Source organism: Hemiscyllium ocellatum, chromosome 3 (assembly GCF_020745735.1).
Source record: "Hemiscyllium ocellatum isolate sHemOce1 chromosome 3, sHemOce1.pat.X.cur, whole genome shotgun sequence".
Classification (NCBI taxonomy): Eukaryota; Metazoa; Chordata; class Chondrichthyes; order Orectolobiformes; family Hemiscylliidae; genus Hemiscyllium; species Hemiscyllium ocellatum.
Genome location: NC_083403.1, coordinates 66,316,886 through 66,461,064, shown reverse-complemented (window position 1 = coordinate 66,461,064; position 144,179 = coordinate 66,316,886). Strand labels below are relative to the sequence as shown.

General features: G+C 40.9%; 1 protein-coding gene across 2 annotated transcripts; it reads right to left on the bottom strand.

The window, feature by feature from the left end:
- Positions 1-49,501: 49,501 nt before the first annotated feature.
- Positions 49,502-137,829, bottom strand: LOC132832632 (histone deacetylase 2-like). 2 transcript variants are annotated; one of them, XM_060850717.1, is made up of 14 exons: positions 137,752-137,829; positions 110,359-110,471; positions 110,141-110,258; positions 103,570-103,644; positions 103,326-103,464; positions 91,794-91,935; positions 90,635-90,727; positions 90,337-90,445; positions 90,079-90,219; positions 85,549-85,657; positions 76,144-76,274; positions 69,348-69,500; positions 54,615-54,669; positions 49,502-53,818 (listed from the first exon to the last, which is right to left on the bottom strand). In XM_060850717.1, the coding sequence occupies exons 1-14, from the start codon at positions 137,801-137,803 to the stop codon at positions 53,788-53,790; spliced, it is 1,461 nt and encodes a 486-aa protein (XP_060706700.1). In that variant the 5' UTR covers positions 137,804-137,829; the 3' UTR covers positions 49,502-53,787. The 2 variants fall into 2 exon arrangements, with proteins under 2 accessions (XP_060706700.1, XP_060706707.1); XM_060850724.1 differs by lacking the exon at positions 137,752-137,829 and adding an exon at positions 137,261-137,543.
- Positions 137,830-144,179: the final 6,350 nt, after the last annotated feature.

Below are 144,179 nucleotides of genomic sequence, written 5' to 3'. Positions count from 1 at the left end.
TGGGGTACATAAATTGGTCCAACTCATCCATACCGACCAGCTGTCAAATTTTAATCCAATTCCGTTTGCCAGCATTTGGCCCATGTCTCTATAAACCTTTCCTATTCATATACCCATCCAGGTGCCTTTTAAATGTTGTAATTTAAGTGTCCACCACCTCCTCTGGCAGTTCATTCGATTCACGCACCACCCTCTGGGTTGGCCCTTAGATCCTTTTTATATCTTTCTGCTGTCACCTTAAACCTATGGCCTCTAGTTTTGGACTCCTCTAACTTGAGGACTATTCACCCTATCCATGCCCCTTATTATTTTATAAAATTCTATAAGATCACTCCTCAACCTCCGACACTCCAGAAAAAGTAGCCCCAACCTATTCAACCTTTCCCTATAGCTAAAACTGTCCAACCCTGGCAATACTCAATGCATTGAACAATAAAGGCAAGAATGCCAAACGCCTTCTTCTCTATCTGTCTACCTGCGACTCCACTTTCAAGGATATATTAAGCTGCACTCCAAGGTCTCTCTGTTTGGCAACAATCCCCAGGACCTTACCATTAGTTGTATCAGTCCTGCCCTGATTGCCTTATCACAATGCAGCATGTCACTTTTATTTAAATTAAACTTCATCTGCCACTCCTTGGTCCTTCAGCCCATCTGATCAAGATCATTTTATACTCGAAGGTAACCTTCTTCGCTGTGCACTACACCACCAATTGAAAAAGACAATTAAAATGACAAATTAGTTTCAAAATGGAAGGAAATTGTCAAAGGGTGTAGACAAGGAATAGAAGGAGCAGATTAAATGGAAATACGAGTATAGTGCCTTAAATTCAGCTATCCATAAACTGAATTTTCCTTAAGCTGCTAGGCAGAAATCTTTATTATTGTTAGATAAGCAAAAGATTTTCTGGCTCATTGGCTATATGTTGTTAAAGTGTAGTGGCATGCCAAATCATATTGGCTTAGCACACTGGCGTTTTACTGTGCTACAATTGATCCAAGCAATTCATGACCCAACTCAAACCATCCAAACCAAACTGCCCAAACTTCCCAACATTAAGACTGACAAAATCTAAAATCCAGCATAGACTTGGTACTGAGACTGCAGACTTTGAGCCATTACTACTATAGAGACAAAAAAATACGCATTTCTCTTTAAACATCCTATGCCAGAGTTTCCCAAAGTGGAGGTTGGGTCTCCAAGTGGGGGTGTGAGCTGAAATTGTTGGGTCCTGAGCTCCAAGGCAGAACTGGCTTATCCCCTACTCCACCAACATCTGCTCTACATGATCTTCTCTTTCGCCCCCATCGCTCACCAGAATGTTGAAACACTTTGTAAGTCTCAAACTGCGGTCACTGTGAAAATAAAATTGGGAAGCACTGTCTTATGTTAACAGCTTTTCACACAAATGTAGCACAGTACAGTACAACGCTTCTGATTTACTACAAAGTGCAGCTGGAATATACAATTGTAGAGATATTTGATGCCATGACTGATTCTGGTTAAGAACTAATTAGATATGATAGTGAGGAAATGTTTGAGTTAGTACTCTAAATCAAATTTATTAAGAGGTCTACTTAATCTGGACCTATCAAGTAATCATCTGACAAACTGCAGATGATACATTGGGGTATATAAATTCTGGCATAATAAAATGCAACATGGATTCATTAAAGATGTCTAAATTCCTCATTATTGTGTTTATAGAAAAGACTTTATTGGTTGAAATTGTAATTGGTTTCAGTTACACTCAGTTACATGTTTAGACTGTTGGCATGCACACAGAGCTTCATTCAAAGGGCAGGAAACTCGTCATGAGTTTATTGCATGGATCATTTTATTGTATGGAATGCCCACATTTTCACAGCACAAAAGAACTCCCTGCTGTAAAATAGTGAATACATAGATGCGCATTATATTATTTCCAAAGCTTTTTAAAATGATCACAGTCAAAATAAGTTAGGAAGTCTATTTGATAAGCTGTTTGTTCCTTACATTTGTTGTTCATGAGATCATACTGAGCTCAAATTGGTTACATTGTTAGCCACATTGCAAAAGTGCCCACTCTTCAAATGTATTTACAGAGGCATAGAGTCAGAGAGAAGTACAGCACGGAAACAGACCCTTTGGTCCAACTCATCCATGCCAACAAGATATCCTAACCTAATTTAGAGCCTTTTGCCAGCCCTTGGCCCATATCCCTCTAAACCCTTCCTATTCGTATACCCATCCAGATGCCTTTTAAATGTTGCAATTGTACCAGCCTCCATCACTTGCTCTGCCAGCTCATTCATACATGCACTACCCTCTGTGTGAAAAAGTTGCCCCTTAGGTCCCTTTTATATCTTTCCCCTCTCACCCTAAACCTATGACCTCTAGTTCTTTTGAGCATGTGAAATGTGGCATACAAGTTTTAAGTTTTTCTTGTATTTATATAGGCCCCTTTAATAAAAAACCTATCCCACTGAAACTGAAATTTCCCAGTGACAAGGTTCAAAGAGCATATACTTTCTTAACTAGCATGAAAGGAATTTGCGAAGTGGCATTTTTCCTGTTGAAATTTCACTTCTGTCTTCCTGAGAAATAAGGGCTAATAGACTTCTCTATGTGGTTGTCCATGTTTGATCGCATAACATATACCAAAAAGAGTCTTGTTCTTGCTGAAACAGATGTCTTGAAGTTTATTAACAACATTATCTAATAACATAGCTACAATATCACAGATGTACCCCTGGTCTGATTTCTGTGATCAATGACGTAACAGTATATGGTAATACGTAGCTGACTGAGCACATAACACTGATTCCATAGCACAGAAAGAGTGACTGATGGTGTGATGTCATGTCTCAGAGGTACAGTGCCTGTCTAATCTGGAATCTACACCATAATACAACAGGGCATAATTTTGACTTTGTGCAGTTGTATATAATGGATGACAATGAATTAGAAATATGACTAATTATTATTTCCATTTAAGTCACGGGGCTAATTTCTTAAGCAGAATAATGGTGAGACAAACAGTGCTCATTATTGTAAATGGGTGAATTGCACACCAACTTCTGATGTCAACACATGAATAGTTAAATATTCAGAGGTTCACTCCTCCTCCACAGGGTGTACTATTTCAGAATGTTTCAATACACTTGCCATTGAAAATAATACACAAGTATGAACAAGGGGTGCTTGTCCATTGGTTCCATCATCCATTAGATAAGTTATGACTGTGTATAAAGTAGCTTGATTTTAACAGCAGGTAAAATGACCATTCAAAGTAAGGAATCGTGTTCGATTCCACCCTCGGGCGAGTGAGATCTGGGTGGGGTTTGTCCTATGTATGCGTGGGTTTCCGACGGGTCCTCCAACTTCATCCTACAGTCCAAAGATGTGCAGGTTAGGTGGATTGCCCATGTTAAAATTGCCCTGTAGTGTCTAGGGATTTGCAGGTTGGGCAGTTAAGCCATGGTATAAACCACATGCAGGGTTACAAGGATGGGGTGAGCCTGGATGGGATGCTCTTTGGAGGGTCAGTGCAGACGTGACGGACTGAATGGCCTCATTCTGCACTGTAGGGATTCCATGATTTGAATATCCCTGAGCATGAATTTTTTAATTTATAAGTGTGATTCTCATTTTGTCTGAAGAAAATTAATGTTGGGATTTTAAAATAAATTTTGTTGAACTCTTTTATGTAGCTTCATGAATCTCAGTGTGTACTTTCCTTTCTGCTTTATACTTCTTGCTTTATATTTGCTAGTTTTTGATTCTGCATGCAAATATTAATTGAATGGGGATGTAAAGGACATCTATTTCGGGATAGTTTGCTCGTTAATCTTAGCCAAAAGGAAAGTTCACAGCCAGTCAACTGGTGTGAAGAAAGCTGTCCACTGCAGCTAGGATAAATTAATGCAGAGAGTGAGAACTCGCACCCTCCAGACTTGCTGAGGTATCTGATCAGTCAGGAGCTCCAGCAGATGGAGTGTCGAAGCTCAGTAGTGGCTCCTGCTGTGACTGTACCTTGCCCCTGGATGAAAGCCTCAATGGACTCTGGACCTAGGGATAATGAATAGAGAGGCAGTGGATTGTTGAGTCAGCAGGGGGTGGTGAGCGGTGGGGGGAAGGTGGAGGAAGTGAAGTGGTTGAGGGGTGGAGGAAAGGTATGTTTTAAACTCTGCAATGGAAGGAAGCCAGTGTGGCACTATCTTATGGGGAATTCACCTCATGGTCAAAGGGCACCCTTTAGAGATTGTGCTCCCACTTTCTTCCTGCACTTCAAAAGAAACGTTCAAAAGAAATACTGACTCCAGCCTGTCAATCTACATTATGAAATAGGCAGGGTAATATCAGGGTGAATTGAGCTTTGAATACCCTGCCCACCTCCGTACTATGGGAAGGTGGTGGGATGGGTACTCAACCACTAAAATCCTACTAAGCAGAGACATATAATACCAGCACACTTGTCTTAATGAGCATCCTTCAAGCTAATTAAGTGGAGAGCTATTCAGCTTCTTGGCATGCTCACAGTTGCCACAGCTCCTTCATAAAGGGTGCTGTGGTGCATCAGGCACCAGTTTTGAGCATGTTTCCACTCAGAGACCTGTGAAAACTGTGAAAAGCTGTCAGCATAGTAAGTGGAGAGCGCTGTTTCTTCATCACCGACCTCAGAATCCACATTGATGAAAAGAAGAGATGCAAAACAAACTAGCTAGTCACCATCACCGGTTGGCCACTGTCATACAAAGTCAAAACAACCACACAGATTTTTTTTCAGGTGAGCTGTGTGAATTATGTTGTGATTCACTTTCTGAAATGTGATTGTTACTTATTGTTTGAATTTTAAGCCTGATATCAACTTTAAGTCATTTAAACACATTGACTCATTCAGACAAATGCACTGGGAACATTTGTTGAAAGGTATTTTTTTCTAAATGTAACAGACACAATGGATAAAATTGAGTCTCAAGTCAAAGGTGTAAGAAAATAATTTGCAGTAGCAATTAGATAAGAATTGCATTACTCCAAATTTATTTTATACATGTTTAAATAATCATATTACCCAAGTAAACTGGGGGAATACACAGCAATTACAATCCTAACTGCAACAGAACTCCATTCAGCCAGTCATGTCTGCACCAATTATCTGACAGTGCTTATTATGGTGTACTCAGATTTGTTATTTGTTGTTATTTGTGTATTATTTAGTTTTGCCCATAATTTTTCTGAAGATCTTCAATGACAGCATCTTCTTATTAACAGGGAACCATGTAAAGTGGAGAAAGTAATAAAAAGTCACAATATTTTACTAAGTATTGAAGGCTCTAACATGTTTATTAACCCCATAAAATGATTTCAGTGATTTGTGAAACTTTAAACCTCAGATTTCACTTTTAAAAACATGAGAACACCATTTTAGAATTAGAAAAGAGCAATTATCCAAATTGCAGTCAAGCCTGTATTTTGTGAATTCCTTCCCTTGTCTAATCAATTTGTGTTTTTCTAATATCCCTGTAGATTGTTGTTGAATAATATCTATTATTTTTATGACACATTTTCACATAGTTTTTCCATGTGAATTTTGCACATTGAATTCATATTATCCAGGTGTCAGGCCCCTCTGATATAAAACCGCGGAATTCACATATGGTCAGTATTTTCTTCTGCCCTTATTTGATGTCTACATTTTCCAGTGGGACATCTGAGCAGCAGTCAGGAATGGAAACCCTGGCTGATACTTCCACTTCCTAATCCAGGGTGGACTGAAGCCAGTTGGCGACTCCTCTCACTATTTTGGCTAAACTCAGCTAACTTAGTACAGATTGAAGATTAACTATTTTTCATCCATTTCATTCTGAACGTTTAAATCATTAGTGAAACTTTCAATGTCTGTTTAATTTCCAATTTCTGTTTCTCTTGTTGCCATGGATCACACAGCATCAGATAGAAAAAAATAGTATGATCTAAAGTTTATTTGGAAAAATAAAACTATAGCCATGTTAATTGAGTATACTTTCCTAACATATTGGGAAAAAAAACATTTATTCCATCTGCTTGTAAAGTCAATGTCTGTTCCCAGCCCCTCTCCCCCAATTAATGCCCCAGTACATTTATTTAAGAGATTGCATGTTTTGTTCGTATTTGCCAAGAATGCAACAAATGAATGACTCGTGTCAAACAAATTCAGGAAAGTCTAAAGTCATAAAAATAATTTATGGACTGAATTATTTAAAGTTGTTTAATAGCTTAAAAATGTTTTCACGCCAAGTACATAATTTCTTAACACTGAATGAATACCCTTAAGCACCAAGGTTGAGAAACACAACACTTTATTTTCTTGCATTTAAGGTCAACATTAGTATTTACAAGTCAAACACAATGTCGGTCAGTCCTAGATTAAAAATGTATATGTTCTGGAAAATAGTCTGTTTTAACAGCACTTTCCAAACCCACAACCACTTCCATAACCACACGGGCAACAGACACTGGGAATACCACCACTCCCAAGATCCCCTTCAAGCCACTGACCATCCTGACTTGGAAAGATATCACCATAGCTTTAGTGTCACTGGGTCAAAATCTTCAAATCCCCTCACTAAAAGCATTGTGGGTTAACCTACAGCACATGGACTGCAGCCATTCAAGAAGGCAACTCACCACACCTTGTTATGGGCAACCAATAATAAGCAATAAAAACTGGCCGAGTCAGCGATGCCCACAGACTATGACTGAGAAGAAAACTATTATTTCAATGCTATCCATAATATTACAAATATGATGGCATTGTTTCACACATCAGGCTTTCTTACCAAATATTATTTATACTGAAAGTACTGAAGATCTGTGGTGTAGATTAATGTTCACTTCAAACTGAATTGAACTCGTTGCACAGAGAACACATCAGTAGCAGATCTAGACTTTCATTCCATATATCTAGGCTACACTTAAACTTAATTCTCCATGAGACCTCTTCGAAACCTCAGTGCTTTTTAATTCCTAACAAATATAAAATCTACTTACCATTAAAAGCACTTTTAAGTCTACAAACTTTGTTGTTTGCAAATAAAATGTAAATACCAGCAAGTTTAAAGATTAAAAATCATAATTGTTGATTAAGACATTAAGCCATGGAGTCATAAACAATTATTGCACGGGGATAGGCCATTTGGCTAAAACGTTTATGTTGTCACACTCTGGAGCAATTGAGTCATTTCTCCACTCCATGCATGTAGTGTTTCAGGTTTACTTCCCTCAATTGTAGGCTCAAATTCTTTCTGATGTCATTGATCATCTCCTCTTCCACCACCCTTGTAAACAGTGAGTTCCAGGCTATTACTATTCTCGGATTACATATGCCGCATTAACGTATTTTTTTCTCACACTCCCCATATTTTTTGCATAAAAAACTTCCAATCTGTGTCTCCTAGTTCTTGTGCCTTCAGCTAATAGGAACAGCTTTTCTTTGTCTATCTTATCTAAACCTGTTATAATCTTGCACACCTCTTCCACGTCAACAACACTAACACCTCCAGACTAACACTTAAGCTAAAATACTTGGTTTCACAGGTAAAGGGACCTCACATTCCTAAAGTGCTGGACATTGTGAAAAATCAAAGAGGACCCAAAGAAGTAACATCAGCTGAGCTCATACTGTAAAACCTTTATTCTGAGTCAGATTTCGATTCAATCCAAGACTAAAACATGTGTACGTGTCATTTGGACTGACATTCCAATATGCTTCAGAGAAATTGCTACATTGTTAAAAGTTCTATCCTTTATATTGGCTTTGAATGAACAGCCTGAGCTGGGTATTAAAGATCTTGTGGTACTCTTTATAAAAGGACAGAGAATCTTCCTGTATTAGCATTCTGTAGTAAATGTTCCAGAAAACGGTTATGCATCTCATGTTTGTGGGGTCTAGTTATGCACAAATAGTTACTGCTCTTGACCTTATAACAACATTCACTGCATTTCACTTAGTTCATTGCATATGATGTGCTTCCAAGATGCTTTGTAAATGCAAGGTTACTTGCTGTCTTCTCTTGAGTCTAGATTAGCAGCTTTGTTTGTGGAATATTGCAATCAAACCTGATTTTAGCAATCTTCTGATGTTCATTTTAAAGAAGAGATTAGAAGATGCTAATCAGAATTTAAATGATTATCCAGATCACTGCATCAAGGTAATGAATGAGATCAATTTTAGCACCTCAGTCATTGCCGGGTCTGAATTGTGTACAGTTACAGTATTGAACCTGAGATTTTTCTAGCTTCTTCTATGCAAGACATTCATAGAGTCATATAGCATGGAAACAGGTCCTTCAGCCCAATTTGTCCATGCAACTTGTTGTCCCTCTATTCACGACAGTCTGTATTCCTTGGTTAAAACTTGATGGGCTAAGTTTTCGCAGATTAGGCATTCTCCCAATTTCCTGCTGTCCCTTTGGCAGAAGCTCAAAATAAACCCCAGAGGAGTGATGTAAACAATACAGAAATCAGGATAACCCCTGAAGAAAGTTAGAGCTGAATTCTTTAGTTTTGTTTTCGGATGAATTCCAAAGTTGATGCAAATATTTTCAACTTCTCCAATGTTCTCTTTAACTTTTGGAAAAAATTACAATGACTTTGTTTTGTGATGGACTTTAGATGTATGTAAACTGCTGATTTTCAAAATGATAGCTTTATAATAACGTTAACGTAGATTTGAGCTCAATATGTATTAAGTTTCATGGTAATAGAAGCAAGACCAGAACAGCTAACTCAATACAAATGTGTTTTGGTACATGTGTTACATCCCAGATGGCATACTGTTTCAAACAGAATCAGTATACATAATGTGAAAGTAGTTACAAATTACACTGAATAGACCACTGACAGCCATGGGTTCAATTTGACTCAAAGCTATGGGGTCATTTTAATCTGCAAAAATGGGTGGGCTTGTGAAATGTAAAATTTGCAAATAGCTCAAACAAGACAATAAGCCAGCTCTGACATTTCCATTTCCTGGTTTAATGAAGGCATCCCAGGAAGGGGCTGGCAATTCAAATATTATTTAATGAGACTGGAACTCTCATATTCTTTTCTGTATGGGATGCTGACAAAGTCAGTGTTCAAAACCCATACCTAACTACCCTTGAACTGACCAGCTCAGACCAGGAAATGTCCTTCCCAAATGGATATTAATGAACTTGATAGGTTTTTATAACAATGGATGGTAGTTCCATTTTCACCATTACAAAGACAACTTTCAACTCCAGATTTTAACAATACAATTGAATTCAAATTCCATGAGTTTGCATGGCAGGGTTTGAAACTTATCCCCCTGTGCATTAGCCTGGCCTGCTAGAGTACTACTTCATTGACATTACTATCTCCTGCTAATAAGAGTTATTAGTAGGTAAAGATTCCATTGGCTGCTGTGGTGGGATCTCAACCAATGTCCACAGACTCTAACCTCTGTCTCTGGATTACTAGCCCAGTGGCATTGTCACTACACCACTATCTCCCTTTATTTTATAGATTAATCTCTGGCCAGCCCAGGATTTGCAATGCAATAGTAGTAGATTTCAAATTCATTATGTGACAGAGGACAAGTCACAGAAGATATTTAAGAAAGACATGGATAGATTTTTAAACACTAAAGGCATCAAAGATGTAGGGGAGAAGGCAGGAGTATAGTGTTGAGATTGAGGATCAGCCGAGGTCATATTGTTTGAGAGGCAGGCTAGATGGGCTGAATGGTATTATTGGTCATATTCCAGTTTGGTTTCTGGTCAGGGAATAAGTGTTGAGGTAAGCATTTAGAAAAACAAGTTGCCCTACATTGCAAAAAGATTTGGGAAGGTCTCCTCCCAGCCCACAAGCATTACATATATTCCTGCCATCAGAATCCATCACTCTTCTTGACGAAGAATTAGACCAGTCCCAGTAAAATCAGCAGTCAGAATGACAATCATAAGATGCATAGCAATCTCATTTACTGCTGACTGCGAAGTAAGTCTCAGTGAAGGATTCGGTGATATCTCGGTGCAGTGAATAACACATTTGGTTACACAGTCCTTTATCGGGCGTCCCCAGTGAGTAGCAAAATGATGTCATCAAACTGTACAGGTAGCCCATCAAATCAATGCTTTATTTCAGAGACACAAACAGGAGACTAAATGTACTAAAATAAAACCACTTCAATTTTGTTTTAAACAGAGCAAATTGGGATACACTCATGAGATGAAAGTGGCAGTTAATCTTATTTTGGCAAAAGCTTTGACCATCAAAAAGAAAATGAAATAAACTTAGCTTAACAAGTGTTCCAATTAATCATTGAACAGTATTCATGATTGTAAAATTATGTTTTCAGAGTCAGCCCAATTTGTCAAATATAATTAATCTGATGGCTCTTAAAAATTCAATTATGACTGATTTAACAAGATATAACTTTTAAAGTGGCTTCAATCAGCAATGCTGGGATAAGAAACATCTTTAGCCAGAGTGAATCTATGGAATTCACTGCCACAGAAGGCTGTAGAGGCTAGGGCATTGAATATATTTAAGACTGAGATAGATAGGTTCTTGAGTATCAGGGGGATCAAGGGTTACAAGGAGAAAGTGGGAGAATGGGACTGAATGGCCCAACTTCTGCTCCTATGTCTTATGGAAAGTTGAAATTCCCAATGATTTTAGTGATTGCTGATTGTAGGATGTCAGGGCTACAGCATATCCTAAGGGATAGACCACAAGTTCAGGATTTCGTTGCTAATTGGTGTATACTGAAATCCTGAAGCGAGAGCATCAGAGAAGAGGTGATTGTTAGAATGTGAAGTGATTCCAATGTGGTAACAATCACTGGGAGCTTGTGGTTGGGGTACTGTGTTGCCATCAATCCTCTTTCCTATGCAGTTTGAGTGATTGTTCAGTAGTCTGTCATGGAGGATGGATCACAAATCAGTCTTCGTAGAAGAACTTCTTGCCTTTCTTAATATGGTGTAGCGAGCAGTTTTCCTCACCTCCTTGTGTGGCAAGATTAATGATGAGCAAGATGATTTATTCGGATGAGAGTAAAATGGTTTGACTCTCAACATCAAAACAAAATTACCCAATCCCGTCCTCCAGCCTGAAATGACAAGTTTAGAATTTACTCTTGGGTCTCCCTAAAATAACTTCCATGCGTGTTAATTTTATTAGTACCCCAAACTGTCACATTAACATCACACTTCCAGTTCTCTTCTCCTCCATCGAAACACTAGATGGCACAAAACCCAACAGGTAAAACAGAGTGGGCACTTGTCTCACCTGCAAACGTTTTTCAACTCATGGAATGGCTGTGTTGGCCATTTGACTTCTGTTTACATGAACCACTTCTCCAGTACATGGTCAATGGCCAATAACCTCCTCAGCCTTCAGCATTGACAAGGTACCAACATCACATCATCACTCCTGCTGTAGGACCAGCTTGGTCAACACTTCAGGGCTTCAACCACCTGAGTTGGAGCTGAGGAACAGCAAGGAGCTGCTTCTGCCATACCATTTTGTGCTGAGGGCAGACAGCGGGAGGTTTTGTGTTAATGTGGAGCCAGGCATCTTACAGATCTTAACTTGGTTTTAAACATCTAAGGTCCTTAGCACTGAGAGACCAGCAGCCTTTGTGTTTTAGCTGGAGTTTTAGTACAGGTAACTTGTGACAATAGGGAGCATAAAGAGTAAACCTTTCAGTCAGCGAGAATGTGGACATGTTACTGATGAAAGGCTTATGCCCGAAATGTCGACTCTCCTGCTCCTCAGATGCTGCCCGACCTGTTGTGCTTTTCCATGGCCACCCTTTTCGACTGTGTTACTGTATGGCTTGGTGATATGTCAAGACTCTAGCATGTTTCAGTAGATGACAGAGTTAAAAAAAACTACACATGATCACAGTAAATGGGGACATTTGAAAGTCAAAGAGGATTTTGTGCCACCTCGTCAAAGGTGATTTATTTCATGAAGTGAGGGTGGTCTACAGTCACTAACTGGACACTGCCACAGTCAGTCAAAGGGCTGGTCGGATTCCAATTCAGCAGATTAACCATTGTCAGTCAACATGTGGTCCTACGTGTATCCCGAGGTCTGTCCCATCAAGTTCAGGGATTGGGCTACAATCAGTACTTCAGGTCAAATACAATCTGTTTGGGAATTACACATAGATCAGTCAGAATGATATTGACCAATCAGTCAAGAGAACTGAGCCATTTCAGTCATGGCTGTTAGAGAGTCATAGAGATGTGCAGCATGGGAACAGACCTTTCAGTCCAACCTATCCATGCCGACCAGATATCCCAACCCAATCTAGTCCCACCTGCCACCACCCAGCCCATATCCCTCCAAACGCTTCAAACCCTCCTATTCATATACACATCCAAATGTCTCTTAAATGTTGCAATTGTACCAGCCTGCACCACATCCTCTGGCAGCTCATTCCATACACGTACCACCCTCTGCTTGAAAAAGTTGCCGTAGGTCTCTTTTATATCTTTCCCCTCTCACCCTAAACCTATGCCCTCTAGCTCTGGACTCCCTGACCCCAGGGAAAAGGCTTTATCTATTTATCCTATCCATGCACCTCATAATTTTGTAAACCTCTATAAGGTCACCCCTCAGCCTTCGACGCTCCAGGGAAAACAGCCCCAGCCTGTTCAGCCTCTCCTTGTAGCTCAGATCGTCCAACCCTGGCAACATCCTTGTAAATCTTTTCTGAAACCTTTCAAGTTTCACAACATCTTTCCGATAGGAAGGAGACCAGAATTGCACGCAATATTCCAACAGTGGCCTAATCATCCTCCTGTACAGCTGCAACATGACCTCCCAACTCCTGTACTCAATACTCTGACCAATAAAGGAAAGCACACCAAATGCCTTCTTCACTATCCTATCTACCTGCAACTCCACTTTCAAGGAGCTATGAACCTGCACTCCAAGGTCTCTTTGTTCAGCAACACTCTGTAGGACCTTACCATTAAGTGTATAAGGTAAAAGCAATGACTGCAGATGCTGGAAACCAGATTCTGGAAAACACAGCGGTTCAGGCAGCATCCGAGGAGCAGTAAAATTGACATTTTGGGCAAAAGCCCTTCATCAGGAATACAGGCAGAGTGTCTGAAGGGTGTAGAAATAAATGAGAAGAGGGTGGGGCTGGGAAGAAAGTAGCACAGCATACAATAGGTGAGTGGGGGAGGGGGATGAAGGTGACAGGTAGGGAGGGGGGGAGGGTGGAGGATAGGTGGAAAAGAAGATAGGCAGGTAGAACAAATAATGGGGACAGTGCTGAGCTGGAAGTTTGGAACTGGAGTGAGGTGGGGGAAGGGGAAATGAGGAAACTGTTGAAGTCCACATTGATGCCCTGGGGTTGAAGTGTTCCGAAGTGGAAGATGATGTGTTCTTCCTCCAGGTGTCGGGTGGTGAGGGACCGGTGGTGAAGGAGGCCCAGGACCAGAGTGGGAGGGGGAGTTGAAATGTTGGGCCACAGGGCGGTGTGGTTGATTGGTGCGGGTGTCCCAGAGATGTTTCCTAAAGTGCTCTGCGAGGAGGCATCCAGTCTCCACAATGTAGAGGAGACCGCATCGGGAGCAACACGTTCAATAAATGGTATTGGTGGATGTGCAGGTAAAACTTTGGTGGATGTGGAAGGTTCCTTTAGGGCCTTGGATGGAGGTGAGGGAGGAGGTGTGGGCACAGCTTTTACAATTCCTGCGGTGGCAGGGGAAGGTGCCAGGATGGGAGGGTGGGTAGTAGGGGGGGTGTGGAGCTGACCAGGTAGTCACGGAGGAAATGGTCTGTAAGGAAGGCGGAAAGGGTGGGGAGGGAAATGTATCCCTGGTGGTGGGGTCCGTTTGGAGGTGGCGGAACTGTCAGCGGATGATTTGGTTTATGCGAAGGTTGGTAGGGTGGAAGGTGAGCACCAGAGGCGTTCTGTCCTTGTTACGGTTGGAGGGGTGGAGTCTGAGGGCGGAGGTACGGGATGTGGATGAGATGCGTTGGAGGGCATCTTTAACCACGTGGGAAGGGAAATTGCTGTCTCTAAAGAAAGAGGCCATCTGGTGTGTTCTATGGTGGAACTGGTCCTCCTGGAAGCAGATACTGTGGAGGCGGAGGAATTGGGAATACGGGATGGCATTTTTTCAGGATGTAGGGTGGGAAGAGGTGTAATCCAGGTAGCTGTGGGAGTCGGTGGGTTTGTAAAAAATGTCAGTGTCAAGTCGGTCGTCATTAATGGGAGGGAGATGTCAGAGATGGTACAGGTAAATTTAAGGTCAGGGTGGAATGTGTTGGTGAAGTTGATGAATTGCTCAACTTCCTCGTGGGAGCATGAGGTGGCGCCAATGTAGTCATCAATGTAGCAGAGGAAGAGGTGGGGAGTGGTGCTGGTGTAATTATGGAAGATGGACTGTTCTACGTAGCCAACAAAGAGACAGACATAGCTGGGGCCTATACGGTTGCCCACAGCTACCCCTTTGGTTTGGAGGGAGTGGGAGGATTCGAAGGAGAAATTGTTAAGGATGAGGACTACTTCAGCCAAATGAATGAGAGTGTAGGTGGAAAGGTAATGTTGGGGACATCGGGAGAGGAAGAAACAGAGGGCTTCAAGGCCCTGGTCATGGCGGATAGTGGTGTAGAGGAACTGGATATCCATGGTGAAGATGAGGCAATGGGGGCCGGGGAAACGGAAGTCTTGGAGGAGGCGGAGGACGTGGGTGGTGTCTCGAACGTATGTGGGGAGATAGGACAGTGTCGAGGTGGGTAGAAATGGATTCAGTGGGGCAGGAGTAGGCTGAGGCAATGGGTCGGCCAGGGTGGTCAGGCTTGTGGATCTTGGGAAGGAGATGGAGCCATGAGGTTGGAAACTGTGGGTGGGATCTCCTGAGGTGATGAAGTTCTGTATGGTCTGGGAGATGATGGTTTTCCCACAATGCAGCACTTCGCATTTATCTGAATTAAACTCCATCTGCCACTTCTCAGACCATTGGCCCATCTGGTCCAGATCCTGTTGTAATCTGAGGTAACCCTCTTCGCTGTCCACTACACCTCCAATTTTGGTGTCATCTGCAAACTTACTAACTGTTCCTCTTATGCTCGCATCCAAATCATTTATGTAAATGACAAAAAGTAGAGGGCCCAGCACCGATCCATGTGGCACTCCACTGGTCACAGGCCTCCAGTCTGAAAAACAACCCTCCAAAACTACCCTATGTCTTCTACCTTTCAGCCAGTTCTGTATCCAAAAGACTAGTTCTCCCTGTATTCCATGAGACCTAACCTTGTTAATCAGTCTCCCATGGGAACTTTGTTGAATGCCTTACTGAAGTCCAAATAGGTCACATCTACTGCTCTGCCCTCATCAATCTTCTTTGTTACTTCTTCAAAAAACTCAATCAAGTTTGTGAGACATGATTTCCCACGCACAAAGCCATATTGACTTTCCCGAATCAATCCTTGCCTTTCCAAATACATGTACATCCTATCCCTCAGGATTCCCTCCAGCAACTTGCCCACCACCGAGGTCAGGCTCACCGGTCTATAGAACCCTGACTTGTCTTTACCGCCCTTCTTAAACAGTGGCACCACGTTTGCCAACCTCCAGTCTTCCGGCACCTCACCTGTGACTATCGATGATACAAATATCTCAGCAAGAGGCCCAGCAATCACTTCTCTAGCTTCCCACAGAGTTCTCGGGAACACCTGATCAGGTCTTGGGGACTTATCCACTTTCAACCTTTTCAAGACATCCAGCACTTGCTCCTCTGTAATCTGGACATTTTGCAAGATGTCACCATCTATTTCCCTACAGTCTATATATTCCATATCCTTTTCCACAGTAAATACTGATGCAAAATATTAATTTAGTTTCTCCCCCATTTTCTGTGGCTCCACACAAAGGCCACCTTGCTGATCTTTGAGGGGCCCTATTCTCTCCCTAGTTACCCTTTTGTCCTTAATATATTTCTAAAACCCCTTTGGATTCTCCTTAATTCTATTTGCCAAAGCTATCTCATGTCTCCTTTTTGCCCTCCTGATTTCCCTCTTCAGTATACGCCTACTTTCTTTATACTCTTCTAAGGATTCACTCGATCTATCCTGTCTGTACCTGACATATGCTTCCTTGTTTTTCTTAACCAAACTCTCAATTTCTTTAGTCATCCAGCATTCCCTATACCTACCAGCCTTCCCTTTCACCCTGACAGGAGTATACTTTCTCTGGATTCTTATCTCATTTCTGAAGGCTTCCCATTTTCCAGCTGTCCCTTTACTTGTGAACATCTGCCTCCAATCAGCTTTCGAAAGCTCTTGCCTAATACCGTCAAAATTGGCCTTTCTCCAATTTAGAACTTCAACCTTTAGATCTGGTCTATCCTTTTCCATCACTATTTTAAAACAAATAGAATTATGGTCACTGGCCCCAAAGTGCTCCCCCACTGACACCTCAGTCACCTGCCCTGCCTGATTTCCCAAGAGTAGGTCAAGTTTTGCACCTTCTCTAGTAGGTACATCCACATACTGAATCAAAAAATTGTCTTCTACACACTTGAGAAATTCCTCTCCATCTAAAACTTTAACATTATGGCAGTCCCAGTGGATGTTTGGAAAGTTAAAATTCTCTACCATAACTACCCTATTATTCTTACAGATAGCTGAGATCTCCTTACAAGTTTATTTCTCAATTTCCCTCTGACTACTGGGGGGTCTATAATATAATCCCAATAAGGTGATCATCCCTTTCTTATTTCTCAGTTCCACCCAAATAACTTCCCTCGATGTATTTCCGGGAATATCCTCCCTCAGCACAGTTGTAATGCTATCCCTTACCAAAAAGGCCACCCCCCCCTCCTCTCTTGCCTCCCTTTCTATTCTTTCTGTAGCATTTGTATCCTGGAATATTAAGCTGCCAGTCCTGCCCATCCCTGAGCCATGTTTCTGTAATTGCTGTGATATCCCAGTCCCATGTTCCTAACCATGTCCTGAGTTCATCTGCCTTCCCAGTTAGGCCCCTTGCATTGAAATAAATGCAGTTTAATTTATTAGTCCTACCTCGTCCCTGCCTGCCCTGACTGTTTGACTCACTTCTGTTCTCAGCTGTACCTGTCTCAGATCGATCTCTTTCCTTGCTATCTTCCTTTCCTTACTATCTACCCCCTACATTTTCCAAAACAGCATACCTGTTTGAAATGGGTATATCCACAAAAGACTCCTGCACTAGCTGCCTTCTTCTCTTACCCTTCCTGGACTTAACCCATCTATGTGACTGTATCTGAGTCTTTCCCCCCTTCCATCACATACTGTTGCTGTTGCAAATTCCTCATCGCTTCCATCTGTTCTCCACTGATCCACTCGATCTGATAAGATTTGCATCCAACAGCATTTAGGGAGGATATAATCCGCAGTAACCCTTAAACTCGCTTTAAACTCCCACATCTGACAAGAAGTATATATCACTGCAAAGGCCATTTTTGCTCCTTCACAATTTACAGACCCAGAAGATAACATCATCCTATTCCTCTACAAACACTGTCCCAGGTTAAATTAATAGCTATGGCTTATATTTTAATCAAGAGACTTCTCTCCAAAACATGTCATCAAGAAAGAATCCACTGTACTCACTACTGCAGCCTTTCTCTTGGACAGACTTAAAACAACAATTAATTTATCTGATTCTGTGCTGTGAACTTCACCCAACACTTCCTCCAAGATTAGTTGTAAATTTCACTGTTTGTTAATTTTCCCAGATGCACTCCAATGTCCAGCGATGCACGAATTCAAACAGCAAAGGCAGTAACTGTGCAGGTTCGCTCTTTCTCTCTCTCTCTCTCTCCTGTGCTGTCCTCACCATATGCTTCCTTTGTCTGCCCTTCTCCCTTTTAAACTGCTGTTGTTCTGTCAAGTGGGTGGACTACAGTTAGCCATGTGTTACAAATAGTCAGGGGGAGAGGGATGTCTATGCATCATGAGGTAAGTGAGCAGATCAAGTTTGGGCGGGGACTTCACTTCACTGGTCACAAAGTGGATGGTTGCACGGGATAGTGTGCAAATGGATCAAGTAGAGTGAGACCTCACAGTGAATAGGAGACGTCAGGGAGCTGTTGGATATAGGGGTAGGGCAGGGATGGGCATATGTTGGAGTAGATCATAGTTACTCTGCCGTCTACATGGGGAGGCTGTTGGGCCAACATGGGCATGAGAATCTTCAAGAGTTGTGAGCTCTGGTGGTAAAGTGGGTAAAATAATAGATACATAAAGGGGCTAAACCAAAGTGGGGGACTGGGGTGCCAGTAGGGGATGGGGAAGTGCAGGCTGAATGTTCATCAGGGCCACAGGGACAGCGACACAAAGAGGAACATGAAGAATCAGGGGAAACTGGTGTTTCACAGGAAGAGCCAACAAATCACTCATATTGAAAATAAAATCAGAACTGTACCCTTTAAGATCATGTGACAACTGTGCGCACAAAATGGTGTCCCCGGGGCAGAGTTAAAAATTTAGATTTTGACTCCTTGCTCTGGAAAATTGTGGTTATCATACCTCCACTGATCTGAGTATTGCCAGCTGTCCAGTTCTCACCCCAGCTGGAGGGGAGTCATTGTCAATGAATGCAATGAACAATTATGGTGACAGGCCATTATGAGCATTGCATGGTCCGCAGTGCTTGCCTCCTTGTGTAACTTCAACAAGTTCTGTTAGAACATGGAAATTAACATAGGAGAAGCTGATGTTCCCATTTCGCAACAACATCGCATAGCAAGTACTGGATGTACATGTGCAAGGACATGGGTTGTGATGTGGAAGATAGGTTTTGTTGGATGGATAACACTTGATAGTGCTTTATTCGCAGAACTCGATTCCCAGAAGGAGAACCATTTTGGTTGACCACTGTACAATTAGCTAAGGTCACCTACCTCACAGTTCCATGTACTGTGGTGGCCTCTCCAGGAAGTATCCATGTCATACTGAGTGAGAGTATGACATTCAACTTGATTATGAAGGATACCATACTCGTCTGAAAATGTCTGATCGTAGAAGCTACCAGACTCAGGCCTGATTAGTACTTGGACAGGAGACTGCCTGGGAATACCAGGCACAGTAGGCTTTTGGGCGCCCTCTTGCGGCACAATGGTAGTGCTCTACCCCTGCATTGGGAGGTCTGAGTTCAAGTCCCGCCTGCTTTAGAGGTGTGTAATAACAAGTCTGAACAGGCTGATCAGAAAAAATAGGCTTAATATTATTTTTGTAAGGGCTCAGGCACCCCTTCCAGAACAATGCATAATCTCTCTGATTTTTCTCACAGATTATTTTCTAATGGAGCTGAAATGTCCAAGGTTTTGCCTGGTTTCCTGGTGGCCTTGCTCCTACACAAAGGAAACCAGAGAAAGAGACATATGCTTCAGCAAACCTCAAGAAAGAGAAGCAGAAGAACATGACCTATCAAGGATAGGCTAACAGTAGGACCACGAGTGTTTTGGCTTTGCTGGAGTTAACTTCAAATATCTGAGCAACAATTAAAGATGTCCTGCTCTCTTGTAGCAGCCAACTGCTGGACATGGACTTGTGCTGACAAGGACTAGGTGACAATCCCATTCCAGTGTCTCTCATTTTTATGCTAGTAGTACCTCTCAGGGAGTGACTAGACACTGTCTCTCAATCATCTGGATGTCACTGATGCTATTCTTTCCTTTTCTTTGCCCCTGTGCTGATGGGAGTCAATTAGACTAAGCTGTGAGATTGTCCACCATTGCTGGCTTCCCCCAGATGCAGGATGCTCTATAATAAAGTTGCTCAAAGTTTGTGAACAGGAAAGGATTCCATTCTCTTAATGCCCAAGTAATTTAGTGACAATCGATGCCAAATTCTGGAGGTCTGTGCAAAATGTATTGGGACGTGCTTTGTCTTGTACTAACTGGAGCATTCACGAGTGTCAACTGCTTTCCAAGACCCTTGAGTCCAAACTGGTTACTGAGGGACAAGGAACACCCTTTCCCAATTTTCTGTTTCGACTCTGTACAGAGGCACATGGATGAACAGTGAGCTATCACCATTTGCAGTATTGACTTCCAATTCCAGAATTCTCTGCCACGCACGCACCTCAGGGTTCGTGCAGGTTGCAAACAAAATAAGCAGTAATTGGGCCCTCCAAACCTGGCTAGTGATTCCTTTGAGAAACGTTGTAAAGTCCAGAAGAGGCAGACAGTGAAAATGATGTGAAGAAAATCAGAAATGAAGGGTACAGAATGAAGGGTCACAATAGAATAGCCATAAGCCTCCTCAAGATCAGGCATTGAAGCTTGGACTGCCATAAGACTTTGCAACATAGCCAGATAGAGCGGCGTGCATCATTGTGGTCAGCTGCATCCTTCATAACTTGAACCAACAGAAGTTAAGCTGCAGCTCTTCAAAAGCACTTGTTAGACCCTGGTTGGAGCACTTTGAGCAGATCTGGGCGCCACCTCTTAAAAAGGATATACAGCTGTAATGGCCTTGGAGGATGTATCAAGTAGATTTACAAGAATGATACCTGGACTTCAAATGTAAAGTTTTGAGGTGAGATTATACATAGGCCTGTTTTCTTTAGAACTTAGAAGGTTAAGGGGTGACCTGCAAGTTATTAACAGGAAAAGACAGGGTAGATGATGATAAACTATTTCCACTGCTTGGAGATTCGAGAACTAGGGGGCACAGTTTGGGAATTAGACCATTCAGGAGAGATGTTAGGAAGCACTTCTACACACAAAGGCCCTTGTGTTTTTACCACAAAGGGTGCTCCTTGTCCCTCAGTAGCCAGTTTGGATTCAAGGGCCTTGGAAAGATGTTTTCAAACCTCTTCCACAAACTGTAGTCGATCCAAGATCAGTTGTTAGTTTTAAGACACAGGAAGATTTTTAAGTTAAGCAATAAAGAGGTATGGATATATGAAGATATATGGAGCTAAATCAGTCATGACTCATTGTATAGCAGGTTTCTCACAGGACTGAATAACCTACTCCTGTTTCTATGTTCCTATCTTCTTCAGTTCTTGCAATGTGTGAATTTGTTTCTGATATTCCAAACTTGATCATAAATTATAGATATGGCTCAACTTTAAATTTTGCAGCTGACTCCTATGATGTCAGTTTGTGTTTGCAGCAGGGCTTGTTTTGCCAGTAAACACTCCTTTTCCAACATCCCTGGAGCCTTGGATTTGTGCATTCAGGCACATTTCTGGCACTTTTCCCTTTGGGGTTTAATTTACTGATGGAGGATTCACTCCACAGCCAAATCCTGACTCAAGGCTCCTCTTTTTATTTCTGTTTATTTGAAATATCACCCTATCATATGATTTTAATCAGGAGATCAGGGCAATCTGCAATTTGCCTGAAACTAGGATTATTTTTATTCCCAAACTTCCTTTAAGTAAATTGGGCTGGGTTATTTGAAGGCCTCACTTGAAACAGAATGAAACCTGCACTAGCCACATTGCAAGGCAGCTATAATTGTATCAGCCACCTGTTGTACACTTCATAGAATTTCTCTTTCTATTGCAATCAGTGTGTAACTATCTCCAACCCACACTGGCTTCTCTGCACTTGTTTTGCCCCTGATCTGGCTGTTTTTACCTCAAATACAACTACTGTTGCAGCTTTCATGACTCCACTGATTGTTATCTGTTTAAACACCTTCAGCAGCTGACTGACTAGCTATACCTTTCTTAAAGTGGCAATGCTCTTAAAGTAATAACACTCTTGACCGTACAAAACCTTTTCTTGGGGTCCACTTTCTAATTTTCTTCAAATTGTTTTCACTGTCTGAGTGTTCTGGACTTTACGTAAGAGTGCCTATAGCTGCCAGCGTATTATAATGTGATGTGATGCCTAGGTACCAATCACTGTTGGCTTGTGGTTGGATTACTGTAATCAGTCTTTCTTCCGAGAGTAATCAAAGAGGCTGTCAATAGTCTGTGGTGGAAGATGAACCACGAATATATATCAGCAGAAGAAGCACTTGTTTGAGATAAAAAAGCTGCAGTTTATTACACAACAGTAACTAAATAAAAGTTACATTAACTCTTCGGCCTATTAACTATTGCAGACAATATGTAGAGAGGACACATGCTTCCAATAAGAGACCTTGCCAGAATCCAATTACTTCTCCTCCCAAAAGCTGTGTGGTACCATCAGACTGGACAGAGCTCAAACATTAACTGGCCAGAACTATTACCTTATACAATATTGACAGCGATATTTTGTTGTCAGATCCCCCACCTATAGCACTCTGCAAAATCTGGCCTAATATGTTCTCAAAAAATACATTAAAAATGACCTGCTACTTCAGCAATCCTTCAAAAAGATCCTTTATCCCTTTTCTCATTAGATAACTTGGCACAGTTGAGATGATTTTGATAGTTGATTATTTTATAGTTGGTCTTTCACATCTTTTTTAAAAAAAGGCACATTCACTATTTTCTGATTCCCCATGGTAACGTACCTCCTGAGCCCTGCACCGTATCGATAAGGAGGTTCATAAGAACCGAATCAACATCATATGGTCCTAGTAAAAATCAACACTCAAGCAACACGCATCAAGAAGTTGTGAGCTCAAAAAAAATTTAAGCTATGGCATTTAACTTCAACCAAAGTGCAAAATTGACAATTCTGGTTTAATAACAATTGATTGCAGCAGAAAGACAAATTGTATTTTGTGTACAACAGAGGGCTGATACAATTATGGCTGCTCTTCAGTGTGGCTAGTACAGGTTTTGTTCTGCTTCAAGCAAGGCCTTCAAGTAATCCAGGCCTAATAATCAGGCCCAGTCTAGTTGAAGGAAGTTTGGGAAAAAAATCCTTATCTCAGGCAAATTGAGGATCGCCCTTATCTGAATTGAATTAAATTGAATTTATTGTCACATGTCCCGAGGCACTGTGAAAAGCTTTGCCTTGTGAGCATTACAGGCAAATCACATAGTTAAGTGGCACAGTTAGTATATAATCAGTAAACAGCGGCAAAAACAAAACAAGGTATAGGCGAATGTTAAGAGTTTGTGAGTCCATTCAGTATTATAACAACAGGAGGGTAGAAATTGTTGTGAAACTGGCTGGTGCATGTGTTCAGGCTTCTGTACCATCCCAATGGTACAAGTTGTAGAAAAACATTGCTGGGTTGGGATGGATCTTTGAGAATGCTGGCGGCCTTTTCTTGACAGCGGGCCTGGTAGATGGATTCTATAAATGGGAGGATGGCCTTTGTGATTGTCCCGGCCAAGTTCACTACTCTCTGTAACCGTCTCCAACCTTGAATACACAGTTGCGATACCAGGTGGTGATACATCCAGACAGAATGCTCTCGATGGCATACCTATAAATGTTGGCAAGGGTATTTGCTGTCATGCCAAATTTCCTCAGCTGCCTGAGGAAGAAGAGACCTTGTTGGGCCTTTGTAACCAGTGCATCCACATTAACAGTTCAAGAAAGCTTGTTGTGGATGACCACTCCCAGGATCTTGACACTCTCCCCTTGTTCCACCTCTGTGCTGTTAATGAGTAGTAGGGGGGCATGAGTAACATCCCGCCGAAAGTCAATAATGAGTTCTTTGGTTTTGCTGGCATTGAGAGCTCTCAATTAAAATCAGAAGATGGGGTGGTATTTCAAATAAACAGAGAACAACATGTTGTCCCTTTTATTTAATTGTGTTCACTTTCAATTGTAGCACATGTGAGGACAATGCGACAAAAGGGAAAATTATTCAGTCCACAGGTCTCTGTCTCACCCAAAAGATTGATTGCACTTTATTGCAACACTTTACACATTATGGTGACTGCACTGGATAGTACCAGTTCTATGTATTTTATGTTATTTTCATTGTACTCAAGTGTACTATTCCACAACGTACTTGTACTACATTGACCTTGTCACAAAGGCAAGTTATCAGCTTGTGCCACCTGCTGTGTATTTAATAGCAGTACGTCTTGGCGCTTAAATCACATTGTGCTGCTGTCAAGGTGTTAGTTACTGAGGAGGCATTTTAAGTTGAGTAGGAGAGCATGATAGGTTTATTTTCATCTTCCACATTCAAGCCAAGTTTATGAGCGGTTTTGATGCAATGCATGTGGGTGGGGGGGATCTGTCTCGGTTGGTAACCAGGCAACTCAGATTTAAGGCCATGGGTGAAAGAACCAGAGGGAAACAGAACTTGTTTTTACCTGACAACGTATTCTGATCTGAACTCACAAAATCTGCCTGACAGAATGCTGGAAGCAGATTCAATAGTAGCTTTCAAAACAGGAACTGGATAAAAAGTTAAAAAGGCGAAAGAACATTGGAATGGAACTGATTGATCTGCTGATTGAAAATATCTGCTTAAGCACTGTGGTCCAACTGATGGCCTTCTGGACAATCACCATCTAAATGTTAAAATAGTTCCTGATTTATTTCATTAAAATCCTATGATGATGATAAGATTTGAATATTTTTTTAATTTGAGCTGATACAGAAGTTTCATTAATATTATTTTTGGAAATTTAATGTGGCATTACCCTGTGGAGCACCCTCACAAACTCAGTAATGACCAGCCAATCGTTAGGTAGCACAAGAGGAAGTAGAAACAGAGATGGTAGATTAGAGAACAAAATAAACATTTCAGATTGGAGAAGTGCACATTTATTTTTGAACACAGCTATTCATTTAATTCCTTCCGTGTGCACATCCACCATGGTTAAATGAGTGATGGGTAACATTTCCTGCTTCTGAAGCTAAGACAGATGGTGCTACTACACTATACAGAACACATTCACAAATTGTTATTAATAGTTCAGCAACACTATCTGCTGGCACCAAATAGTACTGCATGAAGAAAATATCTCGATTTCACCAATATTCTTTCCCTCATGACTTCTATCCTTTTCCTTCCATCTCAATTGTGGTTTCCATAGCCTCCGACCTCTAACATTTTGCCCAAGTGATCATTATTGAGATGCAGTTATGATCTTCTTCACCAATGATCCTGCCTGCATCTTTATCCAGTGCTCACACTTCCTGGGACAGGTATCATGCTGCAATTTGTCACTTGGAGCTGATAAAGGCAATTAAATGTTCTGAAAAATACATGGCTGAGATCAGTTAACTTAGCACAGACCAGGCATTTCGTAATCTACATCCTCTACCCATTCGCTGGATAAACATAACAGTCTATCAGGTGAACCCAACGTGTTGTGATGTGCTCATTCTTAAACAGTTTTTCTTTGTTAATATTACACAAACAATGAGACAGCTACAAGCTCTGGAGCCTGCAGCTACACATGGTACAAACCCACTACAGGATACAACTACCTCACTGCTGACTTCAAAAGCTGCACTGCACATCCATCAAACCCTGTCACTACCTTCCTTCAGATACTTTCTCAGGCCTTATGATTAAATATCATTGTTTTCCTCACATTATTAACTGTAAACATTTAACTGAATGTATCCCCATTTACTTAAAATGTTTTTTAATTTCAAAAATATACTTTATTCATAAAATAATTTGATGTCTGTACAGTTGGTCATGCAATACATATGTAAACATTTACATACAGAGATCAGAATTTATCATTTTTATATACAGGTTTGTACGTTTATCAATCAAATGTCCATATATTTAGTGGAGGTGTCAGCAGATTCCAAATAACTGCGTGGGCCCCCTGTTCTTCTTAGGCAGGCAGGCGTTACACGGTGGTCTTTCCCCACCGCGCCTTGGCGGCAGCTGCCCCAAGCTTCAGCACATCCCTCAACACATAGTCCTGAACTTTGGAATGTGCCAGTCTGCAACACTCAGTTGGAGTCAACTCCTTCAGCTGGAAGATCAACAGGTTTCGGACCGCCCGGAGAGCGTCCTTCACCGAGTTGATGATCCTCCAGGCACAGTTGATGTTCATCTCGGTGTGCGTCCCAAGGAACAGTAAAGCACGGAGTCCCATGTCACAGCTCCAGATCTGATTGGGAAGCTATCTGATTCCCACCCATTGATTGAGACTGCACTGGCAATGTTGGTGTAAAGCAGTCTGATCCAATTGGAGATTCCCTCCCTATTTTGGAAAGAACATCTCTCATATTTATAGATATTTCCAAACCCCAGCATCTTCCCCTCCAAAATCCGTTCACAGATTCAACCGGTGAGGTGCTCTCACAGTTCTCCCTGGCCTGATCAATCATCATAGTAACGGTGGCTGCTGGCCACAGGCTGCAGATGGACCTGGGATTGCACAGGCAGCAGTTGAAATGAATAGAACCAGACTGACTGCTCTTCGGTGTGTTTTTGTCACGTTCACAGCACCTCCTTTGGAAGAAATCCAATGAATACTGAAACTCCACTGGACGAAAATGCTGCATCAACAATCCACTGCTGAGAAAGTTTCACCATTCTCATCTGCAGACAGTGAAATAATGTCCTCAGCTTCATACACCACATGCTTGTTTTTTTTCAAAATGGATGAGTGAAAAATTGTGCGACAATTCGGGTGGGCGGAATACACTGGAAATCAAGCCCCACCACTGCATGTGCCATAATAAAGTCTCCACGTCTTAGTCAATCATCAAAAGTGGTCAATGTGTTTCAATCTATTACTGTTAACTGGAACAAAACATGTTTTTCAAGGGTTTTTAATAAACACAAAAAGTAACACATTAGAGGAAAACTTATAATTCAAACAAATGGCAAAGTAATTATCAACTGATTTATGATGTGAATTAGACTATTTCTTATTTAAACCCAAACACACATATATTCATACGCAGATTTCACCCCCCCCCCCACATACACATATACTCCTCGCCCCCAACACACACTCTATGCCCCCCACAACGCTCTCCCCCAAATATACACACACAGACACACACACACCCACACACAAATGCACTCTCCCATTCACACGGACACACACATTCACTCACATACACAAACATTCACACACATATGCACACTCTCCCACACACACTTTCCAACATACACACAGTCTCTCTCTCTCTCTCTCTCTCTCTCTCTCTCTCACACACACACACACAGCGCCCCCTCCCCCCCCCCACACACACAGACACACTCTCCCAGGCACACGCACACATACAGACATGCAATCGCCCACACACACTCTCTCACTCACACAAACACACTCTCTCTCACACATACACTCTCATTCACACACACACACTCTCTCCACCCTCCCTAACACACACAGTCTCTCTTACTTGCACACACACTTTCTCTCACACGCACACACACACAGACATTCTCTCTCCAACCCCACAACACACACACTCTGACACATACACACACACACACACACACAGTCTCTCCATCGCCACCCACACACTCTGTCTCCACACCCTCACCACCACCATGACAACCACCACCACCACACCCTCCCCAACCACACACACACACAGACACACACACACACACTCACACACACACAGACACATACCCACACACACAGACACATACACACTTAGCACACACACACAGACACACACACTCACAAACACAGACACATACCCACACACACAGACACACACACCCACACACAAATGCACTCTCCCATATACACGCACACACACACACTCATTCACATACACAGACATTCACACACATATACACACTCTCCCACACACACTCTCCAACATACACACAGTCTCTCTCTCTCTCTCACACACACACACACACTCACACAGACACATGCACGCATACACAGACACACGCACGCACACACAGACACACATACCCACACAGACACATACACACACAGACACAGACACACACTCTCACACAGACACACACACAAACACACACACACGCTCTCACACACACACACAGACACACACACATTGACACACACACACACACTCACACAGACACACACACACACTCACACAGACACACTCACACAACACACAGACACACACACACACTCTCACAGACAGACACAGACACACACACTCACACAGACACATGCACGCACAGACAGACACACATACCCACACAGACACATACACACACAGACACAGACACACACACACTCACACACACAGACACACATACCCACAGACACACACACAGACACACACACACTCTCACAGACACACACACACACTCACACAGATACACACACACACACTCACAGACACACACACACCCACACACACACTGACATACACAGACACACATACATTGACACACACACAGACACACACACTCACACATAGACACACACAGACAGACACACACACAGACAGACAGACACACACACTGACACACAGACACACACACACACACACTCACACACAAACACATACACACAAACACACACTCACACACACTCACACACACACAGACACACACAGACACATACACACACTCACACAGACACACACTCACACACACAGATACAGACACACATACCTACACACACAGACACATACACACAGACACACACACACAGACCCACACACACAGACACATACGCACACACACTGACACACAGACACACACACACTCATACACAGACACTCACACACACACTGACACACAGACACACACACACATACACTCATAGACACACACAGATGCACCCACACAGTGACACACAGATACACAGACACACACACAGACACACACACTCACACAGACACACGCACGCACACAGACACACATACCCACACAGACACATACACACACAGACACATACACACACAGACACAGACACACATACTCTCACACAGACACACACACACAAACACACACACAGACACATACCTACACACACACAGACACATACGCACACACACAAACACACGCACTCGCACACACACTCACAGACACACACACAGACACACACAGGCATACACACACACTCACACAGATACACACACACAGGCACACACCCACACAGACATACACTCTCACACACACACAGATACACACACACACCCACACTCACAGACACACACACATTGACACACACACACACTCACACAGACACACACACACACTCACACAGACACACTCACACAAACACACTCACACAACACACAGACACACACACACACACTCACAGACAGACACAGACACACACTCACACAGCACACAGACACACACACTGACACACACACACTCACACACACAGACACACACAGACAAACACTGACACACACAGGCACACACACACTGACACACAGACACACTCACACACACACACAGATGCATACACACACTGACACACAGATACACAGACACACACACTCACACAGACACACGCACGCACACACAGACACACATACCCACACAGACACACAGACACATACACACAGACACAGACACACACAGACACACATGCACAGACACACACACACTCACAGACATGCACACACACACTCACAGACATGCACACAGACATACACACACTCTCACAGACACACACACACACTCACACAGATACACACACACAGACACACACCCACACAGGCATACACACACACACCCACACACATTCACAGACACACACCCACACACACACTGATACACACAGACACACATACATTGACACACACAGACACACACACTCACACACAGACACACACAGACAGACACACACACACACACACAACACACAGACACACACACCCATACACAACACAGACACACACACACTCACACACAGACACATACACACAAACGCACACTCACACACACAGACACACACACTCATACTCACACAGACACACACACTCACACACAGACACACTCACACACACACACTCTCACACAACACACAGACACACACACACTCACACAGACACAGACATAGACACACACACACTCACATAACACACAGACACACACAGACATACACACACACACTCACACACACTCACACATACACACACACTCTCACACAGATACATACACTCACACATACACACAGACACACACACACAGGCATACACACTCACACACACACACTGACACATACACACAGACACAGACACAGACACACACACACACACACCCAAACAGGCATACACACACACACACACACACACACACACTCACACACACACACACACACACACACACTCACACTCACACACACACACACACACACACACACACACTCACACTCACACTCACACACACACAGACACAGACACACACAGACACAGGATGAGGTGAGTTTCTCCTTTGCCCTTCAGTTTCTTGTCACTGAGCTCACGTTGCTGTCATCTGCAGAAGGATGGGAAACGTTCAGACCCAGATTTCAGATTTGGCTGAGAAATTGTTAGGAGTCATGATATTTGAGATGTTATCTGTTTTTTTTTCCCAAACTACTTCAGTGAGAGATATACAGTTTCCTGGTGCATACTGAGCAAACACCCACTACCTCAGGCCAATGGTTGTTGCTAGGTGATGGCAGCACAGATTAATTTTTCAGGTCTGTTTGCTCAACAATTAAAAAAAATAACATTACATGCTTATCTGTTTTTAACTTTGTAAACTGCACATAGACAATAGTCTTCTTAAAGCTTTACAGTTTCAAAATGTCCAAATATTTAGTTTTCCTAATCCATCAATGTATCCAACCATGACAATTGGGGTGCCAGCAGTGTAGTGGTACGCTTGGTTCACTTTTGTAAAAGAAGAATGTAAGAATTAGGAGCATTGCCCCATTGAGCCTGCTCCGCCATTCAACGAGATCATGGCTATCTTTTCATGGAATCAGCTCCACTTACCTGCCCGCTCACCGTAACCCTTACTGTTCAAAAATCTTTGTCTTAAAAGCATTCAATGAGGTAGCCTCACCTGCTTTAATGGGCAGGGAATTTCACAGATTCATAACCCTTGGGATGAAGTTCCTTCTCAACTCTGTCATAAATCTGCTCGTGCTGAAAATGTGTTGCTGGAAAAGCGCAGCAGGTCAGGCAGCATCCAAGGAACAGGAAATTCGACGTTTCGGGCATAAGCCCTTCTTCATAAATCTGCTCCCCCTAATTTTGAGGCTATATCTTCCAGTTCTAGTTTCATCTACCAGTGAAAACAACTTCCCTACTTTTATCTTGTCTATTCCCTTCATAATTTTACATGTTTCTATAAGATCCCCCCTCATTCTTCTAAATTCCAATGAGTATAATCCCAGTCTACTCAGTCTCTCCTCATAAGCTAACCCTGTCAACTCCAGCATCAATCTAGTAAGCCTCTTCTGCATCCCCTCCAGTGTCTGTACATCCTTTCTCAAGTAAGGAGACGAAAACTTACACAGTACTCGAGATGTAACCTCACTGACACCCTATACAGCTGCAGCATAACTTCCCTGTGTTTAAACTCCATCCCTCTAGCAATGAAGGGCAAGAATCCATTTGTCTTCTTAACTACTTGCTGCATCTGCAAACCAACTTTTTTGTGATTCATGCACAGGGATACCCAGGGCCCTCTGCACAACAGCATGCTGAAAATTTTCACTATTTAAAAAGAGCTCATTTTGCTGTAATTGCTACCAAAATGGATGATACAAATACCAACTTTGTATTCAATCTGCGAGACCCTTGCCCATTCACTTAACCTATCTATATCCCTCTGCAGACTTTCAATGCCCTCTGCACATTTTCCTCTACCACTCATTTTAGTGTAATCTGTGAACTTTGAGGCACTACACTTGGTCCACAACTTTAAACCATCTATGTAAATTGTAAACAATTGCAGTTCCAATTGACCAAAACTCCTAGTCCCAATTAGCAGTGATCCATATAAGGGCTAACAACATCAATATGGCTAGAGGATGTATGGAACCTCCATGTCCTCTTCTTGTTCAAGCTGTTAAACTTTTCTTTGGTGAACAGTTGTTCTATACCATTTACTTTTAGCAGAGGATCTTGTATTGCAGTCAGAAGTGACTGGACAAAGCTGAAAGCATTATACACTCACTACTGGGTAATCTTGTCATTTAGATTCCCTTCTGGCACCATCATTGTGCAATAGCTTTTCCTGCCTTCTTGCCTAACCAATGGGCTATTATGAAGCCTCAGAATTGTCCTAAATCACAATCTTCCTTCGCCCTAACATGATCTACTGTCATCTGTAGTTGGGGGGAGAAATTAAAAGGTTTGTCATTGAGGAATCCTACAACTACTCTATCTCAAATACACTCATACTTCAACGTGCCACAATCACACAAACTGACCTGCAGATATAAAACACTAAGGAAACAGTCAGCCAATCCTCAGTTTCTGGGACTGCTGATTAATTCTGGGCCACATTCAATACCAAAGCTATTCTTGAGAATAAAATAAATGTGAAACACTGCTAGGAATGACTGGAATTCTGTTGAGGCTTCATCAACCCCTTGACTAACGTGGACATCATTGGCAATGGCACCGATGTTGCAAAGTACTGAACTGGATCTGTTGCTTCTTTGAATAGTGATGTGAGGCTGTGATGTACCAACGGCATTTGCTTTCCCTTAGGCCCTTGGGAATATATCAGCCATTGACTATATCAAAGAGCTGTGGAAAGGATAGGGTCTATTCCACTGGCACCAACTGTGGGGGTGAATTGGACTAAAAAGACTGAATTCTACTTTATACTTGGCCTCTGTGGCATATACCACTTTGTCTGGCTTCTGATAAGTCCTTAAATTCCCAAGAGATTTCTGAGAACTTTTACGGGTAGAATCAGGTGAATTCATATGGACAAAGATGGCAGACCAGTTGAACAAATAGTTTGGTTCTGTCTTCACTGATGAGGACACCAAATAACTTTCCGGAAATGCTAGTGGATAAGGGTCAAGCATGAAGGGACTGAAGGAAATCCTTATTAGTCATGAAATGGTGTTGGGGAAATTGATGGGATTAAAGCCCGATAAGTCCTCAGGACCTGATGCTCTGCAACCCAGAGTCTTTAAGGAAGTGGCTCTAGAAATAGTGGATCTATTGGTGATCATTTTCCAGCATTCTATAGACTCTGGTAGAGTTCCAATATTAGATTTCTTACAGTGTGGAAACAGGCCCTTTGGCCCAACAAGTCCACACCGACCCGTTGAAGCGCAACCCACCCAGACCCATTCCCCTATATTTACCCCTACACCTAACACTATGAGTAATTTAGCATGGCCAATTCACCTAACCTGCACATTTTTGGACTGTGGGAGGAAACCGGAACACCCGGAGGAAACCCACGCAGACACGGGGAGAATGTGCCAACTCCACATAGTCAGTCACCTGAGGCGGGAATTGAACCCAGGTCTCTGGCGCTGTGAGGCATCAGTGCTAACCACTGTGCCACCATGCTAGACTGAAAGTTGGTGAATATAACCTTTAAAAAAGGAGAGAGAAAATGGGGAATTATAGGCCAGTCAGCCTGACATTGTCTCCAGCATTTTCCCCACCAGCAATCATTAAGGATGTGACAACTGAGCGTTTGGAAAGAAGTGACAAAATCATTCCAAGTCAGCATGGATTCACTAAAGGGAAATTATGCTTGACAAATCTTCTGAACTTTTGGAGGATGAGACCAGTAGAGTGGACAAGGGAAAATCAGTGGATGTTGTGCATCTGGACTTTCAAAAGGCTTTTGACAAGGTCCCACACAAGAGATTAGTAAGAAATATTAAAGCACATGCTATTGGATGTAATGTATTTAAGTGGATAGAGAACTGGTTGGCTGGCAGGAAGCTAAGAGTTGAAATAAATGGGTCCTTTTCAGAGTGGCAGGCAGTAATGAGTGGGGTACCACAGAGTTCAGTGTTGGAACACCAAATGTTCAAAATATACGTTAATGATTTGGACGAAGGAATTGAATGCAATATTTCCAAAGTTGCAGATAACACAAAACTGAGTAGCAAGGTGTGCTGTAAGGAGGATGCTAGGAGGCTGTTGTGTGACTTGGACAGACTGCCTAAGTTGTTAAATTCTTGGGAAATGTAATACAATGTGGATAAATGTGAGGTTATCCACTTTGTGGCAAAAACAGGAAGACAGATTATGAACTGAATGGTGGCAGTTTAGGAAAAGATGAGGGGCAATGAGACCTGGGAGTCATGGTGGTTCAGTCACTGAAGGTTGGCATGCAGGTGCAGCAAGCAGTGAGGAAAGCTAATGGCATGCTGGCCTTCATAGCGAGGGGATATCAATATAGGAGTAGTGATATCTTGTTGCAGTATTACAGGGCCTCGGTGAGGCCACACCTTGAGTATTGTGAGCAGTTTTGGTCTCCTAGTCTGAGGAAGGACATTCTTGTTATAAGACCATAAGACCATAAGACATAGGAGTGGAAGTAAGGCCATTCAGCCCATCGAGTCCACTCCGCCATTCAATCATGGCTGATGGGCATTTCAACTCCACTTACCAGCACTCTCCCCATAGCCCTTAATTCCTTGAGACAACAAGAATCTATCAATCTCTGCCTTGAAGACATTTAGCGTCCCGGCCTCCACTGCACTCCGTGGCAATGAATTCACAAGGCCCACCACTCTGGCTGCAGAAAAGTCTCCGCATTTCTGTTCTGAATTGACCCTCTCTAATTCTAAGGCTGTGTCCACGGGTCCTAGTCTCCTCACCTAATGGAAACAATTTCCTAGCGTCCACCCATTATTGACGGAGTCCAGCGAAAATTCACCGACTGATTCCTGGGATAGCAGGACTGACACACGAAGAAAGACAGGATTGACTGGGCTTGTACTCCCAGGAATTTGAAGAATGATGGTGGTGGTGGGGGGGGAATCTCATAGAAACATTAAAAATCCTGATGGGACTGGACAGGTTAGATGTGGAAAGAATGTTCCCGATGTTGGGAAAGCCCAGAACTAGATGTAACAGTCTAAGAACGGGGGTAAACCATTCAGGACTGAGATGAGGAAGAACGTCTCCGTTCAGAGAGTTGTGAACCAGTGGAACTCTCAGAAAGCTGATGAGGCCAGTCCATTAGATATAATCCAAAGGGAGCTAGATGTGGCCCTTGTGGCCAAAGAGATCAATGGGTACAGAGAGAAAGTGGAAAGGGGGATACTGAGATCATCAAAAGGCCTACTCCAGGTCCGATTTTCTATGTTTCTAGGTAATCCATAGAATCCCTATGGTATGGAAGTAGGCCATTCAGCCCATCAAGTCCAGACTGATCCTCCATCTGTCTTCCCAACACACAGAGGCCAAACTGTTCAGTACCCCTTAAAAAGTGGTAATTAAAATTATATTCATGGTGAGGCATTTACAATCTCCATAGCCCAGAGCTGCTTGTGACACAACCTTCCAGCAGGGGGGCTAACATATGACTCACTGAGGTCACAGCTACATCACTACTTACCTGAGGGGGCTTATCGAGTCCCATCACTACCCACAGCCAAATGGATTCTAAAGGAATAGGTTCAATGGTAAATAGATTTAGTTAATCTTTCTCATCTAGGAGCACATTGAACAAAAAAATGTTGGCAAGGCCGAGGATTCAGTAGCATCATGATTGACAGGTGACCTTTTCAATATTACCACATTTCCCACTCTCCTCACTTACCCTCCATTCCAAAACCATGGTGGGCTCTCCTTGTCCTCACTTTTCTTGTGAGTGTCCTTATACAACAAAACATTTTCCACCATTCCTGCCACCTCCAGCATGATGCCACTCATCATATTTTTTCATCCCCCTTCTGAACTGAACAGTTGAGAGAAACTACAGTATATTAATCACTGGTATTTCATTAATCCTGACACCAAACAGCACTGATTACATTGTAATATGTAACATCACACATTAGACACTTCTGTTTTGTATAACTAATATAAAAAATGACTTTAATTAAGAGGTAATGCAAAAGCTTAATTAATGTTACACTAATCATGCTAACAGTTAATTAAGACACAATTATCACCTAAAACTTTAAATTATGTTAAAGGAATGTTTATACAGGATGCAATTGATTTAAAAAATGGTCACAAAAAAGCTGACTATTTTTCTTTGTGCTGTGATGACATTATGATAAACAAATAAATTCATTGTTTTCCCTATAATTAAACTACAAAATGAAGCAAATAAGTTATTAAATTGATGGTAAACATACAACATTACAACTTCATGGTGCTCTACCATACATTTAATGGACTTTCATGAATATTGTACAAAATAAGTAAATATTGGAAACAGTGAATTCTAGTATATTTATTTTAAGTTTTGGTTGACTGAAGCTATAACTGAATTACAATATGTTACATGTTTCCATCTTCCAATATTACAGCACAAAATGTTCATTAAAACAAACTTGCAAGGAGATTTCAGCTATCTGTAAGAATAATAGGGTAGTTATGGTAGGGGATTTTAACTTTCCAAACATAGACTGGGACTGCCATCGTGTTTAGGTTTAGATGGAGAGGAATTTCTTAAGTGTGTACAAGACAATTTTCTGATTCAGTATATGGATGTACCTACTAGAGAAGGTGCAAAACTAGACCTACTCTTGGGAAATCAGGCAGGGCAGGGGACTGAAGTGTCAGTGGGGAAGTACTTTGGGGCCAGCGACCATAATTCTATTCGTTTTAAAATAGTGATGGAAAAGGATAGACCAGATCTAAAAGTTGAAGTTCTAACTTGGAGAAAGGCCAATTCTGATGGTATTAGGCAAGAACTTTCGAAAGCTGATTGGAGGCAAATGTTCGCAGGTAAAGGGACAGCTGGAAAATGGGAAGCCTTCAGAAATGAGATAACAAGAATCCAGAGAAAGTATATTCCTGTCAGGGTGAAAGGGAAAGCTGGTAGGTATAGGGAATGTTGGATGACTAAAGAAATTGAAGGTTTGGTTAAGAAAAAGAAGGAAGCATATGTCAGGTATAGACAGGATAGATCGAGTGAATCCTTAGAAGATGTTAAAGAAAGTAGGAGTATACTTAAGAGGGAAATCAGGAGGGTAAAACGGGGACATGAGATAGCTTTGGCAAATAGAATTAAGGAGAATCCAAAGGGGTTTTACGAATATATTATGGACAAAAGGTTAACTAGGGAGAGAAGAGGGCCCCTCAAAGATCAGCAAGGTGGCCTTTGTGTGGAGTCACAGAAAATGGGGGAGATACTAAATGAATATTTTGCATCAGTATTTACTATGGAAAAGGATATGGAAGATATAGACTGTAGGGAAATAGATGGTGACATCTTGCAAAATGTCCAGATTACAGAGGAGCAAGTGCTGGATGTCTTGAAATGGTTGAAAGTGGGTAAGTCCCCAGGACCTGATCAGGTGTACCCGAGAACTCTGTGGGAAGTTAGAGAAGTGATTGCTGGACCTCTTGCTGAGATATTTGCATCATCGATAGTCACAGGTGAGGTGCCGGAAGACTGGACGTTGGCAAACATGGTGCCACTGTTTAAGAAGGACAGTAAAAACAAGCCAGGGAACTATAGACTGGTGAGCCTGACCTCGGTGGTGGGCAAGTTGCTGGAGGGAATCTTGAGGGATAGGATGTACATGTATTTGGAAAGGCAAGGATTGATTCGGGAAAGTCAACATGGCTTTGTGCGTGGAAAATCATGTCTCACAAACTTGATTGAGTTTTTTTGAAGAAGTAACAAAGAAGATTGATGAGGGCAGAGCAGTAGATGGGATCTATATGGACTTCAGTAAGGCGTTCGACAAGGTTCCCCATGGGAGACTGATTAACAAGGTTAGATCTCATGGATGACAGGGAGAACTAGCCATTTGGATACAGAACTGGCTCAAAGGTAGAAGTCAGAGGGTGGTGGTGAAGGGTTGTTTTTCAGACTGGAGGCCTGTGACCAGTGGAGTGCCACATGGATCGGTGCTGGGTCCACTACTTTTTATCATTTACATAAATGATTAGGAAGCGAGCATAAGAGGAACAGTTAGTAAGTTTGCAGATGACACCAAAATTGGAGGTGTAGTGGACAGCAAAGAGGGTTACCTCAGATTACAACAGGATCTGGACCAGATGGGCCAATGGTCTGAGAAGTGGCAGATGGAGTTTAATTCAGATAAATGCCAGGTGCTGCATTTTGGGAAAGCAAATCTTAGCCAAACTTATACACTAAATGGTAAGGTCCTAGGGAGTGTTGCTGAATAAAGAGACCTTGGAGTGCAGGTTCATACCTCCTTGAAAGTGGAATCGCAGGTAGATAGGATAGTGAAGAAGGTGTTTGGTATGCTTTCCTTTATTGGTCAGAGTATTGAATATAGGAGTTGGGAGGTCATGTTGCAGCTATACAGGACATTGGTTAGGGCACTGTTGGAATATTGTGTGCAATTCTGGTCTCCTTCCTATCGGAAAGATGTTGTGAAACTTGAAATGGTTCAGAAAAGATTTACAAAGATGTTGCCAGGGTTGGAGGATGTGAGAGCTACAGGGAGAGGCTGTGCAGGCTGGGGCTGTTTTCCCTGGAGCATCAGAGGCTGAGGGGTGACCTTATAGAGGTTTACAAAATTATGAGGGGCATGGATAGGATAAATAGACAAAGTCTTTTCCCTGGGGTCGGGGAGTCCAGAACTAGAGGGCACAGGTTTAGGGTGAGAGGGGAAAGACATAAAAGAGACCTAAGGGGCAACGTTTCCACGCAGAGGGTGGTACGTGTATGGATTGAGCTGTCAGAGGATGTGGTGGAGGCTGGTACAATTGCAACATTTAAGAGACATTTGGATGGGTATATGAATAGGAAGGGTTTGGAGGGATATGGGCCGGGTGCTGGCAGGTGGGACTAGATTGGGTTGGGATATCTGGTCTGCATGGACGGGTTGGACCGAAGGGTCTGTTTCCATGCTGTACATCTCTATGACTCTATGACTCTCAAAAGCTCACTAACTGAGCAAATGATTACTTACCTCAGCTTGGCTTTTCTTTATGTCCAGCAAGCGATGGTCTCGAATTCACCATTGTAAGGATTTTTTTAATCTGGTGGTAGATTGTCCACAGCGCCCACCAGTCAATACAAAACTAGGCACTGAATCTAGTCAGCTCAACAGCTGAATGAAACTGGGGGCCAGGTCTGCCTTCTGTTAAATCAGTGAGCTACAGCTGCCTAATGTGAAGCCCAATCAGCTTGACAGTGAACATTAAAACTAGTCCATTGTAACAGCAAAACCCAGGTAATACCTGCAGGGGAACATTGGACAGGAGTACCTGATCAAGTGCAGTAGAGTCAGTGAGCTGTGTGGATGGTCATGTGTATGGGCTGTCCCAAGAGATACACACTGAGATAAATGTCCACACTGGCTGGAGAACAATCAAATCAGCAAACAGCACACTCTTTGGGCTGCCCGAAACTTGGTGGTTTTTACAGCACAAAAGTATTGTCTGTGACTGGATATTGTTGACTGGAATATTCTGGACTTTATGACTATAGGTTGGGAGGTGTATGAAAATTATGACAGCCACCCACAGTGGTACAATGGAGTAAGGTCACTATCAAAGGCGTTTCAGCCACAGTCCACAGGTGGCCTAGAAACTGAGTAAAACCTTTGGGCTTTGTCTGAGTCCTGTAATAAATTTTAAGTGTTCACTGAAATCATAAACTTGATGAGAAACATACTGTAATGGAAAAAGGAATTGATTTTGTTTGCACCTTGTGATTCCGATTTTGAATTTTTGTAAATTTTGTGAATAAAGCATGTTTTTGAAGTAAGGATTGTGATGCCTGTAGGGTCGGGGGTTCTTAGTGCTATGAATAGATGCTTTAGACACCCATTTTTAATTTGCATGTGCGAGGGCCACAGAAATCCTGAGAAAGGAGCCTACCTGAAGTCAGTGGAAATAAAAAGCAAGAGATGCAAAGAGATGTAACCCTGTATTTTGGTACAATGTACAAAATCAAATTTAGCCCCACCACATAGCAACTCACTTTTACTATTCGAGAACGACCTCAGTTATCCAAACGAACTGATTGGGGAGTATTTTGTTCCGATAATGGATAATGTTTTTACAGGACCTTGAGGTCTTGTTTGGATAGTCGAGGTTGCTCTGTATGCGGTAGTTAACCCTGGAAAGCTTACAATAGTTTCCACCCTGGAATTGATGAACACTTTATTTTAATCCAAAAAAAAACCTTGAATTTTGAAAGTAAATGATTCAAAATGAATCTAATCTAATGAACTGGATTAATTACGAGACAAGATTAATTGTGAAAACTGGGCGGAATGGACAAGTTGAGCTGAGGGCCTGTTTCCACTCTGTAAACCTCTGTGATTCTAATCAAACTGAAACAGTTGGAATTTGTCCAGCAGATCAGCACCATTTATGAAGTAAAGATGGGCTTGGCTTTGTTAGCTGATGCAGTTCGTATGTTATACATATTTTCTAATTTTGATACTTAATAAAATCTTGACACAGGCTTTTGGACAGGATCCCGAATGTCATTATGTTAAACCGTTTTCTATATTAGACTGAGTAAAAATCATTGTAAACTACTTTCCCCAAACGTTTATGGAGCATATCCATTCCCCAAACATCACATAGGATCTTTACGTGGAACACTCTCTAAAATGTCACTACTACATTTATTAATCAAACGTAAGCAATTGTTGTCATAATGCCCTGAACTGAAACAATAAGAAACTCCCAGTAAACAAAGAAAACTCTGTATTTGATTGGTCCTTTGAAAGATCAGTTGCATGACAGAGTAGAGGAAGCTAAAGGTTGCAGTCTATGAGGATCTGCCTTCTGAAGTCAAAGGTCATGAAAACCAGATGCATTTAGAGGATGTGGAACGATCCTTGGTCCAGTCCTGCACTGGCCCCCCTCACACAACTCTTTCTTTGATAAATCAACGATTGTTTCAATGCCACTTCATGCTCCTGCTGGGACCATGAAGAATTTGTTAATTCTGCCTCCATTTTCCACCCCTCTATAACTTTCACATGGTCCAGCTCTGACATTTCCCTTCCTTTCCTTGACCTCTCCAATTTCAGGGAATTAACTGTCTACTGCCATCCACGCCAAAGCCACTGATTCCCATAGCTACCTTCACTACAACTCTTCACACCCCACATCCTGCAAGGATTCCATCCCATTGCTGATATGGCTTCCTTCCTCCATTACTGTGGTTTCCCTCCTACTGTGGTTGACAGGGCCCTCAACTGCATCCGATCTATCCCCATGCTTCCGCCTTTGCCCCTTCCCATCACTCACAACAGCATGATCAGGTTCCCCTTGTCTTCACTTTTCATCCTACCAGCCTCCACATTCAAACGATCACCCTCTGTCATTTCAGACAACACATCATTCCAGACAACACATCATTCCCTCACTCTCCCAGTCTGTATTTCACAGGGATTGTTCCTTCGGGACACCCTAGTCCATTTCTCGATGACCACACCTCCCCCCCTTCCCACAGCTCCTTCCCATGTAACTGTTAAAGGTGCAACACCTGCCCTTTCACCTCCTCCCTGCTCACCATCCAAGGGCCTAAACAATCTTTCCAGGTGAAGCAGCATTTCACCTGTACCTCCTCCAATCTTCCTGAAGAAGGGCTTATGCTCGAAACGTCGATTCTCCTGCTCCTTTGATGCTGCCTGACCTGCTGTGCTTTTCCAGCAACACATTTTTCAGCTCTGATCTCCAGCATCTGCAGTCCTCACTTTGTCCTCCTCCAATCTTGGGTATTGTATTTGCTTCACTCAATGTGGCCTACTCTACACTGGAGAAACCAAACACAGACTTGGGGTGGCACTTTGCAGACCACCTCTGGTCCGTCCACAAGCATGATCCCGAACTTCCTATAGCCGGTCACTTGAACACAGCTTCATGCTTGTATGCCCACTTGCCTGTCCTCGACATGTGGCTATGCTCCAGTGAATACTGAAGGAGCAACATCTCATCTTCAAACTTGGCACATTACATCATGTACTCTCTCTCTCCCCTTCCCTTCCCCCCACCCAGTGGGGCTGTCTGTTCTTTCCATCTAGAAGAATAACATATCATTGTTCTACCAATCTCACATCCTGATCACTTAAGTCTGGCCTATCAACATCCTTTCTCCCCCAGAACGCTGCCCTGCCATTGCATAAATGCTGCCCCCTCCATACTTCACATCAGCTCTGATAAGAGTCATCTAGACTTGAAACGCGAGCTTGCTCGCTCTCCACAGATGCTGCCTGACCTGCTGTGATTTCCAGCATTTTTTGTTTTCAGTACAGGCTTCAGTATCTGAAGTAATTTGCTCCTAATGAGAATTCCATATCTGCCAAGATTTGGAGATGCTGATATTGGACTGGGGTGGGCAAAGTTAAAAATCACACAACACCAAGTTATAGTCCAACAAGTTTATTTGGAAGCACTGAAATTATATATTGAGAAAAGACCTGGATCGTTTGTTAACTCTCTCATCTTTTAGAATGAACTTGTTGGTTTCAGTTCATTCATATGTAAATCGCAGAACTTTTTTGAAGTTACATTCTCAAATAAACTTTAACAATTGGTGTTATGTTGGCCCAGATATAGCTGCAAATGTGTTGCTGGTCAAAGCACAGCAGGCCAGGCAGCATCTCAGGAATAGAGAATTCGACGTTTCGAGCATAAGCCCTTCATCAGGAATAAGAGAGAGAGAGCCAAGCAGGCTAAGATAAAAGGTAGGGAGGAGGGACTAGGGGGAGGGGCGATGGAGGTGGGATAGGTGGAAGGAGGTCAAGGTGAGGGTGATAGGCCGGAGTGGGGTGGGGGCGGAGAGGTCAGGAGGAGGATTGCAGGTTAGGAGGGCGGTGCTCAGTTGAGGGAACCGACTGAGACAAGGTGGGGGGAGGGGAAATGAGGAAACTGGAGAAATCTGAATTCATACCTTGTGGTTGGAGGGTTCCCAGGCGGAAGATGAGGCGCTCCTCCTCCAGCCGTCGTGTAGTTGTGTTCTGCCGGTGGAGGAGTCCAAGGACCTGCATGTCCTCGGTGGAGTGGGAGGGGGAGTTAAAGTGTTGAGCCACGGGGTGATTGGGTTGGTTGGTTCGGGCGGCCCGGAGGTGTTCTCTGAAGCGTTCCGCAAGTAAGCGGCCTGTCTCACCAATATAGAGGAGGCCACATCGGGTGCAGCGGATGCAATAGATGATGTGTGTGGAGGTACAGGTGAACTTGTGGCGGATATGGAAGGATCCCTTGGGGCCTTGGAGGGAAGTGAGTGTGGAGGTGTGGGCGCAAGTTTTACATTTCCTGCGGTTGCAGGGGAAGGTGCCGGGGGTGGAGGCACAGCCAGATATAGCATTGAAGGTGTGAGGTGCCCTGTGTAAGGCTGTCTGTGCCACAACGGTCAGACTGATTCTAATCCAAAAAGTGGATTTACAGAATCTTACGTGGATTCATGCAGTTTTTCAGCAAAATAAAATGTAATTCTGCAAATACAAATTCACCCCACAAACTTGTGTGTGTGTGTGTGTGTGGATGGTGGGGGGGTATGAGTGTCTGTGAAAGAGCGTGTGTATGCAAGTGAGTGTGAGTGTAAAGGGGAAAAAGGTCTGAGAGGGTGTGCGTGAGTGTGGGTGTGTATCTGTGAGGGTATGAGAGAGCTTGTGTATGAGAGAGGGTCTGCATGAGCGCATGGGTCTGTAGGAGTGCCTGTGCATGCATGTCTGTCTGTGTGTACGCCACAACCACCTGATGAAGGAGCAGCGCTCCGAAAGCTTGTGCTTCCAAATAAACCTGTTGGACTATAACCTGGTGTGTGGGATTTCTTAACCATATCTGCCAAGCTGTGTTTAGCTGCTTGTTGATGAGCTTCATAGATTTCCAGTGTTTTGACACTCATTTCCAAATCCACTTTATAAAAAAATGAATCAATTCATTCTGAACTCAACTTTGATTTAGCCCCCTCCCCCGATGGTTTACACAGTCTTTAATGGGCATGTATTTTGAATGCAAATTATTCAGTTGGAAACATGGATGATTTACTGGTGGTTGTTAACAGATAGAAAATAAAAAAAGTGATTTGGGAAGGGAGGAAAAAGCATTCAGTCGTGTGTAAGAACACTTCTGAATAGAAAAACAGGGGGAAAAGATTAATGGAATGTAAATGTTGCTGGCTGGGCAAGTATTTAGGTTCATCCCCAGCTTGTCCATGAGATGGAGCTGGCGAGCTGATTTTTTTTTGAATGGCTGCAGTCTACACTGTAGGCAGGCCATTCATACTGTCAAGAAGGGAATTCCAGAATTTGACCCAGTAACAGCGAAGGATCAGAGATATATTTCTATATATGTAAAGTTGGTACATAATTGATCTGCAATTTTATTTAAATTTAAACAATATTTGCATCTGTGATTAACTCTGCTAATTGATTCCCTCTGGTGTTTAGACTGGCATGCAAAAGGTCAGAGCTTAAAAGTTAATTATGTTTGAACATTGTTAACTGATTCTAAATTTGTCAGTAGGTGGGAAGGAATTGCACAGGAATTTAGGCACAACAGCTGTGACCCTCGTGCCAGTGGCCACTCACTCTTCCAAGTAGAATTAATCCAGCGAAGTATTTCTTTTCCTACCTTTGCAACATTATGATTAAAATCCTTAAAAGATCTGTCTTACATCCCATGTACTTCCTCATCTGCCTTTTCCTTGGGATGGTGGATTTCAAGACTGGGGGCATATTTTTTAAGTGGAGAGAAGAAAGGTTTAAAAAATTCATGAACGGCAATTTTCTTTACACAGACAATGGTTCGTGTGTGGAATAAGCTTCCAGAGCAAGTGGTGGGTATACTTACAATGTTTAAAATACATTTAGATAAGTACAGGAATAAGCAATGGTTGGAGGGACATGGAGCATGTGCAGGCAGGTGGAACTAGTTTAGTTTGGGATTATGGTCGGCATAGTCCGGTTGGACTGAAGGGTCTGTTTCCGTACTGTAAATCTTTATGTCTGTCTACCTGCAGCCACATGGCAGCGTCACATCTTCCACATGGACACAAAACACAGCCAGGCCAACCTCTTCAGTACCTCTCTGTTGTCAGACTGATTGACAGACATCCAGAGTTGTAAGAAATTGTCATTACCTTCAGTTAAACACAAGAAAAGCCAAAGTCATTGCCTTCAACCCTTACCAAAGCTCTGGCTCCTTGCTAGTAATTTCATTCCTCCTACCAGTCTGCATTTCTCTCAGTTTGAACCAGATAATTGATAACCATAGCAGCCTATTTTAGCTTAGCTGTTCTTCCAAATCTGTGTGATCCCTCATCAACAGCAACTACAGAGCCTCTCTTACATACTGCTGTTTATTTCAATCTCTAGACGATCAATCACTTCTGTCCTTCCCTCAGCTTGCACCAACTCCTGAGGCTCATATCTTTGTTACATATAGAATTGACCATTTCATGACACTCCTGACTGGCCTCCATTCATCCATAAACTTGATACTCACTTAAATCTTTTGTACTGCATCCATTTTCACATCAGACCCATTACTTCTGTCTTTCTTTACACACATTGTTTCCCAGTCCCAAATATCTCAAATTCAAAGTCTCATCCTGGTATTGAAATTCCTTCCTCGCTTTTCTCTCTAATTCTGAAATCCATTCCCAATTACAGTTCTCGTTATTCAGTCTTCCCAACTGTTCCTCCAACTCTAACCTTATCTGCATCGCCCTCTTGGATCCATGATTGATGGCCATCCCTATTACTGTCCGAGGCATGTGCATTATCCACAGAAACACTGCTCTTCTCCCCCTCCACCTCTAAATATACTCTCTTGACTAAGATTTTCATAATCACAGCCACTTTCTTTCTTTGGAATTATGTCCATATAATGTCTGATCATACTTCTGCAAAGTGTCATACAATGATTTACAATCTTAAAGGTGCAATATAAATAAGGGCCTCATTATTCCCAATGAAGCATTAAAATTGGAAGAACTAGATGCAATGTGAATAGTTTTCCACAAGAGGGCAGTCGTTACCATTATTTGCCTGTTGGAGACAAAGGAAGTGGGAATTTTCATCAATTTGTAATAACTCTATATAGATCAAAGAATTATAAGTTTTTTTCCCCAAAAGTAATACGGTTGTCCTTCAAAGGAAAAGCATGAGTTATATTACATATAGTGGAATATCAAATACAAATTAAAATGGCAATGCATTACAACCTTACAGATCACACTGCAGGTGCTATACAAATTTCCTCCATTTAATTGTGCTCAGCATTTTAAGCCAATCTTGAACTTCCATCTTAATAAGCCATTAATTTTGTTTAGGTTAACTGCTGGGGGACATGTTCACAATATCTTCACCCAGAGTATTTGGAGGGAGTAATCATTCAGAATCTTTGTTTTTCTGTACTTCTCACTCTAGAGATTTGTGCACAAAATAATAGAAGTGTTATATCATTTGTAAAGCTGTTATATGGAGGAGACATTAACCCACTAAGGGCACTGTGTTACCAGTCAGCTGAACATCAAAGATTTGAAGATGCACAGGGCTATGGTCCCTCGTTTTGTAGGAATGCGCAGCTTAAAAGGAACATTGAAGGCGTGTTCCCAGCATTGACCATTACTTATCCCTCAAACAACATTAACTAAAATAATCATCTGGTAATTAGCTCATTGCTGTTTGTGGAATCGTGTGATGCCTTGCATCCTAAGTTTAAAACAGGTACATCAAAACCATCTTACGTAACACCTCAAAAGGACCCTCTTCTGGCACAGTGGACTGTTCCTATCCCTGAAGTGAGAGTCCCACCTGCTCCAGAGGCATGTCATCACATCTCTGAACAGGTTGATTAGAAAACGAAGTGAAATAAAAATTTACAGCACCTCAGATTGTCCAGAAATCATGCAAGTGCTATATAAATGTCTCCCTCAGGTGCTGTCCAATGTGAGCAAACAAGCAGCACTTAACGGTACTCAGTTTGTTTTTGTTCAATTATCTTCATACAAATGTGGTACTGTTGTTTTTTTTGTTGTTGTGCCATGAGTCCTTTTAGCCTTCTGATCATCTTCTTGATGTGCTTTTGCAATTTCTTGGCCAATTTACCATTCCCTTTTCCCCAGAAAAATTTGTACTGGTGTTATTTTAAATTTCACATGCAATGTATAACTCCCATATAAACACATAATATACATTCCTCCAATATGTTCAGTAAAGATCTAGAATTAACCCTAGCATACTTATCCTTACTTAGCTGCACAGTCCCCAGAAATCCTGTTGTTTTAACTATCAAAAGAGGATGTGAATTTGAAGTTATTGAATCTAGTAATTCTGGGCCCACCAGAAAAGGAGCAGAAAAGCTACCAAATCATCATAAAAACACACAGGAAAGGCAACAGGGGCACCCTTGTCCTTTGGTCCATCTGTGATTTAATCTACACAACTCCGTTGTTTCTTGGTGCTTTGACTTGCCAATATATCCAAATTGTACAAATCATGGAATCATGCCAAAAACCATTGGATGGTTATGGCACATAGAGAACATAGAATAGAGAGAACATTCAGCCTATCACGTCTACACTAGCTTTCTGCAAGAGTATTTCAGCAGGTTCCCAACTCTTTCCTTTTAGCCCTGCTAACTTTGTCACTTCAGATAATGTTTCCACCATTAGGTAGAAGTGGGTACTGTAAGTGCTGGAAATTAGAGTGGTATTGGAAAAGCACAGCAGGTCAGGCAGCATCCGAGGAGCAGGAAAATCGACGTTTCGGCAAATGCCTTTCATCAGGAATGACCCAATGAAAGGCTTTTGCCCGAAACGCCGATTTTCCTGCTCCTCAGATATTGCCTGATCTGCTGTGCTTTTCCAGCACCACTCTAATCTTGCTTCCACCATAATGCCAGGCAGTGCTTTCCAGATATAAAGTTATTTTTGCAATGCCGTTGTTTCTTCTTCATTTAAGTTAAAGTGACACCTTTTAGTTATGAGCCTTTTACCACTTGGAACAACTTCTCAAGGGTTTTGCCAAGAACCTTTTAGACTGTGGCCTCTTCTACTAACTGTCCTCAATTTTGCCTCACAGCGCCAGGGATCCAGGTTCGATTCTGGCCTCGGGCGACTGTGTGGAGTTTGCACATTCTCCCCTTGTCTACGTGGGTTTCCTCCGGGTGCTCCGGTTTCCTCCCATCATCTAAAGATGTGCAGATGCGGGGAATTGGCCAAGCTAAATTGCCCATAGTGTTAGGTGCATGAGTTACGGATAAACATAGGGTTGGGGAAGGAGTCTGGGTGGGTTATTTTTCGGAGGGTCGGTGTGGACTTGTTGGGCCGAAGGGCCTGTTTCTGCACGGTGGCAGATCTTTTCCACTCAAAGGCGAACATCCAGTACTTATCTCCAAATTATCCAGATCTCAGGCCCCACATCCTGGGAATTTTTCTCAAACACTTTCAGCATTCTCCCTATTGGCTTCACATCCAGAAATGGACACAATACACCAGTGGAGGATGAACCAGTGTTTTATAAATCAGAGCTTTCTTGCATTTGAGCTGTCTCACTACTTTATAAAGTCCAGTATTCTGTATGCATTGTCCTTGGATTTCCATCATCAATCCACACTGGTCTCAGCGACAGTTACTTTTGTCTCAGGTTATCAATTTTAACAGTTTACACTGTATCCCATTAGGGGAAGCACAGTGGCTCAGTAGTCAGCACTGCTGCCCCATAGCACCAAGGACCTGGGTTTGTTTCCAGCCTTGGGTGACTGTCTCAGTGAAGTTTTCACTTTCTTCCTGTGTCTGTGTGGGTTTCCTCTGGGTGCTCAGGTTTCTTCCCTGTGCAGATCAGGTGCAGTGGCCATGCTAAGGTGTCCATGGTATCCAGGGATATGCTGGCGAGGAGAATTAATCATAGGAAATGCAGGGTTACAGGGACAGGATAGTGGGGAGTGAGATGCTCCTTGGAGGGTCGGTGTAGACTCGATGGGCCAAATTGCCTGTTCCCATACTGTAGGGATTCTATAATCAAGGTTAAGCTGAGTGGCTTGTGGCCGTTTGGTTTACCCACCGTTCATCTTTGGAATAAGGCTGTAATATTTGTAAATCTCTAGCCCTCTGGTACCACTTTCTTGAGACAAAAAAAAGGATGATTGACACAGGCAAGGTTATATTTTAGTGTCTATCAGATTCTCAGAGTAAATACACAGAAAATAACCGATTTTAGAAAGTACAAAAATATATTCTATTTTGACTTTAATGTTGTCTTATCCCTATCTGTTTCAAGACCATTAAAATTTCCCATGATTATAATAACTGAAGAAATTCCGCAATTGTAAACTTTTCATTACCTTTATTTGGATATTTGAATCTGTACTCTGGATACATCAGATGACAACTGAACGTGTGCATTGTTTCAGTTTTATTTACTTGCTGATTCACTTCTCTCAGGGCTTTAGGAATGTCTTCAAATCTACATCTGCAGAACCTTTTTCAAATAAATTCTAGTACAGTATGTAGATAGTGAGAATGATGAGAACAAATGGTATTTGTCATCCACATTAAAATATCAACTTTATATCTTTTTATATGATACCAAGTTTTCTAGTGAACTTCAGTCAAGGTTTCTTAATCTTGCCTAAAAGTACATTCAAAAAGTGAAAGCTATATAGAGTTTTGAGCAACACGAAATTTAATTACATAACTCGGTTACAAAAGATTGGTTTAAAAGCTTTTTTTGTTGTAGATCTCAAATTACAGGTGCACTTACAATTTTGAACAGTGCAAATATTGCCAAACACAAAACCAAATCACCTTTTCACTAAAGAAAAAGTCATTTGAAAGACATGGATCAGAAATCAATCACTTTAATTGGAACGAGCAAGAGAAAAAGTAAGTTTTATTTCTTATGTCTGTGTACAGTAAGGTATTTTTAATGTATAATGTAAATGTAATGAGAATGTACTGAAGGCATTCAGTCTAGTCACTACAATATTAATGACCCAACACGGCTTGCACTCCCTGTTCTCTAGTAATCACATTCCATATCCTCAAGGGACTATAGATCTTTGCAGTTTTGGCACATGCAACACAAGTGGAATGCTGAATGAATTTCATTTTCCCCAATCATTTTTAGTAACAGGAGAGCTGATACTTAGAATTCTGAATCACTTAGGAATATTGTTAAAGTACACTTTTTATCACTAAATTCCTATTTGGAAAATTCATTCTTGAACCTTAGCTAGTGGCAGTTTCATCAGCACTTGATGTAACTTGACAGAATATTGTTAGTGGAGTACTCCATCAGGCCAGGCATCAGAGAAGTGCATTTTGCCCTGACAACATGTCCCAACCTTCACTTCATGTTGAAGTATTTCACATCATTTTGGAATATCTATTTCAGATAGTGTTCCATTAAAGAAACACATTTTTTTTATTTAAACCAGTGCCCTTTACCTCAACTATCAAGTGAAATCTCCAACAGAATTGTTGGGAAAGAAAGTTTAGAAGAAATGTAAAGTTTAAATTTTAAACAATAATAGCTCACAGGAATAAACATTTCTATTGTTAATGGCTGGATTTACAACAGGCAACATTTTCAAGGTTAAGTTACATTCTGTTTAAAAACATAGGACTTATTTTCAACATACCCAAAAAAACAATGCATTCTATATTTGCAAACGTATTCCTCAGATACAACCATTCATCAAGGACTTCTTTTAGCAGACCCTAACATTCTTTAAATATACTGTGGGAATGAAAAAAAAATGAAAGTTACAGAACTTGGAAAAATAAAACAATTATTACTGCTGCATTATAATGTATTATCACGCATACATTGTGTAAATATTTATATCTACAGTACATTTTCTCCAGTTTTCTCAATTGCGGCTAGGCATTGTAACATCATTCTATAATCTAATAAATTCCAAAATAAAAGTGACTAGGTCCCAAGCATTTGGGCTGGAGACACCACAGTATAAGATAAAAGAATGCACGTCTGCAATCATTTTCAAATAATGAGATTATTCCTATGAAGGTGCTCCACCAAGAATAAGTGCTTTTGCTCACTTAAACACAATGGGCAGATTTTGTTCTGAGCAATAAGTTAATGGTGGCACCACCTGTCAGGCTTGCACGCTCCCACAGACTTTTCATGGGCTTTTCCATGGCCTGTCATTGCCGACAGCCAACCATCCAAAGAGTACAGAATGTATGGTCTCTGTGTGAACAAGGTAAACAGTTGTGTCTCTAATAAACCCAACTGAGAAATCAATGATCCAGGAATATGAAACAGAGTGTGTCTATTAAAACAGTGAATTAAATGTCAAATCAAATTCTGGTGCAGAAAATCAAATAAAAAGAAAGATTGAAATAAGAAAGAGACGTGTTACAGAAAGAAGCAATAAGATCTTGAATTATTTTTATATTTCCTCAAGCTGAATAAATAAGACTCTGAGCTTATAAAAGTTAACCTTGGCTGTCTGAGTGCTTATTTGGCAATAATTAAGACTTACCATGCTATTAAAGTAGGAATGTTGAAGTGCATCGGCACAGGGTCTTAGTGAAATCATACATTAGTATTGCAGTGCTTCCTAAATGTTTCCCCACCATTGAAGGCTAGATGTCCCAGCAAGACATTCAAGGGCAAGAAGGTGGGAGTAAGGAGCAAGTAGGGTCTCAGGGAGGGGATATGAAGCCAGAGAAAGGTGAAGAGAGTGAATCCCTATCAGAGGAAGAGGATAGTTGCCATAAGTCTGCCAGAGTCCCATGACAGCCATTTTGCTGCCTTGGGGTTTGTGACTCCAAACATCACAGCTACATGGGGTCCCAACCCTGACTTCAGGAGACCCTGATGCAAGGCGGCCATATTTGAAAGATGACAACTGCATTCAAAGCAGTTCAGAGAAGGTTATTCAACATATTCCCAAGATTAAAGTCATTTTTTTTTACTGAAAACAGATTGAACATGTTAGGTCTATACCCACCGCATATAAAAGAATGAGAGTAGACCTGAATGAAACACAAGCTCCTGATGGAACTTGACAGGGTGAATACCAGGAGGATTGACTAAAATGAAGGGGCACAGTTAAAGAACGAGAAATCTCCTTTTTAAGACAGAGATGAGGAGTTTTTCTTTTTCTCAAAGGGTCATAAGTAAGTGGAATTCTCTTCCTGAGAGCAGTTCAGGCTGGGTCATTAAATTTAGTCAAGGCTGAGTTAGATTTTTGATTTTTACAGAAAAGGGAGTCAAGACGTATTGGGTGCAGGCAGAAAGGTGCAATTGCAACCACAAGTAGATCAGCCATGATTTCCTTGATTGGCAGAGCATACTAATGGGGCAAACTGTCTACTTCTGCTTCGAAGTCTGACATTCCTAATGAGGTGCTGCAACTGGAGTGGATATGCCCCAACACTTCCTGATAAATTTAGTTAATGACCTTATTTAAGCATACAAGATTCCTAAGGGATTTAACAGGGCAGCTGCAGAAAGGCTGTTTTCCTTGGAGGAGAATTTAGGATCAGAGGGCATCATTTCAGAACAAGGGGTTCCACGTTTACAAGATGAGGGGAAATTTCTTCTCTCAGAGGATTGTGAATCAGTGGATTTCTTCACCAGAGGGTTGCTGAGGCTGGGTCATTAAGTATATTCAAAGCTGGGGCAGACAGATTTTCAATGAGCAAGAGAATAATAAATTATGGGGAAAAGACAGGAAAGTGGGGCTGAAGATGATCAGATCAGTCATGATCTCATTGAATGGTGAAACAGATTTGATGGGATGAATGGCCTTCTTCTGCTCTATATTCTATGGTATCTATAAAGCAGGTACAGCAACTTCACATCACTCAATGATTTGAAAGATGAATTATAATGCAAGATGCTATCATGCAGCAAAATCCAGCCCAACACCTTTCTAAAAGAGTACAGTAAAACTCCACACTAACTGACACTGAAATTGCTTCACAACAAAAAAAAGGTACAATGATGATGAATATTCCATGTCAATCCAAAGTAAAACAACAAATTCCTGAAAACGGCACATAAACCACTTAGGTTTTACATCCAGGCATTTCTCAGGAAGTGATGATTCAATTGGACAAAATATTCTAATTTGTGAAGGAGAAACATCTAAATAGTGTAAAGTGTTTTTATAACCCATTTCCTTCCTTCCATTGTAGTGCAATAAAATGGGTTGACACCAAAGCACAGGAGTAACTAATTTTCTTGTGATCAGATTACTGTCCCTGTCTGATTGCATGAACCGCTGTTAAACTATCATACGAGATCCTCAGCCAAAATCCAAAATATCCTATCAAAACGAAACAAATGTTCTTTGATATTGTTGCTGAAAGTAGCTTAGTCATTAGATTTGAATTCCATGTCTTTTTATCTTATTCTCCACAACCAACTGAGGAAGAAGGAGCACTCCAAAAGCTAGTGCTTCCAAATAAACCTTTTGAATATAACCTGGTATTGTGTGATTTTTAACTGTGCCCACCCACCCCAGTCCAACACCGGCACCTTCAAGTCAAGATTTCAATAAAGTTACAAAAAATCTAGAAACCATTAATGTACTACTGTTAATGTTTATCATACAGTGCAGATGAAAGTTTATTTCAATATGACTGACACTTCTGCAGTATTGGTCATATAACACTGTTCAATTACAAATATTTGTAAAAGAGTAAACACAGTTTTCAACAGGATAACCAATGCCATATTTAAGGCAAATAGTTTCAATAAAAAAAATTACTTTAAAATGCTATTATTTGCAACATGGTAGGGTGTTTGTCAAAACATAACCTTTCTTTCTCTTGGCTTCATAATTAGGACCATTTGTAAATCTGCTGCCTAGAATATCACAAAGAAACTGCCAAACAGATGCCCAGTTCTGAAATAAATATGCAGCACATTGAAATCGTACAAGTCTGCAGTCTCTCAAAATTATTTCTTTGAGATGAGATCTTCATTTGCAACACAAAAGAACTTCAAATGTTCATGAGTTGCTGGGTTGTTCAGATTTTATCCTGATAATGAAAACAAATATATAATTGGTGATTTTATTACTAGACTGCCATACATACATTACATGATACAATGACCATTTCAATACATAGAAGAATGATCATGCAGGCCATATATAATTAAAAACGTACTTCCCTCGAAACATTTTATCCTCCTTTGCAAGGGACATTGAATGACACTAGACAATGCTCTCTGGTACTTCGTCCAAGTGATCTTTTTGAATTCCCGCATCAGATGAGGTTACCACTCTATGTCTCAATCTCTCCCCCTTGCATGAGGAATACCGACTCTCCGGTTAAATCACCATTAGCCAATCTCAAGTGAGACAGCAGCCAATTGGTACAGTAGAACCAAGATAAATTTACACTACTTTAATCAAGTATGAATCTAAACAGCAAGTGCCAGTCTGTTACACAATAGTACAGAACATTACAAGCTTGACATGGTGATACAGCATCACTCAAAGACATGCATCTTCTAGCAGAGAAAGCAGGCTAATGATTAGATAGGAGGATTATGGGTTCACCATACTAAGCCTTCATCCACAGTTGTATCACTACTTAGCTGTGATTGAAAGACAAATGACTTACGGGCTCACGTCATGTAAAATTAACTTCTAATTATTCAATGCTGTTCAGGTGGTTTCAGTTTAAACTTCCCTACAGATGACAACTGAGTCTAGGTACAAATCAATAGAACAGTTTAATTTCTGGCTTGGTGCACTTGCTTATTAGGTTGTCACTTATAGTGAACAATGTAACTAATTTAAAACATTACACAGATAACAATTTAGCTTACCCTTTTACATCAGTTTTCTCTGCAATATCTTTAACTGTGTCTTCCTCGTCAGCATCTGAAAACAGTTCAGGCATTATTAGATTGAATAAAGATAAAAAAGAACTTATAGAAGAAAATACAACTTGGATATGTTCCTCTTAATAAAAGAGAGACTTTTCTGCAGGTTTAATATTAGTTTCTAAATTTCAATCCATGGAATCGATTGTCACGATTTTCTCAGAAATAATCTTCATCATTCTTGGATGGAAGTTCGACTTATACAAATGAAATTTTGCATCAAGCTTATACAGTAAATCAACAGAGACAGTTTTCCACAGCAAACAGAAAAGCAGTGATTGGCTTTTCAATTTTTTTTAAATGAAGCAACAAACAGTGATAATCTGCTTACATGGTTTAGGAGATAAAAATTAGATTAGAATTAGAATGAAGCCTTACATGCAATGTATGACTGGAACATCATTGGGTTTCCAACCTTGTGTCTGCAGAATTTATGATGTCAAAGGAAATGCACCAAGGTGCTTTGAAAGAGCACTATACAGTATTATATCTAAATCTGCAGGGTGAAAATTGGGGCAGATGACCAAAAGTTTGGCCAAAGAGGTAGCTTTTAAAGAAGGAAAAAGAAAGAGGGAGGCAGAAAGATTGATGGAAGGAATTTCAGAGCTTAATGCAGTTGAAGATGTGGTCACCAATGGTGGAGCCACTTAAATTGCGGATGCTTGAGGCCAGAATGTGACAAACAAAATTACTGAAGAGAGCTGTAAGACTGGAGATATGAGCTAGGTGAGACTATATTAGGGATTTCAAAACACAAATAGGAATTTCAAAATCAAGAAGTGGCTCCTCCTCCAGCAGTATAAGACAGTGAGCACTTGGTGATGGGTGAACACAAGTTAGCAAATTAAAACACAGGCAACATTTATTGGATGATCCTGTGTTTATGATGTGGGTCCAAAATCCAGATAGCTTATGAATAGTAAAATCTAGGGGAGGCAATGACCTAATGGTATTATTGCTGGACTGTTAATGACGCAGGTAATGCTCTGAGGACCCAGGTTTGAATCCCACCACAGCAGATGGTGTAATTTGGATTCAATAACAATCTGGAATTAAGAGAGAGTCTGTTGTCCATGAATTCATTATCGATTGCCGGTAAAACCTATCTGGTTCACTAATATCCTTTAGGGAAGAAAACTGCCATCCTTACCTGTTCTAGCTTACATATGACTCCAGCAATGTGATTGACTCGTAAGGATGGGCAATAAATGCTAGCCTAGACAGTGATGTCCTTATCCCATAAATGAATAAAAGAAAACTGTTTCAACGGTGGAAACAGGAGATCGAGTGAATATATGTTTCAAAGCTTACCTTCATGTCAACTGTGACACCAAGGTTACATACATACTAAATTGATCTCAGATACCTGGCAAGGAAGGGGGCTAAATTAAAGAATAGACATTGACATAGTATGTAGAGAGGGTCAGAAACAGTTTAACAGCTGCAGCTTCAGAGGACTGCTGACTGGGAAAATAAATTGAAGAGTGACAAGAAAATTACTGGTTCAGGATATTAAAAATGTATTTTCTTTGCAAGAAGGGATTAACTAATAAGCATCAGGAATAAGTGAAAGTCAGAGCTGAAAATGTGTTGCTGTTAAAGCACAGCAGGTCAGGCAGTATCCAAGGAACAGGCAATTCGACGTTTCGGGCTAAAGCCCTTCATCAGGAATGGTGATGGTGACTTTCATAAGTGAAAGTCAGGCCAATATAGTAAAGTGATAAAAGTAAGAAAACCAAGGTAAGAAAGTAATGTCAGTGTATGGAAATAAGTTAATAGTATACATAAGAATAATTATTTTAAAGTGAGTAACTGAAGGGCTGAGTGGAAGTCATGGCAGCAGAGCTTGCACCTGTGATATGCTCCTCCTCTGTTATGTGACAAATCATGAAAACGTCAGTCCCTGTGACCACATGTTCAGGAAGTGTGCCCAGCTATAGCTGTTGGCTAATTGCATTTCAGAGCTGGAGCTCTGGGAGAATTCACTGTGGGGCATCCACAACACTGAGCAAGTCATCACCAGCATGTTCAATGAGGTGGTCACACTGCAGGTGAAGACTGAACAGGCAGAAAGACTATCCAACAGAATACAGGAAGGCAGATAATGCCCTTGTGGCCAATCCCCAAACAGATATACCATTCTGGATACTGTTGGGGAGATGACTGTACGGGGAAAGCAGTGGCAGCCAACTCATGGCACCAGGGGTGGGTCAGCTGTCAAGGGGAGGAAGAACAACAGGGCTATCATGGTAGGAAATTCAACTGTATGGGGAACAGAATGGTCTTTCTGCAGCTGTAAAAGGATCACCAGGATGCTATTTGAATCCCTGGTATTAGAGTGAGAGATGTTACTGAACACTCTTGGAGCTTTCTAAAGTATTTGGCACTGCTGCCTCCCAGCGCCAGGGACCCAGATTCGACTCCTGCCTCAGGCCACTGTCAATGTGGAGTTTGCACATTCTCCCCGTGTCTGCATGGGTTTCCTCCGGGTGCTCCAGTTTCCTCCCAAGATCCAAAGATGTGCTGGTCAGGTGAATCAGCCATGCTAAAGTGCCCATAGTGTTAGGTGTACTTGTCAAGAGTAAATATAGGGTAAGGGAATGGGTCTGGGTGGGTTACTCTTCGGTGGGTTAGTGTGGACTTGTTGGGTCAAAGGGCCCGTTTCCACACTGTATGGAATCTAATCTAAAAAAAAAATTGCCAGAGGTCACGGCACAAATTAATACCAATGACACAGGGAGCAAAATGAAGAGATCCTGCAGGCTGTACTTATTGAGTTAGGAAGTGGCTTAAAAAACAGGATCCAAAAGACAGTAATCTCTAGACTACAAGAAGCTTGGCATAATCCAGGACAAAGCAGACCACTTGATTGATATCACATCCACAAATACCTACTCCCTCCAACAACAATGCTCAATAGCAGCATTGTGTACTATCTTCAAGATGCACTGTAGAAATATCACTAAAGATCTTCCACCTTCCAAATCCATGACTATATACATACAGAAGGTCAAGGGCAATAGATACATGGGAAACCACCACCTGCAAATTCCTCTCAAAGCCCATTGAACTATCCTGACTTATATATTGCTATTCCTTCATTGTCACTGGATCAAAATTCTGGAACTCCCTCCCTAAGAGCATTGTGGGTCTACACACAGCAGGTGGACTACAGTGTTTCAAGAAAGCAGCTCACCATCATCACCTTCTTGAGGGCAACTAGAGACAGGCAATGTCCACGCACATCCCATGAAAGAATAAAAAAAACCTCCAGTAGCATGTGTGAATGAGTATAGAAATAGGAGGTTAGTCCAGATGAATGCGAGGCTGGTGAGATGGTGCAGGGGGAAGGGCTGTAGATTTCTGAGACACTGGGATCGTTTCGGGTGCTGGGACCAAGGCATTAGGTTGCACCTGAACTGGAATAGGACCAGAATCCTTGCAGGGAGGTTTACTAGTGCTGTTGGGGAGGGTTTAAATAAGTTGGTGGGTGAGGGGTAGGGGATCCAGAGTGCATATGCAGTGAGGGAGATGAATGGCCAAAGTTGGAACAGAGAACAATTGAGTCAAAACGGCACATAAACTATGGACATTTAACGCACACCGGAGTTTGACACAGCTGAATGGTTTTTATTTTAATACAAGTATTCTGACATGCAGATGAATTGAGGGCTCATTAAATTAAAATTTGGGGTATGATGTCTCAGCTATCACTGAGACATGGTTCAAAGGCTTGGTAGCACAATATTGCAGATCTTACAGTCTTCAGGTTAGTTAGGGAAGGAGGTAAAATTAGATTAGGTATCGCAATATTGCCCAGGGAGGTACAATGACTTCTAAGACGTCATCCCACAATAAGGAGGGATGACATCTTTAAAGGTTCCACAAATGAAGCCATATGGGTAGATCTTAAAACCAAAAAGGAACACTGCTCAGAGTGCGCTATAGATCTCTTAACATTCCAAGAGAAAGAGAACAGATATAGAGGCAAATTTAAAAGTGTAAAATAGAGTAGTGAAAGTTGGGGATATGAACTTTCCTAACATTAACTGGGGTGGTCATAGAGTGGAAGGTTTAGATGCAATGGAATTCCTAAACAGCTCTCCTGAATGCATTTTAAGCCAGTATGTAGAAGGTCTCACAAGACAGGGTGGCATCTTCATCTTTATTTTAGGTAAAGAAGCTAGGGAAGTGGTTGAAGTATCAGTGGAGTAGCATTTTACAGAGTGTGATCACAGCTCCACTCGATTCAAGATTGCTATAGAAAAGGATGGACCTGAACGGGAGGCACGGTGGATCAGTGGGTAGCACTGATGCCTCACAGCACCAGGGACCCAGGTTCAATTCCAGCGTTGGGCGACTGTCTGTGTGGAGTTTGCACATTCTCCTCGTGTCTATGTGGGCTTCCTTTGGGGGCTCCGTTTTCCTCCCACAGTCCAAAGATATGTAGGTTAGGTGAATTGGCTAAATTGCCCATAATGTTCAGGGATGTGTAGGTTAGGTCCATTAGTCAGGGGTAAATGTAGAGTAATGGGGAATGGGTTTGGGTGGGTTACCCTTCAGAGGGTCAGTGTGGACTTGTTGGACTGAAGGGCCTATTTCCACACTGTAGGGATTGTATTCTATGAAGTTAAAGTTCTAAACAGAGGGAATGCCAATTTTTAAAAGATCAGGCATGATTTGAGGTACAGATACTTTTGGTAATCTTGAGAGAGCAGTGGGACACATTCAAGAAGGAAATAGGGAGTTTACAGGGGCAATAAAGATAACATGTAAGACCAACAAATCCAGCAAAGCCTGGATATCGAGGCATGTACAGGATAGGATAAAGAGAAAAAATTAGGCTTATGACAGATACTGAGGACTCAAGTAGAAGCACAGAATGTGCAAGGGCAAACTTATAAAAGTAGGAAAGCAGAAGGTGAGTATGAAAATGTCATGGCAGGTAAAATAAATGAAAATCCCAAGTTATTTTACAAGTACGTTAAGGATAAAATGATAATGAGAGAAAGAAAAGGAATAGAATTGTGTGATAATTTGTGTGGAGCTGGAAGATGTAGGTAAAGTTCTAAATGAATACTTTGTGTTGGTACACACTAGGGAGAGGGATGATGTGGTTATAAAAATCCAGGAGAAGGACTATGCTATATTTAAAGAGATTAGCATAAACACTGAGGAGATTCTGAGTGGTCTGGCAGGCTTAAAATTAGATAAAATTCCAGGGCCAGATGACATACACCCAAAGCTGGTGATTGAAGCAAGGGAAGAAATAGAGGGGTGTTAGCAATAATTTTCAATTCCACTCTAGCCATAGGCAAAGTGCCAGAGGACTGAAGGACAATTAATGTAGTACAGTTATTCAAAAAATGAGCAAGATTTAAGCCAATCTAACCTCAGTGGTGGGGAAACTATTGTAGTCAATTCTAAGGGACAAAATTAATCTGCACTTGGAGAGACAGGGTTAGTCAAGAATAATCAGCATTGTTTTGCTAAGGGGAGGACACTTTGACTGAATCTTTCAAAGAGGTGACCGGGGGCATAGATGAGGTCAATGCATTCAACTTCCCGTCTATTGGAATTCAGAAGGCTTCTGATAAAATTCTACATGAGACAGTGATAGGGAAGATAAAAACCCATGGGAATCCAAGGAAATCTGGCTAATGAGATGCAGAATTGGCTGAGTGGCAGGAAATAGAGTGATTTTCAAGGGGTCTTTTTGTGACTTGATGCCTGTATCCATTGAAGCAGTGCTGAGGTCATTGATGTTTGTGGTAGATACCCACAATTTGGGCTTGACTGTAGGAGCTGAAAATGTGTTGCTGGAAAAGCGCAGCAGGTCAGGCAGCATCCAAGGAACAGGAGATTTGACGTTTCGGGCATAAGCCCTTCTTCAGGAATGGCTTATTCCTGATGAAGGGCTTATGCCCAAAACGTCGATTCTCCTGTTCCTTGGATGCTGCCTGACCTGCTGCGCTTTTCCAGCAACACATTTTCAGCTCTGATCTCCAGCATCTGCAGACCTCACTTTCTCCTTGACTGTAGGAGGGTTGATCAGTAAATTTACAGATGGTATGAAATTAGTGTGGTGATAAATAGTGAGGAGTATAGCCGTGGATTACAAAAGGATACAGAGGGGCTGCTCAGATGTGCTGATCAGTGGTAAATGGAATTTAATTGGATAAGTGTGATGTGATGCACTTGGGCAGATTAATTCTTCTGAACTCCAATGAATATAACCCTACCCATTCAACCCCCTCCTCAAAAGTGAGTAATACCATCCCAGGAATTAGTCTGGTAAACCTTTGATGTACTCCCCCCATAACCATAAAGTCATAAGATATAGCAGCAGAACTAAGCCATTCAGCCCATCGAATCTGCTGTGTAATTTTATCATGTCTGAGGTGTTTCTCAACCCATTCTCCTGCCTTTTCCCTATAACCCTTGATCCCTTAATAATCAAGAACATATCCATCTGTCTTAAGTACACTCAACAGGCGGCATGGTGGCTCAGTGGTTAGCACTGCTACCTCAGCACCAGGGACCCGGGTTGGATTCTGAGCAACCGTCTGTGTTTAGTTTGCAATATTCTTCCCATGTCTGCGTGGGCTTCCTCAGGGTGCTCCGGTTTCCTCCCACAATCCAAAGATGTGCAGGGTAGGAGAATTCGCCATGCTAAATTGCCCATAGTGTCTAGAGATGTGTAAGTTCGGTAGATTAGTTATGGGAAATATAGAATATTAAAGTAGGGGAATGAGTCTGGGTGGAATACTCTTTGGAGAGTTGGTGGACTTGTTGGGCCTAATGGCCTGTTTCCACACTGTAGGGATTCTATGGTCTACGACTTGGCCTTCACAGCCTTCTACAGGTTTGACAGATTCATTACTTTTTATATATAAAAAAAACAATTGTGGGACTTGGGCATCATGGGCTGGCCAGGATTGATAACCCATCCCTAATTGCCCTTGAGAAGGTGGTGGTGAGCTGCCTTCTTGAATCACTGTAGTCCACTTGCTGTGGGTTGACCCACAACGACGGTAGGGAGGGTATTGCAGGGTTTTGATTTCGATCCAACTGTAAAGGAATGGTGGTATATTTCCAACTCAGGGTTGTGAGTGGCTGGAGGGAAACTTGCAGATGGTGGTGTTTCCAAGTACCTGCTGTCCTTGTCCGTCTGGATGAAAGTGATCCTAGGTTTATAAGGTGCTGTCTAAGGAACTTTGGTGAATTTCTGCAGTGCATCTTGTAGATAGTACACACTGCTGCTATTGACCGCTGGTGGTGGAGAGATTGAATGTTTGTAGATGTGGTGCCAATCAAGCTGGTTGCTTTGTCCTGGATGATGTCAAGCTTCTTGAGTGTTGTTGGGACTGCACCTATCCAGGCAAATGGGGAGTATTCCATCACATCTACTTGTGCCTTGTAGATGGTGGATAGACATTGGGGTGTCAGGAGGCGAGTTACTCACCGCAGTATCCCTATTCTCTGACCTGCTCTTGTAGCCACTGTGTTTATATGGTGAGTCCAGTTGAGCTTCTGGTCAATGGTAACCCCAAGGAAGTTGACAGTAAGGCATTCAGTGATGGTAATACTGTTGAAAGTCAAGGGGCGGTGGTTCGTGTCTCTCTTATTGGTGATGGTCATTGTCTGGTGCGAATGTTACTTGCCACTTGTCGGCTCAAGCTTGGATGTTGTCCAGATCTTGTTGCATTTGAGCACGGACTGCTTCGGTATCTGAGGAGTCATGAATGGTGCTGAATACGATGCAATCATCAGCAAACATCCTCACTTCTGACCTTATGACAGAGGGAAGGTCATTGATGAAGCAGCTGAAGACTGTTGGGCCTAGGACACTACGCTGAGGGACTCCTGCAGAGATGTCCTGGAGCTGAGTTGACTGACCCTCCACAACCACAATCATCCTCCTTTGTGCCAGGTATGACCCTAACCAGCAGAGTGTTTTCCCCGATACCCAGTGATTCCAGTTTTGCCAGGCCTCCTTGATGGCATACTCGGTCAAATAAGCCTTGATGCGGCCTCCAGCAAGAAGATCGTTCCACAGGTGCGGCCTCCAGCAAGAAGATCGTTCCACAGGAGACCAAAACCGCATACAATATTCCTGACGTGCTCTCACCAAGGTCCTTTATAATTGCAGCAAGATATCCCTGCTCCTGTATTCAAATCCTTTTGTTATGAAAGCAAACATCTAATTTACCTTCTTGACTGCCTGCTGCATCTGCGTTTTACCTTCAGTGACTGGTATACAAGGATACCCAGGTCTTACTGCACATTTCCCCCTCTCAATTTATAGCAATTTAGATAATAATCCACCTTCATATTTTTTGCTCCCTAAGTGGATAATCTTCCACTTATCCACTTTATACTGCATATGCCATGCATTTGACCATTCACTCCACTTGTCCAAATCACACTGAAGGATCTCTGCATTCTCTTCACAGTTCACCCTCCCACTTGGCTTTGTTATCTGCAAATTTGGATATATTACATTTATTTCTCTCATCTAAATCATTCATACATACTGTGAATAGCTGGAGTCTTGGCACTGAGCCCTGTAATATCCCCCAAGTCACTGCCTGCCATTTGGAAACAGACCCATTTATTTAAGTGCAACCCACAATCTACCCTGAAGAAAATGTAAAATTAAGAGTGCTTTAGAGTCTAAAATTAAGTATACATAATTATTAATTTTGTTCTTTACTAACCAAGTCTCAGTGTGATTCCTGTGACTGCACATTATCTGCCAGTGCGTTGAACTCTGGGATATAGTTTGAGATGTAGTTAAGTAATATCCATCAAATGGCTCTCTGTCAGCTGTGATATGTGGACACAATTATCTTCAGTTGGAAAATGCTGTCTCAATGCTACGTGGAGTGGTAAGCATTCACTTTAAAAACACAGAATGATAGAAGCTCGTGCAATTCTTTGTTTACAAGTCCCCAAAATTGACTATCCCTTGATCTAACTTTCAACTCTATATTATTTTATATAGTAAATTTCTCCATCTCGAGTCAACTGTTTTCTAAATTTGGTAACATCCCCCACCCTCAATGTTTATTTGAAGGAATGGTTTTAAGATAAACATTATGATTTATGTCCAACCCCTATAATACCTGAAATTACCTATTACATCATTTTGCTAACCTTCACGGGTATGCACAGTTGTCTTCTGAGTGAAACAATTTTTCTTTTACTTTGATTTGTTTTAATATTTTTTGCATACTTGAGATGTTTTGTAGCATTTTATTTTGCAATTGAGGAACAAAGATCAAATTTAAATGCCTTCACAGCACTGATTCTGCAGATCATAATTCAGATTGTTCAGTTTTAACATTATGTCTAAAGAACCTGAAGTTGAGCAACCACACATTGTCTGACAGCTCACTGCATACTTCATTTCATGATTTAAGTGACGAGTTCAGGCATCAGATCTAAAAATTTTTGCAGGACCCTCCCTCGACTTTACTACTTCACATCAGCATGGAAGATTAGTTTACCATAAGCAGCATTAAGTTTATCTCGTAAGCAAGTAAACATGTGGTGTGAAGGGTGATTACCTGAATCAAGTTTACAATCTTAGCAACTTTCATTACGAGAAAAGTCCATAACTTTATTTGTTAATGCTTGCTGATGCATTATGTAGTGGTAAATGGAGAAAAAAAAGAGGGGAAATCAGGATCATTTCTGCAAAATGCAACAAAGCTTGCATTTGCTTAGCTTGTGCATGAGCTGTAGTGATGGATATCAGTTTCTTTCCTGGAATGTTTTTCTCAAGCACATACCTTTTGAATTTCTTGTAGGTATCCTCATTCTTTGTTCTGTTTTTAAGGGGCAAAGGGTCAGATGATCCTTGTTAGTTGTCATATCCTGACAAAGCATGCCCACAAAATCAGTCAATTGTGTTGATCTTGTCCATGGATTCATCTAATTGCAGTGAGAAGCTTTCACAATTCTTCAGGTCTTGCCATAGTTGCTAAAAAGAATGTCTCTGGACAAAGATTCCATTCACCTTGTTGTTGTGAAAGTATCAAGTGACATGCTTTGGATTGCCATCATTATTTCTTCCTTATTCTTAGTCTTTAAGTAAATAGTCAGTAGCCAGAGTTATTATTTCATTAATTACTTCGCCATCTATAAATGATTTCTTGTCTTTTGTTTGAAGATGGCAAACATGAAGTCATGCTTTTGTGCAGGCCTTATCTTTGCTTGCTGTTCAGCTTTAAAAATGGCCTCAGTTCATCAAACTTGTTTGTCCAAAGAATGCCGTTCAACAAGAAACTATCCTTAAAATTAATGTGCATCACTGTGTGGTGTCATTCCAAATTTTGCTTTTAACTTGGTGACATTTAAGGCAAACAATATTATCTTTTACAGTTCTGAACAGTAAATCATTTTCCAATTCCAGATGAAAGTTGTACACGTTTGATTTCTTTTTAAATGGTCGAGATCTGTCATTCATTATTTCTGAACAAGTGTCATAGCGAAGTCAAAACATTACTTGTTTCTTTCTCTGCACATGTTGCCAGAACTCCAGCATTTTCAGTCTTTTTTTTCCACATTTGCAGCATCCACAGTATGTTGCTTCATACTCATCAATACCACTCATCAATACTGCTTCACTTTGCAATTCCTAACATAACTGCAGACAGGTTTCCAGATCTGTGGCTCTGGAACATCCAGAATGTTGTTGGCTGTTTTCAAGAGTGGAAAGTCATTTCTGTGGTGGCCATTTGTTTCCAGTGTCCCTGGTCAGCTTGCATTGGTTGGATATTGGATGTGGGAAGTGGCAGTATTCCCTGTAATCTTTCTTCATATCATATGGACCAATTAGATAAGCAGGTGAAGGAAAATGTGTAGGTGTACAGAGAATGCTCAGACAAGCTGCTGTTGCAGAGAATTCATAGACATGATGGGCAGAACAGCCTCCTGTGTTTCTAGTACTGTAATATACTGCCTTCAGACATCAATTCCTTATACATTTCTTAATCGCCTTTTCACATTGACCAAACAGAATTTACTTTCACCTGCGATGGTAGTCCATGTGGTTCAAACTGAAACATGATGTAATAAGCTGGCAAAGCCTCTCAAGTCTCTCTCAAGTTTGTTCTAGCCACGAGCTTTTGAAAGCAGAGGTCATGCAATAGCATGACTATCAACACACTAAGGAATCTACAAAAAAACGGACAGATAACCAAAGCGGACCAGCAAAGAATGAAACCTGAAAGCAACAACACCCCCAGATTCTATGGACTACCCAAAGTACACAAACCAGACATCCCACTCAGACCCATAGTATCACTACCAGGGACACCAGCATACAAACTGGCCAAAGAACTACAACAAAAACTGAAACACCTAGTCAGCGGATCCAAACACTCCATACAATCAACACAGGAATTCTTGGACGTCATCAGGAATACACACATAGACAAAGAAGAAACCATGGTATCATTCGACGTGACGGCACTGTTCACTTCAATTGACAAAACCCTAGCCAGAGAAACAATAGCCAACCTACTGGACATACATAACAGAACACAGGAGGCCGAACCTATCAACAAGGACGGCATACTTAAACTACTGGACCTGTGCCTCACCACACACTTTACATTCAACAATCAGATATACGAACAAATCAACGGAACACCCATGGGATCACCAATCTCGGGACTCATAGCAGAGGCAGTTATGCAAAGGTTAGAACATACAGCCATACCACAAATCCAACCCAAACTCTGGATCAGATATGTTGATGACACCTTTGTAATCATCAAAAACACAGATATAGAAAAAACACACCGAATCATCAACGCCACACTCACAGGAATCCGATTCACACGAGAAGAGGAAAAGGATAGCCAACTCCCATTCCTAGACGTGTTAGTAGAGAGAACACCCAACGGAGAATTCACCATAAGGGTACACAGGAAACCAACACACACAGACCAAGTCTTAAACTATGGAAGTAACCACCCCAACACACACAAACGAAGCTGCATCAGGACACTATTCAAAAGGGCCACAACACACTGCAGTACACCAGAACTGCGAAAAGAGGAAGAGGAACATCTATACAAGGTATTCGCCAAAAACGGATACCCACGCAACTTTATCACCAGATGCCTAAGAGATACACCGAGGAACGAGGACATGCCACAACCAAAAGGACTAGCCACTCTACCATACGTCAAGAGCGTCTCAGAACTGACAGCCAGACTACTGCGACCCTTAGGACTCATAACAGCACACAAGCCAACATCCACGCTCAGACAACAACTCACTAGAACAAAGGACCCGATACCCAGCATGAGCCAAACTAACGTAGTTTACAAAATACCATGCAAGGACTGCACAAAACACTATATAGGACAAACAGGAAGACAGCTAACAATCCGCATCCATGAACATCAGCTAGCCACAAAACGACATGACCAGCTATCTCTAGTAGCCATACACTCAGACAACCAGCAACATGAATTTGACTGGGAAAACACCACTATCATAGGACAAGCCAGACAGAGAACAGCCAGAGAATTCCTAGAAGCATGGCATTCATCCCCAAACTCCATCAACAGACACATTGACCTGGACACCATATACAAACCACTACAGCTGAAACTGACACCCGGAAACGGCAAGAACATCCATCAACAGACACATCGACCTGGACCCCACATACAAATCACTGCAGCTGAAACTGACACCCGGAAGCGGCAAGAACAAACCAATACAAATACCGGAAGAAACATCAAAGCAGCGCTTCACACGAGGCTCCAACAGCACTGATGATGTTCCCTAGCCAGGGAACGAAACGTTTGCAGCAAAAACTTCCAGCTCGGCGAGCAGAACCACAATGACTATCAATACGCATGCAGTAAGGAAATGCAGACTTGCAGTGAAATCAACTGTCAACAGACTCTGCAGATCTAAATATTGAAGAACACAAAGCTAAGTGATCAGTCGTTTAACAGGAATAGGACCAAGTCAGGAGGTGGTTTGTTTTGTGGATAAAATATGAGCTTCAAGAATTCATGAGGGGAAATATGACTAAAATTAGAGAAAGGTGAGAGATCAGGGTTGAGGTAAATCGGGAGAAAATTTAGCCAGGTGAAAGCAAAGTACACAGCAAAACAAGCTGCCTCAATATTAGTGACAAGGAAAATCATGAGCTCTGTACACCAAGGTTCAATTTTCTTTAAAGTTGAACTAAGTTTCACAATTTTCCACAATGTTGATTTTTTGTTGTTGTATTGCGAAAGGAATATATTTTTTCCAGTTTCTTTCTTGATTTTGTTAAACAAAATAATAGTTACTGCTGTTCCCTGTACCTTCTCAAGCTATCACTTATAATATATGAAAGCACGCTGCAAAATTTGCATTTATAATGGCAACATAGTCTTCCCAAGGTATTAATAAATACAACTTTATTAGATTTACATGAAAATATTCTGATAATGCAAATCATTTGCGTGCCAATATTGTAAGTCATTTCAAAGTTAACTAACATAATAAAAATTGAATAAATCCATTTCCAGTATAACCATTCTCCTGATCATCGCAACGAGTTTTGTCAAATCACTTCTAGAACATAGAATAGTATAGCACAGAACAGGCCCTTCAGCCCACGATGTTGTGCCGACCATTGATCCTCATGTAAGGTAAACCCTCAAATTTCTGCATGTCCAGCAGTCTCTTAAATATCCCCAATGACCTCACTTCCACAACTGCTGCTGGCAACGCATTCCATACTCTCACAACTCTCCGCATAAAGAACACGCCTCTGGCATCCTCTCTATACTTTCTGCCAAACAGCTTAAAACTATGACCCCTCGTGTTAACAATTTCTGCCCTGGGAAAGAGTCTCTGGCTATCAACTCTATCTATGCCTCTCATTATTTTGTACACCTCAGTTAGGTCCCCTGTCTTCCTTCTTTTTTTCAATGAAAAAAGTGCAAGCTCATGAAAAAAGTCCGAGCTATGAATATTAAGTATCACTGAGCTCTTCTCAGAATTTGGAGCTTGCATACTTTGTTTCTCACACAATTACATCATTGTAAATTACTGTGCTTTTAGTTCAGCTCTCACTGGATTTTGCAGTGAGCAGTAAAGCAACAATCCATGTGACTGATTTTAGAAGAGTCGCCCACAAAGATCCAATGGTGTCTCAGATTGGATTTCTCCTTGGAAAGTCTCCAAGACAAAGGAATTCCCAAAGTTTCAGTTGCAATGAAGCAAGAGGGATAAGTAGCCAATCACTTTGTAATATTCACACAGACTGCAGACCAGCAATTTTAGAATTCATTATTATCATTCACTCCTAATTTTAACTCACAGAATGGAATAGTTAATAACTGAAACTAGGAAGAAGTTAGAATATCACTGGATCATTTAAAAACCCAGTTACACTTTATTCACTAAGCTGTAACTTCAAGGTTTTTTTAATAGCAAGATTAAATGGTGTAGAAGTGAAGCTATTTGCCAATTCACGAATCACTTGGGCTGTGCATTTTAGCAGCATCTCCTCTGAAAGAGTGCAGTGTCTCTGATAGCAACGTCCAGCTTTCCATATTGGTCTGCAAATGTGGACTCTCAGAGCACTGGTAGAAAATACTAACAGTTATGGTCATTGTCATTGCAAAATCTAGGCCATAGTGCACTTACCATGTTTTCTTTCTACCAGTTCCTTTTTTTCTTCTATTCGTGCTCGCTTGCTACTTTTCTTATGATTTACAATGTTTCGTCTACCTCCTTCGCCTTCATCTTCAGAATCTGAAAATTCTTCGTCACAGGCTATTCTTTTATCAGAAGCTCGAACTACAATAATACAAAAAAATCAGAAGTTTAAAATCCAATGTAATTATATTATTCATGGACATAAAGAAAGATAATCAGTCAGACTGACTTGAATTTAGATGAGGAGTCTAGATTAGAGTGGTGCTGGAAAAGCACAGCAGGTCAGGCAGCATCCGAGGAGCAGGAAAATCGATGTTTTGGGCAAAAGCCCTTCATCAGTCCTCACTTTTGCCTTGAATTTATATGATGCCTTTCATGATGTCAGGATATCCTAAATCACTTCGAAATAAATTTAAAGTGTAATCACCATTGCAATGCAGGAAATGCAACAGCCTACTTCACACAGCAAGATTTCAAAAATAATACACAGAAAACTGTCAAAAGTTTTGTTTGGGATAAATATTGTTCAGGCCAAAAGAAAGAACTCTACACTGTTCCTAAGAAAAACATATTACCATAATCTTGTGATTCTATTTGAACAGGTGAGCAGGGCCTTTATTCAATGTCTCACCCAAAAGACACCTTCTGAGGCAGCGTTCCCTCAGTATAACACTTCAATGTGCAGGCCTACATTTTGCAATCAAGTCCTGAGAACATTCAGACTCAGAAGGAAGAATGCTACTACTAAGCTCTGCTAATTTGGAAGTACACAACCCTAGCGTCCTGCAAGCAAAGTTGTACAACAGTTAAATCTCAGTTTTCAAATAAATTTCTGCTGCTACAGCAAGTGCTTTTATAATGTAAATAAATCATATTGCTTTCTCTCAACCTGAAAATCAGAAAACCTAAAGCTAGAGGCATTTAAAAGTTATTGTTTCAGATTGTGGTATTGACTCATTAACTGCAGCAACCATGGGAGAAAAATGGTTTCTGACTGTAGTACCTCCTGACAGAATCTTCTTATACTGTTGGTTTTGTACCCCAGGCCACCTGTTGAACACGTCTGGTGACGTGGCAAGGACACATGCCCAAATATTTTGTCACACATCAATGATTTCTGGTTCTGCCAGATATCCAGTCTGTTGATCTATAACCTACATGACCTCCTAAATCTCAAAAAATCTTGGTATTCTTCCAATTTTGATTGTTGTTCAGCTCTAATTCAATCTATCCCATTTAGCAACCTTGATTCCAAGTTCTGCAATTTCCTTCTGTTATGAAGGTGTAGGTGAGCACTATACCTTTAAGAGAGACTGGAAGCTGACATGGACTTAGAGAGGCACAGAGTATGCTGAAAGAATTTAAAATATAACATTTGATTGTGAAACCAATAGTGCAGATGAGTTGCCATGATGCAAAAACAAATTCAAATTCGGCTAATCAGTTTAAATTATGCCCCAGATACCAAAATCCAATAAAATCTGAATTTAGTATTTTGACAACATGAAAACAAACAAAATGATTCAATGTTTTGGGGTATAAAACCAGCCATTTTGAACAGTTGTGGGAGAACTGCCAAGAAAACCATGGTGGCTCAGTGGTTAGCACTGCTGCCTCACAGCACCAGGGTCCCAGGTTAGATTCCAGCCTTGGGTGACTGTCTGTGTGGAGTTTGCACATTCTCCCTGTATCTGCGTGGGTTTCCTCCGGGTGCTCCTGTTTTCTCCCACAGTCCAAAGATGTGCAAGCCAGGTGAATTGGCCATGCTAAATTGCCCATGTGTTAGGTGCATTAGTCAGAGGGAAATAGGTCTGGGTAGGTAACTCTTCGGAGGGTCGGTGTGAACTTGTTAGGCCAAAGGGCCTGTTTCCACACCGTAGGGTATCTAATCTAAATTGTAGACTGCTAGCCGAATAGCTCTCTGAGAGGTACCTGTTTATAAGAAAGACCTGTGAAGCAGAATACTGAAAGAAAAGACGACAGAGGAGGATAGAAAGAGAAGATTCGACAGATAGCTAGTTTTGAAATTGATTTTTTTATAAATCTTAAATCGGAGTTTTTAATTTCACCAGTATTGTAGAGTGGGGAGGTAAAAAAATCAGTTTCAGAGAAAGGAGTTGTAAACAGTTTTAATATTCTCTGCTGGACTTAAAAAATAAAAGTCTTTATTTTTACTTTAAATAGTGACCTCTGGGATGTTTCTTTGCCTCTTGAAATTTAACAGATTACAGCATGAGGTGAGCTTCTGTGTATATCAGGTTTAAATTAGCCTGTGTCGTAACACTTCCTAAGGTTTCCCAACCTTTTCACCTCCAAAGGTGACTCTGCCTTTTCCACCTCTCTCTCCTCCTTTCAGGCCTTTCTTGATGGTTATCTGTTGTAGAATCATAGAATCCTTACAAGTGTTGAAACAGGCCCTTCGGCCCAACAAGTCCGACTGACCTTCCGAAGAGTATCCCACCCAAACACGTTCCACATTATTCTCCATTTATCCCTGACTAATGCACCTCACCTCCATATCCTTGAACACTATGGGCAATTTAGCAGGACCAACTCACCTAATCTACACGTCTTTGGATTGTGGGAGGAAACTATAACAACCGAAGGAAACTCACGCAGACACGGGGAGAATGCGCAAACTCCACACAGACACTGGGAGAATGCGCAAACTCCACACAGACAGTCACCAGAGGCTGGAATCAAACCTGGGTCCCTGGTGCTGTGAGGCAGCAGTGAGCCACCACGTTGCCAAGAGAGTGTTTAGTCAACACTTCTAACATCTACTCCTTGTGCTCATGGCATTACTTGTCTGTTTACATTTCTATTGTTTTTTTCACATTAAAGTTCAACATTCTCAACCCAACAAACTTGGGGCTGACTCAAGTTAAAATTTTACCCTTCCAGGGAATGCTGAGAAAGCAGATGTCGAGAAACAATTATGAACCAAACTTGCTGGATTCACATGGGGCACTGCTGTACCACCACACTAGATCTCATCAAGTGCACGACTACATTTCAAGTAAATTACTGTCCACTTGTTTTGCAAAAGTAATCTTTCCGACACTCAACTGAATACAACAATTTGTACCAAAACTGGAGCTCTCTACTTAGCAAAATGCATTGTGGATGCTGGAAATTTGAAATAAGAATACAAATTGCTGATGAGACTCTGTAGGTCTGGCAGCATCTGTAGAGAGAGAAACAGAGTTAACATTTTGAGTATGATAGGACTCTGCTTCAGATCTGAAAGGGACAGTGATATGATGCTTTTATGCTGTGGACAGAGATAGGGGATAATTGAGTGGGACAGACTGAGGGTGATCAGACCAAAAGACAAAGGGAGTCGTTATCAGAGATAGAAATGTAAAATTAATGTAAATGTCAGATGTGAAAAGAAAAAAATGGACCAATCTACTAATAGCACTCTGACACAACAGCGTAAAAAGCACCATTACACAGCTCTTTCAGTTCTAAAGAAGTCATATCTGACTTGAAACATTAACTCTATTTCTCACATACAAGATGCTGCCAGACCTGTTGAGTTTCACCAGTACTTGCTGTTTTTATATTATTCCACTGACTTCCTGTCCTCACAAACATCACTCCCTCACATGTATGCTGACTGAAGTAAACCTGCAAGCTGACTGAACCAGCCCTCCCGTGCCATACATATCACTCCACGATGACCTCTTCAAACCATTTCTACCTGTCTTCCATTTTGATGTGCCACCTTGGCATTATGACAATGTTAAAAAATGAAGTAGATTTTTAACCAATCTAGCAACTCAAAATTTGACACATTGAGACGTTGTGGTCCATCAGCAACAGTGAAATTGTATTCAACCTGCATACAATCTATAACCTCACAACTTTGCATATCCCACATGCTACGAGTACTGTTGTTATGAAGGCGTAGAAGTCTACTGTACCTTTGAGAGTGAAGGACTTAGCAAGCTGGAGAATTTACAATGTAACATTTGGTCCAGCAGCTAGTAATGGCCGAGTTGCTATGAGACAAAAACAAACTCGAATTTGGCCAATCAGTTTAAACTATACCTCAAAATACCAACCTCCAATCAAGTTTGAATTTAGTATATTGACAATATTAAAAACCAATGAAACAATCTGATGCTTTGATGTATAAGATTAGGAAAAATTTAACGTTGAGGGGAGAACTGCCAAGTCATGAGCACTGCTCAAAACACAAAGGTACCTTTATCTATCAATGACCTGTGAAACAGAAATCCCTAAGAAGGAAAAAAGACAGAGGAAGATACAAAGATAACATTCAACAGCTGGCTGGTTTTGAAATTTGAATTTTTTGGTAGATCTTAAATCTGGGGTTTTATTGGATCAGTATTATAGAAGGGAAAGTAACAGATAGGTTAGCAAAAGAAGTTGTAAAAGTTGTTAGTTAATATTCCATGTTAGACTTAAAGACTAAAGTTCTTAATTTTTTGTACTTTAAATAGTGACTTTTGGGATGGTCCTTGGCCTCGCTATTTTAATGGATTGCAGCACGAGTTGAATCATTTCTGTATTGCAGGCTTCCATTATCGGGGGGGGGGGGGGGGGGGAATAAAGAACCCCAGGTCGTAAGACAGGGTTTCTTTAAACTATCTTTTACTTTCCCTTTGACTATACTGGTCTGATAAAACCGCTGATTTTAGATTTACCAAAAAATTCAAATATCAAAACCAGCCAGATGTCGAATCTTCTCTTTGTATCTTCCTCTATCTTCTTTTCTTCTTCCTACGGATTTCTATTTCACAGATCACTGATAGATAAAGATACCTTTTTAAGAGAGCTGTGTTTTGGGTAGTGCTGGTGACTTGGCAGTTCTCCCCTCAACTGTTCAAATTTTCCCGATGTTATACATCAAAGTATCGGATTGTTTCATTGGTTTTTAATATTGTCAATATACTAAATTCAAACTTTATTGGAGGTTGATATTTTGGGGTATAACTTAAACCAATTGGCCAAATTCTAATTATTTTTGTCCCATAGCAACTCAGCTGGACCAAATGTTACACTGTAAATTCTCCAGCACTCTGTATGCTTGCTAAGTCGTTCAATCTCTTAAAGGTATAGTACACTTCTACACTCTCATAATACTGTCAATTTGAAGGGCTACTTGTATATGAAACAGTGCAAGCTGCATGGAAAAAGAAATAGCTAGGTAATTCCACAAAGCATAGTTCTGTCATAACCAGATGTAAATGAAGTAGATAATTAAACCAATTAACAGGGGAGGAGACTCTACAAAGATTCCATACTTTCACGATGGGCTGCCTAGCACATCAGTGCAAAAGAAAAGGCAAAAGCATTTGCAACAATCTTCAGTCAGAATTGCTGAGTGAAAGACCAGCTCAGCCTCCTCCTGATGTGCACCATCCAGGTGCTAGTCTTCAAACAATTCAATTTACACCATGTGGTATCAAGAAACTGAAGACATGGGAAACAGCAACGGCTATGGGCTTTGACAAGTCCAGTGCTGAGGGAGCATTCAACCAAGTATAGCATCAAGAAGCATTAGAAAAATGGTTGGAGGCATACCAAACACAAAAGGAAGACGGTTGTGTTCTGGAGGTCAATTATCTCAGTTCCAGTGTTTAAATGCTGAAGATTGTCAGGATGGTGACCTTGACCAAACCAGCTTCAGCTGTTTTCATCCTAAGGTCACAAATGGAGATATACGCAGCTGATATATCTATTTTCAGAGCCACCCTGAACCCTTCAGATATCAAAGCAGCCCATACTCATATGCTGTAAGAACCGATACAATATTGAGCCTTGAGCTGGTTCGTGGCAAGTAACATTCTGTATTTGCAAATGTGCTATGCAAATGCCAGGTACCTCCAAGAGACAGAATCCAACCATCACCCTATGATGTTCAGTGGCACGAAAATCCCTGAACTCCCAATATAACATCCTGGGAGTGAACACTGACCAGCATCTTAATTAGACCAGCTATATAAATACTGTGGCTATAAAATCTGCCACAACACACCTTTTAACTCCCCAAAGTCTGTACACCATTTACTGGGCACAAGTCAGGACTGTGGTAGAATGCTGTCCATTTGCCTGGATGGGTAAAGCTTCAACAACATTCAAACAGCTTGACAACACCTAAGATGAAACAGCCCAATTGACTGGTATCCCATGTACAACTTTAAACAATCATTCTTTTCACCATCAATGCATAGAGGCAGTATTTTCTGCAATCTGCAACAAGCACTGCAGTTATTCACCAAGACTCCTCTGACACCACCTTTTAAACCTGCGGCCTCTACTATCTAGGAGGACAAAGCCAGCAGATGCATGTAAATATCAAAATCTGAAAGTCCCTTTCCAATCCATTCATCATCCTGATTTAGAAGAATATTTAGAATTCATTCACTATTGATGAGTCAAAATCTTGGAATTCCACATTAGATTCGACTTGCCTAATCCACATAAACTACAGCAGTTTAAGAAGGTGGCCCACCACCACCTCCCCAAAGTAATCAGTGATGGACAGCATATGCTGACCTAGTAAGTGACACCCACATCCCCTGAATAAAGGCAACATGAAAATGCAAAGCAACCTGCTTGTGCAAGACCTACCAGTATCACCCTCTGGATAAAAGAATAGGAAACACAGGAAGTCACTTACAAGTTTCTTAAGAGTGGCACACTTTGGACTCGCAGAGAGAGAGTTATCTGTGGGTGTGAATTTGCTCAATATAAATACTTAAAGCTACTTAAAGCTAATGTTATAAAATATTGATATACTACCACTAACTTGAAATTCGTTTGTTAGGATCATCATCATCCTCTGCTCCACTGTTTTCTTGAATAGCATCCTCTGGAATAGGCTGCATCTGGACACCAGGTGCATGAGGTAGCATACGTAGATTTTCAAATAAACGGATTCTGCAATGAGATAAGACAATTTACACAAAAAATTTCTTTTCAAGTACAATTATACAATTTTATCTTGAACAGGAAACACTTCAAAAGTGTCATTTGAGCAAATTAAATTGAAACTCAATTTTCTTTCTAAACCAAGAACTAAAAGGATTTGATGCATGTCAAAAATGCTTATCCCAATCTATAAAGATGACTTGCAAATTGCTGTAATAGGCAACATAAGGATAATATGATGGCTTCCAATGATAGAAATCTGATTTTCGTTTCCATTGATTTCAGTGGAAATGAAAATCAACGGTATCCATATTCACAGAACAGTATTGTTCTGTTATTCTTGGTTAAAGCGTCCTTCACCTTACAAGGTGCATGATAAATGACTTGAGACCAGGACTTACAAATCTTGAATGATAAACATTTACATTTATTTAAAGATATAGATGGTTACCACATTGCCATATTCATTTATGAAACCAACAACTCCTGCATATTCCCAAACTCATCTTTTCTCCTAAACATTTAGAACATAGAACAGTACAGTACAGAACAGCCCAATCATGTAAGCACAACCATGATGGAAAAAGTGAGGACTGTAGATGCTAGAGATTAGAGTCGAGAATGTGGTGCTTGAAAAGCACAGCAGATCAGGCAGTGCCTGAGAAGCAGGAGAATTGACGCTTCAGGCATAAGACCTTCATCCAGAGTGAGGCTTGTGAGCCGGGGTGAGGGGGGTTGGGGGGGGGGAGGGAAAGAGTAGCTGAGAAATAAATGGGAAGGGAGTGGTGCTGGGGGTAAGGTAGCTGAGAATGAAATAGGTAGATGAAGCTGGGGGAGAAGGCAATAGGTCGGAGAAGACGGTGGAGTGGATAGGTGGGAAAGACGGTGGACAGGTCAAGAGGGTGGTGCTGAGTTGGAGGCTTGGGACTAGGATAAGGTGGGGGATGGGAAAATAAGGAAACTGGTGAAATCCACATTAATCCTGTGTGGTTGCAGGGTCCCAAGGCAGAAGGTGAGGCGTTCTTCATCCAGGCGTTCGGTGGTTAGGGTTTGGTGATGCAGGATGCCCTGGACCTGCATGCCTTTGGCAGAGTGGGAGGTTGAGTTGAAATGTTCAGCCATGGGGCGGTGGGGTGGATTGGTGCGGGTGTCACAGAGATGTTCTCTGAAACGATCTGCAAGTTGGCGCCCTGTCTCCTCAATGTAGGGAGGATCACATCAGGTAGATGACATCAGGTAAGTTTCTGTCCATGTGGAAGGAGCCTTTGGGGACTTGGATGGAGGTGAGGGGGTAGGTGTGGGCGCAGGTTTTTCACTTACTGCGGTGGCAGACGAAGATGCTGGGAGTGGAGTGAGGGCTGGTGAAGGGCGCGGGTCTGACAAGGGAGTCGGAGAGTGAATGGTCTCTCTGGAATGCTGAGAGGGGTGGGGAGGGTTATATATCCCTCATGGTGGGGTCTGTTTGTAGGTGGCGAAGATGATGGAGGTTGGTGGGGTGGAAGGTGAGGATCGGGGGGTGTTCTGTCCTTGTTGCATTGGGTGGGGTGAGGTTAAAGGCGGTGGCGTGGGAAGTGGAGGAGATGCAGTGGAGGGCATCGTTGACCACGTGGAAGGGAAAATTGCAGTCTTTGAAGGAGGAGGCCATCTGGGATTTTCTATGGTGGAATTGATCATCCTGGGAACACATGCAGCAGAGGCAGAGGAATTGAGAATAAGGAATGGTGTTTTTACAGGAGGCAGGGTGGGATGAGGTGTAGTTCAGGTAGCTGTGGGAGTCCGTATGTTTGTAGTAGATGTCCGTGGTTAGTCGGTCGCCAGAGATGGAGAGAGAGGGGTCCAGGAAGGGAGGGAGGTGTCCAATCTGGTTCGGGTGAAAGGTGTTAGTGAAGTTGATGAACTGTCCCACGGGGAGGTTGAACAGTTCATCAACTTCACTAACACCTTTCACCCTGACCTCAAATACATCTCATTTTTTCAACAGCAGTTGGAGTAGGAGGAGTGACAGTGAGGAGCAGAGGTCCAACGGTAAAGTAACTTTAAAGTATAAAAACTTACCTTGGCGGAGCGAACACGGAAGCAGGAATGGACACGGGATTGCTAGGTAAGTGAGGTTTCTGAAGAAGCAGCAGAGGGAGATGCCATAGCAAGGCACAGAGGACTGCTGGGTATATATCTGGGCAGCGGCTGAATCCTGAGACACTACACGTGTCATGTCTCCCACCCGCCCTCCTCCTCTAACCAAAGAAAAAAGACTCTCATGGTGTTTCAATTGGTATTTCTTGTGTATCGTGTGATTGACTAAAAGTTTACTATTAGTTGGTTAGTTGAATAAGACCATAGAGAAATACAAGAAATTATTTAACTCATAAATGTGTATAAATTAATTAAATAAGTAGAGGTGGCTTGGCAGGTGATGTGCTGCAGCTGTATGATGTGGGAGCTGGCTGATCCCATTATGAATGGCAGTGACCACATTGGCAGCAAGTGTTGGCTGCTGGAAGAACTCTGGATCAGAATTGATGATCTGGAATCTGAGCTTCAAACACTGCGGCACATCTAGGAGGGGGAGAGTTACCTGGACTCTTGGTTTCAAGAGGCAGTCGCACCCAGTATATTAAGTAATTCAAATTCAGTTAGTGACCAGGGACAACAGTGTGCGACTGTAAATAAGGAAGGTAGGTGGATTCTGAATTCAGGAGTGGAGGAGCCTCAGCCCTTGACTGTGTCCAATAGGTATGAGATTTTTGCTCCCTGTACAGATGAGGGAAAGGGCTGTGGACAGGATGAGCCAGCTGACCAGGGCACCATGGTGCAGAAGGCCATTTAAAAGAGGTGAGCAAAAAGACAAGTAGTTGTTATAGGGGATTCTATAATTAGGGGGAGGGATAGTATCGTTTGCAAGCCGGATTGGGAATCTTGCACGGTGTGTTGCCTGCCCAGTGCCAGGGTGCAGGACATCTCAGACCGGCTTGAAAGGATATTGGAGCAGGAGGGAGAATATCCCGTTGTTGTGGTCCACGTTGGCACGAACAGCAAGGCTAGGAAGGAGGACCTGTTGGCAAGTATCAAGCACTAGGAAGGAAATTAAAGAACAGATCCTCAAGGGTCATAATCTCTAGATTATTGCGTGAGCTACATGCTAATTGGCATAGGGGTAAAAAAATTAGGGAAGTAAACATGTGGCTAAGAGATTGGTGTGGGAAAAAGGGACTCCATTTCATGGGACATAGCATCAGTTTTGGAACGGGGATGATCTGTACTGATGGGACATTCTTCACCTGAACCGATCTGGAACCTGTGTTCTGGCAAAAGGATAAATACGGTGGTCACTAGAACTTTAAACCTGAGAGTTGGGGGATGGGGAAGGGGAAGGGAAAGCTACAGGGAGTATAGAGTTAAGTAGAAAGATAAGCAGCAGGTTAGCATGTGTGCAAGATTTAAGCTCAAGGCAGGCTAGGAATGAAACAAAAAAGGAAAGATAACTTAGGACATATTATTAGAGATGATAGAAACCATGAGGCTAAGAAAATTAGCATTAAGGCGCGTTACCTGAACGCTCGTAGTATTCATAACAAAGTAGATGAATTAATCATCGTGAATGATTATGATGTGGTAGGCATCACAGAGATGTGATTGGAGGGGCTTCAGGACTGGCAGTTAAACAGCCAAGGATTTACAATTTATCGAAAAGCCAGGGAGGCGGGCAGAGGGGGCGGGTTTGCCCTGTTAGTTAAGATGAAATTAAATCTATGGCACTGAATGACATTGGGTCAGATGATGTGGAGTCTGCATGGGTGGAGTTGAGGAACCACAAAGGCAAAAAAAAAGTTATGTACAGATCTCCCAGCAGTGGTCAAGAACAGTGGCGCAAGAAGTACCAGGAAATAGATTGGGCATGTCAGAAAGGCAAGGTCACAATGATCATGGGAAACCTCAACATACAAATGGACTGGGTGAATAATGTTGCCAGTGGATCCAAAGAAGGGGAATTCATGGAATGCATACAGGATGGCTTTTTGGAAAAGCTTGTGATGGAGCCCACAAGGGAGCAGGCTATTCTGGATTTATTGCTATGTAATGAGCCAGACTTTATAAAAGATCTTAAAGTAAGGGAACACTTAGGAGGCAGCAATCATAATATGGTAGAGTTCAGTATGCAGTTTGAAACAAAGAAGTCAAAATCAGATGTAATGGTGTTACAGTTAAATAAAGGCAATTACAGGGGCATGAGACAGGAACTGATGAAAATTGACCGGAAGCAGAGCCTAGCGGGGAAGACAGTACAGCAACAATGGCAGGAGTTTCTGGGTGTAATTGAGGACACAGTACGGAGGTACATTCCCAAGAAAAGAAAGATTACTGGGGTGGGGAGTGGGAATTAGACAGGCATGGCTGACCAAGGAAGTCAGGAAATATATCAAAGAAAAAGAGAGAGACGATAGAATGGCCAAGAACACTGGAAAATCAGAAGATTGGGAAAACTACAAAAACAAACAGAGGATAACAAAGAGAGAAATAAGGAAGGAGAGAATAAAATATGAAGGTAAGCTAGCAGTAATATTAGAAATGACAGTAAAACTTTTTTTCAATACATAAGAAACAAACAAGAGGCAAAAGTAGAAATTGGGCCACTCCAAATTGATGCAGGAAGGCTAGTGATGGGAGACAAGGAAAGATCTGAAGAACTTAATAAGTACTTTGCGACAGTCTTCACAGTGGAAGACATGAGTAATATCCCAATAATTAAGGAGAGTTGGGGACAGTGAGAGTTTGGTAGCCATTACAAGAGAGAAAGTGCTAGAAAAGCTAAAAGGTCTAAAAAACGATAAATCTCCTGGCCCCGATGGGCTACATCCTAGAGTTCTGAGGGAGGTGGTTAAAGAAATAGTGGAGGCGTTGGTTGTGATCTTTTAAAAATCACTGGATTCAGGGAAAGTCCCAGATGATTGGAAAGTCGCTGTTGCAACTCCCTTGTCCAAGGAAGGATCAAGACAAAAGATGGAAAATTATAGGCCGATTAGCCTAACCTCGGTTGTAGGTAAAATTCTAGAATCCACCGGTAAGGATAAGATTTCTAAATTCTTGGAAGTGCAGGGTCGGATTAGAACAAATCATCATGGATTTAGTAAGGAGAAGTTGTGCCTGACAAACCTGTTAGAATTCTTTGAAGAGGTAACAAGTAGGTTAGTAGACCAGGGAAACGCAGTGGATGTTATCTACCTAGACTTCCAAAAGACCTTTGATAAGGTACCTCACGGGAGGCTGCTAAGTAAAGTGAGGACCCATGGTGTTCGAGGTAAACGACTGGCATGGGTTGAGAATTGGCTGTCTGACAGAAGGCAGAGAATTGGGATAAAAGGTTCTTTTTCAGAATGGCATCTAGTGACAAGTGGTGTCCCGCAGGGTTCAGTGTTGGGTCCGCAGCTGTTCACTTTATATATTAATGATCTGGATGAAGGACTGTTGGCTTTCTGGCGAAGTTCGCCAATGATATGAAGTTAGGGGGACATGCAGGTAGCTCGGAGGAGGTGGGGAGGCTGCAAAAAGATTTAGACAATTTTAGGAGAGTGGTCCAGGAAATGGCTGATGAAATTCAACGTGAGCAAATGCACTTGGAAAAAAAGAATACAGGCATAGACTATTTTCTAAACACAGTCAGAAAATTCATAAAGCCAAAGTACAAAGGGATCTGGGAACGCTAGTCCAGGATTCTCTCAAGGCTGACTTGCAGGTTGAGTCGGTGATTAAGAAAGCAAATGTAATGGTGTCATTTATCTCAAGAGGGTTAGAATATAAAAGCAGCAATGCGCTACTAAGACTTTATACAGCTTTAGTTTGGCCCCATTTAGAATACTGTGTCCAATTTTGGGCCCCACACCTCAGGAAGGACATACTGGCACTAGAGCATGTCCAGCGGAGATTCACACGGATAAGCCCTGCAATAGTAGGATGATCAGCTGAGGATCCTGGGATTGTATCCATTTGAGTTTAGAAGGTTGAGGGGAGATCTAATAGAAACTTACAAGATAATGCATGGCTTAGAAAGGGTGGACGCTGGGTATTTGTTTTCGTTAGGCAGGGAGACTAGGACCCGTGGGTACAGCCTTAGAATTAGAGTGGGTCAATTTAGAACAGAAATGAGGAGACATTTCTTCAGCTAGAGAGTGGTGGGCCTGTGGAATTCATTGCCATGAGCGCAGTGGAAGCTGGAACATTAAATGTCTTAAAGGCAGAGATTGATAAATTTTTGATCTCGCAAGGAATAAGGGCTACAGGGAGAGTGCAGGTAAGTAGAGTTGAAATGTCCATTAGCCATGATTGAACGGCAGAGTGGACTCGATGGGCCAAATGGCTTTACTTCCACTCTTACGTCTTGTGGTCTAATTCCACCAGAGAAAATCCCAGATGGCTTTCTTCTTCAAAGACCACAATTTCCCTTCACATGTGGCCTACAATATCCTCCAGCGTATTTCCTCCACTTCCTGTACCTCCAATCTTGAAGCCCCACCTCTCCCAATGCAACAAGGACAATCCCACCAACCTCCAATCACATCCTATCATCCTCTGCCACTTACGCCACCTACAAACAGAACCCACCACTAGGGATATATTTCCCTCCCCACCCCAGGGGAATGCAAAACGTGTGCCCACACCTCAGCCCTCAACTCTGTCCAAAACCCCAAGGAATCCTTCCATATCCGACAGAAATTTACCTGTACCTACACAAATGTCATCTACTGTATCCATTGCACCTGAAGTGGTCTCCTCTGCTCCGGGAGACAGGACGCCAACTTGCCGATTGTTTCAGTGAACATCTCTGGGACACCCGCACCAACCAACCCCACCGCTCTGTGACTGAACACTTCAACTCCCCCTCCCACTCCACCAAGGACATGCAGGGCACTGGGCCTCCTCCACTGCCAAATCCGAATCACCTGGCACCTGGAGAAAGAATGCCTCATCTACTATCTTGGGACCCTGCAACCACACGGGATTAATGTGGATTTTACCAGTTTCCTCGTTTCCCCTCTCTCCACCTTATCCCAGTCCCAAGCCTCCAATTCAGCACCACCAGAGCTCTTGACCTGTCCATCATCTTTTCCATCTATCTGCTCCACCCTCCTCTCCAACCTATCACCTTCTCCCCCACCTCTCTCATTTATTTCTGAGCACCTCTGGCCCACAAGACTCATTCCTGATAAAGGGTTTATGCCCAAAACTTCTTTTCTCCTGCTCCTCGGATGGTGCCTGATCCACTGTGCTTTTCCAGCATCACACTCCCTCCGCGCAACCATGATGTCCACCTGGCTGCACATAGGCAGGAAATAGGGGGTTATGGACTATGTGTCTATCTAAATTTGTATTTACCACCTCCCCAGCAGAGCATTTCAATCACGTGTCATCTTCTGTTTAAAAAAAAATTTGCTTCACACACTTCCTTTAAATTTAACCCCTTTCACTTTAAACCTATGTCACCTAGTATCTGACCTTTTCAGCCTGGGAAAAAAAAGAACTCCAATTATCCACTATGCCACTCATAACTTTATTTACTTCTATCAGGGGTTGCTCCTCAATCTCCTACAATCTGATGATAATGAACCTTTTCATATAGCTAATATACTGCAATTCAGGCAACATATTGGTAACCTATTTTGCACCCTCTCTGATGCCTCCATATCTTTCCTATAGTGTGACAACCAAAACTGCATACAATACTCCAAATGTGGCTTGACTGAAGTTTTGCTTAGCTGCAACGTGACATGCCAACTTTTATAATTCTTTACCATCTTATCCATTTTGCAATGCCATATGACTCAATCAGGTACGGACTGCCTTTAAACAAGGGACTCTTGACAGCATACAAGAATCCTGCACTATTTTGCTTGTTTTGCACTCGACACGGTGAGCCCACCGCCAGCCACTTAAAGGTCTCAATTGGTAAAAGGATGGGAAGACAGTCCATGGTCCTTTCTGTCACAGACTTAAATTGGGCAGAGACAGGAAGATGGCAAGGTATTCACCAACCACATTCTGATCTGACTAATTGGCCATGTGCCTTCAAATACCACAGAAAATGGTACCATAGTCCACCCAGAGTGTTTTGGAAGGTTGAGATCCCAGACACTTAGCAGGGATTGGCTGTTAAGGGTTCATCATTCACTTTGAAACCAGATATGAAAAAAGTATACGAACACTGGCGAGTGCAACTGATTTTTAAAAAAAGAGGATGCACAGTAACTTTCATCAAATTTGTACTGTCCAACTGCATTGTCAATCAAGTTAGATCACTCAACAATAACTTAGAATTCTTTTGGACTTTTAACGTAGAAATGTGTTTAATATGGGGATATGTAAAGTATATTAACATGTATCAGGAAAAGGCAACCCGTCCAAAGTGAGTCTAGCCATAACTATTATTCTCTGACATTCACTTCAAACATAATTGGAGGACATTTTGGTTAATTTCAAAATTATGCAGCTTGGGTCACATTGCAACATGTAGTGTGACCCAAATCGACTGCAGTGGTTGAAGAAGGCAGCTTACCAGCTCCTTGTCAAAGGACAACTACAGCTGAGCAATAAATACTGGACCAGTCAGCAACACCCACATCCATGAAGTAATTTTATAAAATCCATTTGTTCAAATTGGACAATATAGGGATGCAAGCTGTTCAGGCCTCTTACCTAAACTACCAAGACCATTTTATTTAAAATATAACACAGAAATATCTAAGATAAAAAGCACTTTTAGATATGTATTCTTTGTCAAAGATCAACTTTCGCCCATTTTAGTGAATACTTTAACAAAATATTTTCCTATAATTGATAGGGAATTTAACAACAGTATTTTACAGTCTTAAGTGCTGAAATATGAATTAGAACAATACTTATCAGACTTGGAGTCTCAACATAAATTGCAATGATGGAAGGACAACAGTTGACAGAATCCAAACAAAAACACTTAGCACAAACTCCCACTCAATTTGTAAAATCATTGCTATATAAAATACAAAGGAAACAGGATTAAACTGAAAGCTCATAAGAACAGTATCTTACCTAGTGCATGGTGTAACCTATATACGTCCTTGCTTACTTTGATCTACCTGGACTGGTCGCAAACAAAGCTTTTCACACTACTTAGGTACACGTGACAACAAATCAAATTAGTCAATAATCATAAGGCTTTACACCCAAATGAGAAGCTACATACAATTGCTTGAACTAGGTCAGGAATCATAATAAGTACTTACTTATAACTGATAAATAAATTTACAGTACTTACTTAATCTTTTCCATGTATTCCAGTGTGTTCTGATTCGTCATATTGGAAGGACTGATGTGCAATTTAAAGTCTGGTCCGAAATATTCAAAGTAGTCATTGTATGGTAACTCTAAGTTCATAAAATAAGCAGTGTTAACTAAAGATTAAGATAATATCAAAGCATTTGCCAAATAACAGTGCTAGTCCATCCTATTTTTACATACATAGCTTATCAAGAGAGAGAGAACACTCAAACTAAAGATTATACAGGTTGACCAGGCAACACACCAACCTCTTACTACTTGCCATTAGGCAAGAAGGTCACTTAACAATTCACAAAATAATCAAAAGATATTTCATTATAGGTTATGATGAAAAAGTGGAACTTCATGCTTATGATGAAAAAGTGGAATTGCAATTTTCTTTCACGAGAACCTAAACATGCAACAAAAATTTCAAGATCGTGCCGGCACAGTAGGTAGTATTCAGACTCGTAGAAGCCCTTCAGCTCCAGGCCGGTGCCATCATTTTCTCTATGTACCTTTCATCTTTTTCCTTCTTCATCTTTGAGGCCATTGCTGTCTAGGCACGGCAGTGGCTGCTGCACCTCAGCAGCACAGATCGGGAGTCCAGGAGGTGGTGGCATTGCTTGGAGCCTGGACTTCCAAAGGCAGCGGTGGGCCCAGAGCTGCACTCTGAACAGTGGCAGTGCCTGGGGTGAGTAACCCCGGCAGTGGTAGCCCTGGAGCCTGGAATCTCAGTGGTGGTGGTGGTGCCTGGACTCCCGATGTGGAGGGGCCGGTGTTGGACTGGGAAAGACAAAGTCAAAAATCGCACAAGACCAGGTTATAGTCTAGGTTTATTTGGAAGTACTAGCTTTCAGAGTGCTGCTCCTTCGTCAAGTAGCTGTGGAGCAGGACCTTAAGAGACAGAATTTACAGCAAAAGATGGCAGTGTCATGCAAATGAAATGATATATTGAACATGACTAGATTGCTGTTAAGTCTTTCATCTTTTAGAACAGGTTTCAGGTTTTGCTTCATTAATATGTAAATCCCAGAACTTCAAGTCACATTCTCGAGTTAACGTAAGGTCTTATAAAAGAAGGTGACATCTCAGCTCAGAGAATGCATTAAAGGTGTGAGGTTAGAGACTGTCTGTAGTCCAATCTTGAGTCAGAATGCCTATGCTTCCAAAAAATTTATAAAATGTTATATGGATTGACAGTCTGCAGATTGTGAGCTTTTTGAGCAAAATATACTGTATCTGCAAATGCAAATTCACCCCATGGGGTGGGGGAAAAGGAGGAGGAAGCGGGGGGGAAAGAGACAGAGAGAGAGCATGGAGAGAGAGAGCGCGTGGAGAGAGAGAGAGAGCGGGGGGAGAGAGAGAGCGGGGGGGAGAGAGAGACAGCGGGGGGAGAGAGAGACAGCGGGGGGAGAGAGAGACAGCGGGGGGAGAGAGAGACAGCGGGGGGGAGAGAGAGACAGCGGGGGGAGAGAGAGACAGCGGGGGGAGAGAGAGACAGCGGGGGGGAGAGAGAGACAGCGGGGGGAGAGAGACAGCGGGGGGAGAGAGACAGCGAGAGTGCGCACACGAGAGCGCATGCGTAAGACAGCACGCGCGAAAGGCAGCACACGAGTGTCTGCATGTGAGTGTGAGTGCTTGTGAGGGTGTGTGTTTGTATGTCTGCAGGCTTAGTAAAGTGCGAGTGTGGTCGAGCATAAGTCTAAGAGACAGTGTGTGGATGGTGTATGTGTGAGTGTATGAGAGAGGGTCTGCATGAGTTTGCGAGTATGCAAGAATGTGAGAGTGTATAGTGTAGTGGGGCTACCTGTATGTGACATGAACCCAAGGTCCCGATTGAGGCCATCCTCATGGGTACTGAACGTGGCTACCAGCTTCTGCTCGGCCATTCTGCATTGTTGCGTAGCCGAAAGCCCACCTTGGAGGATGGTCACCCGAAGATCCGAGGCAGAATATCTCTGACCACTGAAGTGTTCCCCGATTGGGAGGGAACACCCCTGTTGGTGAGTGTTGCGCATCTGCTTCATCTTGCCAAAGTACCATGCCCTGAGACATTCTTTCCTGCAGTGTATGAGATTAACACGTTGGCCGAGTCACAAGAGTACCTACTGGACAATGAAGGGTACCCTATCAGCAGATGAGGAGGAATGTGACAGACACCTGAAGGTGTTCAACTATGCAGTCATAAGAACAGGATCCGATGCTCAACTCATCTATTACCAGTTCCACCTTGCCACAGTGAGAAACATAACCACCTCCTCAGGAGACAGACACGGGATGCAACCGATAGGGTACCCTTCATTGTCCAGTACTTCCCAGGAGTGGAGAAATTACGCCATGTTCTTTGCAACTTGCAAAACATCATTGAGGAGGATGGGCACCTTGCCAAGACTTTTCCTACGCCTCCACTTCTTGCCTTTAAACAACCACGAAACCTTAAACAGATAATTGTTCGCAGCAGACTGCCCAGCCTTCAGGACAACATCGACCACAACGCTGTACAATCCTGTCATAGCAACCACTGCACGACCTGTCAGTGTTGACATGGATACCACCGCTACACATGGGGATACCATCCACCATGTATGCAGCAGATACTCATGTGACTCGGCCAATGTTGTCTATCTCATACGCTGCAGGCAAGGATGTCCCAAAGCATGGTACACTGTTGAGACCATGCAGATGCTACGACAACAGATGAATGGATACAGCACAACAATCACCAGGCAGGGGAGTTCCCTCCCCACTGGGGAACACTTCAGCCATCAAGGACATTCAGCTTCGGATGACCATCCTCCAAGGTGGACTTCGGGAAATGCAGCAATGCAGAGAGGCCAAGCAGGGACTAAGGCCAAGTTTAGTACCCATGAGGATGGGTTCATGTCACACTACAGGTGGCCCCAGCATACACCACACATTCTTACATACTCTCAAACTCACGCAGACCCTCTCTCATACACAAACTCCCTCTCATACATATACATCTACACATACACCATCTCACAGGCATATATTCCATCACACTCCCACTTTACTAAGCATGCATACATGCAAACACACACACACACTCTCACGCGCAGTCACACTCACATGCAGACACTCATACTCTCTCTTATGCACGCACACACCTAAGTCTAAGGAGTGAATTTGTATTTGCAGAATTATATTTACAGATACATTCTACTAAACTCAAAAAGTTCAATCTGCAGGCAGTCAATGCATGTAACATTTTGTAAATTCCACTTTGGAAATAGAACCATTCTGACTCAAGATTGGGCTACAGACATTCTCTAATGTCACACCTTTAATGTATTGTCTGAGCTGAGGTGTCACCTTCTTTCATAAAACCTTAAGTTATCTCGAGAATGTGACTTGAAAGAAGTTCTGGGATTTACATATCTGCAACCCATTCTAAAATATGAAAGATTTAACAGCACTCTAGATTTGTTCAATATATCATTCAAAAGCATGACAATGCAATCATTTGCTGCAAATTCTGTGTCTTATGGTCCTGTTCCAAAGCTACCTGATGAAGGAGCAGTGCTCTGAAAGCTAGTGTTTCCAAATAAACCTGTTGGAAATAACTTAAAAGATCACACAATACCAACTTAGCCTCCCGATGGCAGCAGTAGCCCCGGAGCCTAGAATCCTAATGGTGACGGTGCCTGGAGTGATGAATCCCAGCAGCAGTAGGTTTCGAGCCTGGAATCTTGGTGGTGGCTGTGCCCAGAGCTGGTACACATGGCCACAATAGGCCCACAGCCTGACACTTGGCGGTGTTGGCTAGGCAGCTGCAGCAGCAGAGCTGGGGTCTTTTCATTGCTGTTCCTGGAGCGGGACTCTTTGAGGTCAGGAACACCTTCCAGAGTCCTTGCAGATAAAGCTGTGCTTGAGACCCCAATTTGAAAAGAACATGAACTCTTATTTAAATAATTCATTTTTATCTGTATTGCAGTTCAAAACGGTACCAGATTGGTGACAAAACAGTTTTCACTATTCAAGATATCTGTGACAATAAATAAATCATTCATGCATATACGCTTTTCAAAAAAGCTGAACTCAGAAGCAGGATTACCAGGTTGTTGTCATTTTCTACAGTACACTGAGTTTTAATTGATTTGACAAAAGACTCCTGTGCATGTTTGAGAGATGACATCAGGGAAACGTCCAGAAAAATAACATATGCGACTGAAAAATGGGCATTTGTGTCATTTCTATAGGAAATCTATGAATTAACTGAAGTTATAGTCAGGAATTTTAAGAACTCAACTGAAATTCAAGCCCTGATTAATGGCTCAGAATCTTATCTCATCCACTTGATTTACTTTCTGTTTATTCTGTCCAAGTGCTGTATTCTGATTTAACTAGCTGTATCTATAGGATGTAAAATTCTTACAAATGGAAACCACAAGTTTTTTTTTGCGTGTCAAAATATGAAATCATTTAGCAGACATTTCTTTATGTTCTTCAATGCTGTTGATTTTAAGTGCAGAGCCACTGTAACTAATTTGTATCATATAATTACCATTTGGAATCTCTATATCTAAGGCTACAGCAGTCTCATATGTCCAGCAGCGAGCAACGTTGCGGATTGTGTACCCTCCGCCTCCTAGCATCAGTAAAGGCAGGTTGAAGGTCTTCATAAATTCCACACATTTAGCGTGACCTTTCAATAAATAAGAAAAACTGAGTATAGTCCCAGCTTTAAATTATCAAAATGAATTGCATTTTGCAATAATATATTACATTTCACAATGACACATGGTGTTAAACCTGTTTGTACCTTTTAACGTGAGATTGAAACATCCAAGCCTATCCCCTGATAAAGAATCAGCTCCACACTGTAGTACAACTGCACTGGGTTGGTACATTTCCATTACCTTTGTCAAAATCTGCATTAAAAATGAAACATAGGCTTGACCACTTTATCTGTTTTGAAATAACTATGATGAGCAATTTAATAAAATTGGCAACACATATTACTAAATATTTTAAAACTTTTTTTCAAAACATCGTACAATAATTTAACAGTCAAATTTAAATAATTACTATACAAGTAAAGGAAAATTCAAATTACTTACTGGTTTGAATATCTGTTCATAAGACTCATCATCAATTCCATCTCGCAGTGGAAAGTTAACAGCATAATATTTTCCTTTACCTGCACCTATGTCCTATAGATACAAGATAATGAAATTATGAATTCAGAGACAATTTTGAGGCACAGCAATTACTGAATTCTGTACAAGCATAATTTTTGGTGCAAGGAAAATTTACATCATATGACTGTATTTTCAGATACATTTGTGTCTTTAGAGTGTCACTTAATTTTGCCTCCAAGTTACAACCTGCATTATAGATTGTATTCCTGGACCATTGGAATCCCAATATCTTAAGAGTCTTATCCTAATGAATTTGGCCAATCTTAGTGTGCTGTTTATCTTCTCAGCCAATTAATTTCTTTAATATAGTCACAGCTATTGACAAATAATGGTATTATGTAAGCATAACAGATCAGAATAATGTCATTCAGATTTGAATACAAATTTAAAACCTTTCCAATTTGCAAGGATGCAAATACCCTCAGATAGCTGAGTATTGGTGAAAACAGTACCAGCTGCTGTACAGTTTCACCATCTGGCAGAATACATTACTACGACATAACCTGCTGGGCCACCATGACTGCAGATTGCAACAGAATCAAAGACATCTGGTCAGTGCAAATCAAGGCAAAAGTGAAGGGAAAAGGCTCTCTATTATGCAAGTCACAACTAAAAGTGCGACAGATTTTATATCATATTTACTTTGCCATTAAGTAGAACAAAATAAAAACTGCTGAACTGCTTCCTTGAGGAATTATCTATTAACTTATCACTTCTTTAGAACTTGGTCGATAACTAAAATGGATGCGCAAACATCAGAAAAACAAAGGTTCTGAGTAATTAATTCAGGTTTCACTGTTTAATATTATTGCTTAGAATAAAACACGCCTAGCATTTTCTACTGGTTTGAAAGACAGGCAACAGTCATTAATCACACATTATAAAGGCTGTAAGCAGACAATATTACCACATTGACAAATATAATCTACTAAAATGCAAGTTCTAGCCATTCACAATGTTTCATGCTTTTCAGAAGGCCACATCTCGACATTTGTTAGCTTCATGTTATTGAAATGACTTTACTTCAAAGATGAGGCTTGTATTTTCAAACATTTTCCTCAATGAAACAAATACTCACTCGAAGATCACCTGTGCCGGGGAAATATTCACCATATTTATGGAATGAAACAGTCATCACACGGTCTGTCGTATAAAAAGCTTCTTCCACACCATCTCCATGGTGAATGTCAATATCAATATACAAAACTCTCTGATGATATCTGTGGAAATGGAACATATTCACTTTTGGTCTATGCTTCCTGCAAACATTGTGCTCATGTAGAACAGTTATCATCCTTTCAATCAAAGCCAAATAGCAGGCATTTAGGAGGCAACCTTATAATATGGCTTTATTTTATCTATGCAAATGTTCTGCACTCCTGTTTAATGTTTTAAAACAGTTTGTACTGTGCAAATATGTACTTGATATAGAATGTCCCTCAGCAGTTACTGACCAGTCATTTGTTATATTGCCCAACTTAGAAAATGCAGAAGAAAGTGAGGTACATTTAAATTAGAGGTAAAATGAAGTAGTCAGATGGGAAAAAGAGAAACACAAAGCATAATGGGATTTAACGAGAATCAGAATACATATAGAAATAACACAGTAAAAAGAAACGCATATACAATAATTGAGCTGCAAGTGAAAATCAGATCAGTATTAACAGTTTTATGAATAGGGAAATGACTGAAATAAAGGAATGATGTACAAAATTGCGTAAAAGGAAAAGAAGGAGCATTAAATATGAAAACAAAAGATAAAGTGCATGGGCCACAAAGTCAGAAACAAACTAGAAGGAATTAAATTTAATGGCATAACAGAAACTTGGACTCAAATTTTCATAAAGACAGAAGGGGTCCATGTCTTAGACAAGATGACTCCAAAGGTCAGGATCTGGATTGAATTCAGCACTGAACTAAAAAAGAATTCATTTTTATTGGAATGCAGTCTGTTGCCCATTGTGTGAGACTAACAACTGATTGACTATGGAAAGTGTACAAGGTATTTGGAACTGCTGAACTATCAAGTTACTGAAATAGATCTTTTTGGGAGCGTGGGCATCACTGATTAGGACAGCATTAGTTGTTCATCTCTAATTGGCCTTGATTGGAGGGTTACTGTTCTAAATCGGAGTGTAATTAAAAGTCAACCATATTGCAGTCGTCTGGAGTCACAGGTAGGTCAGACCAGGTAAGGACAGCAGCTGTCCTTTGCTGAACAACATTCGTAACCCAGATGAATCTTGATCATAATCAATGGTAATTTCATGGTCACAATTACTGAGACTAGTTTTCAATTCCAAGTTTATAAATTGAATTTAACTTCCACAACCTGCCATGGCAGAATTTGAACCCATGACTCCAGAGTATCAGCTTGGATCTCAGGGTTACTCGTTCCACTAACATTACCATAGCACCACCATCAACCTTTGAATTAATTTATATTTAAATCTGCTATTCCCTTCCTCAAGGTGAAGCCCAGTTTGGACTTCCTGCTTTAGAACTTTAGGACTATAATATCTTTAGTTCTTCATTTTTCTAATTTATAGCTTAGATGTTGTACCTAGGTTATCTTTGTACCTAAAATGGCACTGGAAATGGTGACTTTGTGCATTCTATGCTGTTCTCACATATTCCTGTACTTGAGTACATGTGATAATAAACCTAATTCTAATGTTATCATATTCTTAAAATTTTGGAAAATAAAGCCTGCTTATACTTCCAAGTTGAAAGGAAATCCTGCTTGCAATATTAATGGCTGTTTGCTATCATAGGCCTGAAACATGGTATTATATCATAATATGGTACTGCTTCCAGAACCTATCATAATCCTAAATGGGAAGAGGCTGTAATTTCACAATTTGATATACACTTGGAGCTGTCAATAAACAGTTTAGCTGTTTTTGATCAGAAGCTATGATGTTTGATTTTAAAATAACTTAAATATTTAAAATCATTTCAATATATTAAATTGAGATCTTATTAATTAGTTATTTTTAAACTTTAATGAATTCTTCAATAAATACATGAACATAGTCTGGCATGGAGGCTGTGAGGACCCACAGAGAAAGGCAGAGGGATCAAATGTGATATGGATGGAGCATGACAAGCCATTAGTTGAGTGGGGTTAAAGGCTACAGGGGCCATACTGATTTGAACACTGAAGGTCAAAGTTTTAGAGCACTGAAGAACCCTGTTAAACAGTCCACCTTGGTATACAGCATGCCCTGTGGTCATCTCAAACTGTCTCCCAGGGTGGCAAGCCCACCTCCAGTCTGACACAACTGATGCAAACATTTGGTGGGTCAGGGCAGTACTCTCAAGTTGGGTTAGTAGAGTGGAAAATTTCTTAACTCTGCAGAAAAAGTTCGGACCTTTGTTGCAAACTCGAAAATGGAAAATAAACATGTTTTTATAATGGAAATGTTAAAACAAGTATGGTGATAAAAATGAAAGACAAAATAAATAAAGTGAACTTGCTGTCATATAGTGCATTACATGACTTCAAGATGTCCTAAAGTGCTTGTTGGTCAATAAATTATATTGAACTACAGTAACTTTTGTAACAAAAGTAAATGAGCCAGCCAATTTGCACACCACATAACTCACTAAAAGTAAACAAAAATAATTTGCTTTAGAAAAAAAAGATAAATTGCTGAAAGTATTCTGTAGGTCCAGCAGCATCTGTGAAGACAGAAACAAAGTTAACTTTTCAGGTCAAATGTTAGCTCTCTTTTTCATTAGATTTTGCCAGATATTGAATATTTCCAACATTTCCTGGTTTTATTTCAGAGTTTCACTATATACAATACTATGTTCTTGCATTATCTGTTCGACATATCAGCTCAGAGATGTGATGCCAGGCCACAGAGGATCTCTGCTGCTTGTCTTTAGGTCATAACATTCATCTTTTCCTGGCCATGTAAGAGGGCAGACTGATTTAACATTATTGTACATCTGAAAGACACCATCTTTGACTCTGAAGCATTCAATACCACAATGATGGATACTTAAAGGAGATACAAAGTCAATTTGCTTCCAAATAAATGAGGTTTTTAAACAAGTTAAGCTGCACGGTGATCCCACTCACTCCCAACTTCAAAGTGGTCACAGGTATATGTAAAGAAAACATAGATACATTAGCAAGAAAACGAACAAATTAGCCTATGATTGATTGATTACATACTTAAAACAAAGGGTTTTAACTAAGAAAATGAATTAATTTTCTAAACTAAATAGACTATTTTCAAGTATTATTTTCACCTGTCTCTGAGTAACAGGATTTGCTAGATCTATTTGTAAGTAACTAGATAGATCAGGTCAGTGGGTATGCATCTAGCGAGTTGTCATAATCTGAAATAGTTAAAATGACAAAATGCAAAGGAAAAGAGATAATACTATAACAAGGGTACCAGATTGGAATCAGGCAGATTTTCCAAGTTGAGTGAGTTAGCTGAGGTGAGACAGTAGGAGAAATTGATACAAGAGAATGTTGGTTATTCATAGGACAGTTACAAAAAGATTGAAAAGCTGCAGATTAAATACATACCATTTAAAAAAAAGGAGACGACTTCAAGTTTCAGGTTGCTGTGAATAAATAAAGAGATTAGAAACAACTAAAATTGAAGAGGGTAGATGGGAACTATAGATATAAAAATTAGTAAAGCAAAAAGATAAAAAAAAGTAAACAGAAGCATAAGAAGAATAAACTGGGAATATGAAGACAGAATCTCACAATAATGTAAAGTATACAAATAAACCAGTGATAAGAAAATCATTAGGTATGAGGTAGACCTAAGGGAAGCCGTATAGAAACTGGCAAATTTTTCCAACATGCATTTTGTTTCAATATTCATCTAAGAAAATGAACTACTTAAAAGTGAAAAATTTACTAGCATAATAAGAACTGGAGATATTATTTAAGATAAAGGATCATCATAGACTTGGATTCTGGGTATGGGTAATCAGGGTAGAAAGACAGAGACCCAGAAATTAAGTTGAGAAAATGGTAACATAATGTTACTAAAAATTGTAATCCAGAGGCCCAGACTAATGCTCCAGAGAGAAATTTAAATTCTAACAGCTGGGAGAATTTAAACTAAGTTAATAAATAAAATAAAATGTTACTCTAATGACTACTGATCAAGAAACTACCAAATTGTCATAAAAACCTCTGGCTCACTTCTGTCCTTCTGGGGAGGAAATTCGCCAAACTATAAATGACTTCAGACCCACAATAATGTGGTGGGCTTTCAAATGTCCACTGAAATATCCTAACAAGCCACTTGGTTGCATCAAAATGGCTGTTAAAATTAACGCTTTGTCCAATTTTTGTCTGCCGTGCTTGGACCTCCAAGGTCTGTACACAGTATCAACTCCCAGAACCAAGAGTAATAGGTCCACATACCAATGGGCATGCACAGACCGCTGAAAAGATGTGCGAGAATGTTGGTTAAAATTTCAATTTGCATCAATAATTTACAAAAAGAAATTGAAATTTAGAATTAGTAGCAAAAAGTATGAAAAAATTCACATTTCAAGACATTTACTGAAAAAGATTAAAAGCACTTTATTAGCATCTTATAGTTTAACCATAAAGCAGACATTCCCCTTGTTTCTCAACAAACAAAAACTCTTCACCTACATCACACTCAACTGTGCAACTTCAGAACTCAACAGCAGAGTCTCTGAGAGACAATCTTACTGTCCACCTACGCTCCCTCACCATGTGCATCCCTGACCGTTGATCTCAAGCCCTGCCTGCTTGCCTTTATCAAATCCAAGGTCATATCTGCATCATGACCAGTGGCAGAGTGACGTCACAAACTGCAAGGTGAAACAATAATGGTGAATGAAGATAATGGACCATCTGAAAAGAAACCAAAAATGTACAATTTCCAAAACAGGCAACTGAAATACTGTTCATGGCCATAAAAGATGAGTGCATTTGGCTTAAATGCCACCAAAGTTTATTGGTAAGTAAAGAGAGAAATTTAGAATGACACCACACAATGTTGCTTGATAAATTCAAGGACAGTTTTTTTCGTTAAACAGCATGCCATGGACAAAGAAAGCTGATAAACTGAAGGCCATTTTGAAAGCTCAACAGTCTTTTTTATCCCTAAACAGCAACAAAAGGTCTGCATGAAAGCATCATGTCGCATTTGCCATCTCAAGCAATATGCAAGAAATTATTCACAGATGATGAAGTAATTAACAAAGTAATGACTTGTCTGCAAACTCTTTACTTAAATACTTGAAGAACAAGAAAGAAATAATAACAATCCATACATCCAGAGCATATAATTTGGTGCATTCACAACAGTAAGGTGAGTGGAATCTTTATCTGATTTTGCCTTTTAGCAACTATGGCAGGATGTGAAGGACTGTGCACGTTTCACACAGTAACAGATATATCCATGGACATGATTAACACAGCCCGGCTGACTATGTGTGTATGCTCTATAAAGACATGACAACTAAAGAGGATCTTTTGACCCTTTCCTCCTAAAAGCGAGAACAAGGCGGAGGCCATCTATAATAAATGCAAAAAAGTACATGCTTGAGCACAACATTCCAATCAAGAAACTGGTTTTCATCACCACTCATGTTGCACAAGCTATACTGGGCATAAATGTAGGCCTTGTTGCATTCCACCAGCAAGCATTAGCAAATAAAGTTATGGACTCTTCTCATGTAAGAAAAGTAAAGATTGTAAAACTTGATTGAAGCAAGAGCCTTCTTAAACTGCTTGTTTAACTATTTGCTCAACGAACCCAAAACTACCTAAGATGAAATAATCCTCCATACTGATGTGAGCTGGTTTAGTCGAGGGAAGGTCCTGCAAAGAAGTTTAGAGCCGATGCTTGAAAGCTTCATTTTTTTTTTAAATTAAGGAATGAAGTGTGCAGTAACTGTCAGACAATGAGCTCGATTTTGGGTTTCTTATAGATGCATAATCACAATTGAATGAGATTAAGTCTGAACGTCAGGGAAAGGACAGCAAATTAGCACATCTGATCAGTGCTTGAATGCACCTGAAATGATACTGAACTTGTGGTCCGCCCAATCAAAAAATAAATACTGAAACAGATCTGAAGTCTACAGAAAACACTAGAAGAAAACCAGAGACAAAGAAGAATAGTTAACAATATTAATTTCTACTATTCTCAGTTCCCATACCTCTATTAAGTGAATTTAAATTCTTCCCATTAGCAAACTGCATTTCAACGAACTCATTCCCTACTCTGTCCAGATGCAATCCAGCTTATACACTTGCTGTCTCCCCACAGAACCAGTGACAGTGCTACAGGGATCAAAAAATCTCACTCACCCCACCCCAAACTATTTTTCAAGCCTTACATTCATATGTCTTATCTTCTTGGTTCTGAACTGACTTGCATGTGGCACTGTGAGTAATCTGGAAACTACTACTTTCTGGGTTCTGCTTACTAATTTTCTAAGGTGAGAGACAGCAAGCTAACATTTCAAGTCTAGATGACTCTTCATCAGAAACTTGAAAGGTTAGCTTGCTTTCTCTCTATGGATCTATGTGACTCACTGCAATCTCCAGCATTTGTTTTCAGTACAGACTCAATCATCTGCAGTAATTTACTTCTACTAATTTTCTACTAAGCTTCCTAAATTCCAACTGCTGGACTGTTTCCCCTTTCCTATCTTTGTTGCGAGTAGCAATGTGGACCACAATGTCAGGCTGTACACCTTCTCCCAGAACCATATTCTACAGCGATTATGTGACATCTTTGTACTTAACACCAGGGTGTCACCAAACCATCCTGGAATCACTTTGACAGCTGCAGAATCACTTGTCTGTTCCCTAATCTAAAGTAAAGTATCTCCCAACGGTACACCCGTTCCACGCTTCCACTCCTGCAGATAGCTGGGTCACCTATGGTGCCATGAGTCTGACTCTTGCTGCACTCCTCCAAAGATCCATCGCTCACACTGATATCCTGGACAGAAAATGGATTAGTAAGTTGCTCTCTGGGGACTCCTGCACTACTTGTGGATTTCCTGTGGACTGCTTCGCAGCCAGGTAAAAACAATGACTGCAGATGCTGGAAACCAGATTTTAGATGAGTGGTGCTAGAAGAGCACAGCAGTTCAGGCAGCATCCGAGGAGCAGCAAAGTCGATGCTTCTGGCAAAAGCCCTTCATCAGGAATAAAGGCAGAGAGCCTGAAGCGTGGAGAGATAAGCTAGAGGAGGGTGGGGGTGGGGAGAAAGTAGCATAGAGTACAATGGGTGAGTGGGGGAGGGGATGAAGGTGATAGATCAGGGAGGAGTGTGGAGTGGATAGGTGGAAAAGGAGATAGGCAGGTAGGACAAGTCATGGGAACAGTACTGAACTAGAAGTTTGGAACTAAGGTGAGGTAGGGGAAGGAGAAATGAGGAAACTGTTGAAGTCCACATAGATGCCCTGGGGTTGAAGTGTTCCGAGGCGGAAGATGAGGCGTTCTTCTTCCAGGCGTCTGGTGGTGAGGAAGCGGTGGTGAAGGAGGCCCAGGACCTCCATGTTCTCAGCAGAGTGGGAGGGGGGAGTTGAAATGTTGGGCCACAGGACGGTGTGATTGATTGGTGCGAGTGTCCCAGAGATGTTCCCTAAAGCGCTCTGCTAGGAGGCGTCCAGTCTCCCCAATGTAGAAGAGACCGCATCGGGAGCAACGGATGCAATAAGTGACATTAGAGGATGTGCAGGTAAAACTTTGATGGATGTGGAAGGCTCCTTTAGGGCCTTGGATGGAGGCGAGGGAGGTGGTGAGGGCACAGGTTTTGCAGTTCCTGCGGTGGCAGGTGAAGGTGCCAGGATGGGAGGGTGGGTTGTAGAGGGGCGTGGACCTGACCAGGTACCTCAGCAGCCACCCATGCCATCTTTGCCTATAGTCTCTCTGAATGTGGCATCCATGTGGATGCACCTCTGAGTCCTGAGCCACTGGCTCAAGTTATAAGCCTGCACACTTTCAACACATGGACTCGCTTGAGTTACCGGAAATGTCCATGACTCCCAAGCATACTGCTTTAAATAGTTACCTTTTTCCTTATTTTAACCTGACCTTTCTGCTATTAATTATGAATGAATGTGTATTAGAAAATAAAAAAACATTCACTCTTATTCATAAATCATTTCCCTTTCCCAGCCTTCGAATTTTTGACTCACCCTATGCTAGTTTAGGATTTTCAACATTACTGAAACATAGTTCCCAACAGCTGCTGCTTGAAAACCTGTCAACTTCCAACTGTCCTGTGATTTCACTCTTAAGACCTTTTCAAAATTCAGCCAAACAACTGACAGAAGGTGCAACCTTGCAGGTCCAACTCTTTTAGCCTCTGGAAGATAACAGCAAATCCAGTAAAACAGTGGATGCAGAGCTAGCTCTCCAAAGCCAATGAATTAAAACAAATTACTGCAGTACTGCCAAAGCTTTATAAATGATCCAGTCAAATAACTACTATAGATACGAAAGCAAATCAGAAACGTATCAGCTGACTCCCCAAAGATTTCCCACTACCTATATGGCAGAGGTCAAAAGTATGATGAAGTACTCTCCGCTGGCTTGATAAGTACAGCTCCAACAGCACTCAAGAAAATTAACACCACAGGATAAAGCAGTTTACTTGACTGGAACTGCATCCACCACATTAAACTTTACTTCCCTTGATTACCATTGCATGGCACACACTGCTGACACTATCTCTCACCACGTCTCCTTTGATAGCATCTTCCAAATCTTCCAAGTCTACAATGTCTACCACCCAGAAAGACAAGTGCTGCAGATGCATTGAGAACATTACCACCTGCGATTCCACTTTAAGACACACATGACCCTGACATGGAACTTTATGATCTTAACTGCATCATTGCTGCTATAAAATCTTGAAACTCCCTTCCTGACAGCACTGTGGATCCTCTAGCACATGGACTGAAACTGTTAAAGAAGGCAACACGCCATTACCTTCTCAAGTCCAAGTAGGGATTGGTGATAAATAGTAACTTAGGTAATGACATCTCCATTCTGTGAAAGAAGAAAATCTAGACATAAATGATGATGGGCAATTAGACAACTAATCAATGAAGGAGACTCCAATATCATCTTCATCCTCAATAATGGGAGCTCTAACACATCATTGCAAAAGATAAGGCTGAAACAATCTTCAGCATGACGTCCTGAGTAGGTAATCCACCTTGGCCTCCTCCTGAAATCTCCCGGTCATTAATACCAATATTCAGATAATTCAACTCAGTCCATGTGACTTTAAGAAACACTGAAACAATAGATAACACATATGCTAAGGTTTCTGACAACATCTCAACTGTAGTATTACAGATATAAAATCCTGAATGAGCGATACCCTTAGCCAAGCTGTACAAGTTTAGCTAAAACCCTGACATCAACCCAAATATGCAAAATTACCCAAGTATATGCTGTATGCAAAAGAATACGCCAAATCCAATCTGATTAACAACCACTTCATCACTCTACTCTTGACCATCAGTCAAATAATGAAACGTGTTGTTGATATACTATTAAGCAGTGTTTAGTTAACAACAATAATTTCACCAGCAAGGTCCCTCAACTTCAAGCATCATTATAGCCTTTAATCGGAAAGTAACTCATACCAATCAAATTTGCAGCTATTACCAAATGAATAAAGTTATGTCTTTTCTGTGATGTCACTCTTCATTTTGTGCTGGGCCCCGATCCTTAGTTTTAATTTATCCTGCTAAAAAGACCTAACAAGCTATAAACCAAGAAGCATGCAAACAGTAACCATTCCATCTGCACTGAATTCCCATGCTGTTCCAAAATCACAGAAATATACATTTACTTAGGCATGTCTCACTCCAGATGTGATCCGTACCTATTGATCATGCAAAACTTACTGAGCTTACCTTCACTGAAACCCTCATCATAAATATCTAGTGGGGTTACCATTGTGCAGAAAATGAACTGGACTTGACATATAAATACTGCGGCTGTAAAGACATGTCAGAGGTTGGGAATTCTGTAACAAGTAACTCACCCTCTTGATTTCCCAAAGCCTGCCCATCATCTAATAGGCATAAATCAGGTACGAGATGGAACACATGCAACTTAATACATGCAGCTTAATAATACCCAAGATAAAGCGGCCCACTTGATCACACAGTATCCGCCACTTTAAATGTTAATTTTCTCCACCCCAGGATTCAGTAGCAATGAAGCGTACTAGGTATAATGCGTGAGGCAGCAATTCACTAATCTTCCTTCGACAAGTACGTAACAAACCTTCAACCTATACCATCTGGAAGAACAAGAATAGCACATGCATGGGAACACCACTACGATTCCCACTCAATGTTATAAACTGCTCTAACTTGGAACATATGGTCGTTCTTTTACTGCCACTGGATTAGGATCCTGGAACTCACTCCCTGAACGCACTGTGGTTCTTTCAATACCATGAGGCCATCAGTGGCTCAAGAAGGCAGTTCATTTCCACTATCCCAAGACTAAGTACGAACGGACAATAAATGCTGGCCTTGCTTACAATGCATAGATCTTAATAAATCAAAAAAGGGCAATTAAATATGCATTTTCAGAAAGGGGCACAGCTCAGCCAGTAATTGTTGGTTAATTATTATTTGGGTTAGGTGAAATATTAGGAACTTAAAATTATGTAAATAGCAACCACTGAAGTAAGAAAATTAGAAGCAGCCAATAAAGGCAAAATTTTGTAGATGTTGGAAATCTGAAACAAACACAAAGGAGCCTGGAAAAAGGCCTGGCAGCATCTATGTAAAGAGAAATTATTAAAGTTTTGAGTCTGGTATGCCTCTTCTTCAAAAGTTCAGAGATTTTGCAGCGTCCTATGTTAGAAATAGCTAACATGGACTTCAAAAGAGATCATATTTGACAATGATAAAAGCTCTCTAACAGAGGATATGACACAAAGGAAATACGTAGTGGAGTGAATGTGGTATTCAATAAATTTCGGAAAACTTCTGACAAGGTATAACACAGGACAATACTGGGGAATCTTAGGGAGCTAGAAAGGCCCTTCTACCCTAAGTCTGAGCTGAAAATGATTAGAAGGGAGGGCACCATTTAAAGATGGCTTTCTGTGTAGTTAGAAATAGGAAATAGGGTTCCATGGATATTGTTTGAGCCAAAATATGCTCTTTGCTTTTGTTAGTTAATGATTCAAATTATAGCTGGAGTAGCATTCAAATTTACACAGCATACCAAAATAAGAGGTGCAGCAAATAATTGCGAAGACCAAAGGAAACTACAAAGAGGTAATGAGATATGGATAAGCAGAGTGGATCCATGGAATCTATGCAGGATAAATACCAGCAGACTGAGTCATCTAAGCAACCTTTTTAATCATATTTCTATATAAGTTTGTCTCTAGCTAGGAATTTTAGGACAATGTTTGGAAAATTGTTAGGAACATTTTAGCTGGTGTCAACTTAGACTTAATTGTCCCTCAAAATAAATTTACTTCAAAGGTTTCGCTGATAATTTATATAATAGAACAACATAGTTCTACAAGATTAACCAAACAATATCAGTTATTTCCCTGAAAAAGACAACAGCTGCTTTACTTACTTCAGTAATTCAAGAATGGCGAGAACAATGTCATTGACGTAACAAAAACCTGAGGCCTCAGATTTCTTGGCATGATGAAGACCTCCTGCCCAGTTGACTGCAATATCAGTCTGTTGTCTATTGAGTTTTACTGCTGCAGCTATGTAGAAAGGGAATATGAAAATTATTTTGACTCGTTCAGCAGAAATCTCACTTGCAATGATTTTTTTTTCCATAAGTGTGTGCCCAGAAAAATTTAACTTACCCACTGAGCCTCCTGTTGATAATTGACAAAATTCAAACATTCCGTCAAATACAGGACAATCTTCTCCAACATTAACTGTAGAAATAAAAACAACTTTTAAAATCTTCTGTGTAAGCCCAGTAAATACTAAAATTAAGGATGAAACCTCTAGACTAATTTGTAAAAGAGGATGTCTATCACTGGGTTTATTCAGAATATCAACATCAATACAGTAGATATTTTTAAAACATTAAGCTTTGAATATGAAAATAAAAGGAAGATCTGAATTTTTAAAAGACAGGTATACACGATGAACCTGTCTAAACATTCTGAAGGTGTGACTACAGTATTTGACAGGGGAAATTAATGCCTTGGACATTCAGAAGGCCTTTTTTTGAAAAAGTCCTAACCCTTATAACAGTCCATTAACTAAACTGAAGTTTAATGAAGTAAAAGAAAATTATTCACCTGATTAGGAAATAAGCTGAGCAGCGGGGGCTCGAGAATAAAGATAATCATCAAATGTTCTAATTGGCAGGATACGACTAGTGCTGTCTGCAAAGATTTGTGTTGAGGCTTCAGTCAATCACAGTATTTATGACTAACTTGGATGATACAATAAAGAGCCTCATCATCATGTTTGTTTAATGATACAAAGATAGGCGGCAATATAAACACGAGATGGAACACATAAAATTAAGAGAATATTAATAGATATAGCCTTCTTTTTTGCAAAATGGAGGCAGAAAGCAGGAAAATACAAGTTAGTTAACTAGATATCATTCATACAAACAATATAGGAAGCAATTATTAAAGAGAACACAGTACTTAGAGATATTCATGATAATTAGGCCGAGTCAATATGGTTTTGTGAAAAGGAAATTATGTTTAACCAATTTATTGGTATTCTTTGAGGAAGTAAAATGTAGTGTGGATTAAGAGGAAATGCCAGATATACTGTAGCAGATTTCCAGCAGGTATTTAAAAATGTGTTACATCAAAGGGTATTATGGAAAATACAAGCTCAAGATTAGATTAGATTACCTACAGTATGAAAACAGGCCCTTCGGCCCAACAAGTCCACACCGACCCTCCGAAGAGTAACCCACCCAGACACATTTCCCTCTGACTAATGCACCTAACACTATGGGCAATTTAGCATGGCCAATTCATGACGTGTGGTCAACATATTGGCCTGGACAAAAGATTGGTTAGATGACAAGAAACAAAACATAAATGGGTCATTTTCTGGTCAACCTTATTTTTATAACTTAAATAAATGATTTGGATATACAAACATATAATTATTAAATTTGCTGATGACACAGAGATAGGTAGGAAAATAGATACAGTTAGATAAGTTGTGAAGAGGACATACAGAGTTAACAAAAGCACATACGGAGGTTTATCTGGTGAATGCAATATAATGTGGGAAAAAGTGAAATTGTCCATTTAGATAGAAATAATAAATTTGAAGCATATTATTAAAATGGTGAAAAGTTGTACAGCTCTGAGGTCAGAGAAACCTTGACGTCCCCATGTGTGAATTACAAAAGGTTAGCATTCAGGTACAGCAAGTAATCAAGAAAACAAATAGAATGTTATTGTTTATTTCACGAGAAATTAAATACAAATGTAAGGAGATTATGCTTCAACTTTATAGGGCATTGGTTAGACCACCTCTGGGTATCATGTACAACATTCATCTCCTTATTTAAATGTGGAGTTAAAAGTGTTAGAAGCAGTTCACAGAAAGTACGTAATTAATGTTAGAAGTCATACAACACCAGGTTAGAGTAAAACAGGTTTATTTGAAATCACAAACTTTCGGAGTACAATTGTTTCTTCAGGTGAAGTCTGAAAGCTAATGATTTCAAATAAACCTGTTGGACTATAACCTGGTGTTGTGTTACTTCTGACTTTGTCCATTCCAGTCCAATACCAGCACCTCCACATCGTACGTTAATTGCCTTATGAGGAAATGCTGTCCTGGTTGGACTTGTATCCATTGGAGTTTAGAAGAGGAAGGGTTGATTTGATTGGAAGCTAAGAGATCCTTTACAGACAAACATAAAGCTGGAAGAACTCAGGAAGCCAGGCAACAACGGAGACTGACAGAGTAAATGGGGACAGGAGTTTTCGTCTTGTGGGAGAATCCAGAACTAGTGGTCACTGTTCAAAAATAAGGAGGCATATTTTTAATTCACGGAGAATTTTTTTCTCAGAGGGGCGTGAATCTTTGTAACTTCCTTCTGCTAATGGCACTGGGTATTGCGTCTTCAAATATTTTTAGGCAGATATGGATATTTGATAAGCAAGCAGATGAAAGGTTTTCAGGGAGGTGGGAATGTAGAGTTAATGTTGCAACCTGATCAACTGTGACTTCACCTAATGGTGGAGTAGGCTCAAGGGAAAAAGTGAGGAATGCAGATGCTGGAGATCAGAGCTGAAAATGTGTTGCTGGAAAAGCACAGCAGGTCAGACAGTATCCAAGGAGCAGGAGAGTCGACGTTTTGGGCATGAGCCCTTCTTCAGGGATGAGGAGAATGTGCCAAGCAGGCTAAGAAAAAAGGTAGGGAGGAGGGACTTGGGGGAGGGGTGTTGGAAATGCGATAGGTGGAAGGAAGTTAAGGTGAGGGTGATAGGCCGGAGTGGGGGTGGGGGGAAGGTCAGGAAGAGGTCAGGAAGATGATTGCAGGTTAGGAAGGTGGTGCTGAGTTCGAGAGTTGGGACTGAGACAAGGTGGGGGGGACAGGAAATGAGGAAACTGGAGAAATCTGAGTTCATCCCTTGTGAACTCCTCATTTCCCCTCCCCCCACCTAGGCTCAAGGGGCCAAGTAGAGTATATTTGCTCCCAATTTTTATGTAAGCAAAAGGGCAAATGGATTTCATTTGAGGAAAATGTGGCTACGTTTACAATAAACTTAAAATGAGAAGAACAAAGTACTTTCAAAACAGTGAAGGTCCAAACAAATTTGTAATAACCATGTACCTACGTAAAATGTCACGAGGTGCAAAATAAAAATCAAAAATGTGATAGAATTCTGGCTTTTGTACCTAGATATATTTCAATTTGTTTTTAAGATCTTCAGTACCTCTTGCATAATTAATATGCTTGCTGAAATGTAGAAGCCAATTAATGAGTGGATTTAAGAAAAAAGGATTGGATGTTGCTGACTAGGTTAGCATTTACTACAGATTCCTCAGCAAAGTGGAGAAGATGGTAGTGAGGTACCTTCTTGCACTGGTGCAGTATTTAGGTTGCAGAAGCAACCACAGTGCTGTTATTGACCCAGTAACACTGAAGGAACAGCAATGTAGTTCCATGTCAGGATGGTATATGGCTTAGAGGGGAACTTGCAGCTAGTGATGTATCTGTAGCCTAATATCACAGATAACAGAAAATGCAGATTTTGAAGGTGCTTTAGGAGGAGCCATGATGGTTGAAATACATCATATAAATGGTACACATTTCTCCAACTGTGCATCAGGGATGAAGGGAGTGAATATTTAAAATGCTGGATGGATGCCAATCAAGTGGGCTGCCTTGCCCTGGATAGGATCAAATGTTTTTGTGAGATTTTGAAGCTGCACTCATCTGGGCAAGTGGAGACTATGCCATCACACTCTTCATTAGTGCATTATAGATGCCAGACAGGTTTTAGGGAGAAAATGATGGTCATGTCATTCATCATCAAGGGGTAATACTAAGATTTCCTCTTGTTGGAGATGGTTAAGGTCTGGCATTTGGGATGAATAAATGTTACTTTATTTTGCTTTATGCTCTTAATCGGATGTGGGCATCATTGTCAAGGTGAGCATTTACATTTCAGAATCCATTTTTTTTGGATTTTATTACCCATTTCTAATAGCCCTGGAACTGTGTGCCTGGCTTGGTTATTTCAGAAGCCAGTTAGAAATCACTACAGTGCTGCAAGTTTGGAGTCACAGTAGAGTAACCCAGGAAAAGACAGCGGACTTCATTTCCAAAATGTCTTTAGTGAAACAGATGAGCTTTACAGCAATTGATGGCAGTTGCATGGTCACCATTACGGAGTGATTCGTATTTCAGATTGACTAAATGAATTCAAATTCTACCAGCTGCCATGGTGAGATTTGAAGCTGTGTTCCAAGAACTTCATCCTGAATCTCTGAAATAGTAGCCAAATACATTACCATTATGCCACTGTCTTCCCTTACTAGTCACTTATCTGTCCAACCTTGGATGTCATAGAGTCATAGATATGTACAACACGGAAACAGACCCTTCAGTCCAACCCATCCTTGCCGACCAGATATCCCGACCCAATCTAGTCCCATCTGCCAGAAACTGGTCCATATCCCTCCAAACCCATCCTATTCATATACCCATCCAAATGCCTCTTAAAATGTTGCAATTGTACCAGCCTCCACACTTCCTCTGGCAGCTCATTCCATATATGTACCACCTTCTGCTTGAAAAAGTTGCCCCATAGGTCTCTTTTATATTTTTCCCCTCTCACCCTAAACCTATGCCCTCTTGTTCTGAACTCCCCGACCCCAGGGAAAAGACTTTGTCTATTTACCCTATCCATGCCCCTCAATTTTGCAAACCTCTATAAGGTCACCACGCAGCCTCCGATGCTCCAGGAAAAACAGCCCCAGCCTGTTCAGCCTCTCCCTGTAGCTCAGATCCTCCAACCCTGGCAACATCCTTGTAAATCTTTTCTGAACCTTTTCAAGTTTCACAACATCCTACATCAGGAAGTTATGGAAGGAGTCATTGATTGTGCGATCAAATGATACTTGCAATGGAGTAACTTATTGTTCCACAGGGGCACTTAACTCCTGACTTCATTCCAACCTTCGCCCACACATGAGCAAAAAGCTAAACACCAGAGGTGAGGTCAGAGTAATTGCCCTCAATGTTGCAGCAGCATTTTATCAGGTACGGTATCAAGGAATCCTAGTAAAACACAGTCAGTGAGAATCGCGATTAAGCTGTCTGCCGGTTGGAATCATACCTAGCACAAAGAAGGGTGGCTTTGGGTTGTTGGAAGTTGATCTTTGACCGGGCAGCACAGCAGGAATAAAATCAGCAGTTGATGAAAAGAAACCCAGCAGTTCTGGCAGCATCTGTGCAGAGTTAACATTTCAGATCCAGTGACCCTTCTTCAGATTGGACCCAAAAATGGACTGGATGTGCAACAGTAACTCTGCCTTCTCTTCGCAAGTGCTGCTAGACCTGCTGTCCTTTTCCTGCGATTTCTGATATTGTTTCCGATTGCTAGTCTGTCTGGTTTATTGGTTTACTTTCATCACTGCAGAAATTTTAGTTTGGTGTCCTTGGCCCAATCATCTCCAGCTACTTCATCATTGACCTTCCTTCTATCATATGGTCAGAAGTGGGCATATTTGCTGATGATTGCATGATGTTCAGCATCATTCGAGGCTCCTCAGATACTGAATTAGTCTGTGCCCAGCGAGCATAAGAGGCACAATTAGTAAGTTTGCAGATGACACCAAAATTGGAGGTGCAGTGGACAGCGAAGAGGGTTACCTCAGATTACAGCAGGATCTTGAACAGATGGACCAATAGGCAGAGAAGTGGCGGATGGAATTTAATTCAGATAAATGCGAGGTGCTGCATTTTGGGAAAGAAAATCTTAGCATCCTTGGATGAGATAAAGGCAAGTCTTAATTAATCAAACACACAAGTTTATATTAGATTAGATTAGTCCACACCGACCCGCCGAAGCGCAATCCACCCATACCCCTAACCTAACACTATGGGCAATTTAGCATGACCAATTCACCTGACCCGCACATCTTTGGACTGTGGGAGGAAACCGGAGCACCCGGAGAAAACCCACGCAGATACGGAGAGAACGTGCAAACTCCACACAGTCAGTCACCTGAGGCGGGAATTGAACCCGGGTCTCTGGCCTTGTGAGGCAGCAGTGCTAACCACTGTGCCACCGTGCCGCCCACCATATGCCAAGACTCTAGAAGATCATGGTAGACAAATACAGTTAATGGGCTTTAACCTCATTGTCTAGACAAATAACTCAACACACCTTTGGGCATTTTGAATTTGGGAACCTTGATAAGACAACATTATGTTTTTTTTACTGTTTAACTAGTGTGTATATCCCACCTTAATCTCTAATTAAGTAGATACTGTAATATGCCAGTTACAATTGATTTTGATTGTCTAAATATTAAGAAGAACCAAGTGCATAAAAGTAAAATATCAATAAATCACATTCACATGAATCCTTATGGAATTTGACAATTCTTCATTGTCTTTACGTATGAACCAGGAAAAGAATAAAGTCACACAATCACTCCAGTGTACCTGTATATGTGAGAGAACGTGAGACCGAGAGAAAAGGGTGGGGTGCATTAAACAGTGTCAAATTTAATTGAAAACAGGAGTGACGAACAAAGTTCAAACTAACAGACTCCACTGCACCAAATAAAAAATGACATATCAAATTTTATAAGGGGAACCATGAGTCAGATTATTCATGTGTGTAGGGTTAATAAATCCTGAATATTTTGGGCCTATATGATTTAGCATTGGACAAGACAATTTAAATTTTTTCTTACATCTCTGCATCTGTTTGCTGAACTCTGACATGTTATCTGGTCGTATTGACCGCAGGAACTTGATGTAGTCATCACTGTGGTATTTTGTCATCTCCTCAGTTGTGGCCTTGTGTGGCCGCTAATGGAAAAATAAAAATCAGTTGGTTATACAATTGTCAGTTCTCCTTCTCCATTCCCCAACTAGTCAGGTTTAGAAAATAGAATGATTTCCAACTTACATAGATTTCCATCTTTCTGTACAAACCATAATTCAGCAACAGGTTATGGGTCATACGGATTCGATGTGGTTTCATTGGGTGTCCCTGTCCATAATAGTAGTTCCCAATGTCACCTAATAAAAGTAAAGTCAAACTGCTCATTAATCAAGATGGAAAACTACATTTAATCCAGCATTCTTAAAATAAATCCTTTGAACTTTGTGCAAACAATTATTTGGCTTATTCAACAAGTGAATCCCAACAACTAATTAATCTAAAAATCAATATCAAAGAGCACTATTCAGAAATGGTTAAAAATGATCCTAATGTAATACTGGAAAAACCTTACATGGCACTGCACAAAATTTAACAACAATTGGAAAAAGGAAGTCATGTAACATTTGACAATACCAGAACTGTAGAATTACAAATATTAGATGAAAAAGAGGTAAGGCAGTAGCCAAGTTTAACAATTACATAATGGGATTTCTAAATCATTTTTGAATTATGACTTTGAGGACTAAGTCTGAGGTAGTGACAATGAATGACAAATTGTTGAACCTTCATTTCAAATGTAATCTATTGATCATCAGTGTCATAATCAAGTTTAGGAAAGAACAACACATATCCCACATCTTAACTGAAGATTGGTTTAACAACCAAAAGGTAATTGATCTTTGTCAACAAAATGTTGCATTACACATTGCCTATATTCTGATTAAACAAAATCTGCTGAGAAGGAAAGGAAGCTCACATTGCACAGTCTTAGACTACTTCAAATATATAAGTATGTAAAGAGGAAACGGTCCTTTTTCTTGTTCAACTCATGCCTAATGAGCCAAATAGCGAATATGTTGCAGATTATTTCTAATTTAGTTGGTGGGAGTTACAGAAACATGAATATAAGATCTGAATAAAATTTTCCTGAATCGGGCGATTAATTTGATTAAAACTTGAAGGATAAATGTTCAAAGCTGCTTTAAATATGAGCGAGTTAGCATATTGCCAATGCTAAAGATCATATTTGTTGCTTCAAAGAGTAGTGTATTTGAGATTAACAGCTTCCTCACTGGCAGTTCCTCTTACAATGTAAAGGTATAATTTCTCACCAATGGGTAGGAGCCCAAATCCAAGTACTTATCACTTCAGTACTAGGTGGAACAAAATAAGACAGATAATCAAGAAAAAGGCCAACCAGCTTAGCATGCGAGCCAATTGAAAAAGAAAAAGAAAACCTCGCCACACATCTTCTAGCCCATCTTCCATTATCTTCTCCATAACTTTGCAGATTACCAAGCTTGAAGTACCTTTTAAATTAATTGAAAGTTTTCGCCTCCAACACCATACCAGTCAGCAAATTCCACACGTACATATATTTGCTCATGTCCCTCTAATTCTTCAAACACAACAATCACCTTAATTCAAAATATCTTTGGTAAGTGTCCTCCCTTTATGGAGAAACAGTTTATGTCTGCTCCATTTAAGTGACTTATAATTTTATGCACCTCAACTGAGTTAGTCCACAATCTCCTCTGGTCTAAGAAAAATAATTCTAGCTTATCCAATTTTTCCACATAGCTACAATCTCATTTACTTGATGTTGTTCTGCATCAGGATTTTCATCATCCACAGAATATATTAGCAACATGTGGAAGATGATATTTTTTGACTGGCAAATAGACAGTTTTATCAACTTTCGTCTTTACTGCACAGAAAATTTTCTATTAAGCTTTTTGCTACTAGAAAGAAATTGTGGAATGGTTCAAGAAAGGGCAGACAGCTAATAAAAGCCTTTTCCCAACACAATATAACAGAGAAATGCATCTGAGACTACCAGTTCTCTATAGGATCCTGCAAGCAGAAAATTGGAGTGCTAGGTTGTGCATCCATTATCTCAACTAGTTGAGGCAAAGGCCCAATGGTGCACAAGCTCACAGATAATTTTGAGTAGAGTCTGGTCATCATTGATTCCACCTAACTCTGAGACAAGCTTCTGTGAAGGGTTCCCCTAACCTCAAATAATATTCAAATTAAACGTCATGGCATGCACCTAATGATAGAGTAAAAAATGAGGTCTGCAGATGCTGGAGATCACAGCTGCAAATGTGTTGCTGGTCAAAGCACAGCAGGTTAGGCAGCATCTCAGGAATAGAGAATTCGACGTTTCGAGCATAAGCCCTTCATCAGGAATAAGAGAGAGAGAGCCAAGCCGGCTGAGATAAAAGGTAGGGAGGAGGGACTAGGGGAGGGGCGATGGAGGTGGGATAGGTGGAAGGAGGTAGAACGTGGCTGAAGAGCTTCTGTGCAGAGGAGATGACCTGGGGGGTGCAGTGAGGGAGGGACTCACTGAAATCCTTGTAGAGGGAGGAAGAGAGCTTCTTCAAGGAAGGCATCCTTGTAAGAGGATTCGCAGTAGGTTAAAATCTTCGAGTAAAAAATGAGGTCTGCAGATGCTGGAGATCACAGCTGCAAATGTGTTGCTGGTCAAAGCACAGCAGGTTAGGCAGCATCTCAGGAATAGAGAATTCGACGTTTCGAGCATAAGCCCTTCATCAGGAATAAGAGAGAGAGAGCCAAGCCGGCTGAGATAAAAGGTAGGGAGGAGGGACTAGGGGGAGGGGCGATGGAGGTGGGATAGGTGGAAGGAGGTAGAACGTGGCTGAAGAGCTTCTGTGCAGAGGAGATGACAGAAGCTCTTCAGCCACGTTCTACCTCCTTCCACCTATCCCACCTCCATCGCCCCTCCCCTAGTCCCTCCTCCCTACCTTTTATCTCAGCCGGCTTGGCTCTCTCTCTCTTATTCCTGATGAAGGGCTTATGCTCGAAACGTCGAATTCTCTATTCCTGAGATGCTGCCTAACCTGCTGTGCTTTGACCAGCAACACATTTGCAGCTGTGATCTCCAGCATCTGCAGACCTCATTTTTTACTCGAAGATTTTAACCTACTGCGAATCCTCTTACAAGGATGCTTCCTTGAAGAAGCTCTCTTCCTCCCTCTACAAGGATTTCAGTGAGTCCCTCCCTCACTGCACCCCCCAGGTCATCTCCTCTGCACAGAAGCTCTTCAGCCACGTTCTACCTCCTTCCACCTATCCCACCTCCATCGCCCCTCCCCTAGTCCCTCCTCCCTACCTTTTATCTCAGCCGGCTTGGCTCTCTCTCTCTTATTCCTGATGAAGGGCTTATGCTCGAAACGTCGAATTCTCTATTCCTGAGATGCTGCCTAACCTGCTGTGCTTTGACCAGCAACACATTTGCAGCTGTGATCTCCAGCATCTGCAGACCTCATTTTTTACTCGAAGATTTTAACCTACTGCGAATCCTCTTACAAGGATGCCTTCCTTGAAGAAGCTCTCTTCCTCCCTCTACAAGGATTTCAGTGAGTCCCTCCCTCACTGCACCCCCCAGGTCATCTCTCTGCACAGAAGCTCTTCAGCCACGTTCTACCTCCTTCCACCTATCCCACCTCCATCGCCCCTCCCCCTAGTCCCTCCTCCCTACCTTTTATCTCAGCCGGCTTGGCTCTCTCTCTCTTATTCCTGATGAAGGGCTTATGCTCGAAACGTCGAATTCTCTATTCCTGAGATGCTGCCTAACCTGCTGTGCTTGACCAGCAACACATTTGCAGCTGTGATCTCCAGCATCTGCAGACCTCATTTTTTACTCGAAGATTTTAACCTACTGCGAATCCTCTTACAAGGATGCCTTCCTTGAAGAAGCTCTCTTCCTCCCTCTACTAGGATTTCAGTGAGTCCCTCCCTCACTGCACCCCCCAGGTCATCTCCTCTGCACAGAAGCTCTTCAGCCACGTTCTACCTCCTTCCACCTATCCCACCTCCATCGCCCCTCCCCTAGTCCCTCCTCCCTACCTTTTATCTCAGCGGCTTGGCTCTCTCTCTCTTATTCCTGATGAAGGGCTTATGCTCGAAACGTCGAATTCTCTATTCCTGAGATGCTGCCTAACCTGCTGTGCTTTGACCAGCAACACATTTGCAGATGCACCTAATGATGCCTCATTATCCTCTGCTCATGTGCATACTTCACCCAATAGTATTAAATCATATTTTTGTGTACATGCGCTTAGAATTTCTAATTATTCATAAACTTTAACTGCGCAAATCAATACAGTAATAACTGACTTTGTTCGAAGAGTGTTCCATTCTAGATGGGGGGAAAATTATTTCACTTCCACATTACTCAGTTATGCAACTATAATCTAAAATAGCCTGTTAAAAGCTATCATAAAATGCAGATCTTAAAATAAAAATTGTTCTTGTTCCCTCTGTCATTTTTTTTCCACCAAAGGCAAGCTCAACTCCTCAGGTCTCAATTTATAAAGGAACAAATGATCCTTAGCTCTTCTTTCATCGCATGAAGGCAGATAACAGAAACATTACACAACCAGATTATATGCATTAAATACATACACCACTCGAATAACTTATCATGTCTTCTAACTGTTCAATATTTAACTAAGTTTTCAAGTTCCACATTAGTTGTTTCTGGTCAATCATTAACAATCATAGCTAAACCTTTTCAACAAATGATAATGAGTAACTTTTTACCATTAGTCTTTGATTTCAACACATTTTACTTTTAAAAACCCATTCACAGCACATTACCAAACTGTTTAAATGATCCTGTTAACATCTTTTGGGACAGTCAACCTGTTGGGACATGTCACGATACACATCTCTGGCAGATCAGACTTGAACCCAGACCATCATGCCCAGAAATGGGGACAGTCCCACTACATCATAAGAGCCTTTAAATTATCCAAATAAACCTGAATGATGCATTAATCTCCCCTACATTTATTACCTGATCATAATACTTTGATGTTTGCAGCTCGCTTACTCATGAGTTTGTTTTGACAATTTATGCCTAGCTAATAGTATACCAAGGACTTCGTACCCATCTCTGTCTTCCTTTGAAGCATTTCTATGCTCTATTAAAAAAAACATAGTGTTATTGCACATAAAGTTTCTATTGCAATTTAACATACAGAATTTTCCAAGTACAGAAATTGATGCTATATCATAACTTATTACATAAACCAGCTCAATGGAAACACAAAATGCTTGCTTCTTTAAAATTCTTCTCAGGATGATAAAGAATAACAAATATTTATTGAGTGGAATAAAAACAATTGAACAACATACTTTGTATTCTTAACGCATTCCATCATAAATTAAATATTTACGCATATTTCATGCAATTGCAATCACACACTACAACACACGCAATGCAGAGTACAAGGGAGAAGCAGTATTAACTTACAAACAGTATTCAACAATACGTCTGAAGCAACATTTCAGAAAGATGTCTGCAAGGACTATTTATTGAAATATCAACTGGTAATTCTTTGTGCCTCTGAAGCCTGTAATACTTTAAAATCCATACTCATTAGTTTATTCAAGAAAATAGCAGTGACAAGAACAACCAACCAAGCAACTGTCAATTCTACATACTGTCTAGGCTGAGAACTTACATAAATTTTTATTATTTTTTGTATTTCCAGATTAGGGGAAAATGTGGACCTTGGATTTTGAAAGGTCATTATACACAGTCATCTATGGCAATTTTTTTTGCTGAAAAATGTGTTGCTGGAAAAACGCAGCAGGTAAGGCAGCATCTGTTGTAGATGGATCCATTGGTAATGGTTCTAATGAAGCTGGGTAGTTAACGTCTGAAACAGAACAAGTTCCTTGTAACCTGTACATACAGTATTCATGGCATATACAATGATGGCTTCTAGCTCTCCACGTAGTGAATCATGGAGGATTTTCACAAGGCAGGACATAGAGGCATTCTATGTGGATCTTGTTCCAATGTTTGCAGCACAAGTCATGAAATACCAGAGGATATTTTAAGGATGATAGGAATACTAAAAGCTTGTTCCCCTCAAACCGTACATCATCTAAGAAAGGCAGTATTGCATATAACAGCATACTGACATATACTTATATTTCAAGATGACAGGAAAACAATTGTATGTATGGCATCCTGAAGTGCCTTCATAAATTGTGGCCTGCAGGTGACATTTTTAAGGTTGCTTTCGTTGTAGTACTAATGGAAAAAGGGTACTAGACTTGAATGAGGTAAATTGCTTTTGTACAGGGATGGAACTTAGGTAGCAGGTTTGAATGTGTCCCTCTAAGTTATAAAGACTGTTATGGGGCAGATTTTCCACTGGGACTGGCCAGATAGTTGGTTTGCAAGCGTAGATTGGAGCTCCACATGGCTCTGCAGAATCTCATCATGGTACACTCTAAAGGAATTGCCCATGCAATTGCATTTTTCACATTAGCCAGTTAGCACTGTACTTACCTGATTCCCAATTCTCCCAGGATCCTGACATCACGTTTATCTTACATACCAACCCTTTGACAGCTGCTGTCAAAATGGATACCTGGATCTTTAAATTTCAGATTACACCAGCTGACTACTGTAAAAATGGGCCAAGGTTTACCTTCCTCTGACAGTTCTATGCTACAAAAAAAATACTGCCAGAGTAGAATTACACCTCCATATTTTCCAATGGAGACCTGAACAGAATCTCCTCAGAAATATGGCTTCCTTCTTTCGTAAAAACCGAAGAGTTGGAGTGCAAATCTATATGGGAATGCTGGAAAATCTGCTCCTAGAATTCTATAAAGATTTTCTGTAAGATTAAATGTGAGGAAGCACGAAGATTTTGTAGGTCTTCTTCCATGGACACAATTATAGCTAAAGATTGGCAATGACAATAACACCACCACAAAACATATTTCCTTTATTAAGGTTATGCTCTAGTTAATAAAACTGCAATTAAGAAAAGTACTTTATAAACAGTTTGCTATCATATATTTTAAATGTGATGCATTATTTTTGCTAGTACATTCAGAATAAAACTCTACAAGATTAGAAATTAAGCAGGAACAGTGGAAAACAGAAGAAAGCAAAATAGAAATTAGAAACGTCAGAATTCAGCAAAACAAAATCTCACAGAGATTGACTGATGATGAAATTTAATACTCAAATTAATCAAAATTCTCTGTCAAAGCAGTGACCAGATACTTCAAAGATCCCCAGACAATTCAATAAGCAAATCACTACATATGTCACTGAAGCTGAGTAGAACATGAGAAAGTTTCCAGGTTTAAACTTTGAGTTGAGGGGAGTCGTCAGGCATCGAATGGTAATTACTAAATTTCTTTGGATTAAAAAAAATAAGTTAATCAGTTAACATTATCACAACTGATTACTGCACAATAATTAAAAAAATATTTTATATTGGTAGAGAACCTTTCTTGACCTCAGAACATCACATTGCGGCCAATGAAGTGCCTCAGACATGCAGTCACTGCTGCAAAAAACGGTGCAGCCAACTTGCACATGATAAGATCCTTCAAATATCAATGTGGAAATGACCAGATAATCGGTTTCTTTTTTGGTACTGGTTGAGGGTTAGACATTGGTAAAGAAATAAAGGAGAACACGACCCCACTTCTTCAAACTAGTACCACAGGATCTTTTACATCCACCTTGAGGTTATCAGTGCCTCTGAAAATGCAACACACCCCTCAGCACTGCAGTAAAATGTCAAGAGACAACTTAAACTACAGTGCCACAGTGCTCTGTCACAGGAGGTGAAAATGCTATGTACGAAGAAATGCACGTTGGATAGACACAAATTAAGAATGTTATTCCACTTCTAAGTACCACTTAAGCTTGAAGTAGAATTGACGTAGCATTTTAATAAAGAAAATCATTCCAAAATGATTTATTGAGGTGTAATTAGACAAGGTCAATTCTATGCCATCAGCAAATGATCTTAGAGATGACAAAAGGCATGGTCAAAATTTTGAGCTTTAGAGATGTTTTGAGCAGGAAAGTCAGAGGTTTATAAATGAACCTTTAGGATGTGCAATCCCTGACAGCTAAATATATGGATACCATATACTTTGGCAAACATTAAGATTGATAAGTCCCCAGGGCCAGACCAGATTTATCCTAGGCAGCTCCAGGAAGCGAGAAATGAGGTTGCTAAGCCGCCGGTGAGGATATTTGCCTCCTCACTCTCCACTGGAGTCGCATTGGAGGATTGGAAGGAGGTGAATGTTGTTCCACTTTTCAAGAAGAGTAATAGGGAAATCCCTGGCAATTACAGACCAGTCAGTCTTACGTCTGTGGTCAGCAAAGTTGTGGAAAGAATTCTGAGGGATAGGATTCATGACTATTTGGAAAAGCATAGTGTGATTAAAGGCAGTCAGCATGGTTTTGGGCCGTCAGCATGGCTTTGTGAGGGGCAGGTCATGCCTCACAAATCTTATTGAGTTCTTTGAGGAGGTGTTAAGACAGGTCAACACTGGTAGAGTAGTAGATGTGGTGTATACGGATTTCAGCAAGGCATTTGATAGGGTTCCCCATGGTAGGCTCATTCATAAGGCTAGGAAGTATGGGATACAGGGAAATTTGGCTATCTGGATTCAGAATTGGCTGGCTGACAGAAGCAGAGATTGGTTGTAGATGGAAAATATTCTGTCTGGAAAAAAAGTGTTGAGTGGGGTCCTGCAGGGCTCTGTTCTTGGGCCTCTGCTCTTTGTAGTTTTTATAAATGACTTGGATGAGGAGGTTAAGGGGTGGGTTAGTAAATTTGCAGATGACACAAAGGTTGGAGGTGTCGTTGATAGTATAGAGGGCTACTGCAGGCTGCAGCGTGACATAGACAGGATGCAGAACTGGGCTGAGAAATGGCAGATGGAGTTCAACCTGGATAAACGCGAAGTGATGCATTTTAGAAGGTCGAACTCGAATGCTGAATATAGGATTAAAGACAGGATTCCTGGCAGAATGGAGGAACAGAGGGATCTGGGTGTGCAAGTACATAGATCCCTCAAAGTTGCCACCCAAGTAAATAGGGTTGTTAAGAAAGTATATGGTGTTTTGGCTTTCATTAACAGGGGTATCGAGTTTAAGAGCTGCAAGGTTTTGCTGCAGCTCCACAAGTCCCTGGTGAAACCACACTTGAAATACTGTGTCCAGTTCTGGCCGCCCTACTATAGGAAAGATACAGAGACTATGGAGAGGGCGGAAAGAAGGTTTACCAGGATGCTGCCTGGACTGGAGGGCTTGCCGTATGTAGAAAGGTTGAATAAACTCAGACTTTTTTCTCTGGAGAGAAGAAGGAAGAGAGGAGACCTGATTGAGATGTACAAAATAATGAGAGGAATAGATAGAGTCAACAGCCAGAGACTTTTGCCCAGGGCAAGATTGACTGGTATGAGAAGTCATAGTTTGAAGATATTAGGAGGAAGGTATAAAGGAGATGTCAGAGGTAAGCTCTTTACGCAGAGTTGTGAATGCATGGAATGCATCGCCAGTTGAGGTGGTGGAAGCAAAGTCATTAGGGACATTTAAGCGACTGCTGGACATACACATGGATAGCAGTGAGTTGAGGGGTGCGTAGTCTCGGCACAACATCATGGGCCTAACAGCCTGTTCTGTGCTGTACTTTTCTATCATCTATCTATCAGTAGTGGGCCACAAAAGGCAGGAAAAGGATGACGCCAAAAGTCAGATCAAGCTCAACATAATGTTGGGAAATTTTAGCCAAACCCACGTGGCAGAAAATTGAACGCAAAATTTGAATTTGTCTATTTCTTCCCCCCCCTCCGCCGTATAAAATGGCTACTCACCAAATTAATTAAAACTGGTTAGAAATTAAAATTATGTCTAATATTATGCAACTTTACTTAAATCAATGGCCCCTATGGATCTTATGACTGTAGCTCTGCAGACATCCAATTGCTTAGAAACACCTTGAAATTTTGATTTCTGCTGCTGATTTTTCTGCAGGCAGAGACAAGGTCCTGGAGTGCAAAAACTAAGAAACACTACTGTCATTGAAGTGCGCTGCACTAAATTCAACTGAGTTCTCACGCTTAGCAACTTAATCACTGGAAGAGATTTTCATTCTGTTGTTGAGTTGTACTAAAAGAGTTGCCATGATCATGGATCACCAATAGACATACAGAATTTTAATTATGATTTTTTTTGAAACAATAAAGTACATACAGAAGTTCAGTGTCTGCCTGGAGACAGCAAGATTTTGAAAGGTCCTATCTGATGAAGAGCTTCAGAGGGAGAAAGCATACTTCAAACTGGTTTGTCTATGAATTGACTCAACCTGCCCCCTCAGCAAGGACCTGGTGGCTTCAAAGGTAATAATATCCCTACTGCTTTCTGAGAAACCCACCAAGATCAGACAGACCAAACTGCTGTAGGAAATAATGCCCGGCAATTTCCCTGACCGGGCAGTCTATAACTGACAAGATCAGCTAATGGAGGCTGAGGTGGCACTGCAAATAGAAGACCCTCAAATCTCATTACCTTTAATCTTTGTTGGGAGTATAGAAGACCCCAAGCATGTGATAAATAAAACTACTTCATTGGTAGCAGCCCAACAAGCTGCTAAAAAAAACTAGTTCAGACTCACTCACGATGATTTTGGGCAGAAGAAGCTCCTGAACATTACAATATTAAAATGGGAATGATGAATGAATGAAGACTCCCAACTCAGCAGATACACGAATGAGTAGGGAACACTAATCTACCAGATAGTGGTGTTGCCAAGTTACCCTAGGGAAATATTGCAGCTAGCTTATGAGATTCCGTGGTTGGACATATTGATAAATGCAAAACACAAGGCCACATCAGCCAACCTTTCTACTGGCCACAGCTGCACAAAAACATAATAACGTTTCTGAGAATCTGCTAACCTGTCAGGTTGAGGTAAAGCTCCAAACTGTAATAAGACATGGATCTATGATTCCCCAGACAATGTTTGGAAAGCTATTCAGAGAGACGTTAGCGAACCATATGGGACTTCTGCCCAAAATAAATGGGGGGAGTACCAGTATATCATTACCATTACGGGCATGCTACTCACTTCCCCATAGGCTGTTCCTCCAAGTTAAAATTAAACCGGAACAGCCACATAATATATTGTAGCAACAAATGTAGATCAGAGACTAGAAACTCAATTTCTGATCCACAATTCCTGTTCATTTTCTACAAGGCACAAGTCAGGAGTGTAATGAAATATTTTCCACATTCCTGGATGCGTGCAGTTCCAATAACACTCAAGAAGCTCAGACCATCCAGGACAAAACAGCCCATTTGATTGGCATCCCTTCTACAATCTTCAACATTTGCTATCTGCATCAGCAATGGCAGCAGTGTATGCCATATACACTGTGCATTGCAGCAACTTACAAAGCTCCTTCAACAGGATCTTCCAAAACCAAAACCTTAAATATCAATAGTGACAAGGGCAGAGATAAATGAAAACACCACTACTTAAAAGATCCCCCCAAAACTACATATCATTGTTCCTTCATTGTCCCTGGATAAAATCCTCAAAATTCCTTCCTAACAGCACAATGATTGGGCCGATACCCCAATGTGATACTGTATTTTTCTGAACTTTAGTAACTGTTCATAAATTGAAAGAATCAGCTGTAACTCTTTCTGGAATCAACTGTTTCCTGAGATAAAGGGGACAAAGAGAATAAGCCGACAGAAGGAATAAGGTAAAGAGGTTAATTGTAAGAAAGGTTGTGTCTTCACACTGAACGCTGAATGTAACAAGGAACAGGGAGGTACTTCTTATAAGAGCTGCAACGTTGAGGACTCCAGAAGTGTATTCAATATTGGGGATGAAAGAATCTAATGGATCACCACAAACTAATATTCACACTACAAACTTGAAAAAGAGAAAATCGCATAAGAATTCAATTCCAAATTCTTCAACACGGAATTTTGAAGAGTAACAATGTAAAATGATCAAACCCTGGACACATCCACAGACAGACACTGTTGAATGGAATTGTAGCTAAATCCCACCATTAATCGGATAATAACCCAAGTTGGGTTGTGAAGCTTAACTTGCTTAAATGGGTCTTATTTGGTTGCTGCATGCAATAAAGTTTAAATAATTGTCTCAGTATTTGATTGTCTGTGAGATTTAATAATAAGTAGCTGAATTAAAGTAGCCTGTGGTAATTTACCCACAACCCCAATGATTGCAACGTTTCAAGAAGGCAGCTCACTTGTACCTTCTCGACGGCAACAAGGGATGAGCAAAAAATGACAAAAAAAATCTTTGAGTGCTCCAATGCATACTATTCTCTTATGCTTTCACCACAGACCAAAGATCATCAGAATAAGATCATAACAGGAGTAGGCCATTTGGCCCCTTGAGCACACTCCTCCATTTAATATCACCATAGACAATAATGAAGGCCATTTAATGTATCATGTCCACGTCAGTCAAAGGTCTGACTTTACTAATTCCATTTTCCAACCTTTGGCCTATAACTTTGGAGACTAATAAATATCAAAATATGTTATGAGAGCTTTTGATGCAATTACGCTTTCAGGCAGTGCGTGCCAGACGTCCAACCTACTTGGAGTAAAAACAATATCTCAATTCTCGTCTTAGCCTTCCACCTCTCATCTTAAATCTATGACCCCTGTTTACTGACCCCTCTACTAATGGAGAAAGTACCTTCCTATCGAGCTATTAATGCCCTTTATAATTTCAGACACCTGTATCTCCTGTCTCCTGGTTATATCCTCAAATTGCTCCATAATTTTTTTCAAACATGACCATCCCCTTAACAAATGCATGCCACTCTCCCTGATTGATGCACGTCCCCCCAAGTGCAGAATATTTAGTCCCTTATATTTTTCTAATAACGCCCCAACACTGAGATGAGACTGACTGACCTTGTACTTCCTGGTCAAACTCTTCTCTGGTTTAAATAAATAGACAGCATTAGCAGTCTTCCATTCCTCTGTCACGTGATTTGTGGCCAGAGAGGATTTAAAAATTACAGCTAAGACCAAAGGTACTTTCTCCATCAACAATTTGGAATACCTCTCATCCAGGTCGGCAGATTTATCCAATCTAAAATTGTTTCCTCTTTATATTAATTTCTTCCAATATTTCACAGTCCTCCACTTTGATAACAGAAAGGGATGACATATCTATCGTAATGAAGATTGACAGAAAGCACTCTGTGAGGATTGTAGAGTCTTCTGGGTCTACACACAGGTTGTTTCTATGGTTCCAAATGGGCCTTCCTCTTTCCCTAATTAGGTTGCTCTTAAATCTTGTTTGAAAAAAACTCTTTGGAGTTTCCTTCATTTTACTCACCAATGCTGATTATGGGCCTAACTATCTTTTCCTGCCTACGCACCTTCCCGTCGTGCATAACTCTCAATTCCCTCGATGACCGAAAATGTGTCTAACTCAGCCTTGAATTTATTCAGTCGTTCAGCCTTTATTGCTCTCTGGGAGAGAACATTCTAAAGATTAATAGCTCTCTGAGAGAAAATACTCCTCTTCATCTTAATCATAAGAGGGACACCCTTTATTTTGAAACTATGTCCCATATTTTAGATTTTCTGACAAGGTAAACATCCTCTCTGCATCAGTCCTGTCAAGCACATCGCTATCATCTTCTGTTGTTTTATTTGAGTGAGCATCACATATTTACATCAAGATTGCACCTACATTTTGAATCTTGCCTTTTACATTTTAATAAGATCACCTCTCATCCTTTTCCCCAAACTGCTCAACCTGTCCTCAGAAGACAAGCCCTATATCCAGGAATTTGAGTTATGTGATAATATTAATTGGAAGAGAAAAACAGGAGACCATTCAGTTTATTGAGCCTGTGCCACTATTCCATATTTAGCAAGATACTCCCACATCCCACAAAAAGAATAAAGTTCAAAAATTACCTCTGTCCAATCCTCTGAAGTTACATAATGTTGCAGATATACAAAAATAGCAAAGGAAAAGAAACTCAGCAGGTCTTGTTCCTCAGCTCATAAACTTATTTTTATTGCATAGAATTGTCAAAAACATTTGAATTGTTGTCCCATGTAAATTCAAAAGTACTAAATAGTTTTGAGTACATAAACTAGAAGAAAACTCAATAAACATTTATAGTATTGAGAAGAGCAATATAATAAAGCAATTTCACAGAAATTTTGTTCCACTTAAATAGTGATATGCCTACATAGAATTTATCCAACTAGTAACAAAACAACAACATACTTATGACATTCAGAAAATACAACATAAACTGTTCCCAAGCAATTGAGCAAATAATGCCAAAACTAATATTTTGGCATAATTTTTTGGAAAAAAATAGTTTTTTTAAAAAACGTTACTTAATATTGGAGCAGTCATGGTGGGTCATAAGGAAACTCAAGATGGCAGGTCAAAATCATGAGTCAAGAAGAAAGGCAAGAATCTTTACCCTATTTTTTTTTCCCATCTTTCTCCTACAGAGGTGAGAGAAGGGAGGGAAGGATCCTATAATAAAAGCACTGCCTCTCCACAGTTTCCTAATGAACATCAATTTATCATTTCTGAAAAATAACTTTTGAATAACTAAGTGAAGGAGAACAATCAGGATTGTTTTGAATTTGCTTACTAAATGTGGTAATGTTACAATAATTGGAGGTCAGAGTCACATAAATAGGGAAATATTTCTTCAGATTTTGATCAAAATCTAAAAACTCACCTACAGCACCAGTACTGTCACCCCCACTTAAATAAACACCTGATAAATGAACATTTTTGTTAAGAAAACGGTAATTGAAAAATCAAACCAATTTATATCTAAATATATAGATATATAAATTATATTTAATTTATGGCATAATTGTTTTACACATCCTAAACCGTAATTACGTTTGCATGCTTGTAACAATTTGAACAGTGATGTTTCAGGTAATTGTATAATTGGCAATATGCCATTAGAATTAAATAGCTTGTAATAAACGCCATGTGAGTTTACAGAGATGGGGTCGATCTGGATGGGATGCTCTTCGGAGGGTTGGTGCAGACTCGATGGGCTGAATGGCTTCTTTCTGCACTGTAGGCATTCTGTGATTCTACAATACATTGCGCAACAGAAAGATACCAATAGCTCACTGTGAACTCAAAATGGAATAAATCTTGTAAAAACTGGTTATACAGAACAAGAAATCACCTGCATAACTTGCTGCCATTTATTTAGGAAATTTTGAAATTACTAAGAGGGCAGAGCAAAGGAAAAAACAACAGTTTAGAGAACAATACTCTGCATGGGTGAAGAATTTAAAAATTCTGATTAATAAGATGGCTAAATAGTTTATTGGTTTCCCTAATATTCCATTTTAATGAATGTTTATGAGCAAATATAATCCTTGAACAATTCTTCTGGAAGCATCCCATGTTATCAAATTTATGTCGCACTTCAGGAAAAGACGCACACTTTTCTGAATGGATCTAAATATTACAAATACACCTAATGTAATGTCCAAGTTTATCGTAAACTAATTTTCAATTGTCAAGACATATCAAACAGCAATGCCTTAATGTTAATGCTCAATGTCTGATTGTTCAATTTTTTTTGCATGAAAAACTGAATAATCTAACAATTTAAAAGAAAGAACTTTGAGTTATGAGGTGGAACACAGAAACAGGAGAAGACCATTAAGTCTGTCAAGTCCGTCCCTCCATTTAATACTAGAATGGCGGGTCAAACACTTCAAAATCTTTTACTCATCCTATCTCTAAACCCTGTATGCCACTAATAACCAGAAATCTATTAATCTCTACCTTAAACAGAATCAAAAAACTGAGCCTGCTCAGACCTCTGTAGGAGAAGTTTCATAACCCTCTAAAATAATTTCTCCTCATCTTGGATCTTAGTGGCATTCTTCTTAATTTTAAACTGTATCCCCTTGATTTTAAGACTCCCCAACTCAGGGAAGCAGTTTACCTGCATCTATCCTGTCTGTCCCTTTAAGCATTCTGATCACCTCTGCATTCTCAATGCAAATAATCGGCCCCAAATTGCCAAATCTCTTTTCGAGGGATACTTTTGTCATCCTAGGAAAAATTCAAAACAGCCTTACAACAAAATCAAAGTTTGGAAGAACAAACGATTATTTTATAATGGTTCATCACAACTTTTTTGTACTGTGTCACTATTTACAAAGCATAGGATATTTGCCTTTTTAATCACTTTCTCAACCTGCTGTACCACCTTCAATAGTTTGCTAACATCTACCCCAGTTGATACTCAAATCCTATACATATTTTTTAAAAAACATGAGTCCAGATGCCAGCAAAACCAAAACAACAAAGTAGTCCTTAGTACATCATATACCGTATCTATTGTTGATCTTATGCAAGTATTCACACCCTGACCTTTCGCCAAAAATCTTTTATGACGACATAAAATGTCTGCTAGCTTTGGGAATGAGGTTGGTGGAACAGTCTAATGATTCTTTTTCACATTGGTTTTTTATTCCCCTGAATAAACATCAGAAAACACAATTAGATAGTCTCAGTCAGCAGTGTCCACTGGATTCAGGACCATGGTCAGCAACCGGTGCCAATGCAATCTGCAAGGTCCAACATATTATTGATTTTAACCTATCAAAAATATTATTCATGGAGAAGTGAACTTCTTTTTCTGCCAAAATATTTGGTGCCAAAAGTTAGCTTTTATTGGAATATATACAGTAAATGAGAAAATCCTAGTTGATAAAATATTTCATAAAAAAACTTTATGCATTCAGTTAGGTTGTGCCAAACCTGGAATTTTCTGTGACCATGGAATATGCAACAAAACCTCCCTTCCATATTGTAATTAAATTAGCTCCTGTACCTGACTGGAAAAGTCTCTTCCCAACTCTCCTCACCTCACCCCCCTACCATCCCCCCCTACCACCCCCCCCACCCCCCCCCACATTCCCATCCTCGCAACCCTACCTAGACCTCACTCACTTTCGCCCTCCATTCCACACAGTGCCCTACACTCACATTCAAGCCTTCATGGTTACTCATGCCACCCAATCCACTGTGTCCATTTACTCATATGGCCTCTTCCCACTGATTTTGCAGGAACAAAGGCACAAAAGTAGGCCATTTAGCCTCTTGATTATGTTCTACCATTCCATGAGATCATGACAAATCTAGGGCTAACTCCATATACCTGCCTTTGGCTCATTTCTATTAAAACCTTTGCTTAACAAAAACTGATCTATCTTATTTAAATTAACAACTGATCCAGCATGCACTGCCATTTGTGGAAGAGAATTCCAAACATATTCCACACTTTGTGGGTTGAAGTCCTTTCTTATGTCGCTCCTGAAAGGTCTGGCCCTAATTCTCAGACAATGATCTCTAGTTCTAGAATCTCCAATGAGTGGAAGTAGTTTATTTTTACCTACCTGTGTTTCCTTGTTAATATCTTGAACACTTCAATCAGAACTCCTCTAAATTCTAGAGAAAACAGCACTAATTATGTATTATCTCTTCTCATAACTTAGCCCCTTAAGTCCAGGTATCATTCTCCTAAACCTTTGTTTTACTCCCCCAAAGGCCAACATATCCCGGTGGTGACCAGATCTGCTCTCAGCACTCCAACTTGCATCTAACTAGGGTTTTGTATATCTGCAGAATAAACTTATGCAACCTTGTACTCCATCCTCTAGATATCAAGGCCAGCATTCCATAAACACTTGCAAAGAAATCTAGAAAGTTAATGGCATTTCAAAGCACTATGCATCTGAACCCTAAAGCTCTTGCAATGCAGAGATCATGTCCTTAACTCTGAATCAGGAGGCCTTAGATCAAATCCCATCTGTTCCAGAGGTGTGTGTTATATACCAAAACAGCTTGATTAGAAACTATCTGCAACTTAACCTCCAAGTCTCTTTGGAAATCCACTGTAGTTAACTTCAGACCATCTGGACAGTACCCTGATCTACCTTATCTTCAGTCGAAATGGATAACCTCACATCGTAGTCCAGCTACCACAGTTTTGCCCATTCTCTTCAGCCCCATTCCACACACCTATGTCCATGATCTAATATCAGCAATCTCAATCCCACTCTTTTCTGCTGGATTCCAGTCCACAAACCTCAGCCCCATACCCCACACCAACAGCTCCACTGACTTGAGATCCTAGTCTTCAGTACTTTGCATCACTTCCACAATGCTAGCTGCATCCTATCCTGGATTCCAGTCCACAGGCTTTGACCATATATGGTAGGATACAGCGCTAAAAGAAATTTATGATGTATAAAGGTAAGGCAGGTGAGTAATGTGTTAGGATAAACAGGATTGTGGGGTTTAAAGCACGAGATGTGCTGCACATCAACACCACCATGAGTTTAATTTGGAATGAGAACGAATGTGCAAATGAAATCAATCTTCAGAACTTATTAAAACAAGAAAATGTAGAGTAAAGGGGAAATCAGATAGGGAATGTTAAAACCTAACTTCAGCTAAATGTACTGGAACCAATGACCTCTGTTATATTCTCTATCTTCCTTGTCATTCAAAGATCATTGACACACACTAGGTAAATTCTTCTCGCTTGAACCTGAGCGGAAAAGAGCAGAGGAATATATGGCTGAAACTGGTACAGTTGGAAAAAAGAGTATCTTGAATACACAGGGCATGCAGGAACAAAGTAGAGAACAAGGGAGGTCTGATAAATTAAACTGCATTTATTTTGATGCAAAAGGCCTAACAGGAAAGGCAGATGAACTCAGGGCATGGTTAGGAACATGGGACTGGGATATCATAGCAATTACAGACATATGGCTTTGGGATGGACAGGACTGGCAGCATGTTGTTCCAGGGTATAGGAAGGATTAGGGGTGGGGTGGGTGGGGTGGGGCAAGAGAGGTTGGGGAGTGACATTTTGATTAGGGATAACATTATGGCTGTTTTTAGGGAGGATATTCCTGGGAATACATACATCAAGGGAAGTTATTTGAGTGGAACTGAGAAATAAAAAAGGGATGATCACCTTATTGGGATTGTACTATAGACTCCCCAGTAGTCACTGGGAAATTTAGAAACAAATTTGGAAGAAGATCTCAGTTATCTTTAAGAATAACAGAGTTACGATAGGAGATTTTAACTTTCCGAACACAGACGGGGAATGCCATAGTGTTAAGAACTGGGAGGGAGAGGAATTTGTCAAGTGTGTACAAGAAACTTTTCTGATTCAGTATGCTGATGTACTTGCTAGAGAAGGTGCAAAACTTGAACTATTCTTGGGAAATAAGGCAGGGCAGGAGATTGAGGTGTCAATGGGGGAGCACTTTGGAGCCAGTAACCTAATTCCATTCGTTTTAAAATAGTGATGGAAAAGGATAGACTGGATCTAAAAGTTAAAGTTTTAAAATGGAGGAAGATTGGAAAATGGGAAGCCTTCAAAATGAGATAGCAAGAGTCCAGAGACAGTATGTTCCTGTTAGGGTGAAGGGCAAGGCTGGTAGGTGTTGGGAATGCTGGATAACTGAAGTAATTCAGATTTTGTTCAAGAATAAGAAGGAAGCATATGTCAGGTATGGACAGCAGAAATTGAGAGATTCTCTAGAACAGTATAAAAACAGTAGGAGTGTACTGAAGAGGAAAATTGTGAGGGCAAAAAAGGGTCATGAGATAGCTTTGGCAAATAGGTTTAAGGATTCAACAAATAAATTAAGGACAAAAGGGTAACTTTGAAGAGAGTAGGGCCACTTAAAAATCAAAAAGGTCACCATAGCATGGAACCGCAGGAGATAGGGAAGATACTAAACAAGTATTTTGCATCAGTGTTTACCGTGGAGATGGACATGGAAAATATAGAATGTGGGGAAATAAATACAGGTAGTTCGAGGATAACATGCGGTCCAGCAGTGCGATTTGCTTATAATGTCACTGAGGAATTAAGGAACAGGTGTTTTGGGAACGCTTACCTCTGTTCCCAATGGCGAACTCCAGCAGTGATCGTTTTGTGTGCTTCATTATGTGCATGCACCAATGTCTGCGCCAAAGTCTCTGCACTGTTCTGCACACACAATGTCTACACTGAAGTCTTCATGCCGTTCTGTGCATGTGCCGATATCAGCTGCCAACAGAGCAGCTTTCTTGAGAGGAACACTACTCCTAGATTATCCCTTTTTTTTGAAAAAAACGGAGGGACACAGTGACAAGAATGTTAGCAAGAAAAGTCCTGGTGATAAAATTGCAGGTGGTGAATCCAAAAAAAAAGGCTAGAAGACTGAAGAGAAGCTAGATATTACAAAGCATTTTGGGCAGAAGGAGACAATATGTGATATAGTTTGCTTAACAGGAATGAGGAAGTCGACCTTGCATACCATGATGACCCTCGCCCCTGCATAAACAATATTTTTCAGAAGTGTTAAATTTACTTTGGTTTCACTGATAAATACCTTCGTTCAGGCTGTATTTTGTGTTCGACTTTTGGGTGCTTTTTGAGTGATCATGAATGATATTCTTTGCTGGTCTGCCCCAACTCCACTTTTCCCAAAGGCCCCATTATTTATATTTAGCGATTTTTTTCTATGAAGTGAGGTTTCGCTGGAATGCAACTATGATGTTAGAGAACAAACTGAAGCAACATCTTGAAAAATGTCCTTAAAAAGAGGTGGTGGTGGTGCAGGATGTCTTAAAACACAAAGGTGGATACATCCCCAGGACTTCATCAGGTGTACCCTAGGACATGGGAAGCTAGGGAAGAGATTGTGCCCTTTGCTGAGATATTTTTACCACTGATAGCCATAGGCAAGGTGCCAGAAAACTGGAGATTGGCTAACATTGTGACACTGTTTAAGGTGGCAAGGAAAAGCCAGGGAACTACAGACCGGTGAATCTGACATCGATGGTGGGCAAGTTGTTGGAAGGAATCCGGAGGGACAGGATTTATGTATATTTGGAAAGGCAAGGACTGATTAGGAATAGTCAACATGGCTTTGTATGTGGGAAATAGTGTCTCATGAACTTGAGTTTTTTGAAGAAGTAGCAAAGAGGAATGATAAGGGCAGAGCAGCTGGTTTACCAATATGGACTTCAGTAAGGCGTTCAATAAGGTTCCTCGCAGTAGACTGTTTAGCAAGGTTAGATCACACAGAATAGAGGGAGATCTAGCTGTGTGGATACAGATCTGGCTCAGTACCGATTGCCGCATTTCAAGAACACAGCTCACCACCACCTGCTCAAGAGCAAGAGGATGGCGGACGACGATTGCTTTTCAGACTAGAGGCCTGTGACCAGCGATGTATTCCAAGGATCGGTGCCAAGTCCACTGCTTTTCATCATTTATATAAATGATTTAGATGTGAACAAAGGAGGTACAGTTACTAAGTTTATAGATAACACCAAAATTGGAAATGTAGTGGACAGTGAAGAAGTACAATGGGATCTGATCAGATGGGCCAAGGAACGGCAGATGGAGTTTAATTTAGATAAATGTGAACTGTAGCATTTTAGAAAAGCAAATCAGGGCAGGACTTACACACTTAATGGGAAGGTCCTGGGGAAGTGTTGCTGAACAAAGAGATCTTGGAATGCAGGTTCATAATTCCTTGAAAGTGGAGTCACAGGCAGGTGTAGGATAGTGAAGGAGGCATTGGTATGCTTACCTTTATTGGTCAGTACCTTGACTTTACGTGTTGGGAGGTCATGTGATGACATAGTAAGGCCACGTTTGGAATATTGCATGCAATTTTGATCTCCCTGCTATAGGTAGGATGTTGTGAAACTTTAAAAAGTTCAGGAAAGATTTATAATGATATTGCCAGGGTTGGAGGGTTTGATTTATAGGAGAGGCTGAACAGGCTGGGGCTATTTTCCCTGAAGCATCAGAGATTGAGGGGTTACCTTAGAGAGGTTTATAAAATCAAGACGCATTGATAGGGTAAACAGACAAGGTATTTTCCCTGAGGTGAGGGAGTCCACAACGAGAGGGCATAGGTTTAAGGTGAGAGGGAATGATTTAAAAGGGATCTAAGGGACAACTTTTTCACACAGAAGACGGTGTGTGTATGGAATTAGCTGCCAGAGGAAGTGGTGGAGTCTGGTACAGTTACAACATTTAAAAGGCACCTGGATGGGTAAATGAATAAGAAAGGTTTTTGGCAAATAGGACTAGATTTATTTACAATATCTGAACATCATGGATAAGTTGGATTGAAGGGTTTGCTTCAATGCTGTATATCTCCATGACTCTCAATGACAGACTGAGAATAGCATGGAAGTTACATAAAAAGGGACACAAAACTTTTACCGGCATGCAAAGAGTAAACAAATAGAGCAGGGGGAGGGGGAATGACGAGAGAGGCCTATATGAAACAATTTGGTGATCTACGCTTTATCTAAAATTAAAGGTGCAGAGCAAGGCAATACTTAACATTTTGTGTCCATGTTTACAAGGGGAAGGCTACTGCCAATATATGGACAGAAATGGAGATATTGGAGGTAATTTATGAGGCGAATATTGATAAGTTGATTAAACTGGAAAGGATAACTATGCTTAAAATGGATGATTCACCTGATCCAGATGACTTTCATCCCAGGTTATAAAAGAAAGTAGAAATCAAGGTAGCAGAATGGCTTACCAACATCTTGCAACCTTCCCCATGTTCAAGTAAGATGTCAGAGCACCAAAGTGTGGCAAGTGTGATGTCATTATTCAAGAAAGGGTGCAAGGTCATCCCTTGAAATTATTTAACATCAGTGGTGGGCAAGGTTTCAAAACAAAATCAACAAGCCCAGAGGTGGTTCTCATTAAGTAGGGAAAACCAACAGAAATCTCAAGAGGTCCACAGTCTCAGAGGAATCTATTTGATTTTTTTTGATGAAGTAACAAAGAAAGTTAATAAAGGGAATGCAATGAAGGTTGTCTATATGATTTTTTAATTATTTGAAGTACTACATACAAAATTGAAAGGTTAACAAAACTGAGACTAGAGGAAAAAGAGTCAATGTCACTCTTGATAAGCAAAAAAAAACCTAAAAGACAGAAATCATTGAAACATGTAAAACTGGTTGTTTTTCAGACTGGATTTGATTGATGGGATTGTTTTCCAGGATTCAGTGTTAGTACCTCGGTTTCTTTTGATATATATATATAAAAAACTCGGATATTGGAATAAAATAGAATTTGAGGTACACAAGATGCTAAAGGGGTTGACAAAGTAGACATAGAAGGACAGTTCCTCATGTGGGAAATCTAGAATAAGAGGTCATAGTTTTAAGATAACAGGGAGCTGACTTAAAATAGATGAGGAGAAATTACTTCCCTCAAAGGATTGTGAATCTCAGAATTTATTAGCCCAGAGTGTGGTGGAGGCTGAGAGATTAAGTAAATTTAAGTAGAAGATAGATAGACATTTAATTAGTAATGGGTTAAAGAGTAATGGAGAGTGGGCAGGAACATACAGTGGAGGCTGAGATGTGATCAGTCATAATTCTATAAACTGATGGAACAGGTTCAAAGGGTTGAATTGCCTGCTGCTACTCTTAGTTCATATGCTCAAAGGGGTAGGAAAAGAAAATATAGTCAAAATAATATGATGCTGAAGTGAGTTCAGGTATCAGAGGGATCTATGATTTGTGTTCATAAATCTTTGAAGGTGGCCCAAAATATTGAGAATAGCCAGTAAAGTGTTTGGGGTCTTGGGCTACAGAAGTATTAAATATAAAAGTAAATTATGCTGAAATGTAAAGCTCTGAGGCTACAACCAGTGTATTGTAACCCATCCTGGCCACCAGACTTAAGGAAGGATGCAAGGGAACGGAGCATATTTACCAGAATGATCACAGCGACAAGGAATTTTAGTTGCAATGTTGGAGAAACTGGAATTATTCTCCTTACAGGTAATTCAGGAAAGATTTTAGAGAAGTGCAAAGCTTTTGGCATGTCTAGATAAGGCAGACAACAAAAAAACTATTTCCATTAGGTGTTACATGGATTGGAAACACATTATAGTGAGAGAATAGGACTCCTCCAAGATCAGCAAGGCAACCTTTGTGTGGAGCCATGAGATGGAGGAGCTTCTAAACAAGTATTTCGCATCAGTGTTTACATGAACAAGGAAACTGAAGATATAGAATGTAGGGAAATAGATGGTGACATCTTGAAAAATGTCTATATCACAGAGGAGGAAGTGCTGGGTGTCTTGAAATGCATAAAAGTGTTTAAATCCCCAGGACCTGATCAGGTGTTCCTGAGAGCTCTGTGGGAAGCTAGGGAAGTGACTGCTGGGCTCCTTGCTGAGATATTCGTATCATCAATAGTCACAGGTGAGGCACCAGAGGACTAAAGGTTGGCTAACATGGTGCAACTGTTTAAGAAAGGTGGTAAGGACAAGCCAGGGAACTATAGGTCGGTGAGTCTGACATCGGTGGTAGGCAAGTTGTTGGAGGAAATCCTTTGGGCCAGGATTTACATTTATTTGGAAAGGCAAGCATTGATTAGTGATAGTCAACTTGGCTTTATGCATGGAAGTCATGGCTCACAAACTTGATTGACGTTTTTGAAGTAGTAACAAAGAGGATTGATGAGGGCAGATCGGAGAACGTGATCTATATGGACTTCAGTCAGGCATTCGACAAAGTTCCCCATGGGAGACTGATTAGCAAGGTTTGATGTCATGGAATATACAAGGAGAATTAGCCATTTGGATACAGAACTAGCTCAAAGGTAGAAGACAAAGTGGTGATGGAGGGTTGCTTGGCACACGGGAGGCCTATGACCAATGGAGCGTGACAAGGATCAGTGCTGGGTCCTCTACTTTTTGTCATTTATATAAATGATTTTAAGTGAGCATAAGAGGTTAGTAGGTTTGCAGATGACACTAAAATTGGAGGTGTACTGGACAGCAAAGAAGGTTACCTCCGATTAAAAAGGGATCTTGTTCAGATGGGCCAACATGCTGAGGAGTGACAGGTGGAGTTTAATTTAGATAAATGGGAGGTGCTGTATTTTGGGAAAGCAAATCTTAGCAGGACTTATACACTTAACGGTACTGTCCTTGGAAGTGTTGCTGAACAAAGAGACCTTGGAGTGCAGGTTCATAGTTCCTTGAAAGTAGAGTTGCAGGTAGATAGGATAGTGAAAGTGTTTCAAATGCTTTCCTTTATTGGTCAGAGTTTTGAGTACAGGAGTTGGGAGGTCATGTTGCGACTGTACAAGACATTGGTTAGACCACTTTTGGAATATTGTACGCATTTCTGGTCTCCTTCCTACCGGAAGGACGTTGTGAAACTTGAAAGGGTTCAGAAAAGATTTACAAGGATGTTGCTAGGGTTGGAAGATTTGAGCTATAGGGAGAGGCTGAACAGGCTGGGGCTGTTTTCCTTGGGGCGTCAGAGATTGAGGGGTGATCTTATAGAGGTTTACAAAATCATGAGGTGCATGGATAGGATAAATAGACGAAGTATTTTCCTTTGTCTAGAGGACATAGGTTTAGGGTGAGAGCGGAAAGATGTAAAAGAGACTTGGGGCAACTTTTTCACACAGAGGGTGGTATGTGGATGGAATGAGCTGCCAGAGGAAGTGGTGGAGGCTGTTGCAATTGCAACATTTAAAAAGGCATCTGGATGAGTATATGAACGGGAAGAGTTTGGAAACGACATGGGTCGAGTGCTGGCAAGTGGAAGAGATTAGGTTGGGATATCTGGTCAGCATGAACGAGTTGGACCGAAGGGTCTGTTTCCATGCTGTACATCTCTATGACTCTGTAATGTAGGGGCATATGAAAAATATTTTTATACAGCAAATGATAATGACCCTGAAGTCACTACCTACATGGTGGAGTATGTAGGAGGTGTAGATCCATGATTTCAAAAGAACATCATAAAAACATTCGAGATAAATAAACTCAAGATTCCACGGATAGAGAAGGATAATGAAATTGGCTGTGTTGCTCCAAAGGAAGTTGGCATGATCCTAATAGTTTCTGTACAGTTATAGCTGAAAATGTGTCACTGGTTAAAGCACAGCAGGTTAGGCAGCATCCAAGGAACAGGAAATTCGACGTTTCGGGCCAGAGCCCTTCATCAGGAATCCAGATGCTGCCTAACCTGCTGTGCTTTAACCAGCAACACATTTTCAGCTCTGATCTCCAGCATCTGCAGACCTCACTTTTTACTCTGTACAGTTATACTGAACAATTCAAAGTAAATATAAAAACAAAAAGAGAAAAATATCTAAGGGAGGCAATACTTCCTAGGAAGTAGTGTCAAAATCAATGTTTCCATGGAATATGTTCTAACAAAAGAACGGTGGCACGGTGGCACAGTGGTTGGGCGGCACGGTGGCACAGTGGTTGGGCGGCACGGTGGCACAGTGGTTAGCACTGCTGCCTCACAGCGCCCGGAGACCCGGGTTCAATTCCCGACTCAGGCGACTGACTGTGTGGAGTTTGCACGTTCTCCCCATGTCTGCGTGGGTTTCCTCCGGGTGCTCCGGTTTCCTCCCACAGTCCAAAGATGTGCGGGTCAGGTGTATTGGCCATGCTAAATTGTCCATAGTGGTAAGGGATAATGTAGGGGTATGGGTGGGTTGCGCTTCGGCGGGTCGGTGTGGACTTGTTGGGCCGAAGGGCCTGTTTCCACACTGTAAGTAATCTAATCTAAAAAAAGTAGTTAATGTAATGCTGATCAACTGTTTGAAATAGGAACTGAATAAATATCCACTGGCCTGAAAGTTGCACAATGCACAAGATAAATCCCCAAGACACAACCATCACTTTGACTACAGGACTATATGCCAAAAGGTGTTTTATAAAAAGACTGTAAACTATCCTCAATAAATGTAGCATCCTTTTGGAGCTTTGCATAATTACTCTGGGGAGAATACTCAAACCGGCAAAGGGGACTAGGTCAGATTGGGATGACTAGTTGGCATGGACGAGTTGGACTGAAGGGTCTGTTTCTATGCTATGTGACTCTATCAGAAGAACTTTTCCTCCGAGAACTAAAACTGAATTGGAAAACCCATTAAAGACATGATTACACTTAGTGGCCTGAAGTTGCAATGTCTCTTGAAAGCAACTTACCTGCAATTGGCAAGTCCGGAGCACAATATCAAGGAATTTCAAGGCAAAATTGCATCCACTCCAAAACAAGCTCCCACTATCATTTGTACTAGTTATATTAAGAAAAAAGGGAGCTAAATGCCACTTCCACCCAAAAGAACAAACTGCTGTTTCAAGTTTCCACTTTTTCCTTAATTTGGATACAGCTGGCAAAGTGGTCATCCTCTTCTCCTTTTTCTCCCACTATTCTCCACCCTTCTCTAGTGGTTTGAGAAGGTGGTGGCCGGCCATGTAATGGGGTGCAGGTTCACTGAAGGTATTATGTCAGGTGAGAGCTGGAGTGTACACTGTGTAGTGCTGGTCACCACATTACAGGAAGGATGTGACTGTCACTGGGGGCGGGGGATTCACCAGCACGTCATCCATCTCTCACTCACACCTTCACCCCGTCTCTAACTCACACTTTCCCCAGCACTGTAGTACTCTCCCCGCCCCAGTCTCCATTCTCTTACCATCATAATAATAACAAACTTTCTTCTTTCCTCCTCCTGGAGCCAGCGCCATGACAGCAGCAGCAGCGCGAGAGAACGGAGCCGACACCACAGCGGGTCGGGGGGGGGGTAGATTTCATGTTGGTCCGTGAGCTCACTGAGATATCATCCTCTTTCTCCTTCACCACAGGAGACAGTATACCATAATATTTAAATAATACTCTTGTCTCTTCCCAGTGGCTCATGGCGTTCACTCTTCCTATTCTTGTTTGAATCACATCATCCACCATTCTCCCCCCCCCGGTTCCCCCAATGGAAGAGTCCCACCACGCCCCCTCCCCCTTTCGCCCACGCACCGAGACAATCAGGCGCGGGGACGAGTGGAGCGCGCGACACAGCAGAGTAATGTTCGTGTTGCTACTGCACCTTAGGAAGCTCTTGGATGCACCAGTGCCTCCAAAAGCAAGATATTTGCAGTTTTTTTTTGCTTTAACAAAGATGTCCCTGGTTAACGAGGCGAGCAAATATAAATGAGTAGACGAGATACATTAAAAGTTGTATCTCTTGCCTTAGTTCAAGTCGTTCCGGTTAGTTTTGCTCAAGCGTGGAAAGTTATTTAAATCAAGGATTTACTCATTATCCTCTGAAATAAGCTGCGGGCCCCCATGATCCATCACCTGAAATAAGAACGTGATCTAGAGGTGCAAATGTCGGACTTGGGTGTACAATAAACTTGTGTGAAAAACAGAAATCGTTGAAAATGTAATCGCATCTGTGGATAGGGAAAATCAACTGTGTATTTTAAGTTTTGATTTCTCATCAAAGCAAAATGTCTCAGATTCACACACAATTATAGGTATTCACATTCCAAGATCTACACTCAACACCATTCTGCCCTTATCTAATAGATGGTGTGATATGGTCACTTTCAGTGCATTTGCTGCCCCTATGCACTTTTAACTGCATCTTAGTGCAGCCTTTCAGACCCAAATATAACTTTGTGATTAAACCTGTTGACAAAAATGGCAATATTGTTGTTTTGCAAACCAACTTGTACCAAACAGGCTGAAATGCCAACTCTCTGATGTACATTCTCTCCCTCCTCCATGATCCCATTCATTGATCCACCAGCTTGAATAAGTTCTGTTCAATGAGGTGCAATTTTCATTTTGTCTTTTTCACCTGGTCATTATCTATTTCCACTTTATTTTTTGACCTGTGTCCGTGATGAAATTCACCTGTATGTTTTTCTAGGTTTGATCACAGGATGTGGGTGTCTCTGGTTAGGCAAGTATTCTATCTCTACTTGCTCTTGAGAAGTGGTGGTGAGCTGTTTTATATAACCATTGTAGTCCTTTGGGTTTAGAAAAATCCACACTACTGTTAGGGATGGAGTTCCTGGATTTTGACCCAACAAAATTGAAGGAATAGTAATATAGTTTCAAATCAGAATGGTGTGTGGCAGGAGCAGATCATAGTGGCATAATAACTGATAATAGGAGCATATTAACTGATGTAAGTACCTTTTTTTAAGGAGAAGCTCTTATCACATTAAGATTGAGAAAGTGAGCCTTTAGCTTTTTAGTGATCTGAAACTGCCCTATCTATGCTTATCTTCTAGAAGTAGCCTGTGCTTTTATGGATGAAGCATTCATTTGTTATATCTGGGCATTGCTTGTGTTATTTCACAATTTTGACATGACTGAACATTTGCTGCATAGCCTATTCTTTTTGTTGGCCTGTAGATTGTATATTTTAGAGTGGATAAGTTCTATTATACAGCTGTGATAAAATTGTTATTTCCCTCTTAGGACTTGTCTGAGTTTTTCTGGTTTCTGTTTCAATTTGAATAGTTTTCTTCAAAGTCAAATCATTTTTGAACTGTAAATAAACGTGACCAAAAACTCATTGACAGCCAATAGTTCCAACAATTCTGACTTTTAGAACATCTGCTTTCAAAATCCAAGTTTTAAAATCGCTGTTCTCCAAGAGTCTGTAGGGGTCACAAACTAAATTATCTACTGACTCTCTTGGATGCTAATTTTTTTTTTGTTACTTCTAAATGTTTCAAGAATTTTATTTGTTCTTAGATTGAAGTAACTATCAAAAGCTATTAGAACTTATTCAATTCCATTTGTGCCTTCATTTATAATTTGGTGTATTGTAACACCAAATTCAAGTCTATTGAATGCAATAGTGAATTTACTTATTTGATTTAATATTTAATTTTGAAGAAATTTTGTTTGCTAAGGACTATTTTCTCCAGTGTATTGTGATGGAAGGTGTCCAATAAATATATATAAAACAATTAGGAATTTGGATTTCACAACAGGGGCAGATGGTGTTGGTCAGTTCTATTAAGGTTATTTTAATAAAGCTCTGTGTGCTATGTGCATTGGTTCCAAGAAAACATATGCTTGCAGTTGAGTGCCTGGGAAAACCTCTTTGATGTTAAAGGATAAAATGCCTATATTATTGAATTTATCACAATCAGAGGATAACGATTAAGGCAATTATTTTAGTATTGACTTTAGAACAGTTCAGTTCAGAAGAACTGCAAGTTCAGTTCAAAAAGTAGAGCAGTCCTCTAGCAGCGGAATGAAACCATTTCAGGGAACCAGGCACTTCAACAGAATTAGTTCTAGCCTGTGGCATTTCCAGTCCAGGAGATTTTTGACAGAAATCTTCAAGTTTTTAGAATTGAGAAAGTTAAGGCTCAGAGAATTGTGAAAGGATAATGTCATCAGATTACAAAGGAATTATAACATTGTTTTTACAGCTCAAGGAAAAAAAAGTTTAGAAAAGATTTAAAAAGCAAAGAAAAGAAAACAATTTCTCAGAGACTGAGTATTTATAATTGATAATGTTGAAAAACAGGTAGAAACATTGTTTTGATACTTTTGTCAGGTTTTTTTTAACTATCTTATATACATACACATATTGGTATATCTTTGCCTTCTTTTATGAAAAACAAATGTTCCATTTTTAAAGAACATCTACATCCTTGTGTAATATGTATATCACAGATGAGCCACCACATTAACCAACACCAAAGGTCCCTTTTAAGGAAGGCTTTAAACTAATTAAAGAGAGTGATGTTTGATAATTAAAGAGAGGGTAAATGTAGGGTTACAAAAAGACAGTATGGCAACATTACAGGGCAACTATTTTAATAATGATACCATGAATGAGACAGGAAGGGCCAGAGTGAACAATCAGAGAAAACCAACAGTAAGTAGGGCCAGGATGGGGTGGAATGGCACTTTAAACTATATAATATCCAGAACAAAATAAATTGATTAACTGCACACATATAAGTTATTGAGTATGATCTTATTACTATTGATATAGTTACAGGGAGATCAAAGCTGGGAACTAAATATTCAGGAGTACTTGAATTTTGAAAAAGACAGGCAGGAAAGAAATGGTGGTAGAGAAACATTGTTAGCACTGGAAGAAATAAGTATGATAGCAAGGAATGATCTTCGATCAGAAGATGTCAAATTTAATGGAGTTAAGAAATAAAAGGGGCAAAAAGAAACACTGGTAGGATTAGTTCATAGGTCCTTGACTAGTGGTTATATGATGGGCCATGAGAAAAAATCAAGACATAATAAGAGCATGTTTTTTTAAAAAAAAAAATTCCTGGAAGATTGTAGCCTTTTTTCAGATTGGGAATAGTCAGACTGGAAGATGTAGCCAAGAGGATGATTTCATACAGTACATGTGAGAAAGTTTCTCAGAACAATGTGTTGTGGATCCAACCAGGGACCCAGCTATTTAAGGTAAACAGCTAGCATGCAAGTTCAACAGGTAATAGGAAAGGAAAATGGAATATTACATAATTTCTTTTTTTTACAAAAGAATATTGTGTGTGAAGATTTGATGGAGGTGTGCATGATTACGATAGGTTGGGATAAGATAGACAAGGAAAAATTGTTCCCATTAACTAGGGAACACAGAATTAAAGGACTGAAATTTTCCATGTTTAGGCTGAGTAATATTCTCAGGGAGTTTCATGGTTGATGTCCTGTCGTAACTCACAGAGCCCTTTCTCATACTATCTCTTGCTTTTCATCTCTTTATTTATGCAACTGGTCTCTTTGACTTCCTTGTCTTGTGGCAGATGAAATCAAATTCCTACTGCTGCCTGGACCTTCTGACATTCAAGCCACTGCTACCACACTTAGCTTCTGAAGTGGTGTTCAACTGTTGTCTGAGCCAGGAATTATCTTGCACGCTGTAGCCTTTTAAAAAAAAACCCCAAGATGTTTCAGATAAGGAAGCTGGCACCATGCTTTCCAGGTTGGAACCTGAAGGCCCTGCCAGACAGGTGGTCGAAAGGAAAGCTATCCTCTACCACGTGGGCCAATATAGAAGTTTAAGGTATCAAACAAAGCCAGTCTGGATGTAGATAGCAGTAATTGTCAATGCTGTCTCCAGGCTCAGATGTAATGTACAACAATACAAGATAAAAGTCAAAAACCTTTACAAGGGTAAGTGCCACTATCTTCTCTCTGCTATCTCACATTCACTCTAACTCTGCCACTGCACAGAAAGTTCATTATTGCTCATGGACTATCAACCTCACTATTGCATTCAGCATCTCCACTCAATAGCTCTTGCCACCCACCCCTATCCTCAACAATTACCAATTCTTCCCGCCATTTGGCAAGAAATCCATGCTATACACTGATGCTGGTAGTGTCTAGCTAAGCATAAAGTGTGTGATTATGAAGAAATGAAGCTAATTGCCAGATGATGCATCCTGTGTGGATACATGAAATGACTCTATGTTCTCTTGCACAACATAACCTGGCAGGAGCATGTAAGTCAAACATGGCCCTAAGCTCCAAAGTGATATCCTGAAGAGCTGATGTGTATTCTGAGTTGGTCCGAGATCAACCATCATAATGTGGTGAGCCTGGAAGTTTGCCAATGCCAACCTTGGATGCTGGGTGGATGATAATGCTGCCCATGGAGCATTCAAGGACAGGTAAGTGAATAGATATTATAGTAGAGTCTGTGGAAAGCAGGCAGCATCTGCTATGTAACCATGCTGACTTTCAAGTCAGGAAATGTCATCATGTAATTTCTTGCATGATCGAGGATGTGAGAATTATATGCTGCATATAAATAAGATGAGTTGGTGTATTAATGATACAAGGGCATAGAAATAAGATTGTTGCTGCTTATCAGTAAATTTCTGATCTTACCATTAAGAAACTCTGGGGAAAATTTCAATTATTTTCTTGATGTTGAGAATCAGATGTTTTCATTCTCATCATATTTTCCCACATTTCTCACTGTTCCCACATTGCTTTAGACATGGGAAAACTCTAACCAATATTTTGGTCAATGATACAGGGGAAATATGCCAAAGAACACAATAAGTGATAATGATCAAACCTTACTCAGGAGGTTGTGGAAAATTGAGAGGATCAAAGATTCAAATGGAAATGGAATGAAACCTTGAACAAAATGAACTTGCAGAGCTATAAGGATAGACTGGATGGAATAGGACTGGCCAAATTGTTCCATGGAAAGCCCAAGTAGGCTAAATGACCTCTTTCTGTGCTGATAATAACTCTATGACCTCATAAGGCCATTTGTAAACTAATAACCAATGCATGTATTTTGCATACAATGTATGAATAAACAAAATACAGTTGGCAGTGGAGTTGAAACTGATTCTAATTGCACAGCATGGCATAAAATATGGTAATATACACAATCCTGGACCTTAATTCATTTTCATGAACTTAATTGACTGGGTCTATCTTTATGAAGAGGTGACCTTTCCCTTTGTTGGTATTTTGGCTCTAGATTTCTAGAGTCTGCCTATGTTCCACTTTAAAAGGAAACTAAATACTTAACTTCTGATCTATTTCAGCTCTCTGTGTCAGGCATTGTTATTTTGTGTGAGCAATCAATCCTTATCGTGCCTTATTAAGTCTGGGCTTCCCCTGGCAGAAATCCCCTGCTGTGTTCAAATGAATTGATATAGTATGCAAGAAATACTATTCTGACAGTCACTTCATCTGGTCTCAGTTGCTGGCTGGAATATATGCCTTCCAAAATACCTTGTGCATTCTGTGGATTTAACTCCTTGAGAGCTGAACATGGCCGAATGGAAACATAATGGTATTTGTCACGGTAACATAATGTATTCACCCTAAACCAAACAATCTAAAATCTTGAAAGATGACAGCACATGTCCACTATCAAATAATTACACAGGTCACTCCGACTTTCCTAAAATCTCTCACGATGCCCTCTTTTCAAGTCAATTATCGATGGAAAGTTTAAAAATTGAAACTAGTAAAACTGAGGGTCCCCTTCTACATTCAATCACCTCCACAAGGAAGCAGAGGACACACACGGTTAAGTTTATTTTACAACAAGAATTCTTATTTAAACCACAACTGATTGAACATTAACACAGCACA

Excerpts from the sequence above, each read along its gene's own strand:
- LOC132832632 (XM_060850717.1), bottom strand. The coding sequence starts at position 137,803 with ATGGCGCTGGCTCCAGGAGGAGGAAAGAAGAAAGTTTGTTATTATTAT. Across the intron at positions 110,472-137,751 it reads AGTTTGTTATTATTATGATG|GTGACATTGGGAACTACTAT; the intron begins GTAAGAGAATGG and ends TACTTTTATTAG. Across the intron at positions 90,728-91,793 it reads CCGGCACAGGTGATCTTCGA|GACATAGGTGCAGGTAAAGG; the intron begins GTGAGTATTTGT and ends TTGTATCTATAG.